Here is a 133126-nt window from a genome sequence, read left to right on the forward strand (position 1 = left end):
AAGCGCAGCCAGCCCACCCCGGGGCGCAGCCGCAGAAGCGCCCGGAAGTAGCGGTGGCATCGACCCTGACGAGGAGCCGAGGCGCCAAGCCATGTTCTCGGGAGCCAGTCGGGGCAGGAAAAGTGACGCGCCGCCGTAGAACCAGAGGAATGGACTATCACATCTAAACTGCGTGATACCAAATTGACTTTCAAACGGGGACTGGGTGGTAATGAACTGGGAGGACCCAAATGATCCAAGGAATGTACAAAGAATCACACCTAATTGGGAAATAAGGTCAAGCTTACATCAGTGGTTTCAAGTACCACCTGGATAAGTCCGGAGAGCCTCCAACACCTCCTTGGGAAGGAATACTTCCACTTCAAACAGGAGGATCAGGACTGTTTCCATCAGAGAATTCTCATATCCTGGTTTCAGCCTGTGACTTATATAAAGGAGAGGGGGAATTACAATTTCCATCAGTGCCATACTGTATATTCTGTTTTATTCATCCCAATATCAGACACGCTAGCTGGGTTTTATCTAAATGTTTAAATTGCGGGAAAAATTGGTATTGTAGTTCACAAAATCGACACTCTTGTTGCAGGAAGTGTCAAGTATGAAATCTGTCCCCCATCTAGATACAACTAAGAACAACTGAAATAATGATTTTCTTTTGTGGATGGAAATTATTAGTGCCGGTTCAATGGGAGATACCTGAGGAATGGTGGGAAACTATGGTTAAGGAGTGCCAAAAAAACCCAATTTGCCTGGAAATTAGTAAAAAGGAAGTGACAAGGGAAAAAGAGGGCAAGCCTGAGTTGACCACTGTACTCGCCACCGAGAAGATCACATATACCTGCTATGGGAAGCAACTTTATAGGCAGGGGAGGTGGGGATATAAGCCATATCAGGCCTCTGTTATTCCTGTTTCTGTCACTCATTTGTTGCCTTTTCCTGTTGTAGTGTACAGCTACGCAAATGGAGCAAAAAGCATTGTGAATTTGAAATGGGAGTTTCTGTTTCCTAAACCTAAAGCTGGAGTTTCTATTCTGTATTTTTACGTGTATTCATCCTTCCCCCTGAAGCTATTCCCATTGGATTTCACCTATAATGTATTCATACTGGGCATTGTTCTATTGGTTTCACCTTATCTCTTATTTTCCCCTATAAAACCTGTAACTCAACCCCAGACCATTGTCACTTGTACGTGCGGCATTCGAGCAAATACAACCTGCTTTGGACTGCACAACAAGTGTCCAATCTCTTGAGTCTCTTTATCCCGGTCAAGATCGCGCTCTCTAAATAGCTCTGTCTGTATCAAACGAACCCACAAAGGTGCTTGTTGTTTCTCTCCGGCTGCTCCCGGAAGCGCCTGGCCAGTGCCCCGGGAAAAAGGAGCCGGGCGAAAACAAGGAAGTGGGAGAGAAAAGAAGCAACATTTTCCCTTTCGGGATACAGGCAAGATTGTGTCACAAATGCTACCGAAAGCATTACATGGAAAGAAACCAAAGTTCTTCTTTTATTACACATACCCATGTCAGCAGTCACTGTTATAACCCATCTGTGGGTATTCTCAGATCAGTCAGAGAGAAAGAGAAAGGTTTTCTAACCAGGCGAGAGCCTGGGAAGCAGTTGGGAAATAATGTAAATAATTCTCTAATCTATCCTGTTGTTCACATTGTTTATAGATATGTTCTGCCAGTGTGCGTCATTCACTGCACACCAATGGTGTGACATGTTTTTACTCTAAGACCAATGAAATTAGTCTTCTCGATGTTCTCTATATATAGAGGGGTACATTTGAAATAAAGGAGAGTTCATTTTCTTAGCCTTCTGATCTGGAGTTCTCTGTTCCCGTCCTGCTCAACGGCATCACCCATCAAAATTAAGTACCTGTAGGAAAAACAGGGAAAAATACTGGATTGCAAGAAATCTAGGAAAAAGTGGTAGTAGATGGGGAATTTAATGTCCAGAAGGAGAGAGATTGATTTGTTTTACATTTGTTCTTAGAGATATAGTCCAAGATTCGGTAAAAGAACAATTAGTAAACAAAAAGGTAAAACCAGCCCAGCAATCTAACTCTGTATTGGCCCCAAATTATATGTTGAATCGTATTATAAGACTCCAAGCAGTTATAGAGAAGATAACAAACAAAGCTGCTCAGGTATTGGAATTAATGTAGCAGCCTGAACTGCTGCTAGTAAAGACCAGGGTAAAGAAGCAGAAAAAGCCTTTGCATGGTATCCACAGATGCTTAATTCATCCGCGTGGTGAGATGTTCAGAGTTCCCCCAGCACACACAAGTCTCAGCTCTAACTACCCTGTCCTGAGGGGTCGGGGCGTGAACGTGGTCTCAGGGCAGTACAAAGATGAGGGCCAATCAGGGAATAGGGAGGGAGTGGCTCAGGGACATAGGAACAGACATAGGAACAGGGGAAGGAGCCAATGGTGTTTTAACAGCTTTGAGGGAAGCTTCTTGTGTCTCCTTAACTTAGGGGATGCCCCCCAGTGTCCTCACAAATTAATATCAAGTCAGTAAAGCCAAACAAAAACTGTAGTGTATCAGAATAAGTTGGCTTTAGACTATTTATTGGCTACAGAAGGGGGTGTTTGTGGAAAGTTTAATATATCAGATTGCTGAAAATAGATGATAACGTATTACGGCCTAGGGTTCACGGGGTCCATCTGACCCCGGCTGCTGTAGGTGTCCCATATAGCACTGGGCTGATAAGCACAACCTGTCCAGGTCCCTCAGGCAAGCTCCCAGCCACAGGCAATCTTAGCAAGCAGCTCAGCTCTTAAGTGAGATCAGCTCTTTGGTGAATTCAGCTCTTCAGTGATTTCAGCTCTTTGCTTGCTAAGTTGCCCCAGGCTGACACAGGGAGAGAGAGGAGAAGGCTGTATGAGGTTCTGGCTGGTACAACTCCACTTTCTGTATTTAGTAAAAAGGCATCCCCAATAGTTCTTTTAAAACAATGGACAAGGCATGAGAACATAGCTAATACAATGACAATTACAATGAACATCCACAAAATTCCCTCAACCAAACAGGCAACCCATCCTGTTAATCCCCATTGACTGAAAAGGTCATTGACTCAGTCTGGGTTGTTTTCTACTTTTAAGTCCTTCACAAGTTCCTTCACTTTCTGGATGTTTGCGTGGATGGATTCTGAGCATGAGGAGAGATTGAAGCAACACATCCCTTCAAAGTCTTGGCAGCCATGTCTGTGGGCTAGCAGTAAGAAGTCAATCACTGCTCGATTTTGAAGTGATGCATGTCTTGTGGTTTCTTCTTCCTTTAAAAGATCGCTCAGGGAGGCAGATGAAGCGTTGACTTGCTTACTGAGCCATCACCCTACGTGATTTATTTCACCAAGGGCTTTAGCTGCAGCTACCCATGGTAGGAATAGGGAGACAGCAATCTTTTTTTGTTTGTTCCGGTCATATAATTTGGGATCGCAATTTTCATAAATTCTGTGTAGGATCTTTTGTGGCATTTTAATTAGCTTTCTTTTTTCCAATTATGTAACAAGGTGATATTTGGAGTGAGGGTAGAAAGTTTTCCAAGGCTACAGGGACCTCCCTGGAGATGCAAGGGGATCCCAGCCCATACTCGGTCACCACAGATGAGAAATGTTCCTCTGGGTAATACCTTGGGGTGGAGAGAGGATACAGAGATCACCCGAGCGGTGTAATTACACCAATCCGGATAATTATAGGCTTTGTTAATGGGTGATATGTCTTTTCTGCATGTGTTTTTTGTCTTGTCAATTTCTGGCCAATTATTCTTTGGACGTCTAAAGTAAAATTTGACACAGTATGTTGTTTTGGAGGACCCCAGCAGGTCCAATTCTTGGGGGTCCTCTAAAGCATTGGGCAACATTTTTGTCCACTCATCCCAAGTGGCTAGGCTGTGGGCTAATCCAGCTGAAGGCATACAGTATGGTGAGGAGCATCCAGGCAGCAGTGAGGACAGCACCAACGGAGATAATTTTCATCTTTGGACAAAGATGGGGCTTCTGGTAGGGAATATAAGCAAAATTTGTTATCTTCATGGTGTGAGGGGAGGGTTTTCTCCCTTGTTCCTTTCCTCCTTTCCTCCCCCCCCCCCTTTTTTTTTTTCCTATAAGCTAAGAATGGGGGAGTGGGTATAAGGTTAGGGGTTTTTGGTAAGAGTTGAGAAGGGGGAACAATAGGATTTTTTAGAGTAAAAAGGGGTAATAACATGTAATTCAGAGAACAATTTGTGTTCAGGCTGTGTCTGTCTTATGGCTTAACTGCTACAGCAGAATGTTGTTCCACTTTCTGTTTTGTCTGCTGTCGCGTGATGGGATGGTCTTTTCTTCGGTATGTGGACATTCGGCAGAACTTGTCTGGTTTTGAAGAGGTCTTGTATTTCACTCTGGGGAATTCTTGTAACTGTTTGTGGGAGTAGTGTTTGCAGTGCCTAGGTATGGTTTTATGTTTTTTCTTGGACCAAATAGTAGTAGAACACACACATACCCTCTACCCCAAGTAATCAACTGGAAAGGCCCAGAAATTTGATGTGTTTTGGGGTCCTTCACTAGCACTGGTGGTTTCTCAGTGAGGTTTGCTTGGATGATATTTGCGAAGTGGCGAAGTATTGGGGGGGTCAGGCTCTGATGTTGTACAATTTAGGAAGTTGATGACGTAGAGATCCTTGCAAAGTCTTTCAGCTGGAGATATGATTTTTGTTTCCCTTTGCTGCTGATTGAGGACTCTTTTGAGGGTTTGATGTGTCCTCTCTACGATTGATTGTCCTGTGGGATTTGCAGGTATGCCTTTCTTGTGCTCTATTCCCCATTCACTGAAGAACTCTTTTAACTTTCAAGAGGTATAGGCAGGTCCATTATCTGTTTTGATTTGTTTTGGTACTCCCAGGGTAGTCAATGCAAGGAGGAAGTGCTTTATGGTGTGCTGTGTAGTTTCTCCTGGATGAGCTGATGCAAATATTGCTCCAGAAAACATATCGACCCACACGTGCATGTATTTTGACCTTCCAAAAGGTGGGAAGTGAGTTACATCTGTCTGCCACAGCTGGCAGCTGTTCAGGCCTCAGGGATTTACTCCTGTCCCCATAGATGGTATCTGGTAATTTTGGCAGTTTGGGCATGTGGCAACAATAGCTTTTGCTTTATCTTTTGAGAGCTTGAACATTCTAATAAGGGCAGGTACATTCTGATGGTAGAATGTGTGTGACAACTTTGCCTGGGCAAAGATGTCAGGTACGTTAGCAGTTTCTATTGCCATGGCCAATGCGTCCGCTTTCCTGTTCCCTTCTGTGATGATACCTGGGAGGCTGGTGTGTGACCTCACATGCATTGTACGGTAAGGTTGCTTTCTGTGAGATATTGAGCATGTTAGTGCCAAAATCAATTGGTGTAACTTTGGATTGGAAACCTCTTTGAGAAGAGCGTGTTCTGCTCTCATAGCTATACCTGCGACATACGCTGAATCTGTGACCAGATTAAAGGGTTCATCTTTGAATTTCTCAAAGGCTCTGGCAACAGCTGCTAATTCTGCAATCTGTAGAAGTTGCTCCACTATTTGGATGTCAGATTCCCATTTTTGGGTCTTAGGGTCCTTCCAAGTCATTACAGATGTTGCATCCCGGGCTGCGTTCAGATTAGGGGTTCTGACATGTGTTAGCTAGACGGTTCTGTGTACCCTTGTGCACCCCCCGTGTTTCCCCTCCCCGCGGTAGTCCGCTCCGGGTTACTTAGCATTGGAGCTCACCATGCCAGTCCTGTAACCACCCCCCTGTCCACTCCGGAGAGTTCTGTGCCCATCACCCCATTCCCCCAACCCCATTCGCCCCAGAGCCCGTGTCCGCCCCTGTCGCGTTCCCGTTGTTCGCCGTTGTCCTTGAAAACAAAGGAGTCCAGGAGAGATGGGTGTGCTTCAAAACAGAGATCTTGAGGGCACAAGAACAGACTGTCCCTGTGTGCCGAAAGATGAGTCGACGAGGCAAACGTCCAGTCTGGATGAGCAATGAGGTTTTGAAGGAACTTAGGAATAAAAAAAAGATGTATCATCTTTTTAAGGAGGGACTGATTTCTCAGGAAGTATTTAAGGGAGCTGCTAGGGCATGTAGAAAAAAAATCAGGGAGGGCAAAGCTCAGTTTGAACTTAACTTGGCAACTTCTGTTAAAAACAATAAAAAAAAGTTTTTATAAATATATCAATGATAAAAGGAAGGGTATAACCAACCTCGGTTCCTTATTGGATGAGGCAGGCAACTTAGTAACTAAAGATGAGGAAAAAGCAGAAATGCTTAATGCCTTCTTTACCTCAGTCTTTATTGGTAGGACAGCTTATCCTCAAGACAACTGCCCTCAGGGGTTGATAGGTGGTGCCAGGGATCAGAATGGTCCTCTTGTTATCCAAGAGGAGGCAGTCAGAGAACTGCTGGGACACTTGGATATTTATAAATCAATGGGACCAGATGGGATCCACCCTAGGGTGATGAGGGAGCTGGCAGATGAGCTTGCGAAGCCACTCTCCATCATTTATCAGGAGTTGTGGCTCACTGGTGAGGTTCCAGATGATTGGAAACTGGCCAATGTGACACCCGTTTACAAAAAAGGTAGGAAGGAGGATCCTGGTAATTACAGGCCAGTTAGCCTGACCTCAGTACCAGGTAAGATAATGGAGCAGTTCATACTGAGTGCTATCACACAGCACTTACAAGATGGCCAGGGTATCAGACCCAGTCAACATGGGTTTACAAAGGGTAGGTCATGTCTGACCAACCTGGTCTCCTTCTATGACCAGGTAACTCGTCCGGTAGATGCAGGAAAGGCTGTGGATGTTGTCTATTTAGACTTCAGCAAGGCCTTTGATACTGTCTCACATAGCATACTCCTGGAAAAGTTGGCAGCCCACGGCTTGGACAGGAGCACTCTTCGCTGGGTTAGGAACTGGCTGGATGGCCAGGCCCAGAGAGTGATGGTGAATGGTGCAGCATCCAGCTGGCGACCAGTAACCAGTGGTGTCCCTCAGGGATCTGTACTGGGACCAGTTCTATTTAATATTTTTATAGATGACATGGATGAGGGTATTGAGTCCTTCATTAGTAAATTTGCAGACGACACTAAGCTGGGAGCTTGTGTTGATCTATTGGAAGGGAGGAGGGCTCTGCAGAGAGACTTAGATCGGTTGGATGGATGGGCAGAGTCCAACAGCATGAAGTTTAATAAGTCTAAGTGCCGAGTTCTACATTTTGGCCACAAAAATCCCCTACAGCGTTACAGGCTGGGGACAGTGGCTGGACAGTGTTCAGGCGGAAAGGGACCTGGGGGTGCTGGTGGACAGCTGGTTGGATATGAGCCAGCAATGTGCCTTGGTGGCCAAGAAGGCCAATGGCATCCTGGCCTGCATTAGGAATTGTGTGACCAGCAGGAGTAGGGAGGTCATTCTTCCCCTGTACTCGGCGCTGGTGAGACCACATCTTGAGTACTGTGTCCAGTTCTGGCCCCTCAGTTTAGGAAGGATATTGAGATGCTTGAGCGTGTCCAGAGGAGGGCAATGAGGCTGGTGAGGGGCTTGGAACACAAGCCCTATGAGGAACGTTTGAAGGAGCTGGGGTTGTTTAGCCTGGAGAAGAGGAGGCTTAGAGGTGACCTTATTGCTCTCTACAACTTCCTGAAGGGAGGTTGTAGACAGGTGGGGGTCGGTCTCTTCCACCGGGCAGCAACTGACAGAACAATGGGACACAGTCTCAAGCCATGTCAGGGATGGTACAGGTTAGATATTAGGAAAAAAAATTTCACTGAAAGAATAATAAAGCACTGGAATAGTCTTCCCAGGGACGTGGTGGAGTCACCATCTCTGGATGTGTTTAAAAAAAGACTGGACATGGCACTTGGTGCTATAGTCTAGTTGAGATGTTGGCATAGGTTTGACTCGATGATCTTAGAGGTCTCTTCCAACCTCATTATTCTGTGATTCTGTGATTCTGTGAATTATCGTAATTCGATATTCAAGGGAATAAAAGAGACGGCATTCCGAGGGCGAAATGCAAAAAAAAAAAAAAAAAAGGCTCTTTAGGGGCAGCTTTTAAGAAAGAAGAAACTCCAACTGAATAGTAAGACAGACATTGGACATTATAAGAGAAATTGTACTAATCAGATAAAAGATCTGAAAATCTTCCGATAGATGGGCACAGAAGAGGAATAGAGAAGTCATAAGCTCTATATTTTAGGGGACAAATACCACCTGGAGCCTGTGATAACTTTAAAAGTGGGTCCCCAAGAATAAGAATTAGAATTTGTGGTGGACATAGGGGCAGAAAGAACTTGCCTGCTAAATATTCCAAAAGGTTATGGTGTGAACAAAGATACTGTAAAGGTAATAGGGGCAAAAGGAGAGAGTTTCACAATTACAGTCATTAAAGATGTGGTAATTGAGGGAGAAAACTAAAATTCAGTTGGAGGATGTCTTATTGGTCCCTGAGGTAGGTAGCAACTTATTAAGGAGAAACTTATAAGTAAAACTAGGAATAGGGGTTATACCAAAATAAGGGAAAATGACAGCTAAAGTTTTAAAACTTGGCCAGGAAGACGAAAAAAAAAAAATAACAAGGAAATCTGGGCTGGGGAAGGAAATAGGGGGAGGATTAGATATAGACCCTATAAGGGTCACAGTTGAGAGAGAAGATTGTCCCATATGTGTCCTATATCCTTAGAAGGACGGGAAAGTTTGAAGCCAGTAATAGAAGGACTAATAAAAGATGAGACACTAGAACACTGTATGTCTCCTCATAATACCCCTACTCTCCCAGTAAAGAAGCCCGAGGGGAACTATCTTTTATTATCTGGGGAAGCTGAAGTTGAGGTTAGAGATGCTATTATAATGAATTGCAGTGAAAAATCAAGACCCTACAATTCCAATAGATTTGTAGGGCACGGTATGTTTTTTCCCTTTTTTATTACTCTAGCTAATTTACATATTCATAGAATTTCACAATAGGTTCATGCATATTCATTCTTCTGATTTCGTGTTACACTTACAGCTAGTTACACTTGTACTCAGTTTTTGTCAGAAAGTACAGAGAGAGCTCCTGGGTCACTCTGCGCTGTTTCAAGGTCCAAGGAGTCTTTCTTATCTCTTATCTCTTTAGCTTGGAAATTTGCATTCTTTCGCCTTAGCTGGGGCAGTTTTGCTAGTGCTGCAGTTACCAGACTAAACAGCATATTTTACTTATGTCAGCAAGTTCAAAGTGGCACATTTCACCTAAATCCAAATGGATTTCTACCCTGTTAAATTTTCACTCTGTCTCATTCCCCCTTTTCCCTAAGATGATAAGTAAATTCTTTTACTTAATGCAAATCTTTACATTAATAAGTGTCCCTTAATGCTTTACTATGTACGTTTGACTTACTAGGCACAATTACAATAGCACAAGGAGTTCTCAAGCATACACAACCTTTACTAGTATATACAAGCACAGTTTTCTGATCAGTGACTGGATGAATCTCAAAGTGGCAGATACTTTGTTCAGTGTCAAGAGACACATCTTGAGCATTAATAGCATTGCTTTATCCTATTTGTTCCCTAGTAGCACAAGATTCTAAGTTTACTGTTTGCCACTTTTTTTTCACCTTTCGTGCCCATACCTTATGTTCTGAGGGGTAGAGCACCATTTTTCATTATTTAAACAGTGGCATTGCATGCAGTAAGTACAAAGGCAGTGGCCACATTAGAAACAGGATCATAGGTCACAGATGCTTCTGAGATTTCTTTATATAATCAGCAAATTTACCATAGTCCACCAGTATTGGAACTTTCTCTCAGAATCAATCGCATTATCCCAGACAATCCTTCAAATTTCAGTTGGAAAATTACTTTCACCTCCTCCTGTATGATCAAAGCTGCTGTTGCCCGCATCCAAAACTGTGCTTGTATAAAACTGAAAGCTAAAGACACGTTATTTTGAACCATACTAAGCACTTCTACTATTAACTTGTGGTCTTGCACCCCGGCCTTTTAGGGATAACTCTAGGAGTTGTTTTAAGTTTGCCAGTCCACCTACTGCAGTGGCCAGCTCTCTCATAGATCTAGTGTACTGATTAGAATCTGGGACTAAGACTACACAAAACAATTCTATAAATAAAATTACAAACTACCCCCCGCAATACACTTATTTTGCCCAAATAGGATTTAGTCTCAGTTCATTGTCTCTTGGTGTCAATTTCCAAGTGGCTTCTGGGGCCTGTTTCATTCAAGTGTGGTGGATCCAGGCATTCTGCTTCTTAACCCTGATTGCGGTGTAGGTGGTGAGAAGCATCTGGAATGGTCCTTCCCACTGTGGTTCCAAAGTCTTTTCTGTAAGACACTTAACGTATACTTAATTCCCAGGCTGTATGTTATGTACTGGTTCACTTAGCTCCCTGCTCTGAGTTCCAGCCACATGTCTTTTCATTTTATTTGACCTGTCTACTTAAAGCCACCATATAGGTCTCTTGCACTATTCTGGAAATAAAATGTGATCCTTTGTCTCGGAATATTGTGACTGGAACTCCATGTTATGGTTTGATGGCAAATTTCTAGGTGCCGTCAGGCTCTCTGTCTCTTTCCCTCTGGTGGGGGGGACAAAGGCATCTCTGTTTCTTTTTACTCTTCTGTCTGCAGGAGCTGGCTCGGTTCTAGACCTTCAGCCTCCTCGGCCTACCTGGACAAGGCCGCATGGCTTCCCCTCCCCCACCCAGCCTGAGGCTGCGCAGGGGAGAGTCTGCACTCTCTGACGACTGGAACTAAAGAGAGAGTTCTTCTGGGAGTTCTTGCTTTTAACCCCCTGTGTTCTCAGAGGCGTGTCCATACTTTCAGTGGTCACTCCAGGTGCCAATATCTAAACCTGACCACTGATTGGTTTGACCCAACTTTCTGGAAAAAAATTCACTTCTATGTCAAACCACGACACTCCAAAAGCAATATTATTTACTCTGGTTACCTTGACAGTTCTGGTGGGGAATGCTTCTGGCCACCCTGAAAATGCATTTGCCAATACTCATAAATACTGACACCCCCCTTTCCATGGGGGTTTTGAAAAGCCAATTTACCACTGCTGTCCAGATCCATGGCCCCTCCCAATCTGATCGAGTTTTATCTGGGGGTATTCTTGGGGTTAGTCTGGAGTCAAGGATCACACTGTCAGTTCACCTGAGTGATAGTGGCATATAAATTATAAAGAGCCTGTGAAAACTACCACTTAAAAGTCAATACTTCATTTCGATGCACTCTGTAACACTGGTAGCCTTGGTCATTCTGGGAAAGGAGCTACACTTTATAAAAGCTTTTAAGTATTTAGGCCCCAGTGTGTTTTCTGGTGCTCCTCCCTCACCAGTGACCACACAAATGGGGAGGGATTACTAGCTCTCCTTCAATGGTAGCCCACCACTCTTGGTTATATGTCCCTTTTGATTAGTATTATTATTATATTCTGGCTTACTTTTAAGGGAAATCGGTCCATAATTACCTCACCTTTTGCTGCTTTCTTTGCCTTTCTATCCACCAGCTCATTTCTTTTTTCCCAATTCTGAGCTCACTCTCTGGTGTGCTTTAATATGCATACTTCCAGCAGCTGGATTATCTCTTGTGCATGTTTGATGTTCTTTCCTTGTGAGGTCAGCAGTCCCCTCTCTCTCTCTAGGCATCTCCATGTGTGTGCACAACTCCAAATGCATATCTAGAGTCTGTATAAATGTTTATTCTCTTTCCTTTTGCCATCTCCAAGGCATGGGGCAGTGCAATAATTTTGGCCTTCTGTGCAGAGGTGCCTGTTGGTAAGGGTGCAGATTCTATTACCTCTCTGGTAGTGACAGCATGTCACTTTCCACTGGCAACGTAGCTATTCCTGTCAGTGAACCAGGTCTCTGCATCGTCCAAAGGAGTGTCCTTTAAGTCTGGATGGCTGGAGTAAGTAGCTTCAGTAGTCTCCAGGAAATCGTGGTGTACTGTTTCTCTTTGATTTCCACTGAGAAAAGAAACTGGATTGACAATGTTAGTTACCACTCTTTCTATATCATCTTGTACCACGATGGCCTGGTACTTCAGGAAGCTCTGTGGTGAGAGCCAGTGGCTGCCCTTTACTTCCAGTACTGCGAACACTGTGTGGGACACTAGTACAGTCAGTTTCTGTCCCAGGGTAAATTTGCATGCTTCTTGTATATTCAGCAGGACTGCTGCTACAGCTCTGAGGCAACCTGGCCATCCTTTGGCATTGCATCTAGTTGCTCGGAAAAGTAAGCAACTGCCCTCCAGTATGAATTCAAGTCCTGAGCCACATGGGAGAATAGAAAGGATCTGGAAGTCCTAAAGCTGGAGCTGACATGAGGGTACTCTTTAGCTGGTGAAAGTCCCGTGTGGCTTCCTTTGTCCACTGGAGATCTCTATCTGACAAACAGTCTGTAATTATAAACCCACAGCTGGCACCACCCTGCCATGCCTGTGTCTTTTTCTTTAATACTCTGTATCCTTGGAGTTCTAGGAAATTTGAAAGGCTTCTTCCTTCTTCCTGTGGAGTTTCCCAGAACTCTGGTTCTTTGCAAGTTGTTCTCCAGAGTGGGGGATTTTGAAGCCTTGAGGCACATGGACCATGTGAGCTAGGTTTTGTGCCCGCTTTTAGGGCTTTTCTATTCAAATGCAAAAATTTTCTGGCTGGCTTCGTGGATAGGGAGGCAAAAGAAAACATCTTTCAGATCTAAAACAATAAGCCAGGTTAGTTTATGTGTTAAACAAGTTAGTGAGGTATATGGATTTGCTACCACAGGATATAAATCCTTTGTTATCTTATTGACAGCCCTCAGTCCTGCACTATTGATTATTGAGTTGATTTCTTCCCTATCCTTTTTAGGGGGTACTGCTTAGTTCTCACTGGTTGTGCCCCTTCCTTAAGCTTGATTACTATGGGGGGGGGGGGGGAATTCTTTGCCCTCCCTGGTACATCAGAGGCCCATACCCCTGAAAATACTTGTCCTAATATCTCTTCTCTAATTTCCTCCTTATTTTCAATGGCTGTTAATGCTAAACTTAATACCTCTATGTACCTTTGATCATTTACCTCCAGAGTAACCTCCTCATTTTAGAATGTTTAGCGAGTTGGGTATATACAAAAACTTATAAATACCCCATTGTTACTTTAAAGGTTTGCAAAAATATGCCTTCTCAGACTGGCCAGTTGTTCCCCACACTACAACATAATCATTCTCCACAGGTACTAAAGCTTTATTTAAAACTGAATATATGGCCTCTGTATCAACCTTTCCTTTCTCCTGGTTCCACTGCCTCTCGCAGAGGGGTCTATTACTTCCTAGTTCTGGATGAGATTGGACTGCCAGGAGGGGGATGGGTTTGAGTGGGTATACCTTTGGAGCCTGAGTCCTCTTCCCTTTTGGGGAGGTCCTCCTCATCCTCCGTTACCTTAGGAAGAGCCTTTTACAAATCATTTATGTTTTTGTGTTTCAGGATGTTAAGCTTTGTCTGATTTCATACATCGCTGCCTTATACGGCCTGCTGAACAACACATTTGATTTGCCTTCTCTTTGCTCTGTTTTATTTTTCAAGAGCTAACACCAGTGGGTCAGAGGGAACTCTGAACCCACAGTTAGTTACTCTGCCATTCTGGGTGATTCTTTAAGGTGAAAAACATATCAGCATACAAGACCTCATCTAATTTGCTTTCCCGTCTTAAAACAGCATTGACTGCAATAAGGTATTATCAATCTTTTTATTTTCTGAGCTGCCCCTACTGGTGGCTTTCTCCCAGTGAGCACCCCCCCCCCCCCAGAGGGACTAGTTTGGGAACCTCTTTGTTGTGGTTAGTTTTCATTCCTTATACTATTTTGTTTCCACCCAAGCCTCACAATCTTTTCTCAGTTTTTCTCACACACAGACCTCCAAGTGGCAGGTATCAGATGTGATCCTCCACACATAAGCTTTAAGATCGCAGGTTCTGAATCGGCTTGATCAGGAACCTTCAATTTACACTTGGGGCATAGAACAGCAATACCAGCCCCTCTCACAAACTCTGTATTTGTCCATGACTGAGCACCAAGATGTTTCCTATTACCATCCGAGAAGCAGTTGCATCTGGACAGTTTTCCTTATCTCCTGTTAATAGGCCCATCAATGTCTCACCTCATGACTCAGAGATAACACTCTCCAAGAGCCAGTTCTGTTTAACAGGTGATTAAGAACACACCTTGTGACTCAAAATAACATCAGCCCATTGTGAGATGCTCCGCCCAGGGGGAGAAGCTAGGCATTCCCACCTGGATAAATCCAGGAATTTCTAGACAGAAAGGCAGCCTTTCCACAGGTTTCCAAGAAGACACAGCAACCACATCTGCCACTCCAAGAGGACTGCAGCCACTCCAATTTGGACTGCTACCAGCACGCTGGCCAAAGTGGGTGTCAGGTTGTATTCTGACTTTGCCAGTGGTCTTCCTTTTGTATCATTGTGTGTATTTTTGTCTTTTGTTTTCCCTTTTCCCAATAAATTGTATTTCTGACTTGGAGTCTCTCACTGGTTTTGCTTTCAAACCAGAACAGTATTGAAATCGTACTCACACAAGGTGCCACCCTCTCAATGCACCAACAGCTCCCTTTCATAAAATCTCAGTTTTTTCCAATTCTCCTGCACAATCTAATTAAAGCATTGTTTCTACTGACACTTACTTTGTTACCCTGCAAAAGACTGTGCCCGTTACAGCAGAAACCCTGATATGCTCACAAACACAGAGCCCCCCCCCGCCCTCCTTTGACGCTGTTGAGCAGGGCGGGAACAAAGAACTCCAGATCAGAAGGCTAAGAAAATGAACTCTTTCCTTTATTCCAAATGTACTGCTCTATATATAGAGAACATCGAGAAGACTAATTTCATTGGTCTTAGAATAAAGACATCTCACACCATTGGTGGGCAGTGAATGACGCACAGTGGCAGGACATATCTATAAACAATATGAATAACAAGATAGATTAGATAATTATTTACATTCTTTCTCAACTGTTTCCCAGGCTCTCGCCTGGTTAGAAAAACTTTCTGTCTGACTGAGCTGAGAATATCCACACTCCTTATCTCAAATTTACGACAGTTGGGGCTTAAGTTGCTGTGGGGGGAAGGGAGGAATTCCTGGAATTCCTCTAATTTGTTTTCCCACAGTTAAACATAAATCACCATACTGTAGCTCTTCTGCATAAAATGCTACACTTGTTACAAACAGAATCTTAAAATCTCCACAAACACAACAATACAATCCTGAGAATCAAATTACCACAATGAAGAACTACACTAACTAAGTGGGAAAAGTGGTATCTCTTAAAGTGCCCACTTTTCTCAACACAACACAGCATACAACACTTCAGCACCTATCCACATCAGCTTCCTCTGATCCCCACACACTCAAGTGTAATGAACAGTTTCCACGTGTTCCCCAGAGACACAGGCAGAGCCTTCTTAGTTCCCATGGCAACATTAAAAAAACTACTAACTCTAGCTAAGTACCGATATTGAAATGCTAATTAGCTAATTACTCTGTCTGTTTTCTCTAAACTACCTGGAGATAACTGGCCTCCCACCCCTCCACGCTGCCATTCTGGGACTAACATGCAAATAAAAACCCATTAGAATCATGGGAGTATTTTTAGGAGATAAAAAGGAATATAAATCAAAAAATGAACACAGCAGGGGAGTCTAGACAAATGCCCTAGCTGAGGAAGAGGGAAACACATCCCCTGATTGACTTTTAACCGTCGCCATCACCTAAGAAAGAATAGACTATATTAGGCTCTGAGAAGCAGGGAGACAGAGAGTCAGAGAGAGCCCTGGTGCTGCCACCATGGAAGGAGCGGGGACAGCTGTTGTTCTGGACTTCAGCAACAGACTCTGCATGCCACGCCTCCTCACCCTCTGGCCACCTGTGTGCCACAAGGAAAGAAGAAGGGACAGCTGCTGCTCTGGACTTCAGTGACAGACTCTGCACGCTTCCTTCCTTTCGGCCACCTGGGAAAGCTACAACCACAGGGGCGAGCTCTGCGTCGAGCCCCCTGCCCAGCTGATCTTTTTAATAGAGAGCTGAACATTAATAAAGGCATTAGCCCTGTTCATTTCAACTGGGGGCTCGTCCGGGATAGCCCCACCCGAAGAGGACCCCCAGACAGCTGGACAGCTTGACCACCTGCTTCGAGGGACCCTCAGGAGTCGCTGGCTACCTTCGGACCCTAGGATCAGCATGAGACGAGCAACGCAGAGGAGCGTTGGATTGGTAAGAAAAACCGGGAGACGAGCGAATGAGTGAATGAGTGAGGCGGGGGCCGGCAGCTCAGACCCCTGTAGTGAGAGGGACCCGCTAGTACCGCATTTCTGGACTCCTGCGAAGGGGCCGGCCCGGAACGGGGGGGAGTGAATGGAATAGAGGACTGACTGAGGCGTCTCCTTAGAAGTAAAGCAGGCCCTCCTCCGAGCATGTGGAGGTGCCCTAGGGGCAAAGTAAGTCCCTGGCAATCAGGGCAAGGGGAATGTTCCCAGCAGGGCAGGTGGGATGTGGAGGTCCTAGAGGGGCATGTCCCCGGCAGGCAGGATGAGATAGGATGGCAGGTGGGATTTCCCTGGCAAGTAGGGCGGGATGTCCTAGCAGGCAGGAGTGGCATGTCCCCTCCGGGCAGAGGGCATGTCCCTGGCAGGCAGAGGGCATGTCCCTGGCAGGCAGAGGGCATGTCCCCGCCGGGCAGAGGGCATGTCCCCGCAAGGCAGGACAGGATAACAGGGCAGGCAGGGCAGGATGCCCCTTTCAGAACAGGCATGAAGCCGAGTAAGCAGAAAGGCAGGAAGGCAAGCAAACTAAGCCTAGCAGGAGAGTCAGGCAAGGGGGCTTGGCCGGAGTTCGAGTGTAAGGCTCGGCAGGACGTTCGACCTTACTTCGGCAGGGAGACCAAGCTTCCTAAGCCTAGTAAGAAGGTTAGGCAAAAGGCCAAGTAAGAGTTTGGGTGGGACTTAGCAGGGGTACAAGCCTAGAAAGTCCATCAAGAAGTTCAAAACTTAGGCCAAAGAGCAAAAGAACAGAAGACAATAGATGCGAGTGTAACTAGTGATTGTCCTGGCCAAGAGACAATGTAAAGTGCCAAGAGGGTAGGACCAAGAGTGGGAATTTTTTAAAAGAGATTAAGTTTAGTCAAGTGATTCAAAATACGAAGTTGGGAGGGGCCAAATGAGCTTTAGCTGTCTATCAGTATATTCCATTTTAGATAGAAGCACCATTTAAGGTATATATTTTTTTTTTCTCTTTTTGAGGCCTGAAAATGGGAAGCGGTTATAGTAAAGGAGCAAATCCTTCCAAAGCAAAGAGAATTCCCCCTAACAGACCCTTGGGGCAACTGTTAGACTAATGGGATTCTCGGGAGACCACGAAGGGTCTAGACAAGAGTAAGATGATACATTACAGTATAGAAGTACGGCTGAAGTTGGAATTACAGGGAAAGCGGCCATGGTATGGAACCCGAGATCAGTGGATGTGTAATCAGTTAAACCAACACGAAAAAAAAATAAGCGAGAGGACCTTGATATAGAACAACTATCTTATGCAGCTTGCTGGCTGGATAATTCTATAAATAATGAGACTGAGAATATGCAAGTTACAAAGAAATAGAGAGGAAGACAAAGAGAATAGAGAGGGGGAGACTAGAAAAATAAAGGAATGGGACCCCCTCGATTGCCTGCCCCCTTCTGCTCCTGTTACTTCTCCAACAGTTTCCGCAGTTGGTCCTTCAGCCCCTCCTATTGAGTCCCTGATTCCTTTCCCCCGTTTTCCCACCTCTGTTCCATCGTCCCTTCCCCTAGTTTCCTCAACCATCTCCCCAACTCCCTCTTCTCCTTCTCCAGCTGGAGTTTCCTTGCCTCCTCCCGCCTGGGAGCTGAGGCCACCCTTGCCCAGTGTTGGTTCACCACCTGGCATGCCCCCTGGCCTCCAGTGTCTCTCTCCACTACTATTTCCCTGCCTGGTGTCTTAGGAAAAGGGCCGTATTGTGGCACCCAATCCAAAGCACCAAGGGTGGAGGGGCTCTTTCCCCTTAGAGGGGTTCCTATGGGTAGAGCAGTTGGGGGAGTTAGGTTTGTGGATGCACCTTTGGCAGCTTCCGAAGTCCGGGGATTTGGGAAAGAGCTAAGAAATTTAGTGGAAGACCCCGTTGGAATATCTAGCCAGTTGGACCAATTTCTAGGGCCAAATATTTATACCTGGGGAGAGCTTAACTCTATTCTAAGCATTCTGTTCTCTCCAGAAGAGGTCCGGATGATCCGAACAGCAGGGGTGAAGATATGGGAAAGAGAAAATAGATTGGGGCCCCCAGGGGACCAAAAGATACCCTTAGTAGACCCCAACTGGAATCCCAACCAGGAAGAAGGAAGGCAAAACATGAGAGAGTATAGGTCACTCATGATAAGAAGGATCAAATAGTCTATCCCCAGGGGAAGCAACACGAAATTGGCCTTTGATGGTACTCAGGAGAAGGATGAGACCCCGGCAATTTGGCTTAACCGACTAAAACAAAATTTCCAGTTATATTCAAATATAGACCCAGATAGCCCAGAGAGCCAAGTCCTCTTGAAGGTCCAGTTTGTCACCAAATCCTGGCCTGATATTAGACGGAAGCTAGAAAAGATGGAGGACTGGCAAGAAAAGAATATGAATGAGCTGCTCAAAGAAGCCCTAAGAGTTTATTTAAGGAGGGAAGAAGAAAAAGCCAAAACTAAGGCTAGAATTATGGTTGCGGTTGCTCGAGAAAGTATAAGAGCAGAGAGATCACCAGCACTGCCGTCTAAATCAAGTGAGAATAGATCAGGGCCATTACCAAAATTTAGAGATCAACCAACACCATCATATGGAGCAAATAAGAACTTTAATGAGATCAGGAAACCTGAGGCCTCACAAAGCAACAGGAGGTGCTATTACTGTGGCGAGATAGGACACCTTAAAAGGAATTGTAGAAGTTTCAGTTTGATGAGGTAATGCATAAAGAACAAGAAGTCTTAGAAGAGATTTCAAGGGGAGATGACTAGGGGTGTCAGGGGCTCTATAAGTTAGGAGACCCAATGAACCATCAAGAAGAGCCCTTGGTAAACTTTGAGGTGGGTCCCCACTATGAAGAATTTGAGTTCTTAGTTGACACAGGGGCAGATAAGTCCAGTATAAACAAGTTACCAGTAGGAATCACCATTGGGAAGAAGGTCTGTGAGGTTCTAGGGGCAGAGGGAAGACCATTTAAAGCATCTATAGTTGAGAATATAGAAATCAAGGGGAATTCAATACAATGTTTGGCAGACTTTATCTATCTGCGCAATTTAGGAATTAACCTCTTGGGAAGAGACTTGCAAGTTCAACTGGGGGGAGGGATCATCCCAAGAGATGGGAGGATGGTAGTCCAGGTCATGAGGCTGACCCAGAGCGACATAGAGGAAACAGACCCCAGAGTATGGGCAGAAGAGAGTAAGTGTGGATACTTGAACATCACGCCAATAAAAATAGAAATGCAAAAAGATACACCCCCTATCTGAGTCAAGCAATACCCAATATCCCCTGAGGGCAGGAAAGGATTAGACCCAGTGATTGAACGACTATTAGAGCAAGGTATTCTAGAATCCTGCATGTCCCCCATAACACTCCCATACTAGCTGTAAGAAAAGCAGAAGGGAAATACAGGCTAGTTCAAGACTTAAGGGAAGTAAACAAGAGGACTATTACCAGACACCCTGTGGTATCCAACCCCTATACCCTTTTAAGCCAAATTACAAGGGAGCATGCCTGGTTCACAGTAATAGATTTGAAAGATGCCTTCTGGGCATGTCCGCTGGCAGAAGGGGAGGCAGCAACTCAGAAATATTTAGAGGTCATAGGAAAATCCCTAGAAGGCCTCCGAAAGAAGGGGTATCTCCCCCAAACTTCCCCTCTAGACACCAATGCGCACAACATCAGTCCTGGGGATTGGGTGTTGATAACGTCCTGGAACAATACCATTGCATTAACCCCCAAATTCGAAGGACCTTTCCAGGTACTACTCACCACACACACTGCGGTGCGGACTCAAGAAAAAGGCTGGACCCATGTCACCAGAGTCAAAGGACCACTGCCACCCCCGGACGCTAGATCAGACCCAACAGTGTCACCTGCCTCCTCTTGTGCATGGACAGTAATTAAGAAACCAGAGGACTTAAAATTAACTTTAAGGAAGACTTGCTAGAGACTGATATATAGTAAGGTGTTAACAGTTTCTGAGTTAAAGTACCATAGTAAAGGTTTAAGTACTTGGTAATTGTTTAATAAGACTAAGTGTCCTTTAGCCAAAGGAGTTAACTGAAAAAAAAATTTAATTATTAAGTCTTACTTGGTTTCTAAAGAACACTAGAATTACCATCAGACATGAGTAAAAGCATACAAATGCCAAAAGGAGTTAGCCCTCAAAAGCCAAAGACTGTAAGTTGCTGCGGGCTTAAGCCCGATCAAAGAAATAAAGGAGGGATTTGTAATGAACAGCTTCCACGTGTTCCCCAGAGACGCGGGCAGGGCCTTCTTAGTTCCCATGGCAACACTAAAAAAAACTACTAACTCTAGCTAAGTACCGATATTGAAATGCTAATTAGCTAATTGCTCTGTCTGTTTTCTCTAAACCACCTGGAGACAACTGGCCTCCCACCCCTCCACACTGCCATTCTGGGACTAACATGCAAATAAAAACCCCTTAGGATCATGGGAGTATTTTTAGGAGATAAAAAGGACTATAAATCAAAAAATGAACACAGTAGAGGAGTCTAGGCAAATGCCCTAGCTGAGGAAGAGGGAAACACATCCCCTGATTGACTTTTAACCGTCGCCATCACCTAAGAAAGAATAGACTATATTAGGCTCTGAGAAGCAGGGAGACAGAGAGTCAGAGAGAGCCCTGGTGCTGCCACCATGGAAGGAGCGGGGACAGCTGTTGTTCTGGACTTCAGCAACAGACTCTGCATGCCACGCCTCCTCACCCTCTGGCCACCGGTGTGCCACAAGGAAAGAAGAAGGGACAGCTGCTGCTCTGGACTTCAGTGACAGACTCTGCACGCTTCCTTCCTTTCGGCCACCTGGGAAAGCTACAACCACAGGGGCGAGCTCTGCGTCGAGCCCCCTGCCCAGCTGATCTTTTTAATAGAGAGCTGAACATTAATAAAGGCATTAGCCCTATTCATTTCACTCTGGACACAATCAGAATAACAGCATACATTAAAATTCCAGGAATCAAGTCCGTACCACTGGGGCAGAGGAACCCCCCCCCCCCAGTTCGTCTAGCCATGGTTAAAATGTGCAGAGTCTACACAAATCACCACCTTTAAACACAGTAAACGTCCTCACCCATGTTTCTCCACTTGGTCCACTTCCCTGCAGGGCACTCCCTGCCCCCACAACTTATCCCAGCCGGCGCCTCGGGCCTCACTCAGCCGCTTCAGGCGTGAGTAGAACTTCTCCCCTCGCCGCGGGTACACTCACTCGTTTCCTCGTTCACTCCCTTTATACACCACGCACTCACACGATTACAAACTCATTAACCACACAATGCCCAGACACCACAAGCACACAAACTTCGGGTTCACTCGACTTCGCCCTCAGAAGTCGCTAGCGGTCGCTCAATCAGAAGAGTGAACCTGTCTCCACTCCAGCTGCCCTATCGGCTGGACTGCCTGCAGGCACAGGAACGAGGCTGGGCACTCAAACATCTTTGAGTGACTGATCAACAGTCCTGTCTCTCTCTCCCCCCAGGGACCTTTCGATACATACCGTTTATCCGCACACCAGCAGGTCGTTGTCTGTCTCCGCAGGTGGCAAGCCGAGGCAGAGCGCAGCCCCCTCCAGGGAAATTCCCCAGGGCGCATCAAGGAGGTCCGTTCTCCCCTCTGTCCCTGCGAGGACAGAGAGACTCCTGCCTGGCTCGCCAAAGGAATTGTGGTGAAAAATCAAGACCCTACAATTCCAATAGATTTGTAGGGCACAATATGTTTTTCTATTACAGCGCCAAGCGCACACCAGGATTTCCCTTCAAAGGGCATACGCGCCCCTGAAAACTCCCAATTCTTTTTTATTACTCTAGCTAATTTACATACTCATAGAATTTCACAATAGGTTCATGCATATTCATTCTTCTGATTTCGCATTACACTTACAGCTAGCTACACTTGTACTCAGTTTTTGTCAGAAAGTACAGAGAGAATGCCTGGGTCACTCTGCACTGTCTGTTTCAAGGTCTGAGGAGTCTTTCTTATCTCTTATCTCTTTAGCTTGGTGTGAAAAACGCCAATCACTTGGTTTTTAAAATTTTAAAAGTTTAATAATAATAAAATGGTTATAAAAATAGTAATACAATTAGAGTAATAAAAATTTAGAGTTAGGACAATTACAAGACAATAAAAAGCAAAGAATTACGGATGTCCGGATGGTCTCGGGCACTTAAGCCACGACAAGCATGCCTTGTGAACAAAGGAATAACCTTAAAAGCAATAGCCTGTTGCATATACAAAACACTTCATGATTATGCATATATTTAATTTATAACAAGAAATTCATCTGGTACTTGTCAAAAAGTTTCTGTTAATTCCCAGGCACCTTTGAGTCTAAGTCAGGCTTGAAGAAGTTCGTTTCTGTTGATAAGGAAAGCCATAAATTCCTCTCCTCTGGAAAATTTAGGGGTTTCTGTAATTGTTATCTTTGTGCGAAGAATTCCTTGATTATCTCATCTCTTTCTTGAGCTAGTTAAAAAGTATCTTACATAGTATAGCTTCTATTTAAAATTGTGTTATAACCTAAAAATACATTCAACACACTACTTGAGAGAATTAATACAGCATAACTTTCCAACATTACACATATAATATTCATTGCAACTATTGTGAAAAGCCAATCATAAAATATGCATTTTTCATAATCCCTCCTCTTATTCTTTATAAATCATTTGGCTTGAGCAATATTTCTTATCCACTTGCATTCTTTGGACTCTGTTGGTAATTAAATAAAACATGAGATTAAACAAGGAAGAAACATCAAAACAGTTGTAACACATAAAAGGAAGAATCTTAATCCACCATCCCATTCTCAATACATTACCCCACCGGTTAGTTTTTGAACTTGTTTTCCTATTTTTGGACTGATACCTGGGTTATAATTTTTTTATTATATTCTTTGTTTTTCCCAGGATGACCTCCATATTGTCATTTATTTTCAACAATCTGATATATTAAACTTTCTACAAACACCCTCTTCAAAAGCCAATAAATAGTCTAAAGCCAACCTATTCTGATACACTACAGTTTTTGTTTGGCTTTGCTGACTCGATATTAATTCTAATGCCTGAGCGGCTTTGTTTGTTATCATCTTTATAACTACTTGGAGTCCCATAATACAATTCAGTATATAATTTGGGGTCAATATAGAGCTAGATTGTTGTGCTGGTATCACCTTTTTTTTTTTTTTTACTAATTGCCTTTTTACCGAATCTTGGACTATATCTCTGAGATCAAATGTAAAACAAATCCATCTCTCTCCTTTTGGACATTTAATGCCCCATCTATTACCGCTTTTTCCTAAGTTCCTTGTAATCTTTTATTTTTCCCCATTTTGCCTGCAGGTACTTAATTTGGATGGGTCATAACAGTGGCTGTTGACATGGGTGTGTGTAACAAAAAAGGAACGTTGGTTTCTTTCCATGTAATACTTTCTGTAGCATTTGTGACACAATCTTGCTGGTATCTCGAAAGGTAAAAGACAACAAATGAGAGACAGAAACAGGAATAACAGAGGTCTGGTATGGCTTATACCCCCACCTCCCCTGCCTATGGAGTTGCTTCCCATAGCAGGTATGTGTGATCTCGGTGGCGAGTACAGTGGTCAATCCAGGCTTGCCCTCTGTTTCCCTTGTCACTCCTTTTGACTATTTTTTTTTTTTTTAGACAAGTCCTTTTTTGACACTCCTTAACTGTGGTTTCCCACCGTTCCTCAGGTATCTCTCAGTCAACAGGCACTGATAATTTCCATCCACAAAACAAAGTTATTCCTTCAGTTGTTTTGAGTTCTATCTGTATAGGGGATAGATTCAGAACTCAATACCTCTTGCAACGAGAACATAGATTTTGTGAGCTCCAATACCAATTATTCCCATAATTTGAACACTTACTTATAACCCAGCTAGCGTGTCCAGTATTGGGATGAATCAAATGAAGTATACAGTATAGTACTAACGCTAATTTCCTTTCTTCCCTGTACAAGTCCCAGGCTAAGGCCAGAATATAAGAACTCTTCACAAGTCTTTTGATTTTGCTGGCATGAATTCACCCTCTCTGTGATTCAGATTCCTGCTTTAGTAGTACCTGGAAAGGACTTCTTAATAACACAGTGTTAAAAGAAAGACAGTACTGCATTAACTTTTACCATTAGTTTTCTTCAAAACTTCTTGGGTTTAACTAAAACTGTTTTTCTACAGCTGCTTCTTGTATCTAGCTGTGTTAATAGCTGCAGAGGCCAATTAAACACTAGGCCAATTCTAACACGAGATGTATCATATCTCTTGCTTTTTACTTTTTGGGTGACATTTAACTGTTCTAGCCTTACAGACTCATTCTTTAGAACAAAAGCCTCCTCTTCTTAACAACAACAACAAAAAAAAACAGGAAGAAAAAAATTTGTCAAAAAAGCCTACATTGTGAGGTTTTGGAGTGCCAACTATTTTTGCTTTAATCTTTATCTCTTCTTTTTCACAGCTTTGCGTTTAACTCTGTTCTTGGCCTCTCCCCCTACCTTGTTGTCACTCTATCTAGCGGGGGAAAACTTAAAGACAGCCACGGGCATGGTGACTTTGGGGGCTTATTTCACTATCTCTTTCGCTCTCTCTCTTTCTCTCCCTTTCTCTCTCTTTCTCTCTCTTTCTTGACTTACGTGCCTGGGCAGAGGCTGCTATCCTGGACTCGGGACCCTGGCAGGCTGGGAGCTGCCCCTGGCAGCTCCGCCACTGAGCCAGCCCACTCCTGGGCGGCAAACCCGCACAACCCACGCCCAGCCCCGCTACTGGGCCAGCGAGCGCCTCTGGCAAGTCCTCACTCTCTGGGATCCTGGCACAACCCAGCCAGCCCCAAACCCCAGTGGCACCTCGTGCTGTGCCACTTCTACCGGGTGGGCAAAACACTGGGAGTTGCTGCGCTGGGTAATCTCCATGAATCTGCTCCTGCCGCAGCCCCTGAGAGCAGCCAAACACTTTTCAACTTCGACAACTCTAAACCTGGCATCCCCAGGTGTTTTTGGCATTCTATTTCCTTAGTCTACATATCATTGAACAACTTTCTAACAACCATGTGTTAAGACAGTTCTCTGCCCTTTATGCAGAGACTGCATTCAAACACTTGTCCTCTTCTAGCACTAAGACATCATCACTCCACATTCCAACATCTACATTCCAACATCTACATTCTAACATCACTCTACATTCCAACATCCCGGAGCGGTGAGTCTGCCAATCACCCCTCCCCCCTTTTTCAACTTCTTCTGCAAGCATGCAATTCACAGCACCCTCCACCAAGGCTACTAGCCACTCACAGCTGACACAGTGCCAAAACTAAAGACTTGCTTTGCTATCACCATTTTTTTTTTTTTTATTCACAAGCTTGAAAAGGTGGCAGGAACAAGGTAAACTACAACTTAGTTCCAAAGTGACCTTACCTGCACTAAAAAATTTGAGGCAGTGCTAGTTAGTGCAATGCAATTTGCAACCAGAGTTTTTCCATTCACAGATTTCTAGCCACAGCTCTCAAGAAATACCTCACTACCTCCGTTTTACTGAAACAGAGGAATTCAAGGAACTCCATCACTAAAAGGCAAAAGAAATGGTTAAACATCAGAACAAGCACCTCTTCTATCACCAATTGCTCAGGACACTATGAACTCACCCCTGGGCAGAAACACTAGTTCTGATGACACCCTTGCATCAACATCCTAGGTCCTCTGAGGTAAAAAGGTACTGTGGCACCAAATTCAATGGATTGAAAACATCCCTCCATAAGGCATGGAGTGGAATAATAAAGCTAAAGTTTGATTTGGGAAAGGCATCTGAGGACACAGAGCATGAGTTTTACAAATCCATATTTTGAAGAGGGAATGGACAAAATATGAGTACAGTGGGGGGACAGCAAGTAAGGAATTTGTCTCTGCAGTACCCTCCCTTTGACTGCTAGAAAACACTGTCCAAAGAGGCTCCTGTGGTACAAACAATAACTGGATGGGATGAGGCACTCTTGAATTTCATAATAGGAAACAGCACCTGAGCACTGCAGTGGTGAAGCACCTTGCCTGCAAACTCACCAGAGGCAAGCGACTGCTGCTACACTGCAGGGCTACCTGCAGCACAGAGGGAATTATGGCCAAGCCCTCCCTGCAGGCCTGGATAAACCACACAAGGAACCCACAACTTCCTCACAGCTCTCCAACTCACTCAAGAAATAAAACTACAGCAAGCAGAGATCTCCCCCCACTATCTTTTTTTATGTGTGTGTCACACACCCACAGTAATGCTGAAAGTAACAAATTAACAGCTTACATTAGAAGATACTGAAACATTTTCTTCGTCTAGCTTTGTAGGTTCCCTTTTATATATGTAGCCACCTCCAATTCTGGGTAAAAAAATGAGCCTTATTTTTCAGAAGGCTATGCATGCACAACTCTAGCCACTGTTCCAGGTGCACTGCAAGTAATCAGTACTTCTAGAAAAACTAACAAACAAACAAAACAAAAACTAAAAAAGCAAAAACACCTTTGGGTACCTGAAAAAGGATGGCTGGAAGGAAAAATGTTTCTCATTACTAATCAGCTGGTGTTACTTTTAGTTTAACTTTACACACTGAAAACCACTTGATTGAATAACCTGGCCTCGACTTAAAATAAATTAAGACTAGGTTTTGCTATGTCACAGCTGTAAGCTAGTTTTTCAATCTTAGAGTACAGCCAGTTACATCTTTGAAGATGAAAAATCACAATGCAAATTGGAATAAATAGTTTAAACTACTTGTATACAGCAAAGGGAAAAGAATTAGCTGAATCAACAGCTCCATGAAGATGTCTGCTCCATATGAAGCATCCTCCCCTATTTCCTTCTCCAGCCCAAACTTCCTTGTTAATTTTTCTTTATCTTCTTGGCTTAATTTTAAAACTCTGACTGTCATCTTCCTGTCTTTTGGGATAACCCCTATTCTTAATTTTACTTGTAAATCTCGTCCTAATAAGTTGCTACCCTCCCCTGGGACTAATAAGACATCCCTTATTTAAAATTTAGTTTCTCCCTCAATTTCCACATCTTTGATGACAGGAACAGTGAAACTCTCTCCTTTTGCTCCTGTTACTTTTACAGTATCTTTACTTACACTATAACCTTTTGGAATATTTAACAAACAGATTCTTTCTGCTCCTGTATCTACCACAAATTCTAATTCTTCTTATTGGGGACCTATTTTTAAAGTTATCACAGGCTCCAGATGGTATTTGTCCCCTAGAAAATAGAGCCTTTGACACTCCTATTCTTCCTCTGTGTTCATCTCTTTGAAGATTTTCAGATCTTTTGCCCGTTTAGGGCAGTCCCTCTTATAATGTCCTTCGCCCTTACAGTAAAAACAGACATTCCTGGAATGCTCCTGAGGTTTGGTTTGTATTGGGATTTTATTCTTTTCTGTTCCCCTGTCTCTATGACCGTCATATTTAGGAGTAGTGCCTGTGTGGTTTTGATTTTTCTTGTAATTGTTTTCTCTCATGGTGACTGCCATAATTTTTACCTTCAGTTTAGCTTTTTCTTCATCCCTTCGGACATAAACTTTCTGAGCTTCCTTCAATAAGTCCTCTAATGGTTTATCATGCCAATCCTCAATTTTTCCTAATTTCCTTCTAATATCTGGCCAAGCATTTGTAACAAAGTTAATTCTTAACAAAGCTTTTCCCACATCAGCTTCAGGATCTATTCTGGAATATTGTTTTATATTTCTCCTGCGTCTGTGTAACCATTCAGTTGGGGTCTCTTCTTTCCCCTGCTGTGTCTCAAAAGCCTTTTTAGCATTTTGCCCTCGAGGTGCTGCCCCTTTTATTCTTTTGATTATCAAATTACGATACTCATTCATATGTTTTCTCCCCTCCTCATTGTTTTGACCCCACTCAGGAGGTGCAGTGGGCATTTTCTCCTCTCCAGGAGGCCCCTGTGGATTTTCTTTATTCTAGGCTTTTATGCCTGCAATTCTGATAAATTCCCTTTCCTCCCGAGAAAATATTATCTTTAGTATAGACTGCATTTCTTCCCAGGTATAAATGTTTGGACCTAAAAATTGGTCAAGTTGTTCAGCTGTGCCTATGGGGTCCTCCAAAATCCCTTTGATTTCCTTTTTAAAATTCCTGACCTCAGAAGAAGTCAGGGGAGCATTCACAAATCCAGTCCCACCCCCTCCCATCGGGACCTCTCTCAGTGGAAATAGACCAATTTCTTTACCCCTGTCTTTTTCTGTAGCCTTATTTTCGTGTGGTGAGGAAGAATCAGGAGGAAGTTGTCTCTTAACTGTACTTCTAGTATTTTTATAAGGAGCATCTTCTAGGGACAGGGAGTTCCTTTGAGCCGGAGCTGCGGTTTCTAAGGGAAGGGAACTCCGGGCAGGGAGGGGGGTGTGAGGAGGGCATACTATTGAGACTTGGTCCTCTAGAGGCGGGGCATGGGCGGGGCTTGCTGCTGGAACTGCTGAAGGGGGGAGCATTTCCGGGGGGTGCCGGGCGGTAGCGTGGTCAGCCTCCACGTGGCTAATGGCGGCAGAGCCAGCCGCTCCCGGAAGAGGCAAGGCAGTGTCGGCAGCACTCAGCGTAGCCGGAATGGGCAAAGCCGCTGGGGATGGGGCCAAGAAAAGCGCTGCAGGAGAAGCGGCCAAAGACGGGACGGCCGGGACCGACGGGAGTCCGCCGGACGCGGCTAGCGGACCAGCCGTGGACCAGTCGGGCAGGATGGGGGCGGGGGCTGGTCGGACAGCCGCGAGCAGCGAGGCGGGGGCCGGTACCGAAGCGGCGGGCGGCGAAAGAGAGAGCGGGGGGGCTGCTGCGGGCAGCGGGGTGGGAACCTGCAGAGCCGCCGCCGCGGGCAGCGAACTCGCGCCTGGGACGGAAACCGGGGCAGGAACACGCGGCAAGCCAGGACCCGGGGTAGGCGCTAGGACCGGGGCCGGCGGAGCTGAAGGGAGCAGCTCGCTGGGACCTAAAACTGGCACTGGGGCCGCAGGTGGTGCAGGCGCGAATGAGAAGGGAGGGGGTAAAACTTGTAAAGGATCCCATTTGTTTTCTTTTCCGCTTTTTTCCTCTTGCTCCCCTCCCTTCTCTTTCCTTTTTTTCTTTTCTTGTTTTGTTTCGGGAATTCTGATACCTTAAAGATTTTATTTTCCTAAAATCCCCTGTCCAACATGTGGCATATTCTCTTTCTTCTGGATTAAAGGGTTCCTTTGAGTTTACAAATACATTTAGAGCCTGACAAATCCATCTTTCAAAAGAACCATATCTAGGCCAATAAATGGGGTCTGATCTTATTTCCTTTGTTGCCATTCAAGCATACAAAATTGGATGGTTATAAATTGAGGCGAATAATTTGTTCAGCCTTTCAAGAGTCAATCAGAAATTTATTGGTTACAGCAAGCAATGGCAAGCAAACAGCGCTGGGTGCAGCCGGGGAGTCAGCGCTCCGCCAACGGTTCACACCGTTTCCCCCTTCCCACAGTCTTTTTATACTTTCTTTCTTCCGTGTCTGCTGTATCTCTGGGTGTACTCTGCGCTTGCGCCCTCTGTTGCTAGGGGGTCTTCTTTTACTCTCTGGTGGTCGTTTGAGGAAGGCTCCTCTCTTCTTCCTCAGTGAAAGTCCATGGCCCTGTAATGATCTTTTCCATATAAGGTTATATGTTATATGTGCCTAAGTTCTAGTTACACAATCAGCTTAAGTCCTGTTATCTACACAAGGCTTCCCCTTTTTGTCTTGATGAACAAAGAGTCTTTTCTAACTTATCACAACCTCAGACCACATGGCAGGACGGATCCCTCGCACAGCCGGCGGAGCGGCCGCGGGCCAGGTGGCCAGGACCGGGGCAGACAAATTCACCGGCGGGGCCGGAGCCGGGATGGGAGCGAGGACCGGTGGTGCAGCCCCGAGCGGCGAGACCGGGGACGGGACGGGAACCGGGACCGGTGGGGCAGCCGCAGGTGGTGGGGGGCAAGTGGGAACGGAGGAGATAACACTTGCAAAAGGATCCCAATCTTTTTCTTTCCTCCCTTCCTCCTGTTCCTAGCCCTCTTCTTTCCCCCCTTTTTTCCTTTCTTGCATTGTCTCGGTGGTTTCTGATACTTTAAAGACTTTTATTCTCCCAAAATCTCCCATCCAGCATATGGCATATTCTTTCTTCTGGATTGAACGGTTCTTTTGAATTTATAAATAAATTTTGGAGATTAACAAATCTAAACTTCTACTTGGATGCTTTGAAATGGTCGGAGAGCTAACTCGCGACCTCCTGATGTTGTTTTTCTCATGACCTTTTTATTTATCCTTTGGCAAGTTATACATCTTTCAGTCACTTGCCTTGCTACTCAAAAAAAATCCCAATGCATCCATAGCTCCTTTCTTGTGTGTTGCATATTCCAGTGCTTGTGGAAGGGGCTAACAGCGGGCCTGTTAGCTAAAGGAGCGAGAAGAAGCTGAGAAGCAAGAAGAAGCTGATAAGGAGCTTTCTCCAAGGCTGTTACCAGGGAGACCAAGAGAAGAGAGGAATTGAAGAAAGATAAGGAAGGAACTTTGCAGCTGGACAAAGTATTTTTAGAAAGTTAGCTGAAGTCACTGTTACTTTTCACCAATGGTGTTATGTTGAATTATTGTGGCCAATAGTTAGGGTAGAAGAAGTATAAACAATTAGAAAGTATATAAAAGGTCAGCCATTTCCATAATAAAGAGTTGCCATGTGAGACTGCTTGATGTCTCTGCTTTGTGTCGCGACCACCTCAACAGTGAAATCTGGGGATCACTGAGTGGACAAACAGCCTGAACAACATACTCAGTCTGGACCCACACGGGGTTCTAGCAACTGGCAACTGTGACCCACTGGGGAGTACTGGGGGAGGCGGTGTTGGTGCAGCTGAGAGTGGCGTGTGGAAGCCACAGGGAGGGCCGGACCTGAATTTATCCTATCAAGACACCTGGAAGCAGGTGACCCACCAACTAATAATAATGGGAAATAACTTATCTAAAGAGGAAGAGACTGTTTTGGTTACATGGAAAGTTTTGTTAAGAAATAAGGGAATTAGTATTCAAGACTATGCCCTTCGTAGTATGTTGCTGTGGGCTAAATCACAAGATTTTTTCACTGATCCTGACATGGCATTTAGCGTTAAAGCATGGAAAAAAGTCGGGGACAGACTGTGGGAAGTCACCCGAGCGGGAGACAAAACTGTTGTCAATTTAGCTGTTACTTGGGGATCGCTTTTTGAGGCATTAAAGGAATGGAAAACAAAGCGAGAACAAGCAGAGTGTGGTGCGGACGAAGAATCGGGCTTGATAGCAGAGACTGATGGGGAGGATGATTTAGATGGGGCCTCTGATGGGGAACTTGTTGAATCCATCTTTGAAGAAGGTGCAGGTGCCATGGAAGTTGACAGGCAGGCTACCAAAGCTTCCGGGAAAGCTGCCAAAGCTTCCGGGCCGATTGCCAAAGTATCTCCTTATCAGACTCCTAAACCTCTTTATCTCACACCTGCACAGCAGCTTGCTATGGTGCCTGTGTACACATACACCGCTACGCCAGTTAGCTGAAATGTCTTTATCAAAGAGAGAAACCCAGCCGTCTGCCCCTCCGTTTCCATCTCCTCTAGCCCAGCCATCTGCCCCCCCACTTCCCTCTGAACTGCATGAACAACCTGCAAGGTTGTATCCTCCATTGCCTGACAGTGATAGTGAATCAAGTGAAGAGTCACCCGCGATAACACCTGAGCTGGGGCAAAGAACTGTTGACAGTTCATCTTCTGACATACCTAGCTATACTGCCCCATGGACTTTGCCTCCATGTCAAGTAACTGTGCTTCCTCGACAGCCTCAGCAGTTTTGGGAATTTGTTAAGAAGAAAGCGGCTGAAGAAAATAATTGGGACACAATAGAAAAATTAGGTGCCCCAAAAGTACCTCAGGAGCAGAGTGCTAGTGCAAATGTTGCTTGTGATAACCCTATGGCTTTTCCAGTTTTTAAAGCAGTTCCTGCAACAGGGCAGAATTATAGTCATCACATCTTTGCCTGGAAGGTTGTGCAAGATCTCCAATCGAAAGTGGCTCAGTGTGGCAAGCACATTTCTCTCTCTCTCAGGATTTTTCATTGAGGTGCACAGAGAGAAATGAAAGAGAAAACAATTTCTGTTTATGCTCCTTGTTTTTCTCTTGTGGAATGTGTTTGGAGAATTGTTTACCTAGAGCGAATGCTTGGTTGGATCATGGTGGATTGGGCCTGATGGCCAATCAGATCCACCTGTGTCTGGACTCTCGAGAGAGTGTCACGAGTTGTGCGTTAGTTAGATATGATAGTTAGAGAAAGCAGCATGTAGTTTTTAGTATCCTCTTTTATATAGTATATTAATGTATTATAGCATAATTATAATAAAGAAATCATTCAGCCTTCTGAACTAAGTCAGACATCATCATTCTTCCCATTGGGTTCGCCGACATCTACAACAGCTCAGTTTGGTATTAATTACTCAGAGGTAATGCAATGGATACATGTAATTAATGCGAATATGCTTGCACCTTATGACATCATGCATCTTGCTACAATTTTATTCCAACCAGTACGGTATGGTGTGTTTCAAGAAACTTGGAGATGAGGGGCTGAACGTACAGCTTTAACAAATATGCAGCTGCCTTAACATGACCCTCGTCATGCTGTGGGTGTTGATGCCTTATTGGGCACTGGGCCTTTTGCCAACCCAGATTTATAGGCAAGGTGGGATCCTTCAATTTTGACACAAGCTCAGCAAATAGGCATGAGTGCTTTAATTAAAACAATGGAAATGGCAGATCCAAAACAGAGATACGTTACTATACAACAAGGAATGAGAGAACCATTTTTGCAATTTGTGGAAAAGCTTGCTGCAGCTATTGAAAAACAGGTAGATGATGAACCTTTGCGACATAGATTGTGCATACAATTGGCAAAAGAAAATGCAAACCCAGACTGTAGAAAGATTATTGATACCTTACCTGGGGAACCCACATTGCCTGAAATGGTTACTGCTTGCTCAAAAGTTGGTTCAGTAGAGCATAAAATGGCAGCTCTTGTTGCAGTTCTAAGGCCTCCATCAAAATGTTATAATTGTGGACAGCAAGGGCACGTAAGGGCACAGTGCAATACCCAGAAAATAACATCTAAGTCAAATGCAAGCAGCAATGTTACATGCAATCGTTGTGCAAAAATTGGGCACTATGCTAAACAATGTAGGAGTAAATATCATGCAAATGGTCAGCTGTTGCAGGGAAACGGGAAGAAGAGTGCGAAGGGGCGCATGGGGACACAAATACCCCGACATCCACAACAACAATTACGGGCCTTCCTGGTACTGCAAAGCTACCCATTTGCGAACAATACACAGGGGCAACAAGTGGGTCTGCAGGGATTGATATACCCGCCGCCGACACAGTAACTATTTTGACCAAAGAAATATGCAAAGTGTCCCTTGATGCCTATGGCCCAATAGGACGGGGATTAAGTGCATTTTTGATAGGGAGATCAAGTACTACACTTAAAGGTATTCATGTGCATTTAGGACTTATTGATGCTGATTATTTAGGACAGATTCATGCTATGGTATCAATTGATGACCCCCCTGTCACTATTCAGGAAGGAACTTGCACTGCTCAACTCGTACCTTTTGTGAGTTCTGTTCCCAATACAGTGGACCGAAGTCGTGACACAGGAAGTTTTGTATCAACAGGAGTACCTCAAGTGTTCTGGACTGAGAAAGTAATGGAAAACCATCCAGAAAAGACATGCATCCTCACAGCCAGTGGATATCATCCAGGAACCATATCGGTAACAGGTTTGATTGACACTGGAGCAGATGTTACAATACTCTCGTGACTTTGTTGGCCTCAGTCATGGCCTCTCACTCATGCAAGTTTTGGACTTATGGGGTTGGGTGGTGCTACAACAGGTGGCTTGTGAGCCATTGTAATTAATGTGAAACATCCCAATGGCCAACAAGCTAACATCAGACCCTATGTTGCTGAGGATTCTCAAAGTTTGTGGGGACGAGATTGCTTATCTCAATGGAGTGTCAAAATTACAATGGATTTTTAATAGGGGCCACTGTGATGCAGGATGGTGAACGTCCACTTGTAGCCTTGACATGATTGACGGATAGACCTGTCTGGGTTGATCAGTGGTCCCTTACTACCAAAAAGCTTACTGCCCTGCAAGAATTAGTTACGGAACAATTGCAAGCGGGACATATTGAAGAATCTTTCAGCCCCTGGAATACCCCTGTTTTTGTAATAAAAAAGAAATCGGGAAAATTGAGACTTTTACATGATTTATGGCAGATAAGTGCTGTAATGGCAACAATGGGAGCTTTACAACCAGGCCTTCCTACACCCACAATGATTCCACAGGAATGGCAAATAGTTGTCATTGATTTGAAAGATTGTTTCTTTACTATTCCATTGGCTAAGCAAGACAAAGAAAAATTTGTTTTTACTGTGCCGTCCATGAATCATGTTGAACCCAATAAAATATATAAATGGAGAGTACTCCCCCAAGGTATGAAAAATTCACCAACTATTTGTCAATGGTTCGTGGCACAGGCCTTGTCAAAAGTGCGGGAGCAATTTAATAACTGTTATTGTTATCATTACATGGATGATATCTTGTTGGCATCTGACAACAAACAACAGTTATCAGCTCTTAAAGAATGTGCTGTGACAAATTTGAAAGCCTTTGGTCTGATTATTGCCCCAGAGAAAGTGCAGGAACACATGCCTTGGAAATACCTAGATATGTTGGTGACTAACACTCAAGTTATGCCTCAACCTGTAAAATTAGACATTGGTGTTAAAACTGTTACTGATGTACAGAAATTGGTTGGTGCAATAGGTTGGATTAGATCATATGTAGGCATAAGCAATTATCAAATGCAACCATTGTTTGATTTGCTATCGGGGATTACTTCCTCTACTGATGAGAGACAATTGACTCCGGCAGCAAAGAGGACTTCAGAAGAAATTGAATTAGCCTTAGCACACAAATTTGTTAACAGAATAGATACCTCTGTTGGTGTCCAATTGTTTATTTTGAAGGACCATGAAATACCATGTGGAATACTGTGTCAATGGAGTGATAATTGGGAAGACCAACTGCATATTTTGGAATGGATATTTTTATCTTTCAGATCTCGGAGAACAGCTCCAGGACTTGATGAGCTTTTTGCAGATATTATCATCAAAGGTCACAGGCGTTGTCATGAGATTCTGGGATACAACCCTGTGACCATTGTGATACCTGTACAACAGTAGTATTTTGAATGGTGCTTTCAAAATAATAATGAGTTGCAATCTGCCTTATCTGGTTTTACAGGCCAAATAAAATACCATTTGCCTTCTCATCCTGTTCTAAAACTGACCAAGGAGATCCCTTTTGAAGGGAAGCAAATTTGTTCTCCTGTTCCGGTGGAAGGTATAACAGTTTTTACAGATGGATCAGGGAAAACCGGAAAGGCCACTGTGGCCTGGAAAAAGGATGACCACTGAGAGTATGAGACAATGATTCAGCAAGGATCTCCTCAATTGGTTGAACTTTGTGCTGTTCTTTTGGCTTTTTCTTTATTTTCTGATTCTGTAAATATAGTTACTGAATCCATTTATGTTGCTAATCTAGTTAAACATTTAGATCAAGCAGTGTTGTATAATATTCAAGAGAAACCCTTATTTACCATGTTAGTGAAGTTATGGACAGCTATTTGTGCTCAAAAACATCCTTATTTCATCATGCATATTCGTAGCCACACATCATTACCTGGATTTTTTTGTTGAAGGCAATGCTTATGTAGATTCCCTAGTAGCTGCTGCTGCAATCAAAACTGTACCTAATGTGTTGCAGCAGGCAGTTTTGTCTCATCAATTGTTTCATCAGAGTGCTCAAGCTTTACAGCAGCAATTTAAATTGTCTCCTGGTGAAGCAAAATCAATTCTTTCTTCTTGTCCTATCACATGACTAATGTTTCTCAGTATTATGGTACCAACCCTAGCGGTCTATCTGCTTTAGAGGAATGGCAAACTGATGTTTACAAAAATGCCAGAATTTGGTCGCTTTAAGTATGTTCATATTACAGTGGATACTTTTTCTTATGCAATGGTTGCTTCAGCATTCACAGGAGAAAAAACCCGTGATGCTATTCATCATTTTTATCATGCCTTTTCTATCCTAGGTGTTCCATGTCACCTAAAAACAGATAATGGCCCAGCATACGCTTCGCAGAAAATGCAAGCATTCTTTCGTGCTTGGGACATTGAGCATTCAACAGGCATTCCACATGTTCCCACAGGCCAAGCGATCATCGAAAGGGCTCATGGTCTTCTTAAACATCAGGTTCAAAAAAAAAAGGGGGGAATGAAACAGGAGTCACCTCAAGTGAGATTCGATAAAGCTGTTTATGTGTTAAATTTTTTGCGTCCTCTACCTGACTCACAGTTACCTCCAATTTTTTACCATTTTTCCTCTTTGAATTCTAAGCAACCAGATTTTCGTAGAAATGTTAAGGTATGGGTTAAGGTTTTAATTACTGCTATGTGGTCTGGTCTGTCACCAGAGGACACAAGGAAAAATGACGCACCACAGCTATGGTCACGATGAAGAGACTAATTTATTTCCTCTGACTCCAATCATTTATAGTTCTCAAAAGGTGCCAGTGGATTGGAGGGTGAACATGCCACCTCTCCAACGACACTGGACAAATTACCAGTACATCAAATTTCTCCGCCTCTATGAAGGAATGCAAAACAACAGGTTATTTACAGAAAGTTGTGTGAGAAAGTTTTCTACAAGAATGTAAACTCAGAAGGCTTTAGAAAATCTTAAAAAATTAGGGTGACATCTCACCCTTCTCAGGTTAAAAAAAGAAAAAGGAAAAGAAAAATGAACAATGTTCCGAGTCCATTAATGGAGGAATCATCAGAGTGATCACTCACGTCGTCTGCATCCGAGTCATCACTCAATGATTCACCCACTTGATGCCTTTCAGGTTGGTCACGGTTTCCATGTTGCCCGTTGGCCGGATTCTGTCTCTACGGTTGCAGGTCAGGGCGAACACACTTTGAAGGTACCCAGCGTGCCCCAGTATCTGTGGACACAAGCATACCCGTGCCCCAAAGCGATAAGGTCATAGAGACCTTCCCACTGTTTGGTGACTAAATTCTGCACTCAAACCTTTGCTCGAGGCTGATGTACCTTGTCTGCAGCCTGCAACGAGAAATGATGATTCAAAATGACAGGGTTATTTGAGTTCTGCTGCACCGTAAGATGATTGATGGTGTACAAAGCATTTTCCAACCGACTGTGAGGGGTTTCACCCTGCATTCCCTGTTTTTGTTTTTGAAGAACCCGCTTCAGAGTACCATGAGCACGTTCTACAATAGCTTGACCAGTTGGAGAATGAGGGATACCAAACTTGTGTGACACACCCCACGACTACAGGGACTGCTGCACCTTTTGCAATGCGTAAGCAGAACCATTGTCAATTTTCACAGCAGAAGGTACACCCAAGAACGGCAAAGGCCTGCCTCCAGTGGGCAATGACATTGCGGGCCTTCTCTCCAGTGTGAGCAGAAGCCCACATCACAGAGGAGAACGTGTCCACCGTGACATGCACATACTTGAGCTGGCCAAACTTGGCAATCTGGGTGACATCGGTCTGCCAAAGCTCCAAGGCCCTAAGGCCTCTGGGGTTTACCCCTGCTGGTAAAGGTGGAGCAAGCGCATGGCAGTCGTCACACGACTCGACAATGTCACAAGCCTCAGTTGGCATCAGCTGAAACTGTTTCTGCAGAGTATGTGCATTCTGATGGAAAAACCCATGCGATGCCTTGGCCTGCGCGAGTGTATCAGGCTGAGGTGCTACCCATGCTGGGTTAGCCAACTTTTCAGCCTTTGCGTTACCTTCTGCCACAAACCCTGGCAAATTGGTGTGACTCCTCACATGCAGAACGTAAAATGGATGAACCCGGGCCTGAATGGCACACCACAAGGTCTTCAGTAAATGAAACAAGGCAGGATTACTGACCTCCTTCAAGACTGAATGACCCAATTGCTGTGCAGTGTCGGCCACATAGGTGGAATCTGTGGCCAAATTGAAAGGTTCCTGGGAAAATCTCTCAAATGCCATGACAGCAGCCCTCAATTCAACAAATTGGGCTGACCCATCCTGATGACCTTCCAGAACCTGCCACTCAGATCCATCCTTCCAAGCAACAATGGCCTTTCCTGTCTTCCCTGAACCATCAGTAAAGATGGTGGGCCCTTGCACGGGTTCCTGACTATTTTTGGGCTGCAAAGAAATTTGTGTGGATTTTGCCACCTGCAGTAGATTGTGGCTGGGCATATAATAAGTGATCTGCCCTGAAAAGTTTTCCAGAGCACATTGCAGGGACACGCTGTGTGCAAAGCTCCAGTCAGTCCTCCCGGGATACCGGGAGTATGATCTTTGCGGGATCCGCACCCATCAGTTGCAAACACCGTTGCCAGCATTTGATTATCAAGCGAGCAAGCAACTCAGCCAATTCAGTTGCCGTCTTCTGCGGCTGATGGGGCAGGAAAACCCATTCCAAGATGTGCAAGGGATCGGACCATTTGTCACTCCATTGGCCAATGATACCTGTGGGATGCGAATCTGGAGTGGTAACGAATACAGTGACATCAATGGAGAGATCAATACGATAAAATTGGCGGGCAGAAACAGCCCGCTGAACCTCCTCCAGCACCTGATGCGCCTCAGGGGTCAATGTGCGAGGCGATTTTAGATCAGAGTCTCCTTTCAACAAATCATACAGAGGAGACAGCTGTGCATCTGTTAGTCCCAGGTATGGACGTAACCAAGTGATGACACCCATCAATTTCTGGGCATCATTCAGTGTCTTCACCGAATGCACAAATTGCATCTCCTGGTGTCGGATTGTCTGTTCCAGAATTTTGACCCCCAAAAACTTCCAAGGAGGTTGTTGTTGAACCTTTTCTGGAGCCACCTGCAGTCCATGTGCATACAAAGCATCAAGCAACAGAGGCTGAATCCTCAGAAGTTCATCCTGGGTGGAAGCAGCCACCAAAATGTCGTCCATATAATGATACAGACGTGCACCAGGAAACTGCTTGAGGACTCCAGACAAGGCACAAGCCACAAGTCACATACCATTGGCATATGGCCGGGGAATTGCGCATCCCCTGGGGCAAAACTCTCCATTGATATCGCTGTGCAGGCTCAGCATTGTTGATTGCTGGCACCAAGAAGGCAAATTTTAGTCTGTCATCAGGATGCAAAAGAATTTTAAAGAAACAATCCTTCAAATCCACGATGAGGATCGACCAATCTGCAGGAAGGATGGTAGGTGATGGCATGCCCGCCTGCAATGTTCCCATGCTTTCCATCACACCATTGACCTTTCGGAGGTCTTGTAACAACCTCCATTTCCCAGATTTCTTCTTGATGCAGAAGACAGGAGTGTTCCAGGGACTGGTAGAAGGCTTCAGATGACCCTAGTCCAACTGCTCCCGCAGTAGATCTCGAAGGACGATCAATTTATCTTGAGGGAGGGGCCACTGGTTCTCTCAAACAGGTGTGTCCACCAGCCACCATATAGGAGGCATAGGACACTCTGCGCCCTTCGTCGCAGTGTCCCCCATCAAAAACCCGTCCCGATGCGCACCCCCCATGCAGGCAGAACATCCCTCCCCCAGAGGTTAGCAGGAGTAGAAGTAACATGTGGCCTAACCCAGACCATCTGTCCCTTCGGGTTCGTGACCAGCACGGACTGCTGGCTCAGGTAACATTGCTCCGTTCCCCCCAGTCCTGCGACAGATGTCTCCACTGGATTCAGGGGCCAGTCCGGAGGCCAGGTGGCAAGGGAGAGAACCGTGACATCAGTGCCACTGTCGAGAAGCCTGCGGAGGCGAATCTCCGACGGCGTTGCACCAGGGATGGACAGAGTACACAGCATCTCGGGACAGTCCTTGGTCAGGACAGCGGTCCAGTGAACTTGAGGCGGCCCAGTGGACCCAAAACCGCCAGCCCCACACGGCTGGTCAGCCGTCCTGCGAACAGAAGACTTAAAAGGTACAAGTTGAGTAAGCCGTGTCCCCTTCGGGATCGTGACGGGGGGGTGGTTGTGGAAACCATTGCACAAATCTGCCCTGTGAAGTCTGCATCAATGAGACCCAGGTGCACAATGATGCCCTGAAGAGTGGCACGAGACCTCCCCATAAGGAGAGCACTCATGCCCTCACCCAAGGGACCAAAGGCATCCAGGGGAACCTTGTGTATCTTAGACGATTCTAAAACAACTGTTGCTGCTGTGCAGACACCCACACCTGCTGAGCTGCGGGTGCTTCCTGCAAGCTGGCTGGGCAAACCTCCATAGGCTCCGGGGTCTGGAGAGGAACTTGTGTCTGGACACACTTCCACTTCGCGCTCCGCTTCCCGTTTCCCGGGCCTGGCAGTGCCTGGCCATTAACATGAACAGTTGTGTTGCAGGCATATGACATATGGTTGGGCCTTCCACACCGGCCACACAAGAACATGGGAAATTTTCCCATCTGCACCTTCTTCCCCTGTTTGGTGCTGGCCTGAGCATTCCCCTGCTGCTGCTGCTAGCCCTGCGGCACCGCCCAGACCAGCTGCGCAGCAGTAGCCCAGGCAGCCGTCTTTTGAACTGAGGGGCTGAGGTCTGCACAGGCCTCTGCCATCTGCGAGACAGTAGCCGCACCAGGAAGAGCCCATATGACTCTCTTACAGTCTGCCTTACAGTTGCTCTTGGCCAGATTCGCAAGCACAATTCTCCTTGCCTCAGGATCTGCCAACTGCCTCTCCACAGAGGCAGTCAGCCTCCCTACAAATTTCATGAAAGGCTCATCGACCCCCTGGACAATGGTCGCAAACGGCTCCAGCGGAGCAGCCATTTCCAGGGTCTGAACCAGTGCTGCCAAGCCTAGCGTCTGGCACTGATCAAGCACAAGGGGATCGTATCCAGCTTGCCCCTGAGGATCAACATAATTGCCTGTGCCCATCAACGTGTCAGTTCCAACCACACTCCTGGGATCCTGCAGCCCCCACGTAGCATTTCTTTGCACTGCGCTGGCCACCAAACGAGCCTACTTGTCCTCTTGACTGCAGGGCAGTGCAACATTACTTGACACCACGCCCCCCGCAGAATCAGAAGAGCCAGAGGAGCCTCCTCCGCGATCCTGCAAACGCTGCGAGAAAGCAGAGTTGCACATCTCCTCAGCCTTATCTAGGACCTCCTGCCAAAACCGCCCCGTGGTCCCTCGGACGCACGGTCACCTGGCAGGCGGGGAGGGTCCACAAAGCCAATGTGGAGGATCCGCGGCCACAGGGACCTACCGGTCTCCCGCTGGCCGCGTCAGCAGTCGCGCTAAACACCTCAGCACCCCACTGCGCTGCAGCCTCAGCCCCCGCGGCAGGCGGGGGAGGCGGAGCCGAACCAGCCGGCAGCTCGGCAGTGCCGTCCGCCGCGGCGCTGGCAGAGGGCACCGCGGCAGACACAGGCGCCAGCGTGGACCGCAAACCCGGCGCGGCGCCCCCCTTCCCCGGCGCGGGGGAGGGGTGGGGCGCAGAGAGAGACGCGGCGTGCGGAGTCACGTCACCGCGGGACGACACAAGGGAGACCGGCACTCCCCCAAAGAGCGTCGGACCCGTGCCGCGCAGCTGCGCAGCCGCGCAGCGGGCACCGCCCCCGCCGAGGGGGGCGGGGCGGATTGCCCGCCTGCTGGGGCGGGGCCTGATGGAACACTGACCAACGCCCCGCCTTCGGCAGCTTCCACTGCCGGCGCATGCCCAGCAGGCTGCGCAGACTCAGGAGACGACCTCGCCCTAGAAGACGAATCCGAGATCGAAGCAGGTGAGCCCGCTCCCGCCGCCCCCAGGGGATATGTCGTAGAAACACCGCAGTTCGGACAAAGCGTTGTCACCGAGTCAGAGGCAATCAGAGGCGGGGGCTGATCCATGGGCCCCGCTTCGCCATTGAGCGCCGGGAAGGCACAAAGAGAGGGCGGTTTTTCCCCCGGCTCACTGCGTCTGTGGCGCGGGGCGGGGCGAGGTGGCCGAGCCGGCTCCACAGACCGGTCGCTCAAGGCCAGCGGGCTGGGAGCCCGATCCACCTCAGAGGAGGAGCCTTCTTCCAGCTCACCGTCTCGGGAAGAAGGGGAAACGCCTACATCCTGCACGAACTCAAATTCCCCGTCGTCCACGTCCGAGACGGACGGTCCCCCCAAAGAACTCCGTGAGCTACAAAATTCAGATCCCGGCCAAGCCGCGTCTAACATTTTCCATTGCACCAGCAATGGCCCAACATCCACAGAGCAATCATCAAACAGGGCGTCCATGAGACTGCCCCCCACTGGAGACCACACTTGTCGGGACATCGCCTCCCTAGGGTCGGAAAAGAACCCCTGTTTCCTCACCCACAAAAACAGCCTTTCAAAATCACTCCAGGAGACGGAAACACGTTTCCGCTCCAGGACATCCCTCCAGAGATCCAAAATCAGAGATTCCATCCCGAAACCCATAGAGGTTTCCATCACTAAAACAGCAGGCAATATGCTAAGAGGAGGGTGGGATAAGCACACTCTCACCCAACCTAAGCTGTAGTACACGCCGGCGGCCACCAGATGTCACCAGAGGACACAAGGAAAAACGACACACCACAGCTATGGTCACGATGAAGAGACTAATTTATTTCCTCTGACTCCAATCATTTATAGTTCTCAAAAGGTGCCAGTGGATTGGAGGGTGAACGTGCCACCTCTCCAACGACACTGGACAAACTACCAGTATATCAAATTTCTCCACCTCTACGAAGGAATGCAAAACAACAGGTTATTTACAGAAAGTTGTGTGAGAAAGTTTTCTACAAGAATGTAAACTCAGAAGGCTTTAGAAAATCTTAAAAAATCAGGGCGACACTGGTCCAGTGGAACTAATAACCTGGGGGAGAGGTTATGCTTGTGTTTTGACTGATAATGGTCCTCGATGGGTTCCTGCTTGCTGTATTAAACCTTATCTGGAGCGTGCAGGAAGGAATAGAATGGATGGTTCCGCAGCTGAAGCAGAACATGCGGATGACACTGGCTAAGGCCATATATCATGTCATGTATCTCATTAGTCTTAATGTGTTTTCATAGTAATTAAAGGATGTGGGGTTTGGTTTGCACTTATCAGGATCTTCTTTTGAGCACTTTGGGTGGTTATAGTTTATTAGATATATAAATTGATAGTGAAATGAACAGGGCTAATGCCTTTATTAATGTTCAGCTCTTTATTAAAAAGATCAGCTGGGCAGGGGGCTCGACGCAGAGCTCGCCCCCGCGGTCGTAGCTTTCCCAGGCAGCCGAAAGGAAGGAGGCATGCAGAGTCTGTCACTGGAGTCCAGAGCAGCAGCTGTGCTTTCTCCTTTCCTTGTGGCACACCGGTGGCCTGAGGATGAGGAGGCGTGGCGTGCAGAGTCTGTTGCTGAAGTCCAGAACAACAGCTGTCCCCGCTCCTTCCATGGTGGCAGCACCAGGGCTCTCTGTCTCTCTATTGCCCTGCTTCTCAAAGCCTAATATAGTCTGTTCTTTCTTAGGTGATGGCGACAGTTAAAAGTCAATCAGGGGTTGTGTTTCCCTCTTCCTCAGCTAGGGCATTTGCCTAGACTCCTGTACTGTGTTCAGTTTTTGATTTATATTCTTTTTTTCCTCCTAAAAATACTCCCATGATCCTAAGGGGTTTCTATTTGCATGTTAGTCTCAGAGTGGCAGTGTGGAGGGGTGGGAGGCCGGTTGTCCCCAGGTAGTTTAGAGAAAACAAACAGAGCAATTAGCTAATTAGCATTTCAATATCGGTACTTAGCTAGAGTTAGTAGTTTTCTTTTAGTGTTGCCATGGGAACTAGGAAAGCCCTGCCCGCGTCTCTGGGGAACACCTGGAAACTGTTCATAACAGGTCTCAGAGAAAGAGTGGGACCCCTTAGTGTGTGTGTGGGGGGGAGTAAAAGGTAATTAATTAGAAAAAAAAATAATTAAAAGGTAAAAAGAGGGTTTTCTTGGCATAATCTATTGGGGAAAAATAAAAGGTAAAATGTGTAGGAGGGGCCCCTAAAAATTCTGCTGGATTGAGGGATAAGAATGCCCAAGAACATCCAAGATCAAACCTGCTGGATTGAGGGATTAATATTCCAAGAGCATCCAGGGTTGATTCAAACCTGCTGGATTGAGGGATTAATATTCCAAGAGCATCCAGGGGTGAGTCAAACCTGCTGGATTGAGGGATTAACATTCCAAGAGCACCCAGAATTAAGTTTGCTGGGTTGTTGAGAGCACCCAAGATTGAGTAAAAATTTTGCCAGTTTGAAGATAAGTTTGACAGGATCTAGAGTTGGGAACCACACAGCTAGATTGAGGGGTATCCAAGAACACTGGGACTAGCCAGGGACACCTAAAAGTGTAATAGGTGTGTTGAAAAATAAAAGGTACCTTGTTGTTGTGGTTGTTTTGTTGTGTGTAAGAGTAAGTAAGAATAAAGTTAAGTGAATGTAGACGAAGGAAAGTATATGTATGCATCCTGCCCTGTTAAGCAGCCTCACTGTGCTTCCCTGCTGTGACCGACAAACACAAGTTACGAACCCTCAGAACTGAAAAAGTTCAATCAAATATTGCTTCCATTGATGACCATGATATTGTCTAAAGGAGGAGGCAAGATAGCCCCCTACAAGTACATTAGAATATAATACCTTGTTACAACTTATGTTATGTAAGTGAGACCAAAAGAAACTACCCCAGCAAACCTTCTAGTTGTAATTCTAAAGCTAGGAAAAGTGAAGAAAGAAGTAAAATTCCTAGCTGATACTAGAGCAACATACTCAGTTCTAAATACAGCTTTGACGCCCATAAGAGATGATTATGCTATAGTTACAAGAGCGACTGGCCAAACTGAAAAGGCATTTTTCTTTAGGCCACTGAAACACAAACTGGGAAAGCAGTAGGGGATCCACAAATTTCTATATATGCCCAATTCCCCTGAGCCACTTTTGGGCAGAGATTTGCTAAGACAATTACAAGCAACTATTACATTTAAAAATGAGGAGATGACTCTGGAGGTAAATGATCAAAAGTATGTAGAAGTATTGAGTTTGATATTAACCACCAGTGAAGTCATGAGAGAAACTGAAATTGATAAAATGATAATGAATCAAGTATTTCCTAGGGTATGGGCCTCCAATGTACCAGAGAGAGCAAAAAACGCTGCCCTATACAGATCAAGTTAAAAGAAGGAAAACAACCTGTCAAGCTTAAACAGTATCCCTTGAGGAGGGAGGATAGGGAAGGGACTAGCCCAGTAATTGAGAACTTCTTGCATCTTGGATTATTAAAAGAATGTCAATCTGATTTTAATACCCCTATCCTACCAGTTCACAAACCTGATGGGTCATACCGGTTAGTACAGGATCTGCGAGCCGTGAACAAGGTAACTGAAGATTTGTATCCTGTGGTGGCCAATCCCTACACGTTATTAACTTGCTTAACACCCGAGCTAACTTAGTTTACCGTTTTAGATTTAAAAGATGCCTTCTTTTGCCTTCCTATCCATGAAGCCAGCCAGAAAATTTTTGCATTTGAATGGGAAAATCCTAAGAGCGGGCGAAGAACTCAACTGACATGGACCAGACTCCCACAAGGATTCAAAAACTCACCCACTTTGTTTGGAGAACAACTTGCAAAAGAATTAGAGACCTGGGAAGCCCCTCCAGAGGAAGGGAAGTTGCTACAGTACGTAGATGACATCCTGATAGCCACACGGACAAGGGAAGCATGCATGGCCTGGACGGTAAGCCTCTTGAACTTTTTGGGGCTCCAAGGGTACCGAGTATCAAAGAAAAAAGCCCAAGTAGTAAAACAGTAAGTAACTTATCTGGGTTACGAAGTCAGTGCTGGACAACGTACCTTAGGCCAAAGCCAGAAGGAGGCAATATGCCAGACCCCTAAACCTCAGACTGTAAAGGAACTACGAACTTTCCTGGGGATGACAGGGTGGTGCAGGTTATGGATCTATAACTATGGACTGTTTGTTAAGCCCTTATATGAACTGATTGCAACTGAAAGCAGGAACATCCAATGGACAAAGGAAGCAACGCAAGCTTTCAACCAGCTGAAAAAAGCCCTCATGTCAGCTCCAGCCCTGGGATTGCCGGACGTGAGTAAGCCTTTCCTTTTATTCTCCCATGAGAAGCAAGGAATTGCCTTGGGAATACTAACACAGGACCTCGGCCCATACTGGAGAGCAGTGGCTTACTTCTCTAAGCAATTGGATACAGCAGCTAAAGGGTGGCCTGGATGCCTCAGAGCTGTTGCAGCAGTCGTACTGAACATCCAAGAGGCACGCAAATTCACCCTGGGCCAGAAAATGACTGTGCTAGTCTCTCACACAGTGTCTGCAGTGCTGGAAGTAAAAGGCAGGCATTAGCTTTCCCCACAACGGTTCCTGAGATACCAAGCTATCATAGTAGAGCAAGATGATGTAGAGATAGTAGTGACTAACATTGTCAATCCAGCCTCCTTCCTCAGTAGAAACCAAGGAGAACCAGTGGAACATGACTGCCTGGAGACCATCGAAGCCACCTACTCCAGCCGCCCTGACTTGAAGGACACCCCTCTCGAGAATGCAGCAGTCTGGTTTACTGATGGAAGCAGTTATATCATCAGTGGAAAACGGCATGCCGGGTACGCAATTACGACGTGCAAGGAAGTAATAGAATCTGGGCCCCTGCCAACAAATACCTCTGCGCAGAAGGCCGAGATAATTGCTCTAACTTGGGCCCTAGAATTGGCAAGAGGGAAAGAAATAAACATATACACGGACTCAAAGTATGCATTTGGAGTAGTGCATGCGCACGGAGCCATTTGGAAAGAGAGAGGACTGCTGAACTCTCAAGGGAAAAATATTAAACATGCATCAGAAGTGCTGCGACTTCTAGAAGCAGTCCAGTTGCCAGAAAAGGTAGCGATCATGCACATTAAGGCACATCAGAAGATAAACTCAGAATTGGAAGAAGGAAACGAGCTGGCAGATAGGGAAGCAAAAGAAGCAGCAAGAATTGAGGTAATAACTGAGGCAGCCCTGATTCCAGACGGGCAAATTTCCCCTGAAGGTAAGCCAAGATACAACAAACTAGAAAAAAAATTAATCTATGAGCAAAAAGGAGACTATAACCAAGAGGGATGGGCCACCATAGAAGGAAAATTAGTTATACCCTCCTATTTATTATGGTCCCTAATAAGGGAAGAACACCAGAAAACCCATTGGGGTATTGATGCTCTATATAAATATCTAAGTGAAAGGATCATAGCTAGACATTTACGAGCAACTATTACCCAAGTGACTCGACAATGTGACCTTTGCCTCCAGACCAACCCCAAAAATACTCCCAAACCAAAACTTGGCCAGACTGGGGAGGGTCATGGGCCGGGGCAGCAATGGCAGATTGATTTCACAGAATTACCAAGAAAAGGGGGGGTATAAGTTTTTACTAGTGCTAACAGATACCTTTTCAGGATGGCCAGAAGCATTCCCCACCAGGACTTCTAAAGCTCAAGAAGTAACTAAGGTACTAGTACAATAAATCATACCACGCTTTAGATTCCTGGCCACAATCTCCTCAAATAGAGGACCACATTTTATTGTAAAATTAGTGCAACAAGTTAGCCAATACTTGAACATAGACTGAGAACTTCACACCCCATATAACCCACAATCAAGTGGTCAGGTAAAAAAAATGAATCATTTGATCAAACAACAAATTGTACAACTGGGACAAGAGGCTAATTTGTCATGGCCTCAATCCCTCCCATTAGCACTACTGCAGATCCGAACCAAACCCAAGACTAAAGAAAAGCTAAACCACTTTGAATTGCTTTATGAAAAACCATATGGGGTGCGAAAGAGAATGTCTACCCAAGACATGTCACTAACCTCCTGTATGTTAAGTCTCTTAACTTTGTGTATTCAGCACTAATCACTAGCTAATAAACACAAGTCATAACTAGTGAAATACACTGTTTAGAACACTTTATGTCACCCAATTATAATTCTATTAATTTTAGTTACTGTAAGTTTAATGATGTCTATTTTAATACTCATGTAGAATTAGAGGATGTTAAAACACATGGCCAGTCTGACCTCACTCTCTAGAACTCATAGAATCTTACTGAAAGAGAACGGTCATGATGGTAGATCAGAATTTAAATCAAGACCCCTGTAGTAAAAGAATTTACTATATTTTAAGAAAAGGGGGGACTGAAACAGAGATTTTTAGAGTTAAGTTAACAAAATGAATTAAGTATTTATAATTTAGCTTGTAGAGTTATGTGTTGAATTTTAACCTTTTACTTAAGAAACCTCTGCCTGGTACAAAGGGCATAGGAAAATGCAAATTTCTGAAGCTTCTTGCATAAAGAACAATACCAGAAGAGGCAAAGAACCCAGATAAAGAAGCTCCTCTGTCTCCAAGCCTATCAAGACTGACAGACCTACTCAGATAAGCACCAAAGGACCAAAAGCGCACGCGCAGAGAGGAAAAGTTCAAAAGTTCAATCATGAGGAAGACTACAATCTTCAGCCTCAGGACCACCGAGAGACCCCCGTGCGACCACCACAGCAAACCACGCGTGCCCAGAAGGGCGTGGACTTATTTAGCATGAGAGGCGAGGACAGGCGGGGCCAGGGGTTGAATATGCATGAAAAAGTTGTGCAATGTATTAGATATGGAACATCTTTGAGAATAAAGGTGTGGGTCAGACTGAAGCTCGGGGCACAAGTTTTGGAGAGCTATCTCACTTGTGCCGGGCGCTGACATACATACCCACTTCATAACTACCCCAGGTTGTGGAGTCTATTTATTCATTCCGCGTATCGCTTCACCTAGGAATTAACAGAAACTTTTTGACAAGTACCAGACGAAGTTCTTGTTTTAAATAAAATATATGCATAATCATGAAGTGTTTTGTATATGCAACAGGCTATTGCTTTTAAGGTTATTCCTTTGTTCACAAGGCATGCTTGTCGTGGCTTAAGTGCCCGAGAGCATCCGGACGTCCGTAATTCTTTGCTTTTTATTGTCTTGTAATTGTCCTAACTCTAAATTTTTATTACTCTAATTGTATTACTATTTTTATAACCATTTTATTATTATTAAACTTTTAAAATTTTAAAAACCAAGTGATTGGCGTTTTTCACAGAAACTATGTGATGTAAGATACTTTTTGTAACTAGCTCAAGGAATGGATAAGATTACTAAGAAATTCTTTGCATATTGAAAACAGCAACAAGACACCAAAATCCAGAGAAGAATTATTGCCTCCTTATCAGGATTGTTCAGACTTCTAGGAGCCAAGAAATTTATTTACAAGATGAAGGGGGGGGGGGGCAGAAACTAAGCAGAAGACACCCTTTGTTTGAAAAATTATTTTTGAATCGTGTATGAGATATATGAATATGCAACAGGCTATTGCTTTTAAGGGGTAATCCTTTGTTAGCAAGGTATGCTTTTGTGGCTTAGTGCCCAAGAGCATCCGGACGTCTGTAATTCTTTGCTTTTTATTGTCCTTTATTGTCCTAACTCTGACTGTCCAAATTCTTATTGCTCTAATTTTTATTACTATTTTTATAACTATTTTATGACTATTAAACTTTAAAAAATTTAAAACAAGTGATTGGCGTTTTTCACAGATGGAAGCAGGGAGAAAGGGGACAGGCAGGAGGAGTGGTACGTGCAGCGTTACTCTAAGAACAGCTCTTCCTCGCGCCCGGGCCTCAGCGAAGGGAACTACAACTCCCAAGAACCTTTGCAACATCAAGCGCAGGAGGATTCACGCCTCAAGTGTGGTGGGAGCCTACGCGACATCGAGGGTGCTCTTCTGCGGGCGGGGGCGTAGTCACTGGCTGAACTACAACTTCTAGCAGCCCTTCACACATCTCGCGCGTGCGCGCGGCCTTGGTCCGGCCACACTGCCGTTGTCGCCGTAGGTGTGTGTGGAGGGGGGGAAGGGAGTGAGCGGACGCGGCGGTGAGAACGGGGGTGAGAGTTCAGAGTTCAACCGCCGTTGTCCCTGCTAGCTTGCACTCATGATTCCTATATGCCCGGTAGTTTCTTTCACCTATGGTAAGTAATGGCGCTCGATGTTTCTGTTTGTCCGTGAGCGTGGGGGGAGGGGGGCGGCGGCGAGGGGGAGGAGATGCGGCCCGCGCGCGGGGCGGAGGAACGGTGGTCCTGAGGCGGCGTGTCTGACCTGGCGCTCGCGCGCACTTCTGTCTCTTGTCTGTCTGTCCCTTTCTCTCCCCGCCTCCTCCTGCCGGGCCTCCTGTCATGGCCCCGACCGCTGCCGCCTCTTGGTTATCTTCGCCACAGTGCCCAGCCGCCTGGGAGAAGATGCCAAAATGGCCACCGGCAACTACTTTGGATTCACCCATAGCGGGGCTGCTGCCCAGTATAGGTAACCACCGCGACCCCTCCCTCCCTCTGTCCTTTCCCGGAGTCACTTCCCTCTTCGCCTCCGGTTTCGGGTCCCTGATCGGGATCTCCCCGCCCCCTCGGGGTGAGTGCTCGGGACTGTTCCCATCCTCCGCCCCGTGTAGGGCCTGCTTCTGCAACCCGCTACTCCGCGATAGTTGTGCTGGAGACCCATCTGCTTATCTGCCTCTCCCGCAGATGTGTTTTCTTATCCTGGTAAGGAGCTCCCTGTATCCCCAGTGGTGTGAGGGTGGGGAAGTGGAGCCGGACACCACGGAGGAGGCAGCATCAAATCCCAAGGCCCTTAAATTAAAATGGCCACTTAGAGTCAACAACGCCAACAAGTTACTGTCTGCTGCCCTCCGGACACTTCTCCTTCAGTGAAGATGGGGCTTGCTCCCCAAGTCTTTGCTTCCCCCTATGTCAGTCTGGGAGGATAGAATCCTTTTTAACACGTGTTAAAATTACACCAACCTAACCTATGGGATAGATAAGGGAAGAATAGAAACACCAGAAAATACAGGGGACTGTCCCATTCCACTGAAGCAATATTATAAATAATGTATCAGGAAATAGAGAAAGTACTTTTGGAGGCATGCTCCTTTTAAAAAGATTTCCTGCTTGGGTATCTAGGATCAGGAGCAGGTCTTACAGTGGAGCTTGGGGACCTGTAACCATATATTTTGTATAGGTATGTTGCCTTAAATTTTTGCATCTTTGTGCATCCAAATTGTGTGTCAGACTGTTAAAAAGTAATTGGTAGCATCTATTATCTCACTTTTTCTGAAATCGAATTACTTAATTTGGCAAAACCCAGATACAGTCATGAACATCATCACATTTTTGGCTTGTGTTGGAGTAGCACCTTGAAGTTCATATTTGAATCTTTGTTATTTGTTTCATAAATTTATAATAAAGGCCTCCCTTGACTCCTAAGTCTTAGTTAATGGGAAAATCGTAGGATAAAGCAAATATATGAAATGTGAGGGATTATTGGCAAATGAATGCAGATGTGTGCTGCTGTTATCTAGCTAATCAAAATTGCATACCCGACATAGTTTCAGGAATATATAGTTTTATGTGGGTCTTGTAATGACTCCCAAGTGATTCTTTTCTGGAAATGGACATAAATTAATTTCCATTTACTCCAATGTATAATAGTTAAAGGAGAGGATTAAACTTAGCTAATCTTTTTGTTCTTTTTTTTTTTTTATTAGGTGCTCACAGTATGTTTATGTTTTACTTGACAGTTGTGAAATTTGAAAGTGTGTTGTCATGGGTATGAAGGAGTTTTTAAATAACATAGAGGATGTTTTTGTAAATAAATAAACAATATTTGAGTGAATAATAAACTGAGATCCATATATAAATGCAATTTTGAAGTGGAGATTCAGTTTTTAAAATTGTTATTCCTTTTATTGTGGGGCTGAGGTGGTCTGTAGACTTAAGAACCTGAACAACTAATTTGAAATTTCCTTAAAACCATATAATTGGAAGACAGTTCAAGTTCAAAACTGTTTTCATAGTTAATCCTAAATGTATTCTTGAGAAAATGGAAAGACTGATTGATTGAAAGCTTTTTCTTTTGCTGTCAAAATACAAGCTACTATTCCATTTACATATCAGTAAAAGACTCTATCCTATAAATGGTTTGTATATTTGCCATGTCTGAAAGTGAAGAGACAAAGCAATCAGTGTTAAAGCAGTCCTTTCATAAGAATGTATTTAATATTTTTGAACAGAAAACACAGGAGTCAGTGTCTAAAAAGGAGTTTATCTTAATGTAATGACATAATGATTTAATGAGAGAAGCATTAGATTATGCAAATACCAATACAGAACATTTTTCTGAATATTGCAATACCTTTGTGCTAGTAGTAGTATTGGGCCTAGGGTTATAAACCTGTGTGCAATGCAAAACTCTGTTACTTAAGTAACTATTAATCCATTTATTTGCAAGCCTGAAATAAATGTGAAATTTGGTGATACTGGTCCTCTTTAGTTTGTATATGTGTGTGTGCATTCTGCAGGCCACCTTAACCACTGTGTGTCTATTCAGTTTGACATGAACAACCTAATATTGGCTTGTTTTTCATGTGTAAAAAATAGTAGCACTCTTGATTCACTGCTGGAGAAGAGGCATAATTATGCTTTTATTTTGAAGTTGGCTGACTGAAATGTGAGGATGCTGATGGAGAGATAGGGACATTGAGAATTGTTTGGACAGAGAAGTGTGCAAATGTGATGGTCTCTATCTTGTTTCAAGATTTTGGTTCCTGTTAAGAAGATAAAGAACCTTTGAGCATCTGAGTTTCATCTTACTTATGTTCATACCATGTACTTACTCTAATGAGACAGGTCACAGATGTGATATTCTTGGGTAGTTAGGAGTGAATTGTTAACTTCGAATTGCTAAGTGTGGTGAGTCTTTGTAGGTAAAGGCAATTAATTGTAGTAAATAGGGTCCAGAGCCAATCACAATGCCTGTGAGTTTAGATTAAGATGCAGTCTTCTAGGTAGCCGTATGGAAGTGAACTCTTGCAATTATAGCTAGTTTTCTATTCAAGTGCAGTGTATGATACCGGATATTCGAGACTTGTACAGAAGTATTATGACCCGCCCTAGAAGGCAAGGGTAACCTAGGTTCTTGTTAATCCCTTGGGGTGGATTAGAGTGAAATGACACTGATTGATGTTTGTAAATATATACATATAGGATTTATTTTAGAACAATTTGGTTGCAATTGAAACACAGATGAAAAATGAAAACCCTACAATTCTTATAAAGATTTGTAGGGACGGTATGTTTATTACAGTGTTGGATGCATGTGGGGGATTGTTCCTCTTTAAAGGACATGTGTGCCCTTGAGGATTTTCGATATTTTTTTATTATTCTTTACTAATTTACATATTTATAGAATTTTATAATAGGTTTATGTATATTCATTTTGTTGATTTTGTGTTACACTTACAGCTAGTTACACTTGTACTTAGTTTTTTGTTAGAAAGTATAGAAAGAACTTTTGGGTTACTTTGCTTTGTTTGTTTTAAGGTTTAAGGAGTTTCTCTCATTTCTTATCTCTTTAGCTTGGAAATTTGCATTTTTTTTCTTTAGCTGGGGCAGTTTTATTAGTTGCAAAGTTACTAGACTAAACAGCATATTTTACTTATGCTAGCAAGTGCAAAGTGGTACATTTTATCTAAATCTAAATAGATTTCTATTCTTAAATTTTCACTCTGTCTCACAGTGGAAAGCAGGTATGTAGCCATTTGGGTTATTATTATCTATCGTAATATAGCAATATAAAGGCATGAAAATATCATTTAAGAAAATGTATAAGGGAAACAAAAGAAAGGATAAGAGTAAGGGAACATATCACTACCCATGGATCTGCAATGAGAGTTGATGCAATTTTGATGTCTGTTGGTCACAGTAGTGATCACTGTCTTGATCCATTGGGGGTGAGGAACAAACCCTTGAAACACAAAGTCCAATGGGTTAAAATATGCTCAGGCTCTGTGGGAACATCCAGGTACCTCCCCTGGGGGGGAGCTTTCAGTCTTGTGGTGGAAGGCCTCAGAAATTAGTCTGGGGGCACTTTGGGGTTCTTTGATGGTTTATGACACCTTCTAAGACATGGCATCTGCCTCTCACATCAGCACAGTTGAGCCAGTTACGCCCTGTGATAAATTGAGGCGAATAATTTGATTCAGCCTTTTTAAGGTCAATTAGAATTTTATTAATTACAGCAAGCAGTAGCAAGCAAAACAGCGCTGGGTGGGTAGGGGTCTCCTAACCGCCCCTCCTGCAGTGTCCCACACTGCAGTGCCCCACACCCCACTCCCTTATTCAGTTTCTTTTTATAGTTTCTTGGAGGTTTCTTCATTCGTGTCTTTTGCGATAGTGGTGTGCGTAGCTTGAGCATCCCTCTGCATCGTGTCTGCGTTGTGTCGAGGCAGGTGATCGCTAATTTCACAATCGGCTCCGGACAGTGATGGGCGTACCCGGAGCACTCCTACGTTGTCTAGTCCGGTGGCCGTTGCCTGGTGGTCACTGATTTCATAATCAGCTCCGGCCATCCCCCGACATCCTTAGCCTGTGTCTGCAAAAAAGCTACAAAAAGCTCCCTATATGGTGATTAATCATACTTTAATTTTTATATTTCCTCCTTTAATATTCCAATTCTTTTGATGAACAAACAAGTTACCACAGTTTATCACAATCCCCCATTTTCTCTTTTACCATTTTGTTCATCAAATCGCTTTGCTGCTTTGTAGGCTAGAAGTAAAGTGTTCAGCATTGTCCTGACTAGAAACACCACTAGGACAGAGCAATAGAAAACTAATAATTTGCCAATAAGGGTGGAGTCCTAGCCTTGTTTTTGTTACGTAATATCCTGTTTTCCCCTTTTTGGCTTGCTGCTCCCTTGGTGTTTCGGAGGCACTTAGACTGGTCCTTTGAGGGATCCTAGTACTCGGCTGGCAATAGTTGGAGCATTTCAGCATTGTTCCACTTAGAGGGGGCTTGGCCTTTTCCTCTCTGCCTCGCTCGCCGACTCGGGTGCTTCGAGCCGCGAGGTAAACCATCTTCTCGGCAGCAGCAGTACTCGCCTGAGCGTCCCCTTTTCCGCTCCTGCCTAGCCTTGTACTGTTCCCAGTTCTTATCTTTGACCAGAGGTGGATTGCAAGGAATCCCCTTCAGTTCCTTTCAACAACACCCTTTTATTATCTGAGCAGCAAATGGAGTGGGCTCGTTAGTATGAAAACAAGAATATTTCCCACCACTCAGATCCAAAACTGACCCACCGATTTTCCAATTCTCCTATCCTTAGCACAGTTTCAGTTAGTTTTCGCTGAGTTTTATAGCACTCAGTACAAACCCCAATTGGTGGTCTTCCCCTCTGGCAATGGACCCACCACCATTCTTGGCAAATTTTACATATAAAGCACACAAAAGGGTAACAATCTCCACAACCTTCCTTATTACAAATCACTATATAGTCTTTAGCTAGTTTGTAATTGTATCCCTTTGCTTCCCCTTATGGTTGATTTGGATAATGTCCACAGAGTTCATTAGTTTTTCTTAAGAGTCACTTTCAAGTTCCCAGGCTGGCTAGTCACTCTCCACTGGTTATTTGTAGCAACCAGGCCTTTCACTCGGCTGGCGTGAGTCCACCCCTTTTCGGCCGTCCTGACTGTCGTTTCTGTGGTAAGCAAAACAAGAAAAGGACCTTCCCCACATGGAGTTAAGGAATCTTCCTTCCAAGACTTAATAAGTACTTGATCCCGTGGTTTTATCTTATGGATTGTGATATCCAGAGGTGGTCTCTGTGCCAACACTCCTTTCTTCCTCAATTCCTGCCTTCTGCTCATAATTTGGGTAATGTAGAATTTAATATGAGAATCTTTTAGGCAGGGGTGATCTGTGGGGGCTTCCATATCATAAGGCATTCCAAATAGCATTTCAAATGGGGAGATTCCCACATCAGTTCGGGGTTGAGTTCGAATGTTCAATAAGGCAAGAGGTAGGCACTTAACCCATGACATTTTTGTTTCCAGCATTAACTTTGTGAGTTGTTTTTTTATTTCTCCATTCATTCTTTCCACCCTCCCCGAGCTCTGTGGATGCCATGGGGTGTGATATTTCCATTGAGTCCCCAAAGCTGTCAGGACATCTTTTGCAATTTTAGAGGTGTAATGGGGTCCCCGGTCTGAGTCTAAACACTCAATTAATCCATACCGGGGATAATTTGCTCTAATAATACTTTTACCACAGTGTTCGAAGTAGCTCGGGCCGTAGGATAAGCTTCCACGTAATGGGTTAAGTGGTCTACCAGTACCAATAGATATTTATACCTCCCCACTTCTGGTAATTCTGTAAAATCTATTTGTATATGTGAAAAGGGTCGTTGTGCCAGTTCCCTTCCGCCCATTGGTCTTTCTCTTAATTGTTGTTTATTTATTCTTTGACAGGTTAAACATTGTTGGGTTAACTGTTTTGCAAGATTATAGACCCCTATACACATATATTTAATTGCAAATTGGTCAACCAGGGCTTGAATTCCCCAGTGGGTTTTCCTATGGATTGCTTGCAGGACCCTCATTGTCATTCCTTTTGGGAGTACCTCCCGCCCGTCCGGTAGTATCCACTTGCCTCCCTCTTTTTCCTTCACCCCCATTTGGTTTAATTTTTGTTTTTCCTGTACCATGAAGGCTAACACATGGTTAGTGGGTTCATGGAACCGGCAATGTTTGTCTTGGGGGTTATCACAGGCACACTGTATCGAATCAATCCCGTATGCATCCCAACAAGCCCAACATGGTTCTTCCTCTAAGTCAGCTCCACAAGTGGAGCAATCTTCCCTTTGTGTGACCCCCCCCCACACTTATATGGTTTTAAACTCATTAGAGCTGCCTTTTTTGCCTCCTGGTCGGCTAAGTTATTTCCCTGTACTGAGTTTCCCATCCCCACTTGATGTCCTTTTACATGAACAATAGCTATTCTTTCCGGACCTCTCAAGGCCTGGAGCACTTTCTGAATTAATTCCCCATGTATCAACCCCTTTCCCTGTGAATTGATAAGTCCCCTTTCTTCCCAGATTTTACCAAATGTATGAACCACCCCATAAGCATATTTTGAATCAGTATAAATGGTCCCAACCTTTCCTCTTAGCAGTTCTAAAGCTCTGAGCACTGCATACAATTCACATGCTTGTGCTGACCAGCTGGGGTTAAGAGGACCAGATTCTATTTTCTTAAAAATTTTCCCATCCACAATAGCATACCCAGATTTCCTTTTCACTTCAAGGACCTGAGAGGATCCATCTACATAATATCGATATCCTTCCTCTAATTCCTCCTCTTTGAGATCTGGTCTTATTTTTGTTTGTTCCTCTATTTGCAAAAGACAATCATGAGTTAGTCCCACAACTGGTTCCCCATATAGAAACTGGGCTGGATTTTGTAAGCTTGTGGTTTCAATACTTAACCTAGGAGAAGAAATTAGGATGCCTTCATACTTTAGGAGTCTGGCATCTGTTATCCATTTATCTGCTTTTTGTTGTAGTACTCCACGAATGTTATGAAGAGATAAAACCTTCAGTTCACTCCCAAAAGTTATCTTTCCTGCTTCTTCTACCAAAAGGGCAGCAGCCACTATCGATTGCAGACAGGCAGGCCACCCTCGGCTAACAGGGTCGAGAAGCTTTGAAAGATATGCCACTGTTTTTTTCCTCCAGCCCATTCCTGGGCTAACACCCCGTATGCCACCCCTTCCTTGACATTAATGAATAAAAAGAGTGGTCTTTTTAGATCCGGGAGGCTGAGAACCGGGGCATTGACCAGTTCAGTTTTTAATGATTTTAACCGGGTCTCATCCTCGGAGCTCCATTTTAATAGCCCGTCTGTTGTTAATTTTTCATACAGAAATTTAACTTTCCCACTAAAATTTTCAATCCATTGTCTGCAATACCCAAGAAGTCCCAGTAACTGTCGAACCTGCCTTTTAGTTTTTGGAGCTTCCAGGGAAAGTATTCCCTGGACTCTATCAGTATCCAGTTTCTTAGTCCCCTGAGTCAGCCAGTGTCCGAGGTACTTAACTTCCTCTTCCACGAATTGTAATTTCGACTTTGAAACTTTGAGTCCCTTAAGGCTTAAATAATTTAGGAGTTTTATAGTTTCTTCCCTTACTTTTTCTTCTTCTTTCCCTGCAATTAATAAATCATCTACGTATTGTAGAAGCACAATCCCCTCCCCCTGTGAATATTCTGCTAATATTTGTTCCAGAGCTTGCCCAAACAAATTTGGGGATTCGGTAAACCCCTGGGGAAGGACTGTCCACCTCAATTGTTGTTTTCTATGTGTATCCGGGTCTTCCCACTCAAAAGCAAAATAATCTCTAGAAGTTTCCTTAAGGGGACAGGCCCAAAAAGCATCTTTAAGATCTATTACACTATACCACTGGTTTTCTGGGCCAAGTTGGCTTAAAATAGTATGTGGATTGGCTACGACCGGGAATCTTTCAACTGTTCTTTTATTGATTTCCCGCAAGTCATGCACCAATCTGTAACTGCCATTCAGTTTCTTTACCGGCAGAATGGGGGTATTGAAAGGGGACATGCAGGGTTCTAAAAGTCCCTTTTCCAAAAGTCTCTTTATTTCTGTTTTTAGTCCTTCCCTCCCCTCTTTGGGTATGGGATATTGCCGAATCCTGACAGGGATTTCTGGGTTCCTGATAGTTACCTCAAAGGGTTCAATATTTAATTTCCCCACACTGTCGGGGGTATACCAAACTTCTGGGTTAATCTTTTTTTTTTTCATCTTCAGCCCGGAGAGGATATAGTTTTACTGTTAGTTCTCCCTTTTTTTTGCCTCTATCCCTATCCCCAACTCGACCATCAAATCTCTCCCTAATAGATTATAATCTGCTTCTGGAACTAGTAAAAATGACCCAATTCCTAATTTAGAATCACTTTCTAAGAGTACATCCTTAATTACAGGTACTCCAAAGGGTTCCCCTTTGGCCTCAATCACCTGTATTATCTCAGGTGAAATCTTACACCCTTGGGGAAGGGTCTGGACGGTTGATCTCTCCGCCCCTGAGTCCACAAGGAACTCATATTCTTGTTGCTGGGGACCTATTTTTAATTTTACCAGGGGCTCTGTTCTTTCTCTTGTCCCCAGCAGATGGAGCCCCCGACCCCCCTAATCTTCTTTGAACTGTTCCTCATCAGCAATCTTCTGCCGACACTCTCTCCTCATGTGTCCCTTCTTCCCACAATAGAAACAGACAATGCTCTCTCCACCTCTCGACTTCCCTTCAAACCAACTCTCGACTTCCCTTCAAACCAACTTTGCTGGACGTCAGTCTGACCTCTGGACTGACCTCCAGTTCCCCCCACCGGGGACTCCGCTGTCCCCCCCCACTGCTGCTAACACGATTCCAGACTGCTTTTTAAAACTCTCATCCTCTCTCCCAACACACACCTTTTGAGCCTCTCACAACAACTCATCCAATCCTCTCGCCTGCCATCCCTCCAACCTCTCCAACTTCTTCCGAATGTCCACCCAAGAATCGACCACAAAATGCACCTTCAAAAGTGTCTCACCCTCTGGGGTATTGGGGTCCACCCCTGAATACAACTGGAAAGCTTTCTTCAATCTCTCCCACTATCCAAAGAGCTGCATATTCGCTCTCCTCTTGGTTAAAGGGCTCTTTGGAGTTAACATATATATTTAGAGCTTGACAGATCCAATCCTCAAACGACCCAAATACGGGCCAATATAGTTGGTCTCCCCTTATTTGTTTACCTCCCCAAATTTCCATACAATAATGGATCATTTTAACCTTATCTTTTCCTTTTCTAGAAGGAAAGGCATCCCAATACTCTACCATTAAGCCTAGTGGAAGTTTTACTGAGATTCTCCCACCCATGGGTTCAGCAGATTTACTTTTTCTCTGACCCATCTTCTAGAGTGCCTTCTCACACTCAACACAAACAATACGACAGTCGCTTCCCCCAATTCGTGGCCCACTCCATCGCCGGATATGGGAAACGCACTACTATGGGGTCCACACTCACTTGGGGAATCTGAGCTGCCAGTTCCCCTCTCACACACACGTTCGCATTCGCTACACTCCAGGACTCCCACCCCTGACCGAGCGACCGAGCAGACCGGACTACTCACGTCTTTCCGGCGCCTCCGTTTCTCGACCGGGGCTTCGCCCTGTGTGTCTTCTTATTCACCTCAATCACCCCGGGACTACACACCCCTAAACGACTCTTAAAGACCCCGTTTCCAGGGTCGAGGCTTTGTCCCTTTCACATGCACTCCGGAGCCCGCTTGTACAGGGCCCACCGTCTTTTTCACACGCACACGCATTCCGGAGCCCGCTTGTACGGGGCCCACCGAGCACATACACTTATACTAAATTAGTAAGCCGAAACTTGGGGAAGTTTCTCCGGGGATCCCCCGCCCCAGGAACTTTGACGCAGTCCACCTCCACGTCTGGGTTAGGCCCGCTTGCTCTCCTCCTAACCCAGGAGCCTCCCCACCGAGGGTAACTCGATGCCGAGGGGGTGCAGCTCTCCCCCTCCTACGTCACCCAACCCTGGGAAAAAAGAGGCCCACCACCCACCGGGAAAAAGAGGCCCACCGGGGGCTACTTACGCTTCCTGCGTGTTCACTCTTCCGCGGTTCTTCGTGCACAAAGATTAACGGGGGTACCTTTGCTTGCTACTGAGTTTTAGGTTCGTCGGTAAAGGCCCAAGGAGGAAGCCCCCCCTTAGGTCCACCGCAAAAAGGCGGTGGGGCGCCTCACCCTAGTGGGGCCTTCCTCCCGGGTTTCCTTTATCCGAGTCACGGCACCAAATTGTGATAAATTGAGGCGAATAATTTGATTCAGCCTTTTTAAGGTCAATTAGAATTTATTAATTACAGCAAGCAGTAGCAAGCAAAACAGCGCTGGGTGGGTAGGGGTCTCCTAACTGCCCCTCCTGCAGTGTCCCACACTGCAGTGCCCCACACCCCACTCCCTTATTCAGTTTCTTTTTATAGTTTCTTGGAGGTTTCTTCATTCGTGTCTTTTGCGATAGTGGTGTGCGTAGCTTGAGCATCCCTCTGCATCGTGTCTGCGTTGTGTCGAGGCAGGTGATCGCTGATTTCACAATCGGCTCCGGACAGTGATGGGCGTACCCGGAGCACTCCTACGTTGTCTAGTCCGGTGGCCGTTGCCTGGTGGTCGCTGATTTCATAATCAGCTCTGGCCATCCCCCGACATCCTTAGCCTGTGTCTGCAAAAAAGCTACAAAAAGCTCCCTATATGGTAATTAATCATACTTTAATTTTTATATTTCCTCCTTTAATATTCCAATTCTTTTGATGAACAAACAAGTTACCACAGTTTATCACACGCCCCATCAGACCTGGAGTCTTGTGTCCAGTTCTGGGCTCCCCAGTGCAAGAGAGACATAGACATATTGGAGAGAGTCCAATGAAAGGCCACAAAGATGATGAAGGGGTTGGAGCCTCTCGCCTATGAAGAAAGGCTGAGAGAGCTCAGACTGTTTAGCCTAGAGATAAGAAGGCTCAAGGGGGATCTTGTTAATGTATATAAATACCTAAAGGAAGAGTGCAAAGAGGACAGAGCGAGGCTCTTGTCAGTGATGCCCAGTGAGAGGACCAGACGCAATGGGCACAAACCAAAACACAGGAGGTTTGGGTCGATTTGGGTCGGTGCCTCATGACGCAGACGAGCAAGGAGGACGCTACAGCGTCCGCACTGTTCACAGTCTGGGGGCACATCTACATAGCCCTGCAGGGCAAGACCCAAAGAGGCAGCGGTTCCGACCGGGACATTTCGGGATTCCGGACACTCACTGCGCCGCAGTCTGCACCCCGGCCGACGTTGCAAGGACTGCATGGAGCGGCCCCGGACCGGCGGCCGCTGCCACCGCCCGTGGCTCTGCAGCCCCGCCCCCCTCCCCTTTGCAGACTGCATTCGCGGGGGGGCCGGCGCCGCCTGCAGTCCGTGGCGCAGTGGGGACTGGAGCCCCCCCGACTCCTTCGCTAATGGAGCCTGCGCAGATGTACGGGTCCCGCCTTCTTGTACTGCCGGGACCAGCAATGGAGCCTTTGACTTGTCCCCTGGCACGCTCCCCGCTGCCCGCGGGGCCTTCGGCTTTGCCGGCGGGGCAGGCTTTGCCTCCCGGTCCACCCCTCTGCGCGCCGTGCGGACCGGCTGATTTGATATCCTTTGCAATGCCAGCGCCTGCGGTGCAGCAACACATCTTGGGCGGGACCTCCATGTCGTTTTCCGCTCTGCCCTCTGTGGGACTGGCTCCTGCGCCAGGGTGGTGGCTGCCTTCCACGCCCCGCATGCCATGGCGCCACTCCTGCCGGTAGCGGGGTTCGCCGCCCTGCCCGCCGCTCCGCCCACCGTTCCAGCGGCAGCAGCAGCCTTGCCTTTCGCTCCACCCTCTGTTCCACTCGGAGCGAGCCTGTCGCCGCCGCCCCTGTCGCCGCCGCGGTCCCCCCACCCCGGGACCGACAGCGCTGCCGGCGCCGAGCCGACTGCTGGCGCCGACCCCGGGACCGCCGGCGCCGAGAGACACCGCCAAAACCGCGCCGCCCGCTCCGCTTGGGCTGACGGCGTGCCATGCCGTGGGGGAAACTGCACCCCTGCGTCGCTCGCTGCGGGAGGGGAGCGCCCGCAGGGCGCAGTGGCTCCCATCGCTGCGCTGCCTGAAGCCGACTCATCAGCAGCGACTCCACCCTGCAATCCAGCGGCCGAGAGCCCAGTGCTGGACAGCCTGTTTGTTTCAGAGCCTGCATCCAGCCCACCACTCCCTCCGCTTCCCCCAGACTGCCCCGAGCTCTGTCCCACTGAGGCAGAGGCAGCAGGAGGGAACACCGGCTTGGTCCGCAGCAGCATCGCTGCTGCTACCGTGGCTGGGGATGGGGGTGGGGCCGTGATTCAGTCCATTGTATCCCACGGCAGGGCAAACACACTGGGAGCGAGGAGCAGCCCCTTGTACTGGGCAAGCATGAGTGGTGCCAAGATCCCCAAAACCAGGGTGGAATTTTATATTCCCGGGAAAACCTCCCCTGCCCGCGTCCCGCGCGTCCTGCTCCTGTTCGCAGAGCGGGGTCCCGAGAAGCTGTGGCTTGATCCGTGGCCATGTGGGGTGCGGGGAGGGCGAAAAGCCGGCCACGTTTCAGACTCTTGGCCCGGCCCCCTGGACTGGGTCCTCTGCCTCGCCGAGCACTGCAGGGTCCTACAGCCCGCAGGTGCTGCTGGCTTTTTTGAAAACAAAAAAAAAAAAAAAGGCGGGAAGAGCTGTGTTTTACTGACAGCTCAAAGTACTGGAAAGCCGCGAATCAGCCTCAGCCCAAGTGATTGAATTAAGGGCTGTGGCCATGGCATTTCAGAGATTTCATGACATTTCAGAGATTTCTCAAGTGTTTTATTGGGTCAATTCTGCTCAATTGTTTTGAAAGCTTTGAGGATGCAATTTGGACCTGAGTTCAAAGTTATCACTCAAGTGGTTCATTGAGGACATGACTGCATGGGCCAAAAGCCTTGCATGATTCTTCTATCAAGTGCACACACCTTGCAAAAGCAATTTGATGAATGCCAACCAAGGCTTGACCTGCTGCACCTTACTGGCTGGGATAAATCCCAGAGGCCTAAAGGCTTTGCAGCTGTGGCAAACAGATGTTACTCATCTTGCCAAATTCCGAATTTGGCTGATTTGGGTATGTGCACATGTTTGTTAATACCTTCTTTTCTGTCATGTGGGCATCTGCTCACACTGGGAAATGGGTTTTGACAAGTTGGACTGCCAGTCCTTTGGCAGACTGACAATGAGTTGTTACTATCCTAGAGCTGGTAACTGATTTCTTGAAATTTATAATATGAGTTTGGAATCTCTTCGACCATTCTGAGTCAATATCCAAATTGAGGTTTTGATTGACTGGAGTTGATAAAACTCTCGAGCTGTGTTTGTTCTCTTTCCTGCAAGGGCCCTACAGGAGGGCACAAACACCGCCTTTTCTTTTTAATTTTTCTTTTTTGTAAATGAAACGGAGGAAATATGGGTATTCTCAGTTCAGTCAGAGAGAAAGAGAGTGGTTTTCTAACCAGACAAGAGCCTGGGAAACAGTTGGGAAAGAATGTAAATAATTCTCTATCTCTTTTGTTGTTTGCATTGTTTATAGATATGTCTTGCCACAATGCGTCATTCAGAGCGCACCGATGGTGTGAGATGTTTTTACTCTAAGACCAATGAAATTAGTCTGCACGATGTTCTCTATATATAGAGCAGTTCATTTGAAATAAATCAATTCTTGCCTTCTGATATTGGAGTAATTCTGTTCCCGTCCTGCTCAACGGCGACATATTGGTTCTAAATTACATAATTCTCTTCATTAATTAGTATTCTATATTCTATGGGTTATTGATTTCCCACTTGTCATGCTCATTAGTCCACTATTTAAGTATATTTATTATCTTTCCCAGACAGGGAGTGTGTGCAGCACATGTTAGATCGTCTTTGTTAGTCACTTTATCTTCTGGTTACTTCAACATATCCTTGGAAAGCTCTAAATTCTAGATTCCAGGTGTCCAGCTTTTAACTCCCTCAGACTTTGTTCATTGAAGCTTATCAGGGTTAGTTTAGTAAAACTTAAAGTTTCAATGATCTAATAATCAAACTCTTAACAATAACAATCTGTTAAAAAACCAAATCAGCTACATGCTGGCTAAAGTGGAAAATTACACTGCTTAAGAGTAATATACTGCTTATGATTATTTACAGCAATTAATAAAAAAGTTAATTAAAATGATTAGATAGGAAAGTTATATAATTTCCAACACATGGGGAAATAGCGATATGCAAGTAGTAGTTTAGGGCAGGTAGGGAGTGATGTAAAACATTAGGTAAGGTGCTGGAAATGACCTGTGTCTTGGTTTGAAAACACAGGTGTCAGCTAAGGAAGGCAGGAGCCTTCCTTGAAATGGAAAATGTAAACCCCCTCCTTCCAAATTATTACAGTTTTTAAATTAAGGGGCTCTCGGGCAAAGATATGGGAAATAGGAATAACAGTTCTTTACTAGGAAAATTAAATTCCAAATGCAATAGTACAAAAAAAGAAAACAAAACAGCACTGACAGAGTCAGAATATGACCTGACACCCTGTGGGTCAGGGTATTGGTAGCAGTCTGATTAAATGGTGGCTGCAGTCCTCCTAGAGTGACAGATGTTGTTCTGTTGAAGCAGTGATCCTGTAGAAGGGTGTAGACTTCCTCTGAAGATCCAGTGGTGGTATAGATTGGCCTGGTCTTCCTCTGGGAATCCAGTGGAGAAGACAGCTGCTCTCTGGGAATCCAGTGGGAAAAGGCTGCTCTGGTGTTCCAAATTCTCAGATTATATCCAGGTAGGAATGCTTGGCTCCTCTACCTGGGTGGAGCTTCTCACAATGGGATGATGTAATTTTATCAGTCATGCAGTGAGACTCAATGGCCCATTAACAGAAGATATTTCCCAGAGGGAGGATTGGTTTGTGGAAGAGATAAAGAAAACTGTCCAATTGACAGAGGATAACTGCCCCACCTCTAACAGTTGGCAAATAGAATACACACCCCATCTACATCTTTCAACCTAAGACAACCTGTCATTGACTAAAACATACATCTACAGAACACGGAGAAGAACAATTGAGTGCAACATGTAGCCTGTACACTGGCTGTGACTGCGATAGTGAAAACACAGTGATATAGAAATCCAAGATAGAAAATGAGTGTTGCAGAATGTGTGCTGTTTCTAGAAAACTGAAATTAAAGTGAGCTTGGTGGGGAAGCACTGTTACTTTTATGATCATCTAAAGAAATAGGTGTGGTGTGAATAAAATACATTCATTTTGAATGAAAATCTTTGGCAGAAGATATTATTAACGCAATGTAGCAGAGTAAGATTTGAAGCTCACGAGTCCTTTGCCTGTAACTTCTTAAGTCAAAGAGTGATGTTTATTTTGATAGTAAGTTAAAATACTGTAAGAATTGTAATATGAAGTTACCTTGAATTGGATGTTCACAAACTGGATTTGCTTTAAGTAAATGTTGGTTTAGAAGTAATTTGCTTTTGAAGCAATCTTTCATAAACTAAGGAAAAAAAATTTGACAGTGAGGGTACTTAGATATTGGAACAGGTTGTCTAGAGCAGTCTTGGATACTCCATTCTTGGAGATGATTGGAACCTGACTGGACGCAAAGCCCTGGGAAAACTAATGTAACTTTGTTATTAGCTGTGCTTTGGGCACAGGGTTAGAACAGATGACCTCATAATCTTTGTTTCAGCCTAAATTATTCTGTCATTTTTATGTTCTATCTAGTTAGTAAAGCCAGTTGGACTACATATCTTTTCATATGAAGAGCACTCAAATTCTTTGAACTCAAAGATGCTATTAAGGATATTAGAATTTATTTGGGGGAAGAGAAGACTTGATCTACAAAGCAAACTTACTAAGGTACCAGGTCAATCGGTTAGCTTCTCTGTCTGCTTCTAATTTGGTTCAACTTTTCCCCCACTGTGTTAGGGGATTAAGCTTAACTGAATTACTTTCTTTATTGCAGTAAAGAGCACACATGTAGTTTGTTACCATAGCTCAACTGACATACCGTATTTCATTGTTGCTCTAATAACTTGATTAAATGACTACGTTTTTTGAGTCTTATTTATTAGGACTAAGTTGAAATACTTGATGTGGTGCAATATGGAAAATTATTACTTAAGCTAGAAATTAGTAAAAGAATTGTAGAGAAGGAGCTGGTAGAGGTGATTAGTAGAATTAGAAGAGTGATTATCAGAGGAATAGTTGCAGTGGAGTACTCTAGGGATTGATCTTGAGTCTTATTATTTATGGTGTGTTGTGATATTTCATGCAAGGGAAATATTGTCAATATACAGGTAACTTTACAAGAAGCTGCTCTGAGGAAGCTAGATTATTTGGAAAAAAAGTCTGGAGCAGAGTGAGTGGCACAGCCGAAACTTCATCTCAAATGATCCATACAGTTCTTGCTATCTGTAGTAATGAAAAAAATAGATAATACTAGGATATGGGCAATGAAAAGTTGCAAGAAAGATTGGTGGAAGAGGGAGCTAGCAAAATAGTCTAGAGGGAGGTAAGTTCATCTTGGCCAATATGATGAGGCACTAATCACCAAACAAGGATTAAAAACTCTTATAAGTTAAATGACAGTGACACAAAATTATTTTGATTATAAATTAATTACCTGACAGTATCTGGTCATCTTTATGTTAAAAGGTTCTCAGTAAGACCATGGGGAGAAAAAGGAACATAAATTTAGAAAAGATGTTGATATGAATTTCTGTAACATAGCATAACATAACTGTTAAAAATGAAGTAGCAGTCAATTCTAGAATATTTTTCTTGTGGTCTCGCAAACTCGGTCACTAGCTCTGCATGGTGTTGCTGAAGCAAGGGGAACACATTTTCTAAAATAAACATGGTCATAGAATTATATTAGCCTTAGAAATCAAATTATTTGAGCTGCTAATTCTATACCATGGTAAGGAAGTTTGGTACAAAAATAGCACAGAAGAAATTAAACTGTCAGTAGACTCTTGTTAATATTCCTGCTCATAATGATCACAATCTCTTCACAATATTAAACACTGAAAACTGTCAGGCAGCTTTAATTATATATATATATATATATATATATTCTGAGAACAAAAGCATTTTCGTTGATAGACTGATACTGTTACCTCATAGTGTGTTGTTAACGCTGTAATATATTCTGTAGGAATAACTTAAGCACGGTTTCATGAAACTTGAGACAGATTAATGCTTCCTGGGCAGGTCCCTGTTCTTTCTCTCTCTCCCATTATTTATTTTCCTATGCTTCCATATGTATAACTTATGTGGGTTCTAGCACTCAGCAGACTGTTTTGTGAGCTACAGTGTTTCTAACATTTCCACTATGATAGAAAATGAACTCAGGAAAAAAAAATTTAAAATCTAGTTGTTTTCTGCTAGATTAATGAGTTAAATCAGTGCAATGAATAGCTTGACAAGTAGCAGAACTGGCACTAAGGATGAAATAGGATGGCATAGCCAGGTTTAGTATATAGGAGGAAGGAGGAATAAGAGTGGGGAGGAAGACTTTTCCTTATTGGCAGTATTAGACTGTTAATGTGTTCAAGTGCAGTCTGAGATAGTTTACTGCCTGTTTTCCCAATGTAATGTATTTTTAGTAGGTACATATGATAATGTGAATTACCTCAGAACATATGAATATCTTACACTTTTGTACTGTTAGTTATGTAGATAATACAGCCTAATTTTATAAATTGTCATTTACTTTTACCATCATAAAATAGTCTTCCTGAATTTTCTGATGGAGTTTGATTTCTCACTTTAAACTGACAAAATAGATAAACTGTCTATATACATCAAGCACTGGTGGGAGCTACACCAGAGTGAGTCAGGTCTTTTCCTTCCACTGTTATGCTAAGAAGTTGAAAATGAAATGAAACATAATTGTGAGTACAGCTCACAAGTGAATTAAATTTGGATGAAATGCAAGTGGTTTTTAAAGCAAACAGGGGCCTAAGATGGGAAGAAGGTGGAGTCCAGGTGTGTAAGTACAATAATAATATTTTCTCTGTGTGTTTCTGCTGTAAGAATTTTTTAAAAATATATTGAAGTTAATGGGTTCTGCTGTAATTAAAATTACAAAATCAGTTTTTATTAAAATAAAAGTTATTAAACAAAAGGGAGTTATGGAAATGTCTTTTGCAAAAATAATAGTAACTATAGTTAAAAGGTGCTTTGTTTCTGATAGCTATGTCAGAGAGAATATTGCAGTCTTTAGGAAAGAAATACTGCAACTCATTCCTTTTGGTTTTGAGCATAATCATGCTGAAATTCCACTTTGAGTGTTTGCTTCCAACAAGATTTCATTTATCTATTTTTTTCTAAAAATTAGAGGATACTACCTCCTTGATAGGCATGGAATTGTTTTTGAATAATCTTTTAATAGTGCTATGGAGATGTGAAACTCTATAGAGACTCTAAAATATTGAAAACCAGTACAGGAAGTATACTAAAAATTTCATGATTATCACTCAGTCCCCTATTTCATATAATTGTTCCAGATAGTGATATTTTGCCCAGTTCACTTTATTTGTTTAAAAATAGCTATTATAGGATTTTAATAATTATGCAAAGTTATAAATCATTATAGGACAATATTAGTTTTAGTTCAAATAATTAAGTCTTAGAAGCCATAATTTTTTGTTTCCACTATTAATATTTATTTATTTTTATTAAATAGCTACATAGTAATGTTTTACCTGCACATTAAAGAGAAGCAAATTAGTCTCAGCATGTGCCTGGAAGATTGACAGACCTCTGGTAGCAGTTGTCTTGCTTGATTTGATTGCCTGTTCTTTTGATGCTTCATCTTGTGAGGCAGTGGACTTCTGTATGAGTGAGTGGGGCCAGCTTTTATAATTTTCAACTTTTGTGGGAAAACTCCCACATCAGAAATATTTAAACTGTCTCTTCCTTAACTTTCAGAGTTCTGATCTATTTTTCACAGAAGTCTTTAAAATCTCATTACTTTAATATGATTTACTGAAAAACATCATGCAAGTGCATATCAGTAATGAGCTCTCACAGAAAAGCAGTATTTTTCTTAATTTGTCAGGTATATCAGTTTTATTGAAGAACCACTAAAACGCTTGAAAACTTATTGGTCATGAAAAGATAACTGTGTAAGACTTGTGTATTATTTTGAATGAAAGGCTTGGGTTATTTTCAGGCCGTGGAGCACAGCTACCACCACTCCTTGCTAAGAAGAAAGTCATTGCCTGCATGATATATTTCCATTCACGGAAACTTCAAAACAATACAGCCTTTTTAATGGGGTGGATAAGAGGTAATAAAAGTAATTACAGTGTATGATAGCTGTTCCAGGTCTGTTTGTAGAACAGACAAGTATGAATCAAATCTGGGAGTTTGAAATGTTTAGGCATTAGATGAGTATGTTGGATTAATCTAATTACTTACTTACTGTCTTTTTCCACTGTAGCCAGCAGCCAGCTTCGGGTGTAGCTTATTCCCATCCAACTACAGTTGCCAGCTACACTGTCCACCAGGCACCAGTTGCTGCACACACTGTCACTGCAGCCTATGCTCCAGCAGCAGCTACAGTTGCAGTAGCCAGGCCTGCTCCAGTAGCTGTTGCAGCTGCTGCAACAGCTGCTGCTTATGGAGGCTATCCTACAGCGCACACAGCTACAGATTATGGTTATACACAGAGGCAACAAGAAGCTCCACCACCACCACCTCCTGTCACTACGCAGAATTACCAGGTGTGTTTAAAAAAAAAAAAAAAAAGTGTAATTTTTAAATTATATGTTAAAAGGAGGAGGCCTGTTTGGATAAGAGAATGTGGTGATATTTATATTTTTTCTTCCATGGCTCACAGCTAAAACTGTGATAGAATGTGAAGTGACTGCTGTCCTGTATGGTGCATATAGAGGATTATCAGCAGTAATACTGATAAGATTTAGACATTCACACAATAAACAATGTATTGACATTTATCTCCAGATTATTTTGTGAACTACTGCTGAAATACTTGTCTTGGCTAGCCTAACTGTCCAAGTGGCATGCAGTTAAATGGGTCATGAAACTGATTTAGATGAAAAAACTGTTCCCATAAAAATTTTCAGTGGGATATAGAAGTAGTTCCCTTGTCAAATTCCTGGTTGCCACAGGAGCTCTAGCACCAAATGTAAGAGGATAGAAGATTACTCTAGGAGAGGAACTGTCTTTTGAGTAGATTTTGGGTACTTTTTGTGAGACTACTGCCTACCTTTGTGTGGCTACAGGCTTTTACAAAAGGAAACTGTTGTGTTTTCATCTCGCTCTGACCTTTAATGACACTTCTTTGCAGTTGTCAGCATTTGGGTGGGTCAGTTCAGGATAAGGATTCCACAGAAGGTTAACCAATTTAAAACGGAACAGCATCTTTCCATGGGATTGACAGACTTCTGCAGAATTTCCTTGGTTCTGCACAGTTGTGCCAATGCGAGAGATGAATGTGGGATCATGTAGGGTGAGATGTGATGGTACCTCAGACAACTTCCCATTCTTACACTGGCTTAAATGTCTTATGAAATAACATCCTGTCAGTGACAGGTATTACTCTTCAGAAATAAAGAAACTTAGAAGTACAAATCAGTGCTGCATCAGTTTTGCAGTTGGAAGATTTCAGTATGTAGTGGTTATCTTGGGACTTATTTAAGATAAGTGTTTACTCCAAAGAGTGAGAAGTTGCAGTCTTTTCTGTCTGTCTAGATTGACACAATGTAAGGGTATATACACATCAGTAACCCTAACCCATTGGTTTCAATCAGACAGCTTAGATGCATAAAGATGAGCAGTTTTACATGGCCAGGTAGTTTCCTATTAGAAATGTGAGCTTTATTTGTATTTTTAGCAACTTTTTTTGCTACATTATCTAGACTCTAATTTGCATTTTTATTTGTTTAAAGCTACTATACTGTTGCTGTATGTTATTAATTCCTTTGTAGGGCTTTGCACTTTGTTACATATGGTAATGAATCAAAATGTAGGAGTTTTTCCAGTAGCATGTTTACACATAATTACAAGGTTGTTAAACTAGTCAGTTATTAGATGCATTCAGATAGATAATAGTCCCCTAAATTAAAGAAAAATACTACAAAAAAACATTGAGGCACCAGAGTGTGTCCAAAGAAGGTCAGTGAAAATGGTGAAGGATCTGGAACATAAGTCTTCTGAGGAGTGGCTGAGGGAGCTAGGGTTGTGTAGCCTGGAGAAGAAGAATCTGAGGGGAGATCTTACTGCTCTGAAAAGAGGTTGTAGTGAGGTGGGTCTCAGTCTCATTTCACAAGTAACAAGTGACAGTACAAAAGGAAATGGCCTCAAGTTGCACCAGGGGAAATTTAGTTTGGATATTAGGAAAAATTTCTTTATGGGAGCGGTTCTAAAGCATTGGAAAAGGCTGCCCAGGGAAGTGGTGGAGTCACCATTCCTGGAAATGTTAAAAAAAATGTGTGGATATGGTTTAGTAGTGAACATGGTGGTAGTGCTCGGTTAACTGTTGGACCTGGTGATCTTAGAGGTCTTTTCTAACCGTAATGATTCTATGATTTCATTCACCAGCACCCCCATGTCCTTGGCAGGGCTGCTCTCAATTTCTTCATTCCCTACCCTGTATTGATACAAGAGATTGCCCAGACCCAGGTGCAGCACCTTGCACTTAGTCTTGTTGAACCTCATGAGTTTTCCATGGGCCACATCTTGGGCTTGTCCAGGTCGCTCTGGATGACATCTCATCCTTCAGGAGTGTCAACTGTACTGCTCAGCTTGGTGTCATCTGCAAACTTGCTGAGGGTGCACTCAATCCTTTCCTCTATATGACTGATGAAGACATTGAATAGCACTTGGTCCCAATACGAACCTCTGAGTGACACCACTTGTCACCAATGTCCATTGGGACACTGAGCTGTTGACAGATACACTCTGGATACAACCATCCAAGCAATTGCTTATCTACTGAACAGCCCACTCATCGAATCTTCTCTCCAACTGAGAGAGAAGGATGTTGTGGGGGACCGTGTCAAAGGCTTTACAGAAGTCTAAATAAAGGACATCTGTAGCCCTTCCCTTGTCCACTGATGGAGTCACTCCATCGTAGATGGCCACTAGGTTGGTCAGATTTGCCCTTGGTGAAGCCATGCTGATTGTCCTGAATCACTTCCCTGTCCTCCATGTGCCTTAGCAGAGCTTCTAGGAGCATCTGTTCCAGGATCTTCTCAGGCACAGATGTGATGCTGACAGGGCGGTAATTCCCAGGGTCTTCCTTTCTACCCTTTTTTAAGATGGGTGCAATGTTTCCCTTTTTCCAGTCACCTGGGACTTCACATGACTGCCATGACTTTTCAAATATGATGGAGAATGGCTTGGTGGTCATGAACCTGATTTTCTCTTACAGTGGGAGGGACTTTGCTCTCCCAGTCTGTCTTGCAGTCTATCCACTCGAGAAATGTGGGAAGAGAGGTTGCCATTGAAGACTGAGTAAAAACAGCTGTTGAGTACCTCGGCCTTTTCCTCATTATTATTGAGAGTTTGCCAGTCTTGCTTATCAGGAGTGGTACATCATCTTTGACCTTCCTTTTCTGGCTGACATACCTGTAGAAGTCCTTCCTGTTGTTCTTTGCCTCCTTTGTCAAGTTCAGCTCCTGCTGCACCTTGGTCTTCCACACATCATCCTGACACAACCGGTGTCCCTATATGCTTTCCAGGTCACCTGTTATTGATTCCACTGCCTGTGCATTTCCCTCTTACCCTTTAGTTTGACTCAGTCATGCTGGTCTCTTGCCTTCTTTGCCTGACTTGTGCCAGGGGATGGCAAGCTCTCTTTGCTCAATGGAAGACTTCCTTAAAGATCTGCCAGCTCTGTTCTGCTCCTTGGCCCTGAGGCCAGTTTCTCAGGGGGATCCTACTGACTAACTCCTTGAACAACTGGAAGCTTATTTTCCTAAAATTCTGGGTCTTGACTCAGCCTGACCCATATTCCTCAGGACTGCAAACTCTATGAGTGCATGATCACTGCAGCCCAGGCTGCCTCCAGTCTTGATGACCCTCATTAGCTCACTTACATTGGTGACCATCGGGTCCAGTATCGCATCCCCTCTGGTAGTGCTGTCTATTACCTGGCTTAAGAAGTTATCCTCCATGCATTTCAGGAGTCTCCTGGATTGCCTACAGCTCACTCTGCTACTTTCCCAGCAGATGTTAGGGTGGTTGAAACCCCCCAGCAGGACAAGAATCTGCAATTGCAATGTCTCCTGTAGCTGGAGCAAGAAGGCTTTGTCAATAGGCTTCTCCTGATTGAGCAGCCTGTAGTAAATACCAACCACAGGGTTCCCTTTTTCAGCTCTGTCTCTATTTCTCACTTATAAGCTTTCAACCTTCTCATGGCTGTTCTTGAGAGACAGCTCTTCATAAGCTATCCATTTCTTGACAAAGGGGGAAACCTTCCACCCCTCTTTTTTTCTCTGTCCTTTCTGAACAGTCTGTAGCCATCGATAGCCACACTCCAGTCATGGCATTTGTCCCACCAAGTTTCAGTAATGGCAACAAGGCTGTAGCTTTGTAGCAGCATGGAGACTTCCAACTCCTGTTTGTTGCCCATGCTGTGTGCATTGGTGTAAAGGCATCTCAGCTGGGCTGTCAGCATATCACCTTTTTTATAGGAACACCCCTCCTTTGAGGTGTTTCCCTGGTGACTTCTATTGCCTCAGGAGCCCCTGGCTCATCTCTGTAAGTCTTCAAGTGTGCTTCAGTGTGGCTAGCACATCTAAGAGTCAGTGGCTGAAGGCCCTCGCTACCACTCCATCCCTCTAATCTTTATGTGTTGTCCCACAGCTTGTCAAGGACAAGCCTGATATTATCCCCCTTCCCCATCATGTCTGGTTTAAAGCTCTATATCAATGAGCACTACTAGCTCCTGAGCAAAGACCCTCTTCCCCTTTTGAGAAAGGGGAATCCCTTTTGATTCCAGCATGCCTGGTGTCATGTAGGCCATCCCATTATACAAACACGTGAAATTGTGGCAGTGACACCAGCCACGGAGCCATGTATTAGACTGGGCTCATCTGTTTCTTCCAATGTCTCTGCCCACAACTGGGAGGATAGAGGAGAAAATAACCTGTGCTCCATATTCCCTTACCTGCTATCCCAAGGCCCTGAAGTCTCTTTTGATCGCCCTTGGATTACGTATTGTGATTTCATCACCACCCATGTGGAAGACCAATAATGGGTAGTAGTCTGAGGGCTGTACCAGGCTAGAGAACTTTCCCAGTCATGTCTTTAACCCAAGCCCCAGGGAGGCAGCACACTTCCCTAAGAGGAGGATCCATCCAGCATATTGTACCCTCTGTTCACCTTAGAAGGCAACTGCCTACAGCTGCAACCTGTCTTTTCCTCGTGGAGGTGGTTGTTATACAGAGGGTAGGCCTTTCTGATTCTGGCAATACCTCTGGCGTAGATGGACCTCCATCCTCATCATCCTTTGACTGGCCTTCTACATCTTCGTACCTATTGTACAGAGGCACCTAGGAGGGTGAGGTGGACAAGGAGGGGATTCACCTGCTGCCCCGAGTGAGGACTTGCCTCCATTCACCCCTTTTCTTTGAGCTACTGCCTTCTACCCGCCTGAAGGGAAAATTATAGGACCTCCTTGCTATTGATTTTTTTTTCTGGTGGCTCTTCCTGTCTTCGGGAGGGCCAAGCCATTGTTCCATGTTTTTAAACTTGTGAATATATTGTGGTTTGTGGAGATCTGTGGTGGTTTTTTTCTTTTGTATTTTACAGGAATGCAGTCTGATATAGTCATTATGAAAAACTAGTGTGCATTGAGTTGCTTTTTGGTAACAAAAATAATTTGGAAGGGGAAAAGTAATTTAATAGCATGAGATTAATTTTTATATTATGTCTGAAAAAGACCATTCAGGGTTGTCTTCAGGCTTGAAGTATCTGTAAACATAAATTTAATTTCTTTAATGCATATATTGGTATATAATGTATCTGTAAATATTTTTTAAAATCTACTTAAGTAGAATAGAAGAAAAATCTTTGACACTGCTAATTTTTTTTTATTCCAGATATATAGTTAAGGAGAAATTTGATGGGTTTTCTCTTTTGAATTTTTAGGATTCCTATTCTTATGTTCGATCTACTGCCTCAGCTGTAGCTTATGACAACAAACAATATTATCAACAACCAACAGCAACTGCTGCGGCTGTGGCTGCTGCTGCACAGCCTCAACCTTCAGTGGCTGAGTCATACTACCAGACAGGTAGGTGGCATGATTCAAACTCCTGTCATCATATACAGTCTGTATGCTATTTTAATAGCTTAAAATATATCTTTGAATATTTCATATTATCAGATTTATTTATTGTTTTGACATGTAATCCCTGTCAATGTGTAGCAAAACCTTGATGCACCTAGAACTTGAACATTATTGTGACATTGCCATAAGTAACTATCTTTGAGGTTTGGATTGTTATTAATACACTCAAAACATACTTCTAGGCAAAAACTTTTGCTGAAGTAGGTTGAAAAAGTCAGTGTTGGTTTCAGATGCTAACTTGGTTAGAAAGACTTTTTAAAAAAATTCTTTAGTTAATGTATATAGTTCTGTAATTATTGGTATCATAAATGCTACAAAACATAAATCCTATTTACTTTTTTTTACTATAATTAGACATAATAGCAAAGTTTAGATGTACTTTGGTTTAGTGTGTACTCTAGTAAAACCATTGTAGGAGAAGGTTGTTTAAAAACATGGCAGCACAGTTAAAAATACATAAATAAATCTGAGGCTTGCTAGTGTGAGCTTCGATGTGATTAAACCATTGTGGGATATATGGTAACTGAAGCATAGCCATTACTGTAAAAAAACCTAACAAAACCCAATCACAAAAAGGCAAAACCCAACCAAACTAAACCAAAACCCACTTGTTAATGTGTTTATTCCCTAGCATATCATTAAGTATCACTTAATATGGTTTGCATTTCATTAAACTAAAGCATATCAATGTTTGTACACTTCTATTTTCTATCCTAATTAGCTCCAAAAGCAGGATATAGCCAAGGGGCAACTCAGTATACCCAAGCCCAGCAAACACGACAAGTGACAGCTATAAAACCTGCAACCCCAAGTCCAGCAACAACTACATTTTCTATATATCCAGTATCCTCTACTGTGCAGCCGGTAGCAACTGCAGCTACTGTTGTTCCATCCTATACTCAAAGTGCAACATACAGTACAACAGCGGTTACTTACTCTGGTAAGAATTTTGCATATTATATTGCTGGGATCTTTGCATTTATTACAGGAGAGGATTTAAATACTCATCATTTTAACAGTTTATGTTCAATTACTTCATAGTCTACTGGGAAATATCAACCAGTTAAATCATAATAATGGCAAAATATTTTTATGTATCTTTAAAAGAGGTTTGATGCTTGTATGTGCCTATTTTGTTACATGTGAGAATATACAAAGTGTTGGCATTACTACGTGCACAAGTGTTTTGTGATTTACTGTAAAGTTTGGAGAGAAAAGATGAGGGATAGTAGAAAAAATAAGGAAACACAAATATAATCCAGGGAAATTTGGAGCATGCTGCCATCAAGCAGCAATTACAGAAACAAGGAGGAGCAGTCAAATATAAAACTTTTAAGTTTGGGTTGTCTCGGCCCAAGATGGGAGGAGAATGGGTGCTACAAAGAAAGACTTTCCTTCAAACACTAGAAATCCAAAAAGTAGTTAAAGGTGAGAAGATGTTAATTTTATGGCCAGACGGTAATCAACTGACATATTGTAGCTACCTTGAACTATTTGTTTTGGTTTGTTTTCAGTTTAAAAAGGGATTGTAAAACTTCATCGAAACAGAGCATGATTAGAGGTTTAAAATAGTTGAACGAGTAGATATATAAAGTTTATGGGAAAACTGGCTCAAAAGTTATGAAAGCCCAATTTCCTTGATTTACTAAAGTTTGATACTAGAAATCAAGGAGTGTCTAGACAGGGTCTGCTGCAACCCATTTGAAATAGAATGGCTAATGCTATTGCATTCTTTTATCTTCTTCTTTTTTTTTTTTCCTTAGTCTACATAATATCTGTCCTTTTCTGTTTGGAGCTTGAATAGTAAATCTGGCTCTGGAAGACTGTTTATTTCAAGTGACCTTTGATAAATCTTTTATTAAAATTCTTGTTGCATCATAATCAGTCTTACCAGATGTACCAGGAAATTTCACATATTCATTAGGGATGTTTTGATATATTTAACAGAACAGCGTGTCTGCAAAGTTTTGTCTAAAATCAAATATACTCCTGATACAAATGGTATGCTATGTATTTGTGTACTGTGAAACATCAAGAAAAATTCAGACTGCCTGACAAGATCTCAGTAAATCTTTTATAGCCTACTCTATTATGCAATATGCTTGGAATTAGTGTATTATGTAATTGATACATGATGTACAGTGATGTAACATTTATTTTATTTTAATCTTTGAGGTACCTCTTATTCTGGCTATGAAGCTGCAGTATATTCAGCTGCATCATCCTATTACCAGCAGCAGCAGCAGCAGAAACAGGCAGTGGCAGCAGCTGCTGCCGCTGCAACAGCTGCTTGGACAGGGACCACCTTTACTAAAAAGGTACCATTCCAAAATAAGCAACTGAAACCAAAGCAACCTCCCAAACCACCCCAGATCCACTACTGTGATGTTTGCAAGATCAGCTGTGCTGGACCACAGGTACCTGTATGATGTAATACCCTGCTATATGCTTTAGTCATAATTTTTTTTAGCTAAAAAAGTGGCCCCTTTAAGAATATTTGTTAATTTTTAAAGACATGATTCTATACTTATACTAAAGGAATAATTAAATGAAAATGTATGCTATGACAGAAAGAGGCCATATGAGAAGACAAAAAGATGCATCCCCTTAGCTTGGACAGAGACGTTTCAGCTGTGCTTTGGACTCCAGAAGTATTCTAAACTTTGAATTTTATTTTCTTTTTAACATAGCAAACTTCTTAGAAAATACTTTTTTCAAAACTTTGGGAATGGTTGTCAGGGTTTGACACTGGCTAGGAGCCAGGCACCCATGAAAACCATTCACTCATTCTCCTCTGCTATAGTTGAGCAGAGGAGGGGGAAAGAAAACCTAAAAGGCTCATGGGGTGAGATAAGAATTAGGAGAAAACATTCTAAGGGCAAAACAGGCTCAAAACTTAAAAGGTATTAAGAAAAATTTATTAACAGAAGTAAAAGAGGATAATGAGAACTAAAATAAACCTTTAGAACACCTTTCACCCCCCCTCTTCTTTCCTCCCCACCGACAGTGCAGGGAGACAAAACATGGGGCCTTTAGTCAGTTTGTCACTTCTAAAAATCTTTCTTCAGTTCGCCTAGGGAGAGGAGTCTCTTCTGCTGTGCCATGGGGTCCTTCCCACAGGAGACAGTTCTCTGTGAACTTCTCCAACATGGTTCTAATTTTCACGAGTAGCAGTCCCGCCCAACCTGCTGCAACGTGAGTCCTTCCCATGGGCAAACAGTCTTCCCACAACTGTTTGCATGGGTCGTTTAGTACATGGGGTATAGTCTTTTAAGGATGAGCTGTTCTAGTTTGGAAGCAAGAGTCCTCTTCCTCTATTCCTGGAAGCAAGGGTCTTCTCTCTCTGTTCAAGTTTGTCACTAAATTATAGCTTTTCAGCATCCACACGCTCCGGCGTGAGTATCTTTTCTCACAGGCTGCGAATAGACTTCTACATCCCCCCCATGCACTTCATGAATTACAGGGAAAAAAACCCAGTTTGTTGTATTATAGTCCTCACCATGGCTTGCAGAAGAATCTCAGCTCCAATGCCCAGAGCACCTCCTCCTCCTCCCTCATTTTTCACCAACCTTAGTGTCGCCATATTGTTCTCCTCATGCCTTTTCCTTTTCTCTGACTTGGGAGAAAATTGGTGTCCGTAGGTTCATTTGTTCTCAAGTTCTATCAATTGAAAAGTTTTCCACAGCGCTGAAAGGTTGAACCTGTCCAGGCTCCGCATCGGAGAATTGCTTGCCAGGCCTCTCACTGTTGGTCACGTGGTCCCCGCTGGCACCGCATGAGCTGCTCCGGCTGCTGGTTCCAGTCAGCGCCTCTCCTCATGCGGGGCACCAAAAAGGAAAAACTGCTGCCGCTGCTTCTGCCCTCCTGTTCGCAGCATGGCTGGCTAAAAGTGGCTAAGCAAGTAAAGTTCATTGCGAGCCATGCTGAGATGGCAGCGGCCGCGTGGCACCGTCCCAGCTGCACCGATCCTGGCCATGCAGCTGCTTCTGGTGCCGGGGTGGCGGTGGCCGCCCTCGGCCACATGAGCGCTCCGGGCACTGGCCACATGGTCTTGGCCCCATGGCTGCTCGCGGCCACAGGATAGTCCCCCAGCAGCATGGCCTCAGCGGCCGTGCCAAAAAGAGCCCCAGCCGCGCCGGAAAGGGGCCCGGAGGCCCCCTCACCACCCCTCTGAGGGGAGGAAGAAAGAGAGCTTGCACATGTTTTTTTGTTCTTAAATATGTCATCACAGAGGCGTTACTAACTTCTCTAATTGGGCCAGCCAATATGTCCATTGTCAGAGTCTTCAGGCATTTGCTCTGCTGGACATTGAAGTTTTGAGGAGCTTCTCTCTCAGAAGCAGCCTCTGTGGGTTCTTCTGCCCCCACTAAAAGCCATATTGTGTTAAACGAACACTATGGTAATCCTGAAAATGTATTAATTTTATTCCAGCATTTCAGTTTAGTTTCAAAGGGAATACAAGTGCATAAAAAGTAGATATCAATTAATGAAATGTTTGTGTGTGTGTTTGGCAAAACAGTTCTTACTCTTTAGATAAATTTGTCATTATTTTCCACCCTGTCTGCTCCATAGATTGCCAGTGTTAGTATAGGAACAAATAGCAACTTCTGTATTTTATTTTCAGCGTAGCTTTATTTATGCGCTACCTTTTTTTGAATTTACTTTTTTAGTTATCTGGATACATTTAATAACCGTGGTCTTGCAGTTTGAGGAAAATTCAAAATCAAGAATAATTCAATGCAATGTAGGAAAATGCAGTGAGACAGTTTTCTGATCTTATCAGGCTTTCAATGGTAATATATGTTGACCAGTACTTGACTGAGGAAGTGAGAAGGTAGAGGAGTAAAGACCATATTGTATTACCTAAGAGTGGAATCCTGGTGGTGAAGAAAATATCTTGGTTTTGGAAGTGGCCTGCTTATGCCTTAAAGCATGTCATAGGGAAGCCATGTTCAGTGTAGGAAGTATTTTTCATACAAAGCATGTGTTTTATGCTATGCTCTATATTACATGTATACACATGAATGATGAACAAACAGTACAAAACCAGCTGTGTGTATTTTTTATTTAAATAGACTTATAAAGAACACTTAGAAGGCCAGAAACACAAAAAGAAAGAAGCAGCATTAAAAGCTTCCCAGAACACCAATAACAACAGTACTTCTGCTCGTGGAACTCAGAATCAGTTGCGCTGTGAGCTTTGTGATGTGTCCTGTACAGGAGCAGATGCTTACGCTGCCCATATCCGTGGAGCCAAACATCAGAAAGTAAGAACTTTCTCTTGTCTACATTATACAAGTCAGTCATATATTTCTTCCCATCATTTTTCTCATCTTAGGAGAAAATATGCAGAAAGAATATAATTAGAATTTTGTTTAAAGACAGTTCTGCTTTTTGTTTCAAAATTAAGCTCACTATTAGAAGGGCCTTGTTGGGAGAAAGGGGGAAAACATTGCCACAGCATCAAGGAGAAGAGGATGTATTGGGAAAGGTATGTAAATTGTAGGAAGAAAGTATAGAGTAAAATGGGGAAAAGTGTCAATGAGGACATGCAACAGCATGCTTGTGCCCCCTAACACTTTTCAAGACTTCTCTTGACATTCTTATTTGACACTGTGAAGCACTCTGTGCTTTGAAACACTGTAAACTGAATCAGTGACAAGGAATGGGATTATTGTGTGTTACTTTTTGGTATTTCTTGCAAAATAAAAGGCATATGTCCTGTAGTAGATTTTATGAGTATGTTTAAAGAGTTTTGGTAAGCATGCTTTCCCTATTGTCTGTGTGCAGTTAGGTGAGCATTTTGGAATAAAGACTGCGAGCTGCACTGTGAACTCCTGTGACCTGTGTTCTAAATTTGGTCATACGACAATAAATGGAATGACGCAGTGTAGAATGCATGTTTAGATATTACATTATTGGGGTACACAAAACAGAGAGTACTTTGGACCTTATTAGCATAAGAGATTTGATAAATAAAATGCCCTGGCAAGAGCAAACAGAACTTTGAGAATTAAATCAAGATTGCAAGAAGATTAAATCAGATGGATTTACCGGAAAAAGAAAATTACATCAATCTCTGCAAGCAAGAGATGTTGTAAAATGCATAAGTTTATGTGATTTTTAACCCAATCATTGTAGTAAAACATTACTAGCCTTCCTAAAATACTATATAGGCATTTGTATCCCACAATAAAATTGGATTCTTTGATCATCTCAAAGTCTTCCCTGTCTCTCTTCATCGCCGATATTACAGATTTTCCTCAAAGCTATGGAATTATTAATGTAAGTAACAAAGTAATAATATTCAGATTTTATAGACCTTTGTATCTCAGAACACTGTACAAAGTGGCATCAGTAATATCATTCCTATTCAAGTAAATAAATCTCATAGCAAATTTAAAATAATTTTCCAAATATTATTTTTGTTAGTAGAAGAACAAAAATTATAATTTACATAGATTTGGCTAATGTTTGTTCTTTCATTAATGAAGTTGAGTCATTAAATTTTTGGGTTGTGCCCAATAGCTCCATAGGTATATGGAGTACGATAATATATTATCTTTGTATATTTGGATGTCCTTTTCTCTTCCTCATAGATAGTTGCTAACTACTGCTAAGTTAGGTTGTCATCAGTGTAAAAATGAAATCATAAAGGACTCTTTCTTTGGTACACTGAAGAATCTTGTGCATTCTAGTGGGAAAAAAGTAATCTGGAAGAGTTGCTTGAACTTAACTTTGTAATATTACGTGACATTAATATGTCTGTATTCTGATGAGGAACATGCTTAAAATAAGAATAAAAAGCTAAGAAGTGTATGTATACACTTGTGTGCATATCATAGAATTATTTAGGGTGTAGAAGCCCTCTAAGATCATCGACTCCAACTGTTAAACTAACACCGCCGAGTCCACCACTAAACCGTGTCCCTAAGCACCACATCTACATGTCTTTCATTACTTTTAAATCCCTCCAGGGATGGTGACTCAGCTACTTCCCTGGGTAGCCTCTTCCAATGCTTGACAATCCTTTCAGTGAAGAAATTTTTCCTAATATCCGATCTAAACCTCCCCCAGTGCAACTTGAGGCCATTTCTTCATGTCCTAGCTCTTGCTACATGAGAGAAGAGACCAACATTCACCTGGCTACAGCCTCCTTTCAGGTAGTTGTAGAGAGTGATAAGGTCTCACCTGAGCCTCCTTTTCTTCAGGCTAAACAGCCCCCACTCCCTCAGCCGCTCCTCATAGGACTTGTGCTCTAGACCTTTTACCAGCTTTGTTGCCCTTATTTGGATGCACTCTACCACCTCAACATCTGTCTGGTTTTGAGGGGCCCAAAACTGAACACAGGATTTGAGGTGTGGCCTCACCAGTGCCAAGTAGAGCAGGACAGTCACTTCCCTAGTCCTGCTGACTCCACTATTTCTGTTACAGGCCAGGATGTCATTGGCCTTCTTGACCACCTGGGCACATGCTGGCTCATGTTCAGCTGGCTGTTGGCCAACACTCCTTGGTCCTATTCTACCGGGCATCTTTCCACCTGCTCTTCCCCAAGCCTGTAGCGCTGCAGGGGGTTGTTGTGACCCAAGTGCAGGACCTGATTGTGTACATGTATTTGCATTAAAGACATATCTAGCAGATTTGTATTTTTTTACTACTTTCAAAACCAGTCTCCAGTTTTCATTCTGCATGTTTTGTTCTTATGGACTACATGTATTGCTTTTTCAGGTGATGGTTAGCTGTTACCAAAAAGAAGTATTATTTTATCTCAAGTGTGTTGTAAAAAGGCCTCTGCTTATTACTTCTAAGAATAAGCACATACCTCTTAACTTTCATGGAGATAAAGAGCTCTGAAATATGCCTTTTGCAGCCTCCTTAACTCTTTCTGCAGATGTGCTTTAACAAAAAGAAAAGAAAGCCTTTGTCTAAGGAATATCTTCCGTTTTACTAGGTAACCTGGAAAGTCAGTATAAATATTCTTAAAATGTACTGATGAAAAGAGACAGTGTTGAATCTGAATTAAATAACTTATTTACAAATATTATTTGGAACTAAAATAGTTAAACGTACTACAATTTTTGGAGGGAGAATAAAAAGCAACCAGGCAACAAAACAGTCACGTTGGAAACATTTTGCTCAAACTGTTTTTTGAGTTTTACTGGCTTGTGAGTTTATTGACTTTCTGTTCTCATCTACACAGCTTTTGAAGTAAATGTCTGAATTTCTAGGGGAAATAAGCAACCTGAGATAACTATTAACTATTTCCTCTTTACGGATGATAAGAACTTTTGCATGTCCCTTTTTTTTCCTTCTGAGATTGCTTTTAGTAAAGAGGCAATAACTTTAAAATGAATTAAAAATATCAATATCACTGGTGATATTGCTGTTTCTGTTAAAGTTTCAAAAGTCTATAACAAGTTCAATTTTTATAGCTACCCCAGGGAGATAATATTATTAATTTCTTGTTATTTTTATAGGTAGTAAAGTTACACACAAAACTTGGCAAACCTATTCCTTCAACTGAACCAAATGTGGTTACCCAAGCTGCAACCTCAACATCCACATCTGCTTCTAAACCAACTGCTTCTGCTTCAAATATAGCAACTAGCAGCAGTACTGTGAACTCCTCTGTTGCATCCTCTACAGTGAAAATTCTTACTCCCACGGCAAATGCACTACTTAACACTGTGTCCAACAACAAAACATCTTCAACCGCTGCTAATATAGCTGTAAAGAAAATATCTCCACCAAAAATAAACTTTGTTGGCAAGTACAGAAGTCAGTCTTTATTTTAAACCTAACCTATTCTATATTTTTAAAAATATTTTAGTGCAACAAGTACAAATATATTTAATTAACTTCTGCATGAGTAATTCTGTTGTGTTTATGGGAATTATTACTAATGGGGAAAATAAGAATGTGTATAAAAATTTTGCTTCACAGCTTATACTGTTTTCTGCCCTTTTGTCTTCACCTGACCTCTCCTGGAGGCTTCTCCCACCGTCAGAAAAAGCCTCCCACCTTTGGTTTCTTATGTAGTAGCTGCTGGAGTATTGCAGATTATAGTCCAGTTGCTTCTAATTTCAGTTCACAGCCTGGCCTATTAAGACAGCCTGCAGTAGGTTGGCAGTTGGTAACTGGGAAACTGAAACATTGTTGTAACACTGGAAATTTAACAGTGGAAACTTTTGAAATAAGCATAATAAATGTTTAGAGACAGAAAGCAGTTGTTCGACAGTAAGCTAACTTGCTCTCAAAGGAAAGACCTATCCAGTTGCAACACTGAAAGTATGCTGTCTTTGTTAGTTACCTCAAAACCTTTTAATGTTTGTACTTTCTTGGATCCATTTGCAAAAAGAAAACAAATCTGATGACAAAAAAATTTTAAATATATTTGCTGAGTTGTTCCCATTCAGTCCTATCTCTTGAAAAAGCATGAAAATGAATGATGAAAATTACAACTATATAAAGCAAAAGATTTCTTACTAAAATAAAAAACTAGGTGTTTAAATAAGTTTTTGTTTAGCTTTTTTTAAAAAAAACTTTAATAGTATTTAAAAATGTTTGGTTTAACTAATTTTCAGACTGATAATGCTTTGACCAGAACATTGATACTTGCAAATAAACTCTTCAGTTTGCACATAATGTATAATTCTCATTTTATGAAAGAGATTTAACTTTTTTGATTTGTAGGTGGTAATAAACTTCAGACAACAGGAAGTAAACTGGAAGAAATGAAATCAGCTGAAAGTGTTAAAGCAACAACTGGTGCTACAATCCAAGCACAGGAAGTAAAACCAGACACAGCAGCTGAACCAGTGACACCTACGACTCTTGCTGCCTTGCAAAGTGATGTCCAGCCAGTGGGCCATGACTATGTGGAGGAGGTATTGATATGAAAACATGGATTATTTTTTAACTATTATATGGAGAGAGGTTCTAGTCCCTTCATCATTTTTGTGGCCTTTCATTGGACTCTCTCTAGTATGTCATGTCTCTCTTGCACTGGGGAGCCCAGAACTGGACACAAGACTCCAGGTGTGACCTCACCAGTGCTGAGTTCGAGAGGAAGGATCAGCTCTCTCAACCTGCTAGCAATACATTGTTGAATGCGGCCTGGGATGCCATTTGCTGCCTTTGCAGCAAGGGCACATTGTTGACTCAAGTTTAACTTAGTGTTCACCAGGACCCCCAGGGCCTTTTCTGTCCAGCTGCTTTCCAGCTGGGTGGCCCCCAGCATATATTGGCACATGAGGCTGTTCCTCCCCAGATGCAGGACTGTGTACTTCTCCCTGTTGAACTTCACAAGGTTCCTGTCAGCCCATTTCTCCAGCTTGTTGAGATCTCTCTGGATGGCAGCTCAACCCTCTGGCATATCAGCCACTGCATTCAGTTTTGTGTCATCAGCAAACTTGTTGAGGGTGCACTCTGCCCAATCACCAGATCAATAATGAATATGTTAAACAGAATTGGACCCAACATTGAGCCCTGGGATACACTGCTAGCTACTGGCCTTCAACTAAATTTCATTCTACTGATCACCACCCTCTGGGCCTTGCCATTCAGCCAGCTTTTGATCCACCTCACTGTATGTTTATCCAGCCCTTACATCAACAGTTAGTCTATGAGGATATTATGGTGAGACTGTGTCAAAGGCCTTACTGAAGTCCAGGTAGACAACATCAACTGCTCTCCCCTCATCTACCAGGCCAGTCACTTGATTGCAGAAGTTTATCAAGTTAATCAAGCATGACTTTCCCTTGGTGAAGCCATGCTGACTACTGATGATGATTTTCTTATCCTTAATGTGCCTGGAAGTGGTGTCCAGAATTATGTGCTCCATCACCTTCCCAGGGACTGAGGTGAGGCTGACTGGCCTGTAATTCCCTGGGTCCTTCTTGAAGATAAGAGTGACAAGGCACTGAACCTGCAAAGGCTTGTGCATATGTTTACATTTTTGTATTGTGCATGTTTATTTTGACCTCAGTGGGGCTTTCTTCATGTTGGTGGAATGAGATATGTGGATGAAATCTGATGTAAATGTTTCATAGTTTGTAATTATTCAACTCATTATGTTTGGGCTCAAGTTTAAAGCTGTCGAAGAACTTTGTTCCTTAGCAAACACAATGGTGTGTCTGTCAGAATTGAAAGTTCTATTTTGCCTTTTTTCAGTTCCTGTGTGAAGTTTTAAGCATGTTTTGAGATGAGTAGACATTATCCAGTGTCACTGAATTAGATTAATTTTTAAATCAGCTTTTGTTAAAAAAAAAAAAAAGTAAATGTGTTTTATAACTTTTATTTTCCAGGTAAGAAATGATGAAGGAAAGGTGATCCGCTTTCACTGTAAACTTTGTGAATGCAGTTTTAATGATCCTAATGCCAAAGAGATGCACTTAAAAGGGAGGCGTCACAGGCTTCAGTATAAGGTTGGTAAAAATGCTAATACTTTTATCTGGAAGTCTACCAGATGTCATCTGACTGATTACATGTTCTTATATTTAAAGACTAGTCAGAAGTAGGTGCTCTGAGTAAACAGCTTATAAAAAAAGCTAGAGAAATATATTTCTGAGGGAGTATAGCCTTTAAAGTTGTAATGCAGACTGAAACTGCATTTTGATTTGGATGTTGCTTTAAACATTCTGAACATTGCTTTCAGGCATTTTTTTTCAACATTAAAATATTGTACAATGTGTGCAAGCAATAGTAGGTGCTTTGTTGTTTACCGTAAATTTCAAATGGTCAATGTTTTTGGCAGGATAAACCACATAAACCCCTTATGGAGACATTTGAAAAACAAGTATTTGCAGACATTTTAGTCATGAATGGAGAGACATCTATAGTGACACATGGTGTGCATTTTAATTATTATAAGATTATATAAGAAGAATTTACTGTGGTCACAGGAGATACAGTGGGCCTGCATAATCATGAAAGGGATGAAAGAAGAGGAAAAAAATTGCCAGAAAAATGTATTTAGTGGCTTATGATTATGCTCCAGTATGAGGGACCCTTCAGAAACAGGGCATCAGGAAGCACACTGTAGTTAAGATTAAATGGTTTTTTTTTCAGGCTATATTGTAATCATCCTGCTACAGAATGAACAGCAAATTACTTAGTATTTCATATAGCATTTTAATTTTAGATAGTTTTGTTCTCACATAGCTGAAAAAGGAATTCATGTTATATGTAGTACATTGCTGTTTCTTTCCTTTAAAATACCGGACACAGATTTTTCTTCAGCTGTTCATTCAGTGCAGTTCTAAAACTGCATTTTACTCCCCTTGATTTTATCATAGACCAGTAGTGTGTGCTAAACATGTCAGAAGAACTCCATAACCTTGAGATGATAAGAGGCAAACCAACATTTCATTTGTTATTTTTCTGGACTAGTAAAACAGAGTGAAAATGTAACAAGGTAGAAATCCATTTAGATTTAAGTGAAATGTACCACTTTGAATTATTAGTAGCTTACTAACATAAGTAAAATATGCTGTTTAGTCTAGTAACTCTGCAACACTAGTAAAACTGCCCCAACTAAAGAAAAAGAATGCAAATTTCCAAACTAAAGAGATAAGAGAAGCTCCTCGAACCTTAAAACAGACAGGGCAGGGTGACCCAAGAGTTCTTTCTGTACTTTCTAATAAAAAACTAGTTACAAGTGTAGCTAACTGTAAGTGTAACGTGAAATCAGTAAAATAAATATACATAAACCTATTGTAAAACACTATGCATATGTAAACTAGTAAAGAAGAATAAAAAAAATCAAGAGTTCTCAGAAGCACACATGTCCTTTAAAGAGAAACAATCCCCACATGTCCAGCACTGTAATAAACACACCGTCCCTACAAATCTTTATATGAATTGTAGTTTTAATTTTTCATCTGCGTTTCACTAGAAAAAAGTAAATCCAGATTTACAAGTAGAAGTAAAGCCCAGTATTCGAGCAAGAAAAATTCAAGAAGAGAAGATGAGGAAACAGATGCAGAAAGAAGAATACTGGAGAAGGCGAGAAGAGGAAGAGCGCTGGAGGATGGAAATGAGGTAATGCATTCTGTTTTATCAGCAAATGAGACAAAGTTGCAGTCAGATTATATAAAACTAACTCTTCTTCTGTAATTACTTATTTTGAATACTGTTTTGGGAGCTCTATACTGTCTTGTTTTAAATTAAGTTGTCATTATCTCTCAAGGGTTTTTTTGTTTTGTTTTGGGTTTTTTGTTCAATCTTTCTGAGGAATGCAGACTCACTAGAATTATTTACTATGAATTCAGACCTGCTTTCAAAATAACCATTCATTTTAGGTACCCTCTGGAGTTCATTGGTATTTGTTCTTGATTACTAGAAATGAGTTAGTGAGAACATCCAATAATTTATTTAGAATGGTTGGAAGTATTAACTGCTATATAAAGAGGACATTTTGATGCACTTCAGGCGATATGAAGAGGACATGTACTGGAGGAGAATGGAGGAAGAGCAGCATCACTGGGATGACCGTCGCAGAATACCAGATGGAGGATATCCTCATGGTCCTTCAGGATCTCTAGGCCTGCTGGGAGTTAGACCAGGAATGCCTCCTCAGCCCCAAGGACCAGCTGTGAGTTTCTTAGCTTGAGGGGAAAAAAAGAAAGAAAAAATACTTACCAAGTGGCACAGTTAAGAACTATAAATTATTCAATGCTACTTCAGTTGTCTCCAGCGTTTCTTAATAAAGGATATGGGAAAGTGAAGAAAAATTATATACTAATGAAACTCTGTAGTTGGACCTGTCTTTCAAAATAAGCTCACTTATATGACAAAAGGATGCCTTGAAGACAAATATTGTTTCTTCTGAAATACAAGTCACTCTGGATTTGTGTACTACTTCTTATTTAATTGCATTATACTTTTATTTATCTAATTGTGAGCAAATGTATGGATAAAAAGTGGTTGGATCATCAGTCCCAGAGGATAATGGTTTAGTGGTGGGCTGTACTCTACTTAGAGGTCAGTAAACAAGTGCAGTGCTGCATGTGTTTATCCTGGAATTTGTCTCATTAGCACCTCATCAATGATCTGAAAGGTGATGGAGTGAGTGCACTGCTCATCAGATTTGCAGCTGACATGAAACTGAATTGGTTGGAGTAGGGAGAGCAGTTGATAGCTTTGAGGGCAGGGCTGCCATGCAGCATGACCTAGGCAGACTGGAAGAATGGACCAACAGGAACTTTATAGAATTCAGCAAGGACAAATGCCTAATGCTACACTTGGGAGGGCATAACCACTTGCACTGAAGGGCTGGGTAGCAGCCCTGCTGAAAGGCATCTGGGGTTCTTGGCAGATGGTAAGCGGAATGTGAACCAACCATGTGCCCTGGCAGCAAGCAAGGCTCATCGCATCCTTGGTGATATTAACAGGAGCATAACCAGTAGATAAAAGGAAGTGATCCATTTTCATGAGACCCAAACTGCAATACTGCATTCAGTTTTGGACTTTCCAGTACAAGACAGATACTGATAAACTATAGCAGGTGTGGCTACTGGGATCAGGGGTCTGGAGTGTGCCCTGTGAGGAGAGACTTGAGGGATCTGGGCCTGTTCAGCCTGGAGAAGAGAGCTTCAGTGGGATGTAATAGCCTTCTAATACCTGTGTGTTATAAAGACAATGGAGCCAGGCTCTTTACAGTGAGAGGGTGAGATATACCAGCTTAAGCTGAGACAAAAAAGGTGCAAACTAAATACAGGATTTTTTTCTTTTTTTCTCCACACAGATGTTGTGACTCTCCATCTTTGGCGGTTTTCAAGAACCGTCTAGATGAAGCTCTGAGCAACATGATATAGTCTTATAGCTGACCATGGTTTCCACAGGAGGCTGGACTAGAGGACCTCCTGAGGTCCCTTTCTATTTGAATTCTTCTGTGATTCTGTGAAAGCAATCATGGATACTTTATTTTGCAGCAGTATGCAAGTATTTCCCAGTTAACAGAAAGACAATAGATATTTCTGTTGGGGAGGTACTTTTGATCCTGGGATTTCCCAATTTGTTTTTTTTTTAACATCTCATGTTTTTTACAGATATGATTGATTGTGATCAGTGTAAGTTATTAAGGATACTTCAGTTCATGTTTCCTTACATCTCAATAATTTGAGGTTTGAATATTCTGTTGTTTAGCCACGTTTGGTGTTTGGTTTTTGGTCACACATCACCTGTGTACTTTAAAGTATATAATAGAATTATAGAATAGTTTGGGTTGGAATGGACCTTAAAGATCACCTAGTTCCAACCCCCTACCATGGGCAGGGACACCTTCCACTAGACCAGGTTGCTCAGAGCCACATCCAACCTGGGCTTGAACACTTCCAGGGATGATGCATTCACAACTTCTCTGGACAACCTGTTCCAGGGCCTCACCACCCTCACAGTAAAGAATTTATTCCTAATATCTAATGTAAACCTATTCTCTTTCAGTTTAAAGCCCTTGTCCTTTCACTACATGCCCTTGTAAAAAGTTCCTCTCCAGCTCTCTTGTAGGCCCCCTTTAGGTACTGGAAGGTACTCTAAGATCTCCCTAGAGCCTTCTCTTCTCCAGGCTGAACAGCCCCAGTTTTCTTAGCCTGTCTTCCTAGGAGAGGTGCTGCAGCCCTGTGATCATCTTGGTGGCCTCCTCTGGACTTGCTCCAGTAGGTCCACATCCTTCTTATGTTGGGATTGCCAGAGCTGGATGCAGTACTCCAGGTGGGACCTCATGAGAGCAGAACAGTCACCTACCTTGACCTGTTGTGTACTCAAATTTCAGAAATGTGCTTTTTCATCTGTTTAGCCTCTACGCCGCCCTGACTCCTCTGATGACCGCTATGTGATGACCAAACATGCAGCTATATATCCAACAGAGGAGGAACTTCAAGCAGTCCAAAAAATTGTCTCTATTACTGAGCGTGCTTTGAAACTTGTTTCTGACAATATGACTGACCATGAAAAAAGCAAGAGCAAAGATGGAGATGACAAAAAAGACAGCAGTAAAGACAGGTATTTTTTTTTCCTTATTATTTTTTAAGAATTTTATTACTTCTTTCTGAAGCCATTTTATGTTTTTCCTTGTACTGTTATCAGTGCTTTCAGGAATTCTGTTCTGTTCAGATTTTAATATGGCATATGTCACTGTGGCCTCAAGAGTATATGGAATACTGCTATTTTATTTAATTTTTCAATCTTCATGTTTAGTTTTATGATTTTTATAGTATTTTAAATGCAGCTTTTAACTATAATTCACAGAGCTTTGAAAGGAGTTTTACGGGTGGGCGTTTTGGCTAAAGGTTTGTTACTCCGTGGAGACCGAAATGTCAATCTTGTTTTGTTATGTGCTGAGAAGCCTTCAAAGATGTTACTTGGTTTTATTGCTGAAAGTCTTCCCAAACAACTTGCAGTAAGTAATATTTAGATTTTTGGATCTGAATTTTGGTGAAAATACTGTAAAAGTCTGTCCTCAAGTCAAATGTCTGTAGGGCTGACTGTGCTGCATTTCATAGCTCAGGTACAGTTTCTTTTCATTTTCTGACTGTGTCTGAATTCAGGGACTATGCTGCGTGTTTTGCTTTCTGTATATTAAATCCATACAAGTGTCTAGGTGCTTATGCTAGCAGTGTAGTTTCAATCATCATTTAATAGATTTCCTTCAACTGGGAAATAGAAATGAGCAGAAGAAAGACTATTATCCCATTACCAGCAGTGATGTAATTTGTGTGGTGTTACAGGAAGCTTGCACTGCCTGAAGGTCAAAGTTCTCCATTAATGCCAGTCTCTTTGTACTTGTCTTGTTTCCAGTTTGTATGTGTCAGTACTTTTTAGTCCCAGAAGTAGTTAACTAAGTCTTGTATGTGTTTTTTAAATTTGCCACTAAAAATAGTACATGTAGTCTTAAACCATTCAGCAAAATTCATATAAACCATTTGCTGTATTTCTACAATTAATGAAAGTACAGAATAAAGTTTTTAGCTTGAGTACTCTACTGAACAAAGCCTGTCTACTATTGTTATAGGATGCTTTTCACAGCATTAATACTTCAATGCAGTCTGGTAAAATGCTTAACAGAATCAGTGGCATGGTAGAAGCATTAGCAGGATCAGATTAATTAGAAAATAATTCTGGGTTTGCTCATTTCAAATAACAGAAGAAAACTTAAAAACTGCGCATCCTGGTCTGGCTTTGTGGAGAACTCACTTGTCCCTCTAGTTTGTGGAATAAGGTGATAGAGGTGCCTACAGCTTTATTTTGGGGGTATTTAGAGTTATTAATATAGTCACAGGAAGCAATTCTGAGTAACCACCTTGTTACTCTTACTATTTTTCCCCCTGGTGTTAATCTTGTCCTTTGCTCTCATCAGAGGATGTTGTGATAGCCAAGTATAGAATGTGACTTGCAGTACTCATTTTGTAATTGCAAGCTTGAAGAACCACCTCTGCATCTTGGTGCTTTTTAAAGGCTCTTATGTTCCAATGAGAAAAGCATTCAACTGGCATTTGAAGTGGCATTGAGGCTTTTATTTGTCTCAAATGCTGTCAAGATTCTTGTTATGTAATTTACTTATTTATATGAATTTCACTTGGTTGTTTTTTTCTCATTTACACGCTTGGCAACTGCTGTGTGTTTTCATTAATGATTTGGAAACAGTATGCAAGTCCATATATATATGTATTAATTGTGTATACTGTTGTTTCTTTGAATACACAGGTATTTGCTTCATATAATTATATTGCGTTTCTGCCTTTCTGTTAAAAAAGGCTATGTTGAAATCCATTTTCTTCCCTTTACTTTTCTTGGCCACATGCTAATAGAAGTTTCTGTTTCTTGATATTTAGGTAATAAGTCCCGAGAAATATGATATCAAGTGTGCAGTCCCAGAAGCAGCAATAATTTTAAATTCATGTGTGGAACCCAAAATGCAAGTTACTATCACACTGACATCTCCAGTCATTCGGGAGGAGAACATGAGGGATGGAGGTTGGGAAGTTGTTAAAGATGTTACTTCTATCTATTCTGCTTAAGATGACATTGAGGTCCTAGAAGGCAACATGCTGGCATAACTAATGTACTTGATCAAAACCTTGTTTTTCAACAAGCAGTCTCAGTAGAGAACAATTTCCTATTAAAAATGCTTATACGATGCATTTAATTTTTAAAAATTCTAACTTGAAGTCCAACCTCAGCTTTCTGGAAAAGGTACAAACTTGATTTTTTTCCCCCCTCTTATAAAATTATAGGTAAAACTAAGTATTTTATAACAAGTGGCTATAAACTGGCTTTCTAATGTAGTCCTGCCCTAAAAGAAAGATCACATTTTCAAGTTTTAGCTAGATCAGTATTACCATCATTTACATATTCCAAATAGCAGCACCACTGAAAATTTACTTTTATAGTATTTTTGATGGTAACAGTGCTTAGAATTTTAAAAGATGATGTAATTTTTTCCCAGCACTCTGAGGTTGCTTTTTGGCCTGGAGTTATTTTTTAATATATTTAGGCTTCTGATATTGCAACCAGTCTTCTATCCAACTGGTAAACTCAGACTAGGAAAATAAGAAATGGCTTTGTCATTTCAGCTGCAGCAGAAAGTGAAGTTTGTAAATAAAAATACATTTCTGAAGTTCACAGTTTCTCTGGTGCCAGCAATGTTGCTTTACGGTCTGCTTTGTAATGCTTTCCAAGCTCTAAAAGCTTTTAAGCCAACATGCATGATTAATGTTTACAGTACATTGGTTCCTTTTGTTTGCGGGTCAGATAAAATTAACTTTTGTTTCCTTTTAATCCTGTATTTTCATAGTTGAAGAGATCATGGCAAACAGGGTTCTGGTGTTTGACAGTGAAGGTTCTGGTGTTTGGCAGTGAACTTATGTATAGCAAATCTGAGGCTGTCTTAACACTTCTATGCAGATTGAAAAAAATTGTATGTATGTATACTTGTGCTCATGTATATATGTATTTATATAAGCCACAGAGACTTTTTAAATTTCATCTCATCATTACATGTCCTCTAAATTACTTGAGATTTTTATATTGCATTAGTAAATATTCTGTAGCTATGACTAATGCATTGTAAGCAAACTGTGTTAACAAAGTCATCCTACATAATCAGAAAGAAAAATGTCAAGATACATTCTCTAGTTTGGATGACTTCTGAAGTCTTAAAGAGTGCTTTGTACATGATTTTTGAGTTTTAGATATTATTCATAGTTATAAAGTCTTTGTACATATACTGTCACACCCAACCAGTTTACTTGTTTTTTGAAAATCTTAAGTGTAACATGACTTTTAATTTGTCTGTGCTGAATCAGACTTCATGTATTATTTAAGCTCATAAAGAATGCTTTAAAATATTTGATTATTAACTTACATTAAGCATTAAATTAAATTAACCTTAAACACTATGTTTGTTTATTAACATAATGTGAAAAAGTGCAATACTGATCCTGCCACAATACTAAATTTCCATTTTCTGGCCTAAAATTCTATGATGTAGACTAAAAAGAAAACAAATTTCAAATTATTATGATAAAACCCTTAATTTATGCCACCTAAAGGAAACAAATCTGTACTTTTGTCTGACCCACACTTGAGTTAAAACGAGTTTATTCACTGCTGGAGTACTGCCTCTAGGCAAGCAAAATCAAGTTAGATTTCTTTTCAAGGCACCGAGCAGTATAAAAAGTTCACTTTTTAAGCTAGAGCAAATAGAAGACTGAATTGCAAATTATTGCAGCAAAGGAGGCCTCATTATGAAGACTTCTGCTTTTTTGTTGCAGAGTAATAGTATGTGTTTGGCTTTTTTCTTACTGCAGCTCCTCATGCTCTGTGTCTCACAATGGTTTAAAGTTCTCTTTTTTTTTTTTTTTTATTTTTAGCCTGCAGTTTAAGTAAAGATGAGACTGAGACTTGCATGAGGAATAGAAACATGTTTGATGTGTAATAATTCCATTATATGATAAAAGGCTAAAAAAACCCAAACCAAAACCAGTGTGAAATAAAATTGTTAACCACATAGCTACTGTTCCTTACAGTATTGTGCATTTGACAGTTTACCAAATCGGATATATTCAAAGGGCTCTAACCCAGCTGTGGAGTCTTTCCTTCAGCAAAGTGTACATATTTATAAAAGCATATTTATATATGCGCATGTGTCTTTATTTTTTTATCCTTAGCTAACAGCCCCAGTCCTAAGCTTTCTAGCAAAGCATCTTGATTCCTGTCAGGGGTTGCTACCAAGACATTGGAAGGATTTTTGACCAAGGTTTTCTAAAGCTCAGTGTCACACCTGCCATACTTTACAAAGGAGGGGTTTGGACGCATAGTCCTAGGACCTACTGTTACTTTGGGTTTTTTTATTTTTGTCTTTGTCTCTATCCTAGAATTAAGCAGTGTTCACACTAGTTTTCAAATAGTTGACTGGGTAAAATGTATTCTGTGTAATAAAACTTAGTAAAATTGATACGCCTGTTAACTTTTAATGATGAAGTAGTGTGGACACAGCACGTCTAACTGAAGATCAACCCCTTATAGTTAGGGTAGTAATAAGTTATATAGGGTAAGAATTTGTGCTTGTGTTTTGTAAATTAATTCAACTTTTTTTGTCTTAGCTCAACAGGGTGGTAGGTTAGGCATCTGAATTTAGTTAAAGACTATTTAAGGGGTTAATCCTAAAATGTAAAACAGATGCAAAAATTCACAGATTAAGTATTCCAAGAGATTCCTTGATACATTTTTTTCCAGTCAATATATTCGCAGTGCAATTAGGTGTCTTACAACTTCTTAGTCTTTTTAAGTTTCAGGAATATTCATATGATACCTAGTAGTAGCACATTTTAGATTGTCATTTCCAGCACTGTGTATGATTCTCTTCTGTGCACTTAAACTGTAATTCTTTTCAGTAAAATTGTTTTCCAAATTTAATTTTTTTTGAGCTAGAAGTAATTGGAGTTTCAAATTATGTAGTGAGTTATTGTGATTAGAGTTTGCACAGTATAATCTATTTGCATAGTAGCTTTAAAAGACTGTAAAAAACGGACTGATTAGGCTACTGGACAGAAGAGACCCATTTTTAATTCCTCAACCTTATTTTGACTCTTATTTTCCTGCTGTGCATTTTCTTTAAATATACTTCTTGTCTTTTTCTATCCAAGTTTTACTTGTTTCATCAATTATCTTACCTGGCATGCCTCTTGTATAGGTGTCGGTTTCATTTTTGTTTTGTTTTAAATGAAATGCCACTTTAAATGTCTTCATTTGCTGTGTAAATACCTTGTTGGTTCAGTTATTCTTCTTTCCACTTTAACATATAGTCCATAAGTTTAAACATCTGTTTGAGAAGATACCTATGTTCTTAGCTTTGTTCTTATATTGAAATCTTCCCCCTTTTAGCCCCGTGCAGAGCAATGGCACTATCCTATTAAAAAATGCCCAAATCTGAATGGAGTACTTCAGATTTAAGTTTTTCAAAGTTATAGAACCATGTTCATTCATTTCTTTTTAGTTCTCTCTAAAGTATCTGTCACGGTTTGACACTGGCGCAATGCTAGCACTTCCATGAAAATACACTTTCTCAACATAAATGCTGTGAGATGTTATCAGGAATAGAGCAGAGCAGCCTAAGCTTAATAATAAAGGAAAAAAAAAACTTTATTAAACTACTATTACTGTAAAAGACACACACACTAAATCTAGGATGAAGACCCTCTAAAACACTCCTCCTCCCACCTAATTTCTAAAATAACTACTGTGAAATATCACCTGGGATTCTTGATCAAGTTGTTACTTTTTAGTTAATCAATACTCAGTCTATCAAGGGAGAGAAGAGTCTCTCTTGCACCATAGACCCCCCCAAGAAACACAGTTTCTACCTTCTGTGTTTCCATGTCACACATGGCAACCACACGGAGAAAATCTGCCAGTGTGACACTATCTTTTTTATGTTATAATGTTTTCAATACTGTGTATGGACAGACTGCTCATAGGGCTCTTTTAAGGATGCTTTGCCTCGGACTTAAAGAGACCACAGTTCAGCTTCTCATCTTGGGACTACAGTCTCTCCCCATTTTCCCCTGGGCCTGAGGGTCTAAGAACAGAGATCATCTTCTTCCTGAAGACAGGGGGCATCACCACACCCTTCTCAGCTTTCTTCTGTTCTCTCTACTCTTGTGTTGGTAGTCGCTGAAACAGGTCTCTTGCCTTACTACTGTATCCCCCTAAAATGCAGTCTCTGTTGCAGGAGAATTTGGTTCAGTCTATGGCTAACAAGAAAAGTCTAGCTGCAAGCCACTTCATCATCTCCTTCCACGTAAAAATTTCCTCTTCCAACATCTTAGATCCCAGACTGTCTCTCTTCTACTTTAAATCGAAGAAGAGTAATATTTTACAAAGTCTTCATTTCCCAGGAAAGGGTTAAAAGTCTCAGACTCCCCGGACAGCTGAAACCTCTAACTCCCACGCTGGGCATCTCCCCCCCCCCCTTCTCCTTCTCCTCTGCCAGCAAATTTCCAAGTGCCGTCAAGCTCTCTGCTCTCTGTTTCTTTCCCTCGCGGGGGGGGGGGGGGGGGGGGGGGGCGGAGAACAAAGGCATCTCCGTTTCTCTCCACCCTTCCGTCTGCAGGAGCTGGCCCGGTTCCAGTCGCTTCACCCCTCACCTACCTCGAACAGTTATACCTTCCCCTCCCCCGCCCTGTGGCTGGGCAGGGGAGAGTCTGCACTCTCCTAGGACCAGAACTAAAAAGAAACAGTTCCCCTGGGAGTTCTTGCTTTTAACCCCCTGTGTTCTCAGAGGCGTATCCATACCTTCAGTGGTCAGTCCAAATGCCAATATCCAAACCTGACCACTGATTGGTTTAGCTACCAACTTCCTGAAAAAATTCACTTCCATGTCAAACCACGACAGTATCCTACTATTTAAAGTATCCTACTATTTATTTTGTATTTGTGTACAAATAGGTGGTTTCTGGGCTGTCTCTCTGCAGCATCCCTACTTGCTGGCATGTTTCATGTGACTATATATATAACTTCTATTCTTGGAATTACCTAACTTTATATCTTGCTGGAGTAAATTATAGGAGTAAATTATATTCCATTCAGCCAGCTCCTGTGAAATGAGTGCCATTGAGTGAAGGCTTTTTTTTTTCATCTTGTCTGGTGTATCACCAGTTATGCTACCAGTATACTTTGTCACTAGTCACAATAGCCATTTTCATAATTAGTAAAACAAAATACTTTAAAAAGTGATAATTACATTCTATCCCTACAATTTTTAAAGTAACTTGAACGTACCATTTAATATTGTTCAGTGGTTCGTTTCATTGATTTAAACCATTTCCAAAAGGGCCTTGTGGTCTTTTCCATTTTGGTAACAAAGCAATCTGCTTTGTAATTAATCATTTTCTGAACATTTAAATATAAAAGATCTACCATATTTTAGAATAATAGAATCATAGAATCATTTAGGTTGGAAAAGTCCTTCAAGTTCATAAACTCCAACTGTTAAACTAACGCTGCCAAGTCCACTGCATCTACAGTGCCACATCTATACTTCATTTAAATCCCTTCAGGGATGGTGACTCAGCCACTTCCCTGGGTAGCCTCTTCCAATGCTTGGTGACCCTTTCCTTGAAATTTTTCCTAATATCCAATCTAAACCTCCCCTGGCACAACTTGAGGCCATTTCCTCCTGTCCTATTGTTTGTTACTTGGGAAAAGAGACCAACAACCACCTTGCTACAACTTCCTTTCAGGTAGTTATAGAGAGTGATAAGGTCCCTCCTGAGCCTCCTTTTCTCTAGGATAAACACCTCCAGCTCCCTCAGCCACTCCTCATAAGACTTGTGCTCTAGACCTTTCACCATCTCCATTGTCCTTCTCTAGACATGCTCAGTGTCTGTCTTGTTTTGAGGGGCCCAAAACTGAACACAGGATTTGAGGTGTGGCCTCACCAGTGCCAAGTAGAGCAGGACAGTCACTTCCCTAGTCCTGCTGGCCACACTATTGCTGATGCAATCCAGGATGTCATTGGCCTTCTCGGCCACCTGGGCACACGCCGCCTCATGTTCAGCCACTGTCAACCATTGCCCCCAGGTCCTTTTCTGCCAAGCAACTTTCCAGCCAATTCTCCCCCAAGCCTGTAGTGCTGCGTGGGGTTGTTGTCACCCAAGTGCAGGACCTGGCACTTGGCCTTGTTGAACCTCGTACCACTGGCCTCAGCCCATCAATCCAGCCTGTCCAGATTCCTCTGCAGAGCCTTCCTACCCTTGAGCAGATCAACACTCCCACCCAATTTGGTGTCATCTGCAAACGTACTGAGGGTGCACTCAATCCCCTCATCCACATCATTGATAAAGATATTAAACAGGACTGGCCCCAGTACTGAGCCTTGGGGACCCCACTAGTGACTGACCGCCAGCTGAATGTAACTCCATTCCCCACCACTCTGGGCCTGGTTGTCCAGACAGGTTTTTACTCCAGAATACGTGCACCTGTCTGAGCCATGAGCAGCCAGTTTCTCCAGTAGAATGCTGTGGGAAATGCTGTCAAAGGCATTTTAGGTAGACAAGATCCCCAGCCTTTCCCTCATCCACTAAGTGGGTCACCCTGTCATAGAGGGAGATAAGGTCATTTAAGTAGGACCTGCCTTTCCTAAACCCATGCTGGCTTGGCCTGATCCCCTGGTTGTCCTGTATGTGCCGCATGATGACAGTCAAGATGATCTGCTCCATTATATTCTCTGGTACCAAGGTCAGGCTGACAGGCCTGTAGTTCCCCAGATTCTTCTTCTGGCCCTTCTTTCAGTTACTCTGCTTTGGTTTTTTCTTTTTTGGCTTTTCTTTTTCTTGCTGAATCATAAGTAAAGCAGTCCCTATTCAGATCCTTCCTTGCATCCTGAATGTTATTGAAGCACATATATCATGGACTGAGGAATTTCTATGAGTAAGAGAGGACATTAAAAAGTAATGGAACTCTTAAAACTGAAGAGATTTCACATTCCTTTAGTCAGTTTTTTAAAATGCATAATAATTTCCATTTCAAGTTTAAGGTATGATAAAAATAACATTACAAAATATCTAGTGCTTTTAAGTGGATTTTTAAAAATATACATAGCTTTTCTTAAAAAGAGTAGGTCCCAAATAGCATGGGACCATTAAAATTTTCATGAAACTAAGTATGAATATTTCTACTTTGTTAAAGTGGATTTTTAGTGTTCCTTCTGTCTTGTGGTCTCTGTGCTGGTGCACTGTGTCCAACCATTCTTCCTTTGCTATTTAATTTTAGGGGATATATGTTTTTACAGTGTTAGCTTAAAGAAAGAAGTACTGTGTATTGCATAATCTGCAATGGATTTGAAAATAACGTGACAGCTAAAGTTTAATATGATTCTACAATCTTCATACTGGGTTAATGCCCTAATACTAATTGAATTACTTTTATTGAACAATTACATTTGTTGTTCATGGGTTCAAGCTTTAAATGGCATGTGTGACATTGAAGCTACTTTAAATGGTCAAACACCCATTCCTCACTGCATTTTGCCAATTCAATCCATTTTAGATGTAACCTCGGGTATGGTGAAAGACCCACCGGACGTCTTGGACAGGCAAAAATGCCTTGACGCTCTGGCTGCTCTACGCCACGCTAAGTGGTTCCAGGTTTGGAACATCATTTTATTTTCTTCTTGTAGCCTTATGAGAGATTAGTTCAGTTGCAATATAAATGTTTAACTGTGTGAAAACACTCAGTGTTGTTCATGCTAATAATGCTTAATATTTTTCTGGTCCCTGAATTTAAGTGTAGAAGGTTGAGTAGGGAGGAACTGTTCTATGCAGTTATTGTTAATTTGACCTTTTTTTTTCTTTTTCTGGTCATTGAGAAAGCAATGTTGAAAGCTTGACTCACTTGGGGTGTTCATATGTTGTATATTTGTTATGTGTTCCATAAGGCTGCAGAGTAACTTTGCTTTAAATAATGGAATATGTATTTAAAGCTTTGTGTTTAGATTTAAGACTTTTTTCCTATTTCTTTAAGTGTAGGGAACGAAAGGCAAGAAGCAACTGTTTGGTTTAGTGACTTTGCATTCTAGCAAAGGCACAATAAAGAAACCAAACAGATTCCCTTCACCTTTCCGTCTCTATACCTATTTCTTAGACCTTTATTTTTATTGCTAATATAGAAAAATACTGTATTTATTGTTGCAAGTGAACATAGGTCAAAGTGTATAGGGGATCAAGAAATGTTATTCTTGTATAACCTGTGCACTTTGACTTCTATCACCTTAAATTACTAACCCTGTATAAAATACTGCTGTAAATGGCAGCTCTTAGAATAAAGTTGTAGAATGATTTGTTTCGGTCTTGTATCTGAGCTTCCATTGAACAGCAGTGTTTTAGTCTTTCAAAAAGTCCTATTTGCTGTATATGCTGGGATTAATTTGATTTTGTATTGTTCTCAAGGCTAGAGCTAATGGTCTGCAGTCCTGTGTGGTTATCATACGTATTCTTCGTGACCTCTGTCAGCGGGTTCCAACTTGGTCTGATTTTCCAAGCTGGGTGAGTAATGTTCTTCTGAATGAGTCTTTTTAATGAACATTGGGATTTTTTTAATCCACTGCAAATAAAGCATGGGAATGTGTTACTACAGTTTTAAAATTTAGGTTTTTAATAGGAGTAATGTAGGGTTTTGCTTGGGGGGTTTGTTGGCTGGTTGGTTGGTTGGTTGGTTGATTTTTTGGTTTTCCCCAACAAATGATCCAGATTACCTCTACAATTTTAATTTTCTGTGGTTTTGCCATGTGGAGCTGAAAATGTTTTTTGAGAATGAATTTTCTTGTTGTTTGGAATTCTTTGAGAGTAGCGTTCTTATTCTATATTTTAACATTTTTTCCTTTACTCTGTATCAAAGAATCTATTTTTTTCTTACAGCCTACTCTGAATTGTTTAGACTTTACTGAAACTGGTAGAAAATAACATCAGCTGTGCCCAGATAGCTCTGTGATAACAGAAAAGCTGCTTGAAAGAATAATTCACAGCAATTCCTGCAATCATTAATATATTGTTTCTGCAAGATGAAATACCACATTACTAGTCTGTGGATGCACAACCATTGGCATTTTAATCAGTGTCACTTAGACACAGCTCTCTAGGTTGTAACTGGTTACCTATCTCAATTTTTGCAGCTGAGTGGTTTTGGAGCATTCTTTTACATTGACTATCTTAAATGATGCTCTCCAGGAGTGCAACTTGTGTTCCAAATATTAATAAATGTTCAATCTGTGGACTGCACAAAGTTAGTCTGAACCAAAATCTCTGAAGTGTATATACGTGGAGGTAAATTCAACTTTGACTTTTTTGTTTCATAGACCAAATCCTGTTGCACTGTGCTGCTTCCTAATGTAGACTTTTCAGTTTTGGCCGGAAGAGTGCTAACATTGTCGAGACAGTTATAATAGTTGGCATTATTGCAATGAGAAATGTTTTACAATTGTAATAAGCTTGCTGACCAGAAAAAATGTGGAGCAATTATTTCTGCTTTTTAAAATATTTAAAGTAAAAAAAAAAAATCCAGTTTCTGTGCTATACTTCATGAAAGATATACTGTACAAATATAGTTTAACGGAATCTCAGAAGTATGTAAGTACCCTCAATATTGCTGACTAAGTAGCCAAAGAATAAACCCAGGCATACTTTTAGAAAAGCATCCTTTAAAATGTTGCAACACACAGCAGGTACATAGATGAAGAACAAGGAATGTTGTTTCTTATTTCTCATAATAGCTGTTCTAAGGCGCAGCCAGAAAGGAAGCGATGTGTCACAGAATCACTGAATGGGTAAAGTTGGAAGGGACCACAGTGGGTCATCTGGTTCAGCCTCCCTGCTCAAGCAGGGTCATCTCAGAGCACATGGCACAGGACTGCATCCAGATGGATCTGTGTTTTGGTTTGAAAGCAAAACCAGTGAGAGACTCCAAGTCAGAAATACAATTTATTGGGAAAAGGGAAAAAAGAAGACAAAAATACATGCAGTGATACAAAAGGAAGACCACTGACAAAGTCAGAATACAACCTGACACCCCTTTGGCCAGCGTGCTGGTAGCAGTCCAAATTGGAGTGGCTGCAGTCTTCCTGGAGTGGCAGATGTGGTTGCTGTGTCTTCTTGGAAACCTGTGGAAAGGCTGCCTCTCTGTCTAGAAATCCCTGGATTTATCCAGGTGGGAATACCTAGCTCCTCCCCCTGGGCGGAGCATCTCACAATGGGCTGATGTTATTCTGAGTTACAAGGTGTGTCCTTAATCACCTGTTAAACAGAACTGGCTCCTGGAGAGTGTTATCTCTGAGTCATGTGGCAAGACATTGATGGGCCTATTAACAGGAGATAAGGAAAACTGTCCAGATGCAACTGCTACTCGGATGGTAATAGGAAACATCTTGGTGCTCAGTCTGGGACAATCTGGAATATCTCCAGTGAGGGAGACTACACAACCTCTCTGGGTAACCTGTTCCAGTGCATGGTCACTCACAGAATAAAGAAGTTCTTCCTTATATTCAGGTGGAACTTCCTGTGCATCAGTTTCTGCACATTGCTTCTTGTTCTATTGGTTGGCATCACCGAGAAGAGCCTGGCTCTATCCTCTGGCACTCACCCTTTAGGTACTTATAGACATTGATGAGGTCCCCTCTCAGTTGCCTCTTCTCAGGGCTGAACAGGCCCAGTTCCCTCAGCTTTTCCTCCTAAGAGAGATACTCTAGACCCTTGATCAACTTCATAGCGCTCTGCTGGACCTGCTTCAGGAGCTCCATGTCTCTCTTCTACTGAGGAGCCCAGAACTGGACGCAGCACTCCAGCACACCAGGGCTGAGTAGAAGGGCAGGATCACCTCCCTCAACCTTCTGACAACACTCTTCCCAATGCACCCCAGGATGCCATTGGCCTTCTTGACCACAAGGGCACTACTGACTCATGGACAACTTGTCCACCCGGACCGCCAGGTTCTTCTCCGCAGAGCTGCTTTCCAGCAGGTCATCCCCAGCCTGTACTGGTGCCTGAGGTTATTCCTCCGCAGATGCAGGACCCTGCACTTGCCTTTGTTGAATTTCAGGCAGTTCCTCTCTGTTCATCTCTCCAACCCGTCAAGGTCCTTCTAAAGAGCAGCACAACACCCTGGGGTGTTGGCCACTCCTTCCAGCTTTGTGCCATCAGCAAACTTGCTGAGGAAGCATCTGCCCCTTTGTCCAAGTCATTGATGAACACATTAAACAATACTGGACACAGTATAGAACCTTGGGAAGCACCACTAGTGACAGTCCTCCAACTAGACCATGTGCCACTGATCACAACCCTCTGGGATCTGCTGTTCAGCCAGTTCTCAATACACCTCACTGTCCACTCATTCAGTCCATACTTCCTGAGTTTGCCTATGAGGATTTCATAAGAGATTTCAGGCCTAGGTGTGTTTCAGTTCTCTCTAAAAGTGCTTCCTGTCTTGCTCTTGTCTCTGAAAAGTGGGAAATAAACTCTCCAACCAATTTGCTAGGTTAGAAACCCAACATTACTTTATTAGCAGTGCTGGATACATGGGGGATTCTTCTCAAAGCATGCATGAGCAGCAACCTAAGAGACCAGGTTATATTCCTGAAACTAATGCATATTCATCACATTTCCTGAATACATGCATATATGCTAATTATTTCCATGGATTTGTTTGGATATGGTTCTAGATCTTCTGATGAATCTTTTCTCTTTCAGAGTATCTCAAATATGTCATCAGGTCATAATGTACTTCACTTATCATTCTTTGCTCTGACACACTGTTTTCGTTTAGGGTAAATTTGGGAAAAATTTTTTAGGAGGAGCTTTTAGAAAGTAAACTTTTTATGGTTTTTCTTTTACTTGGTTTGGGAAGAATTTTTTTGGAGAGAAGTGGAAAAAAACTTGTTTATTTAACAAGTAAAACACTTTCTAATATAAAAAAACAACACTAGATGACAAAACTCTTTTACTGCTCTGAAGAGATAACAAATTTAGAAAGTCTCTCTTGGGAGTGGTTGTTCATTTCTTGGTTTCTGGCGCTGGGGATGGCTGCTGCAGATCACAAAATGCAGGCTTTTGGTGTTTCTTGGTGTTTTTCAGGTCCCAGTCTGGAGCAGGTTTAGATGATAGTCAGGAAAGGGAAAAAAAAAACAGTTTAGGGTAAAAATTGGACTGCTTAGCTAAACTAACTAATAAGCAAAAGCAAAAGTAAAAGCAAGGGTAAAGAGAAAGTAAGTAAGCCAGCAAGCAAGCAAACTTAGCTTTTTTTAGACACAGACTATGGGGGGAGGTGAGCCGGCTAACAAGATAAAACAAACTTTTACTTTTCAGAGTCAGTCCTGAAGGCACAGAACATAATATCAGGCATAAACAGAACACACGATTGGGGATACAAGCACTATAATGTTACCTTAGGACATTCCACTCCTTATTTCTAAATTGTCAACGTAACTACTAAACATCATGTAAAAACTTTATTAAGTAAAAACTTCTATTTTTTACTTACTCAGACACATTTTTTATCTTACTTGTTTAAACTTTTGACACTTACACATTTTTTTTTACTTGCTTAAACTTTTGATACTTACACATTTTCTTTTGTTTTATGTTTGTGTGGTTTAATGTATAAACAATGGCAGTAACATTTAGTAAATAGTGATATTTGTACATGAGTTTTACTTTATAATTAGGTCTTTTTGAGGTATATATTGTGTCATTTTATTTTTTTGTGTTATTTACTATGTACAACGGTTCTTGAGTAAAGATAATCTCACGAATGGGTTTGTACTTGAGGTAGAATTGATTTATACTGGTTTTTTTTAACAAACTTTTGATATGTGTTACTGGTACTTTATTTTTGTTTCCTATATTTAGGGATTTAGACTAGGTAGGACTTGCTTGATTGGTGGAACTTTGGGTGTTAACTAACTAGGTGGTTTTTGCTAAATGTTGTTTTTAGATTTTAAAAGATTTTTTACTTAATGTTTTTAAGGTGGTTTTTAACAGTTTATTGTACTTTTTTATTTTGCTTGTTGCTGGTGCATGGTAGGGGATATGGTATACCTATTTAATGCTATGTTCTTTAGTTTAGGTGTTGATAAGGCTATTTTTAAAATGAGTTTTATTGTTTGATTTAATCTTTTCAGGGGTACTATGCCTTTAAAGGACTTGCTTTTTAAGGCTCAGGATGGTGTTACGGGCTGTAGCATGAGACACAGGGTAGGTTTCTAACTATTTCGTGGTGGCTTCTACTATTGTGAGCATGTAGCGCTTGCCTTGGCGTGTTTGGGGCAGCGCGATGTAGTCAATCTGCCAGGCCTCCTTATACTTGTATTTGGACTACTGTTTACTATACTATAGGGCCTTTACTTGCTTGGCTTGCTTGATGGCAGCACATGTTTTACAGTCATGGATAATTTGAGAAATATTGTTTATGGTTAAATCTACTTTTCCGTCTCATGCCTACTTATAGGTGGCATCTTTACCCTGATGGTTTGAGGCATCATGGGCTTATCGTGTTAGGAATAACTCTTCCTTGTGTTGCTAATTTAAGTCTATTTTTGACACTCTTATTTTTGTAGCTTGATTTACTTGTTGCTTGTTTTGCTGCTCTTTATTAGCTCTACTTTTGGGGACATGGGCATCTACATGGCGAACTTTTACAGGTAGTTTCTCTACCTGGGTAGTAATGTTTTTTTATTTTTTAGCAGCTTAAATTGTTTTTTTTTTTACGCTGTTAGTTTCTTTTTTTTTTTCAGCCATTCTTACAGAGCATTGGTTACTATTTATGAATTAGTGTAGAGGTAGACCTTTGGCTACTTCTTTTTTGTAATGTTTAGGGCCAGTTGAACAGCTTTGAGTTTAGTAAGTTGACTTGATCTACCCTCTCTTTTAGTGGCTTTTGTGACTTGTTGTGTGGGGCTCTATACGGCTGCTTTCTACTTTTGATTCATCTTTAGGATGTGACAGGAACTATAAGTGAAAAGAGCATAGTGTGTTTTCTCTGCTGGCAGTTGGTTGTATGGTGGAGTTTTTTCAGCCTGTGTCACTGGTTCTTGTTTTTTATTTGTGATACTAAAACTTTCACTTTCAGGCTAATTTGTAATTACTTTTAAAATTTCAGGGCGATTCAGTTTACCAATACGGGTGCGCTGTGTGATGAGAGTAATCTACTTGTTTTATGTAGCACTGGTGGTATGGTGGGTGAAGGGAACTTTTCTTCTGAACATCTACCCCAGCACTGGTAGTCGGGGTGCTAGGAGGAGTTGTGTTTCTGTACTAATCACTTCTGAGGCGGCTTGGACTTCTTTGTAGGTGGCTAAGATTTCTTTTTCTGTTGGGGCGTAGTTGGCTTCAGACTTTCTGTAGCTCTGACTCTAAAATCTTAATGGTTGGCCTTGAGTTTCATCAGGTACTTTCTGCTAAAGGCTCTAGGACAGACCATGGTTCCCGGCTGTAGAATAGAGCATGTTCTTCACATATGGTCCCGTCCTGACTGTGCTACGGGCTACTGCATGAGCAATTTTTTGCTTAATTTGGGTGAAAGCTTGTTGCTGATCAGGGCTTTAATGGAAATTGTTTTTCTTGCAGGTGACAAGGTAAAGAGGGCTCATGATCTGACTGTACTCAGGAATGTGTATTTTTTAAAAGCCTGTGGCACTTAAGAAAGCTTGTGTTTCTTTCTTATTGGTTGGTGGGAACATAGCTGTGATCTTGTTGATGATATCTGTAGGAATTTGATGCTGTCTATCTTGCTACTTCACTCTTAAGAATTGGATCTCTTGAGCAGGTCTTTTAACTTTACTTTTTTTGATGGTGAAACCAGCTTCGAGGAGGATTCGGATGATTTTCTCTCTTTTCTCAAACACTTCTGCTGCTGTGTTCTTCTACACAATAATATTATCAATATACTGCAGATGTTCTGGAGCTTCACCTTTTACTAGTGCAGTCTGGATCAGTTTATGGCAGATGGTAGGACTGGGCTTCCACCCCTGGGGCAGTTGGTTTCAGGTATACTGCACTCCCCTCTATGTAAAGGCAAACTGAGGCCTGCATTCTGCTGCTAGAGGAATGGAGAAAAACGCATTAGCAACGTTAATAGTGGCATACCACTTTGCTGCCTTGGACTCCAGCTCGTACTGGAGTTCCAGCATGTCTGGCACAGCAGCACTTAGTGGTGGAGTCACTTCATTTAATGCACGGCAGTCTACTGTCAATCTCTATTCTTTTTTAGATTTACGCACAGGCTAAATGGGGCTGTTGAAGGGTGAGTGGGTTTTGCTGACCACCTCTTGGCTCTCTAGCTCTCAAATCATCTTATGGATGGGAACTACAGCAGTTTGAGCTGTTTTGTACTGTCAGTGATGTACTGTTGAAGTGGCAATTGGTACTTTTTGCTCTTTTCTCTTTAGAAGTCCAACTGTATTTGGATTTTGGACAGTTTAGGCAAGGTGTTCAATTGCTGGATGCCCTCTGTTACTGCAGCTGCTATCTTAAATGCTTATCTGAGTCTTTTTGGGTCATTAAAATACCCCCCTTCAGAGGTAATCTATGCTCAAAATGCATGGGGCCTCTGGGCCAGTCACAATAGGATGTTTTTTCCACTCATTTTCAGTCAGGCTCACTTCAGCTTCTATTAAGGTAAAGTCTTGTGATCTTCCTGTCACGCCAGCGATGGAGACAGATTCTGCTCTTACATGTTTTGATGGGACTAATGTGTATTGCGCACCAGTAGTGACCAAAGCCTTATATTTCTGTGGTTCTGATGTGCCAGGCCAACGAATTCACACAGTCCAGAAAACACAGTTTTCCCTCGCCTCTACCTGGCTAGAGGCAGGGCCCCTCTAAGCCTGATTATCCTTCTTTCCTTGGGCATATGTCTTAGAGGCTCCTTCCAGGGGATCGGACATGTCATCATCATCATCATACCTGGCAGCTTGGCTACCAGCAACTGGAGCTGCTTTCCTTTTGGTGGAACTTCCTCTCTGAGTCTTGCCTTCCTTCAATTCACGCACCTGTTGTGCCAGAGCAGCAGTAGATTTTCCGTCCCATCTCCTCATGTTTTCTCTGCAATCACGCCGGAAGAACCACAGCTCAGCTCGTGGGGTGTACCTTCTCTCCCCATCTGGGGAATGTTTGCATTGGATACTAGGGCTTCTAATTTGTACTGCCGAGATTTGGAGAAGGTCCTCTTTAATCTCCTCCCTGAGTTTCTTGTGATTCTCCTCTATCTTGTCTTCTACTTTCTGCAGACGTGTTTCCACTGCTGCGATTCTGGCATGTGTCGGGCCATGCACAGCATCTGCATATGCCCAGAGCTTCTTCACCATATCAAGCACGGTCTCATCTCTGTCATCTCACTTCATTATTTCTAAAGCAGAAGCGTATTCATGTGGCCTAAGCCATACAAGTTTTCGCTACATCACAGATGTACATGGCACTAAGTCAGGATTCTTAGTTGTTATGTCATCTGAGAAGATAACCTTTGCCACTGCCATTTCTCTCAGGCATTGGATCCCTTGTTCTATAGTCTTCCACTGGGTCTGCTGCATATAAAGATCATCTGCACACAGGTATCTTTGTGCTACACTTTCCAGGACCCATGCCCAGAGGCTGTGAGGGTTAGCCCCCCTCATCATTCCTTGGTCGATGACAGGATCATGTGACAGGGATCCCAAATGCCTTGCTTCAGTGCCGTCCAGAATTGTAGCTTCACCTGCAGCATCCCAAAGACGGACCAACCAACTAATTATAGACTCATCAGCTCGTCGAGTGTAATCCTTTCTTAGGCCACGGAGGTCCTTTAGGGAAAAGGACTCAGTATTGGCCTCTGATCTTGTACCAGTTGCTTTGACTCCTGATTTTATGTCAGGAGGCGTTGAGGGTCCTTCTCCTGCATCATAATCATCCTCATCATCCACTGGTTGATCGGTCTTGTCTGTGCACTTTCCACTTCTCGTGCTAGTAGCAACAGCCATTGGTTGAGGCTTACAGTATGGTTTAGCTGCTGGCTTTGAGCCTGGGCTGTTGGCTGCAGCCTGAGTGACTGGGATAGCTGCTGATTTATCTCCCTGCCCCCCTTCCTCTGTCTGCTGCCCTACAGTATCTAGCAGGGTGCAATAAGCATATGCCAGGGCCCAGCTCACTGCAATGATCTTTTTCTCCTTAGGGGTATCATGGCACTTCTCTTTCAGGTACTTTGCCATCTCAGCTGGGTTCTGAATTTGTTCACATGGAAAGTCCCAGACTATAGGGTCAGAAAACTCCTTTAAGATTTGGCCCATATCCTCCCATTTCCCACACCACTCAGGATTTCTCACACCTGGGTCTACTCCTGGGTCAGGGGTCTCATCAGCCCTTCTAGAAATCTCAGCCCTCATTCTAGAGAAGCTGCAAACTGTATAGAGAAAGCGTACCAAATTAAATACCAGAAAGATGGTCTCTAACATTCAGGGGAAACTGAACATTCTCCAATAGGGATGTAACAGGTTCAGAGGAGAAGAAGGAAAGCAAAGGCTGAAAAGCCTCATCTCCTGCTTCTCCTCTAACAAACTGCGTGCACAGCCATAACCATGAACCATACATTCCTGGAACAGACTCCAGCACCTTTATAAACCTCCTGCAAGCCATTACAACTAAGCCTAGCCCGATGGATATTCTGGTCAGTGCCCCTCTACTGCAAAAACTACGTGTGGATATTCTCAGTTCAGTCAGAGAGAAAGAGAAAGGTTTTCTAACCAGGTGAGAGCCTGGGAAGCAGTTAGAAAAGAATGTAAATAATTCTCTAATCTACCTTGTTATTCACATTGTTTATAGATATGTTCTGCCACTGTGCGTCATTCACTGCCCACCAATGGTGTGCGATGTTTTTATTCTACGACCAATGAAATTAGTCTTCTCGATGTTCTCTATATATAGAGCAGTACATTTGATATAAATCAGAGTTCATTTTCTTCACCTTCTAATCTGGAGTTCTCTGTTCCCGTCCTGCTCAACGGTGTCAACTACATATTAGGGACAATACCGGAGCTATTTCTAGATAAGAAAATAAACCTAGGGACCATAGAGGTATTAAGACTTCAGAAAACCCTAGGGACCAGAAACACATGCAGGCCTCCACTCCAAGAGATATTATGAATTCAAACAACATAGCCAGTAACTGCTCTATACCAGCCCAGAGTAATTGCAACCAAAATATGATTAGAACAGGGTTTTTTTCCACTCTCTTGAGCCGCATGTTGGGCGCCAAAATATTTGTTTTAGTTTAGGGCAAATTTGGGAGAAAACCTCCAGGAGAAGCCTCCAGAAAGCAAACCCCCCCACAGCTCCTCCCCCACCTGGTTCGAGAAGAATTTCCTCAGAGAGAAGTGGAAAAAAACCTGTTTATTTAACAAGTAAAACAGTCCCCAGTACAAAAAAAAACAACACCAGATGACAAAACTCTTTTACTGCTCTGAAGAGATGACAAATTTAGAAAGTCTCTCTTGGGAGTGGTTGCCCAGTTCTCGGTCTCCGGCACCTGGGATGGCTGCTGCAGATCACAAAATGCAGGCTCTCGGTGTTTCTTGGTGTTTCCCAGGTCCTGGTCCAGAGCAGGTTCAGTTGATATTCAGGAAAGGGAAAGGGAAAGGGAAAAAAAAAAAACAGTCCAGGGTAAAAATTGGACTGCCTAGCTAAACTAACTAATAAGCAAAAGCAAAAGCAAGGGCAACGTGAAAGCAAGTAAGCCAGCAAGCAAGCAAGCAAGTAAGCAAGCAAGCAAGCAAACTTAGCCTTTCTTAGACACAGACTATGGGGGGAGGTGAGCCGGCTCGTAACAAGACAAAACAAACTTTTACTTTTCAGAGTCAGTCCTGAAGGCACAGAACATAATATCAGGCATAAACAGAACACACAATTGGGGATACAAGCACCATACCGTCACCCTAGGACACACGCAATCCTTGTTCTCAAAACTAAGGTATCAGCTAATACATATTAATCACTGATAGAAGTAAACAAGGAAGCATTAGCTGGCAGAAGACTTATTAGTCACAGATATAGAGAGTTAACACAAGGCCAGAATCATCTCTGGTATTTGCATAAGCACTGTATGGTACAAAAGTAAACATTAACCACAAGTAGAAGGATCATACGCTATTGTGCTAAAGTTAAAAGAATGTTCCAACATCTGCCTCCAGTGCTGCATAGACTTCTTATTAAAGAAATTTAACTTGTTCGGTAACACTCTTGGTGCCCGATGCATTGCCAGTGCCACGAATCACCACTGAAGTTTGTGTATTCAGTTGTTCTTTTGGCTTGTTGGCAAAGTCCTACTGACAAAAAAAAAAGACATTTAAAATATATGATTTCTGACAGTTACAGATAAAATTTTGTAGATTGAGGAAATATATTTTTCTAGACTCAGAACTTTTCCTGACTTGTATGCTAGAAGCCTGTTACAAGCCAAAGATGCCAGAGCTTTTCAGAAAGAGCCTAAGTAGTTTTAATAATAGAAAATATTAGGAAATCTAAACATACACATTAGTATCAGTCTCTTTATATGCCTAGAAATAAAAACTAAATTAGAAGAATTGTGTCAAGTTCCTACAAGTTAGAAGGAACCAATATTCAAGGTTGATTTATTTTTATTTATTTTCCAAACTTGAAATCTAGCCATTTGTGCACATAAACACTGGGGCATCATAATTCCCATTTTCCTATTATGAAATTGAAGACTTTAGTGTATTGTATGAGGATCCAAAAGAACTAGATTTGAATAAATAATGTGATCTGCTTTTTTTTCTTTCCTGCTGTATTTTGCTTCATACTTGAAAAAACCTAAATTGTTGCTAAAACTCAAAAGCTTGACCCTGAGTGATACAGTGTAAGTACTAAAATACCATGCTTAAAAATTGAAATTTTTCAGTTAAATTGAGCTAAAATAGAAAGGAATAGGCACCCTTAGGGAGTGATTGTAATCAGCACTGCCTGTAGTTACTTGCATGCATTAGAATGGACATTTATTCTTGGAAAATAGAAAGAGAAGGCAACATTAGTGCAAATGTAAACTTGGGAGAGGAACCAAAAAAACAAACTCCCAGAAATCCCACCAAAAAACAAGAGAGACATATTGTTTAAAAATAAAACTTGCCGAGGAGGTGGTAATGAAACATCCATTTAATGCTTACTTTTGCAAAAATCTTTTATAGTTTTTTTGTAAAATAGTGTCTAATAAAGGCAAACAATGGAAATATTCACAGAAAAAAATGTGTAAATTTTAGACAAACCTGTTTATCATCAAGGGATTTTTTTACACTTGTTTAACATCTAAGTTAGTGTTAGCGTATACCCAGAAAACAAAAATTGCAGTGAACTTCAGTTTTGCAAAACTGAAGAACTAGTAGCCACTTAAATGTTAAAAGGTCATTAAATTTTGGATACTTTAAGTTTCTGTATTCTTGTAGGAAAAAAAAAAAATCATTTCTCTGTAGCATCCTGTTAATTTCATTAGATGACTCAAATTCACCACTTCATACTGTGTGCTGTTTATTCACATGGCTAACAGATTCCAGTGACCTGCCACGTTTCATGCTCTCAAAAAATGACTGGACAAGTTCTCCAAGTAGGCTACTACTGTATAAATTTCTAAGAAAATCTTTGGACAACTTGTCATGAGAAGCAGCATATCAGTACTCAACACTCAATGTTAATCTTACAGTAGCTTTCTTTTTATTAATTGTTAACAAACATCTGATTTTTAAAATTTTAACTGAAAATGTTCTGTGATGTGTAATATCCTTCAAAATTTCAGTATCAAAAGTTCTGTACTGAACAACAGTAGTAGCTTTTTTTAAAAAAATCAGTCTTCTAAATTGTCTGGATTTTCTTATTGTTCTTCTAGGCTATGGAGTTGCTTGTGGAAAAAGCAATTAGCAGTGCTACTGGACCACAGAGTCCTGGGGATGCACTAAGAAGAGTTTTTGAGTGTATATCTTCAGGAATCATTCTTAAAGGCAAGTTGCAGTTGACCAGTGTCTGTATACTTATGTTTAAGTAATGTAAAATCTGTAATCTTGATTGAAATAAGATAGAGATGTGCTACTAATTAGCCTAACTGTTTTAGGTGGTCCTGGCCTTCTGGACCCTTGTGAGAAAGATCCTTTTGATACACTTGCTGTAATGACAGATCAGCAACGAGAGGATATTACTTCAAGTGCACAGGTAAGGAAAAGTGTCACAGTACGATAGGTTGGATTCAAACCTATACAGGGGCCCTCAGCCAACCCTGTTCAATCTTAAATGCAAGCAAACCACTGGCCAGAGAGCTGGGCAGAGAGCAGGCCCATCCAATCAGCTATCTGGACCCGGGCGATTCAAAGCCCCTATAAAAAGGGCAGCCATATTAAACTCAGGGCTGTTTGCTGATGACGATCGGTGTGTTGTGTCGTGTGTCTGTCTCCAACCCACGACCCCATGTAACAGAAAAGTATGTGTTAAGTAACTAAATCTGATGGATAGTTTTTTTGTGTGAGTGATTGGTTGATTTGGGGTTTTTTTGGTGTTTTTATTAATGGAACTATATGATGGACATGAATTTTCTTTTCTTAGAATGTAGTCCAGTCATTTAAATGATCAGTCTTAAGCTAGGCAACAAAAATGTCACAACAGAGAATGTATAATAGTGTTAATTTTTGTACTAAAATTAACATATTTTCCTGAAAAATTTGAAGCACTCCCATCTACATATATAATCTCCATAAAGATGCGTACTCTACAGTAGTATGTTATTAGATTTAAAATTGCACCGGCATTTAATATTTTATAAATTGTCCTGGTTTAGGGCAAATTTTGGGAGGAAACCTCCAAAGGGGTCTCCTCTAGAAAGCAAATTTCAGCAGCCCCTCCCCTAACCAGTTTGGGAGAAAAAAATCTCCTTGGAGAGAAGTGGAAAAAACTGTTTATTTAACAAGAAAAGTACTCACAAACATGAAAAAAATAAATAATATTAAACAATGGAACCTCTCGCTGTTCTGAAGAGATGGCAAATTCACAGAGTCCTTCTGTGGATGTGGCTCAGTCTCTCTGGGGCTTGGGCCCAGCGTGCCAGGCGTTCAGCTTGGGGGGCTCCCGGGTGATTCTCCTGATGTCCTGGACCAGAGGGAAGCTGAACAGTCCCAGAAAGAAGGCACAGTCCAGGGAAAACCTTTCTTGCCTTAGCTAACAAGGAAAACCAGTGAAAAAAAAGCAAAGAAATCCACCTTGTCTCTCTCTCTCTCTGCAAAAGCTGAGAACTCCAAGAGCACTGAGCTCTTATCTGTCTCCTGCTGTCTGAGCTAGGCAGCACAGTCTGTGAGAGAGGAATTCCAGGGGAGTAAAGTGAAGCTTCTGCAGATAAACTGCGCGCCCTCTCGGTCTCTCTGGGCCTAGCTTAAAACTACAGGACCCATTTCTGAGCAAAAAGACAGATGATGGGGATACCAGCATCATAAAGTCACCCCAAGAAATCTGTGAAAGCTTAAATTTTAATATTTATTGTATCTACGAACAGTATTGGTTATTCATGCTTGCAGCTTAAGAGTTTACTGCCCCTACCTCTTAATTCAATCCTTTTGCCGAAGATTGCTAATGCATATTGAGACACATGACAAGCCTTGGCTGCTTCAATGCAAGTCCAGCAGCTAAAACACATATATATTATTTTTAAGTTAATATGTTGTATTTTGTATTGAAGCAGCAAATTTTATTGTGTTGACTTTGTTGGGGGAAGAAAGAGAGGATAATAAGAGCTAAGGATAATATAATATACCACTAATGTTCTTCATTAATTGTTTGATAAAGTATTTTAAATTGACATTTGTTTCTAACAGAAATATCTTTTTTCTATCCTTTTTCTAGTTTGCGCTGAGACTCCTTGCATTCCGTCAAATACACAAAGTTTTAGGAATGGATCCATTACCACAGATGAATCAACGCTTCAACATCCATAATAATCGTAAAAGAAGAAGGGACAGTGATGGGGTTGATGGATTTGAAGCAGAGGGAAAAAAAGACAAAAAAGATTATGATAACTTTTAAAAATGCTTGTCATTAGTGCTAAGATTGAAGGTGATAAAAAGTCCATTTGTTGCCTTGATTTTAAATGGACATAATAATGTATGTTTAAAATATCCAAAACCAACTTAGTAATTAGATTTGGAAGAGAAAAATATAGCTCTTCTGTGAGATTGTGAATATTTTAATGATTTACTGTATCAGACAGATTATGAATGGAAAGACTGCAAATGGAAACTGTCATTGGAAAAAATTGTGTTAAGTTTTTTCCCCATTACATTTTCTTTAAATGTGTTGCTAACTTTAGTCTCCATTTCTCTCTTGTGCATTGTTGTATCTTGACTGTATTTAATGCAGCGTTTGTGCTTCTGTTCCTATGTGTATTTTGATTATTTTTTTTATTTGGAAGGTTTTTTTCTTTGCCTTTGACACTAGTTGTATAAGTTACATTGTGTTAGCATAAACTTGCCCTCCCAATTAATATTTTACAGAACTTCATTTTGTAAAGTGAGACTGCAGGATTATGTTTTTGCTTTTGTTTTCCTAAATGTGAAGGGGTTGCAACACATAATTATCCTGCCATTTGAGTGCTCAGAATTAAATGTTTTTGACAGTCTTTTGTCATTTGTCTCTTTAGTGTGATATAAAATGTGATATAGTGTGATATTAATACAAATTTTTGTTAATCTAATCAACTTTGCTGTTAGTTGTATATTAGCAGTATAAAAAGCTAATATATACAGTATGGTCTTGCAACAGTTTTAATGCAGCTGCATAATTGATCAAAGTTTTGCATGATGTTTTGAGATTTTTTAATAGAAGGGCTTTTAAAACTATCAGGTTAAATGCGTAGGTCTTTCTATGATTGACTTTGTAACGTAGCAAGGTCAAAATATAACTTTTGGAATTTCCTTTTTCAACATACAAACAGAAGCAGGCATTTCCCATTTAGACAAAGTTAGTAATTCTTTTCAGTCCACTTTGTTGATATTAATGCCTCTCAGCCCTTAAAATAAATGTTTGTCATATCAGTGCCTGTAAGGGTATTCCTTATAGCTATTTCTGTATAAACTCTCAGTGATTTTTTTTCAATAATTCAAATTTTAAAAAGTGAAGTATAACTGAAAAAGTGAACATTAATAAAGGAAAAAAGTAACCCTGAAAATTGTTTGATGTATGCTTATGTCTCTTTCAAAAAGCTAAGTACAGCAGTGGTGTAGTAATGTTACACCATACTGTTGATGTATGGTCTGATACACAGATTTGTTGTCACAGCACTATTGTGGAATATGCAACTAAAAGCTAAAATTTATTAAATTACTAAAATTCATTATACACTTGAAACTGAAATTTCCCTCATTCTATTCAGTGTGTATTATGCTTTGTTGCAAACCCATAAAACTCACAGATAAACATAGACTAACATTCTGGTAACTATTGATGGCTGTAGGAGTGCATCACACATTACAAAGATCATTTGTTATTTCTGGTACAATTAAAAAACCTTTTTGTTCCATTTTGAGGTCAAATTTATCTTTGACCTTTTTAATAAATACTTCTTGGAGTAGAATGGGAGGGTGTTTTTGTTTGCAATGCTTACTACTAACAGCATGGCCCTGTAAAATAGAAATATACAATATTTTAGAAAAATAGAGAGAATCTTAAGGAAATATATTAATAGCATTCTTCAAGCATTAGAGTGCAGTTTTAAAAGGAGTGGTTATTAGTGGTTATCAAATAAAAAGAAGGCTTTCTCATTGTAGGAAAGATTTCTTACCAATTTCAGCATCAGAAATACAATAATTAATGCATGTTTTAAAATTACTTTAAGAAAGTATTATGCTAGTTTCTTTTGTCTGGCCTTGATGTGTGGCTCCAAGCATGTGCTTGGTCTTGGTGGGTATTGGTTGTTTGGGTTTTGTTGGTTGGTTGGTTGGTTGGTTGGTTGGTTTTTTAAAAGGGATATCTTGCTGCCATGGTGTCTGATAAGCCATTACTGTTTATTTTGAAAGCTAGAGGTGCTATTCATGCGGCTAGTTCAACTCCATAGCAAAGTTTCTTTCTCCATAAAACAAACATGTTTATTTGGGCATGTGATTGACCCTAACATTTCGGATTAAAAAGGTCAAAGATGTATTTTGTATTTAGTGTGTTTTTGTTCTACTGGCTTTTAAATCTTAACCAGTTTCTGGGTCTTTTGAACTACTGTATACTTAAAGTGATTCCACATTAAATATGAAGCTGTGACTAGGATTTTTGCGCTGTGTGGTGAAGAGTGAATTTGCAGATTATTTCTGTTTTACCTGCCCATTTTAATGGGCTATTTTAACTATGTAACTCCTGACTCTTGTTAAGCTAAGAATAATGGAAAAAACGGGTTTTAAAAAGTAAAGCATGAGCTTTGTTTTTAAATATTACATTGTGTGCTTAGGAAGATAAAGTTAAGACCAAGTAATCAATTTACAAACAAGTAACCATTTTAATACCCTATGTTTTGATAATGCTATTGGTTCGCTAATAAACAGTGTTTGCCTTTCTTATTCAGCAATGCTGTGTGTTAAATTTCAAAGTGCCAGACACTATAGTCATAATACACAAAAAAGAAATGTACACAGCAAGAATTTTCCCCTCAGTGCTCACTTTAGAGGAACAATTTAGTAAAATGAGAGCTGTTCTGTTTTGAAGTATTTTCAAGCTTTGACTTGTTTGCCTAGTTTTTAAGTATGTGCTATCTGTGAGCATTGTATTTTCACATGGGTTCCTGTAGAGGCATTGGTAGAAATGCAAGTCTGTTGGATACATTCCATCAACATCTCACCCTATTACAGAATTCTATATGAATTGTTAACCTTATGGAGCTATTGAATGTGATGGATTCATTTGCTGCTTCTATTTTTAGACCTATTTCACTACTCAGAAGTGATTTAAAATTTACTTAAAATTGTACCTAGCAACTTTCTGAGAGTTGAAATAAACTTTAAATATTCCTACAGCTATTTTCATGTATATTTAACATTCTTGTTGCTTGATGAATATCTGGTGATGATGGGTCTGTGAAGAATTCACACAATGCCAAATTCATTTCTTTATTAAACAAGACTTGTTTGCACTACCCAAACAGATTTTATCAGCATACCACTAGTAATAGAGAGGGGAAAAAAAAGGAAATTGGGAGGCATAATTTGCAATCTGTTGTTTTTTCCTACTTACATCATAGGTTTACAAAGTACAGTGATAGATTCAACCAGAATATGTTTTCCTTCTGGGTGGCTTTTTTTTTTCCTCTGAAAGCTGTAAGCCAAAGAGCTTTCCTAGGCAAAAAAGGCTAGCAAATTAGATTTCTTCTGAGAGATACTTTTATAAATCTTCTCAAGAGTTCTCTTTTCCTGTACTGTGATATTTCTCAGCCTTTTTAAAATGAAACAGACACCTAGTCTTTTGAGGAGGAAAAAAAAATTAAGGAGTGTCATCAATAGTGTTATCACAATGGTTTTGATTTACATCCAAATAAAAATTAGGCTCAATTCTGTTAATATCTGTTGATTTGTGTTCTCCAATTTTGTTCCATTTTCTCATTTAGATTTATGAAAATGTGCAAATCATAGAATCATTAAGGTTCAAAAGGCCTCTTAGATCATCAAGTCCACATATATATATTCCTAGTACTGAGAAAATTTGAAGTTATTGAACTGCGTTCTGTTAGGTTAGAGTTTACATTTTAAGAACTGCTGCCCTAACAATATGTGGCATGTGTAAAGTTCCTAACAGGGTAAAGTTCGTTGGTTTTCATGGATACCTGGTTGGAAGTTATTCATGGGGATTTTTAACCTGTACGGTGCACACTTTCCCACTTAATCTAGCCTTAGCATGTCTGCATTAGCAAAGTTCCTCATTAAGGGTTGTAGTCCTTAATAGGTATGTTTTCCTAAACTATTTTGTCCTGGGGTGACTTTATGATGCTTGTATCCCCATTCATCTCTTTAGCCCAGAAATAAATTTTTCACCTTTATGACTGGTTCCGAGATAGAAGCGGGGAGAGAAGAAGCGCGGAGTTTGTTATCAGAAACTGCACTCACTCCTCCACATTCCTTCTGGACTGTGTTGTCTGCAGCATGGACAGACAGCGGGACAGAGCTCTCCTTTGCTTTTTAAGTAGTTTTTAGCTAGCTGAGGCAGAGAAGTTCCCTGGACTGTGTTTTTTTTTTTTTTCTTTTTCTTGGAACTGTTCGAACCTGCTCTGGACTGAAAACCCAGAAGAGCACCGGCAGCTCACATCTGTGGCCCGCTGGGGCCTGGCCAGGGCCATGGCATTTTTCCAGCACCGAAGGGACTGATAAGACACTGAGTAAGCTGAGCTACAACCCACCAAAAAAAACTTTCTGAGTATATGTGAAAAATGCATATTATATGACTGGCTCTTCGCAAATATTAAGATGAATACTATATGTGTTATGTCAGAAAGTTATGCTCTATTAATCTCTTTTAAGTAGTGTGGTAAATATAGTTTTTAGGCTATAGCATAATATTAAAATAGAAACTATGTGATGTAAGATTGTCCTGGTTTAGGGCAAATTTGGGAGAAAAACTCCAGAAGGAGCCCCCAGAAAGCAAACCCCCCACAGCCCCTCTCCCCACCTGGTTCGGGAAGAATTTCCTTGGAAAGAAGTGGGAAAAAAACTGTTTATTTAACAGGCAAAGCACTCCCCAGCACAAAAAAAATTAACAACACCAGATGACAAAACTCTTTAACTGCTCTGAAGAGATGACAAATTTAGAAAGTCTCTCTTGGGAGTGGTCGCTCTGTTATCAGTCCCTCTGGTGCTGGGAATGGCTGCTGCAGGCCACAAAGTGCAAACTCTCAGTGTTTCCCAGGACCAGTCCGGAGCAGATTCAAATGGTTCCAAGAAAAGGGAAAGAAAGACAGTCCAGGGTAAAAATTCAGACTGCCCAGCTAAACTAACTAACAAACAAAAAGCAAAAGCAAGCAGAAGCAGGAGCAAGAGCAAAGACCAAGAGCAAAGGCGAAAGCAAAAGCAAAAAGCAAAAGCAGCACTATGTACTGCCATCTGTGTCCAGCAGACCGTGGGGGAGTGAGCAGGCTGATAACAAAACAAAACTTCACTTTTCAGAGCCAGTCTTGAAGGCACAGAACATAATATCCAGCATAAACAGGACAGATGACTGGGGATGCAAGCATCATAACGTCACCCTAGGACAAAGATAATTTTTGTAACTAGCTCGAGGAATGGAAAAGATAATCAAGAAATTCTTTGCATTATCCTATTTGGATAGAGATAACAGCAACAGACACCAAAATTCCAAGAGAAGAATTATTGTCTCCTTATCAGGAAAGCTCAGACTTTGAGGAACCAATAAGGTTGATTTATAAGATGGGGGGGAGAAGCTAAAATTAAGCAGAAACACCCTAGTTTGAAAGGAATGTTTGAATCATGTATGAGATATATGAATATGCAATAGGCTTTTGCTTTTAAGGGGTCATCCTTTGTTAGCAAGGTGTGCTTTTTTCGCAGAGTGCCAGGCACCCAGATGTCCATAATTCTTTGCTTTTTACGGTCTCTTATTGTTCTAATTTTTATTACTATTTTCATTACTATTAAACTTCTAAAATTTTAACAAAAGTGAATGGCGTTTTTCACAATTGGTGGCCCGTACGGGGATCTAACACCTCGCTTCCAAAACCTCAGAGGATTCCGAGTGAGGGAGGCGCGCCCTGTCAAGTTTGGCAGCCTCACTCTGTTTTTTCTGGTGTGATTGGCAAATGAAGGTTCCTACTGGGTGGACAAAAAGAGACAATAAAACAAAGGAAAGGGAAAAGGCTCCCTAAAACCACGGTAATTGGCCCCCTAAGACTAGTGTACACGAAGACCTGGAAAGGAAAAAGGATTGTAAGTACTTTTCGGGGGGGGCAGATACAGGAGGGGGGGCGGGGGTTGTGAGATATGTGAATGAGATGTGGGCCTGTGGATATTCTCAGCTCAGTCAGAGAGAAAGAGAAAGATTTTCTAACCAGGCAAGAGACTGGGAAACAGTTGGGAAAGAATGTAAATAATTCTCTAATCTATCTTGTTATTCACATTGTTTATAGATATGTTCTGCCACTGTGCATCATACACTGCCCACCAATGGTGTGGGATGTTTTTACTCTAAGACCAATGAAATTAGTCTTCTCGATGTTCTCTATATATAGAGGGGTACATTTGAAATAAAGGAGAGTTCATTTTCTTAGCCTTCTGATCTGGAGTTCTTTGTTCACGTCCTGCTCAACAGCGTCATGGGCCGGCTGCTCCAGACCTGCAAAGTGATTGTGGGGCTTCTGAGTGCTGTGGTTCTGTTATTTCGCGAGAAATCCAGCCAGCGAGGAAACAAAGTGAATGAAAAAAGAGTGAGAGACGCCCAGGGTGACTGGGACGGGGTCCCAGGGAGGAGTTGGACCCCTCGGAGGAAGGGAGCAGAGGAGTTTCCTAGCACAATCCACTAGGAAACAGGACAAAGGGGAGGGGCCTCTAAAAATTTTGCCAGGCTGAGGGTCTAAACCACACAAGAGACTCGGAAATGCCAAACTCAAGAGCATCTAGGGTTAAAAGCTGCTAGGCTGAGAGTAGCAAACTCAAGAGCATCTAGGCTTAAAAGCTGCTCGATTGAGAGTAGGCAAGCTAGATACTCAGGGGTGTGGGATCCAAGAGCACCTTGAAATGGCCAATAACATCTGAGATTTTAACAAGTGATTTGAAAGTAAAAGGTACCTTAATGTTGTCTTGTTGTGTGTGAGAATGAGTGAGAAATAAAAGTGAGTAAATGTAGATGAATGAAAGTATATGTAATGTAGATTGTTTATTTTAAGCTTCACTTCATCTCATTGGAGGGAGGTGTATTGTACTGAATTGTATTGTGAGAGAAAGGGGTTTTTGTGTTGTGGGAAGAAGGTGGTATTTAAGTTGTTAGAGAAAGTGGGAAACAGAGGCAGGGGACAAATAGATAAGATCTTGAAAAATGGGACAGAAAACCAGTAAGTTGGGTACAGGGGGAAAAAAAGGGAATAAAAAGTACCAGCAGAGATACGCCAAGATAGCCCTCTGGGAGTTAAGTTAGCTAACTGGGATACAAATCCTTGTACAAGGAGAAAGGACAAGGTAAAGATGATCCAATTTTGGATGGCCAAAGAAGGAAATAAGACCTGACCACTTTTATTGACCTAGATACGGCTCTTTTGAAGTTTGGATTTGTCAGGCCCTAAATTTATTTTTAAATTCAAAAGAACCATTTAATCCAGAAGAAAGAGAATATGCCGCATGCTGGATGGGAGATCGTAGGTGCGGACCCAAGAAAAAGGCTGGACCCACGTCACCAGAGTCAAAGGACCAGTGCCATCCCCAGACGCCAGACCAGACCCAACAGTGTCACCCGCCTCCTCTTGTGCATGGACAGTAATTAAGAAACCAGAGGACTTAAAATTAACTTTAAAGTAGACTTGCTAGACACTGATATACAGTAAGGTGTTAATAACTGTTTCTGAGTTAAAGTACCATAGTAAAGGTTTAAGTACTTGGTAATTGTTTAATAAGACTAAGTGTCCTTTAGCCAAAGGAGTTACCTGAAAAAAAATTTAATTAGAATATTTTTAAGTCTTACTTCGTTTCTAAAGAACATGAGAATTACCATCAGACATGAGTAAAAGCATACAAATGCCAAAAGAAGTTAGCCCTCAAAAGCCAAAGACTGTAAGTTGATGCAGGCTTAAGCCCGATCAAAGAAATAAAGGAGGGATTTGTAATGAACAGTTTCCACGTGTTTCCCAGAGATGTGGGCAGGGCCTCCTTAGTTCCCATGGCAACACTAAAAAAAAACTACTAACTCTAGCTAAGTACCGATATTGAAATGCTAATTAGCTAATTGTTCTGTATGTTTTCTTAAACTACCTGGAGATAACTGGCCTCCCACCCCTCCACGCTGCCATTCTGGGACTAACATGCAAATAAAAGCCCATTAGAATCATGGGAGTATTTTTAGGAGCTAAAAAGGAATATAAATCAAAAACTGAACACAGTAGGGGAGTCTAGACAAATGCCCTAGCTGAGGAAGAGGGAAACACATCCCCTGATTGACTTTTACCCGTCGCCATCACCTAAGAAAGAATAGACTAGGTTAGGCTGTGAGAAGCAGGGAGACAGAAGGGCAGAGAGAGAGCTCTGGTGCTGCCACCACGGAAGGAGCGGGGACAGCTGTTGTTCTGGACTTCAGCAACAGACTCTGCAAGCCACGTCTCCTCACTCTCTGGCCACTGGTGTGCCACATGGAAAGAAGAAGGGACAGCTGCTACTCTGGACTTCAGTGACAGACTCTGCACGCCTCCTTCCTTTCGGCCGCCTGGGAAAGCTACGACTGCGGGGGCGAGCTCTGCGTCGAGCCCCTGCCCAGCTGATCTTTTTAATAAAGAGCTGAACATTTAATAAAGGCATTAGCCCTGTTCATTTCAGTAACTGAGGGAGAAACTAGAATTTGGATGGGAGATGTCTTGTTGGTTCCTGGGGCAGGCATCAGCTTGTTTGGGAGAGACTTGCAGATGCAACTGGAAGTGGGTTTTGTACCAGAAGAGGAGATAGCTGTGGACTTACTTTTAGAGATAAACTAGTTGTGTGTACACCTCATGCTGTCCAAAGTGTGTTAAATCAGAGGAAAAAAAAAAAAGAGGAAAAAAATAGGGTAAAAAAAAAGAAAAAAAATAAGAAAAATAGAGGTTGAAAAAGAAGAAGGGTCGTTAACAGACTCTAGGATATTGGAATGTGGAATAATGATATCTTGGCACTGGAGGAGGACAGGAGTTTGAATACAATTTCTGTCTGAAAGGCCGGGAAGTGCCTTAACACATGGTTGTTTGGAGGTTGTTCAATGCTGAACTGGGATCTGGGAAGATTTAGCAGAACAAGCCCTCCTTGAAGGGAAAGGAAATATGTTGATGGTTTGTCCAGATGCTTACTAAAGAAAAAGAATGTCAGGAGCACCTGGGGCCGTCAGGTTAAAGGTTGTCAAGGTTAGGAGTTATTTGGCTGTTCTCGTGCGAGCGGTAAGGTCTCGGGGGCTGCAACAGTGTGGTAGTGGGATTTTGAAGTTTATGTTTAAGAAATTGTTTAAAATAATTGTAATGGTTTGTCCCTATTCACCCCTGTCCAGTTTTCCTAATAGTCTCTCCCCAAAGTTCTTTTCCACCTGTTTTCCCACCTTTCCCCATGTCAGTCCTGGGGTACACCTCTCTTATTTCCAGACCCTTCCCTGTCTATCTTCCAAATCCTGCCCCTGCAGCTTGTCTGTCATTATTTGCTACACCCATTTTTCTAGAAGATTTTCTGTAAGTTATATTTTCTTTCACTCATTTGCATATTAAGTATGCACTCTTCCCTTCCCCTTCCCTATTGGTTTTATGTTTACATATATCCACCTCATACTCCTCCTATCTAGCCCTTGATTTGTCAGTGTCACTTGTGTCGCTGCCCCCTGCACGGGGAAGAATAAAGACTGCTCGGAGATGCAAACAAGGGTCCTTCCCTCTTCCTTTGCCTTGATCCTTTGATGTGGGTCCACTCTTATTGGCTGCTTCTGTTGGTACGGGACCACAGCCGACAGCTGAACCACTACCCTCTGCCGGCCAGTGTCAGAGGTGGGAAGCAACTGCTAGTAACGTGCACTGAGGGGAAAGCGGGGTCGGGGCTCGCTCGCAGCCACCCCCTTCTCCTGCGACCGAGGTGCGGCGTCACGGCAGGGGCCAATTCATGTGGCCAACCTGGAGCGGCAACTCCCAGTGTTCATCCACCCAGTGGAGGCAGCGCAGGGCGTGGTTTGCGTGGTGTGCCGCTGGGGGTTGGGAGCTGGCTTGGTTGTGCCAGAGTCCCGGAGGGCAAGGGGTTTCCCAATGCGCTCGCCGGCCTGGCGGCGTTGCTGGGCACTGATCGGGCTGGTTTGCCGCTGAGGATGGGGTTCGCTCCATGGCGCAGCTGCCGGGGATGGCTCCCAGCCTGCCAAGGTCCCGAGTCTGAGATGGCAGCCTTGGCCCCTGTGATAAGTTAGAGAAGACTCTTTGTTTATCAAGACAGAAAGGAGAAGCCTTGTGTAGATAACAGAAAATCAAAGGAGTAGCCTTGTGTAAGATAACAGAAAACTGCCAGACAGAAACTAGCTAGTATGTTGATTACTTAAGCTAGTTGTGTAATTAGAACTTAGGTGCATATAACATATAACCTTATATGGAAAAGACCATTACAGGGCCGTGGACTTTCACCAAGGAAGAAGAGAGGAGCCTTCCTCAAACGTCCAACAGAGAGTAGAAGACGACCCCCTAGCAACAGAGGGCGCAAGCGCAGAGTACACCCAGAGATACCGCGGACACGGAGAAAAAAAAGAGTATAAAAAGACTGCGGGAAGGGGGAAACGGGGTGAGCCGTTTGCGGAGCGGGGACTCCCCAGCTGCATCCAGCGCTGTTTGCTTGCCATCGCTTGCTGTAATCAATAAATTTCTGATTGACTCTTGAAAGGCTGAACAAATTATTCGCCTCTATTTATAACAGCCCCAGTAGGTGGGTCGAGGGGGAGAGAGAGATACAGAGCGAAAGGAAAGCGAGGCACGGCCCTAGGGGCCCCACGCAGGTGGCTGTCTGCGAGTATTCCCCGCTCCCGGAGCGAGCTGGGGCTGCTATGGTGCAGTGACAGCAGTGGGGGAGGGGTGAGGGATGTAATTGAAAGTGCTGCTGTGTAAAGAGGGAGAGAGGGGCCAGCACTAGAGATAATACCAAGGCAGAGATAGCCTTAATCTCTTGCTAATTCTCCAAACCTTGCAAACTTGATTTATTTTTCAAGCAAGATTTATTTTTCTTTCTGTTGGTTTCTTTTCTTTTCACTTGCTGTTAGGAGCGGGGTGGGGGGGGGGGGGCTTTTGTTCTGAGGAATGGGTCTCTGATGCTAAAACAGTTAAATATTACACAGAGGGTAAAAAGCAATAGATGTGATTCATCTTGTGTTAAAATCAGCCTGGCCTTTCTTGTTTAAGTAATTGTGGCTCACAAAAATAAGAATTTGCCTCTGCAGCTGTTAGCACAGATGGAGACAAGAAGAGGTGGCTGTGGAAAAAACTTTTTGCTAAACCCAGGAAGATTTGGGGAATGCTGATGGCAAAAGCTAATGTATTGTTTTCTTCTTTTTGTTACTGTCCCTGTGCTATTAAGAAGTCCTTTTCAGATACTACTGAGGCAGCAAACCAAACCAGGGAAAGAGGGTGGATTCAAGCCAGCAGAATCAAAGGACATGTGAAGGAACCTGAGGAATGGACTATCACATCTAACCTGGGTGATACCAAATTGACTTTCAAACAGGGACTGGGTGGTAATGCTTTGGGAAGACCCAAATGATCCAAGGAATGTACAAAGAATCACACCTGTGAAAAATGCATATTATATGGCTCTACGCAGATATTTACTATATGTATTATGCTCAGTTGGAAAGTTATGCTGTATTAACATTTTAATAATATAGTAAATGTAGTTTTGTAATTAAAATTAAGCTTTAGCAGTGTTATATATAACAGGTATAATTCGCGCCTTTTTTTTGCATGATATATATATAATATTAAATAGTTGTTAGAATGTACCCTTTGGCATTAGAAGCCCCCCTTCTCAGGCAAAACAAGTTGTGTGTTGAAACCCGATTTACAAGCAAAAGGATGTGGCTCGCCAGGAGATGGGCCTTATCTGAGGCGATATGAAGACACCCAGGCGCTGATCGTCGTGTGAACGACCTGAGATGGACATCAGAAACATCCTCTGGGCTGATACATGTGAATACCATGTTCCTGTAAATTTCATCAAGAGTTTCAACGACACCGGACTTCTAATTGTTTTGCCTTGTCGCCGAGAAGGAAATCTCATCAACTTATGGGACTCTGAATGAAACAAAGGACTGAATGCCGAAATCCTGGCTTCAGGCAAAATTTTCCCTATAAAAATCGCTTGTATCAGGATGGTGGTGTGGGAGCATAGAGTGAAACCTCTGTTGAGGCTGATCTCTGTGTCTTGCACCCAGCGCCCATCCCGGGCTCGACACTGTCCTTTTCCTTGTGTCTGGCTAAGTTAGATCTCTATTGCTAAAATAAATTCTCTTTATTTCTTTTAATTTGGCTGGATCATTTTTCATTTATAACAAGTAGTTAAAATAGAAACTATGTGTGTGAGATATTCTTTTTATTAGAAAAGGAGAAGATAATCAAGGAATTCTTCGCACAGAGATAACAATTACAGAAACCCCTAAATTTTCCAGAGAAGAGGAATTTATGGCTTTCCTAATGAACAGAAATGAACTTTTCCAAGCCTGACTTAGACTCGAAGGTGCCTGAGGATTAAGAGAAACTTTTTGACAAATACCAGACGAATTTCTTGTTTTAAATAAAATATATGCATAATCATGAAGTGTTTTGTATATGCAACAGGTTACCCCTCTTAAGGAGTAAATTCTCTTTTAACGGGGTCCTTTTCCTGGCTCATTTTTGTCCAGAAAGAAGTACCCAGCCCGGGCTGTAACTCTTTGCTATTATTGTCTCATTAATTGTCCTCACTCTAATTGTCTAACCTTTATTACTATACTTATACTATTATTTTTATAACCATTTTATTTTTATTAAACTTTTATAAATTTTTAAAACAAGTGATTGGCGTTTTTCACAATTATGGTAGCAGAGGATGGTTCTTAACACCTCTCTGCCGGTACCTTAGGAGAGTCAGAGTGAGGGAGACGCGTCCTGCCCTGTTAGGCAGCCTCACTGTGCTCCCCTGGTGTGACCGACAGAGGCAGGTTAAGATCCAATGGACAAAAGGAGACAATAAAACCAAAAGAAGGGAAGGGATTCCCTAAAACTGCGGTAATTAGCCCCTAAGACTAAAGTGTACACGAAGAACAAAGACCCAAGTGTAATGAACAGTTTCCACGTGTTCCCCAGAGACACAGGCAGAGCCTTCTTAGTTCCCATGGCAACAAAAAAAAAAAAACCTACTAACTCTAGCTAAGTACCGATATTGAAATGCTAATTAGCTAATTGTTCTGTATGTTTTCTCTAAACTACCTGGAGATAACTGGCCTCCCACCCCTCCACGCTGCCATTCTGGGACTAACATGCAAATAAAAACCCATTAGGATCATGGGAGTATTTTTAGGAGCTAAAAAGGAATATAAATCAAAAAATGAACACAGTAGGGGAGTCTAGACAAATGCCCTAGCTGAGGAAGAGGGAAACACATCCCCTGATTGACTTTTAACTGTCGCCATCACCTAAGAAAGAATAGACTATATTAGGCTGTGAGAAGCAGGGAGACAGAGAGTCAGAGAGAGCCCTGGTGCTGCCACCACGGAAGGAGCGGGTACAGCTGTTGTTCTGGACTTCAGCAACAGACTCTGCACGCCACGCCTCCTCATCCTCGGGCCACTGGTGTGCCACAAGAAAAGAAGAAGGGACAGCTGCTGCTCTGGACTTCAGTGACAGACTCTGCACTCCTCCTTCCTTTTGGCTGCCTGGGAAAGCTGCGACCGTGGGGGCGAGCTCTGCGTCGAGCCCCTGCCCAGCTGATCTCTTAATAAAGAGCTGAACATTAGTAAAGGCATTAGCCCTGTTCATTTCATCTGGGGGCTTGTCCAGGATAGCCACGCCCGAAGAGGACCCCCGGACAGCTGGACAGCTCGACCACCTGCTTCGAGGGACCCTCAGGAGTCGCTGGCTAACTTTGGACCCTAGGATCAGCGTAAGACGACCAATGCAGAGGAACATTGGATTGGTAAGAAAAACCGGGAGACGAGCGAATGAGTGAGTGAGGCGGGGGCTGGCAGCTCGGACCCCCAAAGTGAGAGGGACCCGCTAGTACCACGTTTCTGGACTCCTGCGAAGGGGCCGGCCGGGAACGGGGGGAAGTGAATGGAATAGAGGACTGACTGAGGCGTCTCCTTAGAAGTAAAGCAGGCCCTCCTCCGAGCATGTGGAGGTGCCCTAGGGGCAAAGTAAGTCCCTGGCAATCACGGCAAGGGGAATGTCCCCAGCAGGGCAGGTGGGATGTGGAGGTCCTAGAGGTCATGTTTCCGGAGGGCAGGTGGGATATCCCTGGCAGGTAGGGCGGGGTATCCTAGCAGGCACATGACCCTGGCAGGCAGAGGGCACATCCCCACCAGGCAAAAGCCATGCCCCCGCCAGGCAGGACAGGAAAACAGGGCAGGTCGGATGTCCAAGCAGGCAGGAGTGGCATGTCCCCGCCAGGCAGAGGGCATGTCCCCAGCAAGCAGGACAGGATAACAGGGCAGGTGGGAGGTCCACTGCAGGCATGGATGGAGGTCTGCAGCAGAGCAGGCAGGGGAATGTCCCAGGAAGGCAGGGCAGGATGTCCCCATCAGAACAGACCAAGCTTTCCAAGCCTAGTAGGAGAGTCATGCAAGGGGGCTTGGTTGGAGTTCGAGTGCAGGGCTCGGCAGGACTTTCGGCCTTAACCCGGCAGGGAGACCAAGCTTCCCAAGCCTAGTAGGAGAGTCAGGCAAGGGGGTTTGGCCGGAGTTCGAGTGTAAGGCTCGGCAGGACGATCAACCATACCTCGGCAGGGAGACTAAGCTTCCCAAGCCTAGATGGGTCAGGCAAGAAGGCTTGGCCAGATTTCGAGTGTAAGGCTCGGCAGGACGTTCGACGTTACCTCGGCAGGGAGACAAAGCTTCCCTAACCTATTAGGGATGGGCAAGTGGGCTTGGCCGGACTTCAAGTGTAAGGCTCGGCAGGACTTTCGACTTTAACCCGGCAGGGAGACCAAGCTTCCCAAGCCTAGTAGGAGAGTCAGGAAAGGGGTCTTGGCCAGAGTTCGAGTGTAAGGCTCGGCAGGGAAACAAAGATTCCCAAGCCTAGCAGGGTGAGGCAAGTGGGCTTGGCCGAAGTTCAAGTGTAAGGCTCGGCAGGACTCGCGACTTTAACCCGGCAGGGAGACCTAGCTTCCCAAGCCTAGTAGGAGAGTCAGGCAAGGGGGCTTGCCCAGAGTTCGAGTGTAAGGCTCGGCAGGACGTTCGACCATACCTCGACAGGGAGACAGGGCTTCACAAGCCTAGTAGGGTAAGGCAAGGGGGCTTGGCTGGAGTTCGAGTGTTAGGCTCGGCAGGACGTTCGACCTTACTTCGGCAGGGAGACCAACCATCCCAAGCTCAGAAGGAGGGTCAAGCAAGCGGGCTTGGCCGGAGTTCGAGAGTAAGGCTCGGCTGGACGTTCGACCTTACCTCGGCAGGGAGACCAAGATTCCGAAGCCTAGAAGGAGGGTCAGGCAAGGGGGCTTGGTTGGAGTTTGAGTGCAGGGCTCGGCAGGACATTCGACCTTACCTCGGCAGGGAGAAGAAGCTTCCCAAGCCTAGTCGGGCCAGGGAAGGGGTCTTGGACGGAATTCGAGTGTAAGACTAGACAGGACGTTGGACCTTACCTCGGCAGGGAGACGAACCTTCCCAAGCCTAGTAGGAGGGTCAGGCAAGGGGGCTTGGCCGGAGTTCGAGTGTAAGGCTCGGCAGGACTTTCGACCTTACCTCGGCAGAGAAACCAATCTTCCCAAGCCTAGTAGGAGAGTCATGCAAGGGGGCCTGTCTGGAGTTCGAGTGTAAGACTCGGCAGGACGTTCGACCTTACCTCGGCAAGGAGAGCAAGCTTCCCAAGCCTAGTAGGAGGGTCAGGCAAGGGGGCTTG

The 133126-nt window shown here is 42.6% G+C and overlaps 1 protein-coding gene and 1 non-coding gene across 5 annotated transcripts; both read left to right on the top strand.

Annotated features, from left to right (window-relative positions):
* Positions 1–50292: 50292 nt before the first annotated feature.
* Positions 50293–119520, top strand: LOC128782841 (zinc finger RNA-binding protein-like). Of its 4 annotated transcripts, none has more exons than XM_053933332.1 (20): positions 50293–50488; positions 50735–50819; positions 70454–70736; positions 76132–76276; positions 77055–77273; positions 78509–78750; positions 81409–81600; positions 84811–85111; positions 86027–86220; positions 87640–87759; positions 89229–89374; positions 89765–89927; positions 92130–92335; positions 92582–92732; positions 94165–94306; positions 101882–101979; positions 102781–102876; positions 115235–115346; positions 115457–115554; positions 117229–119520. In XM_053933332.1, exons 1-20 carry the CDS (start codon positions 50452–50454, stop codon positions 117406–117408), a joined length of 3210 nt encoding a protein of 1069 aa, XP_053789307.1. In that variant the 5' UTR covers positions 50293–50451; the 3' UTR covers positions 117409–119520. The 4 variants fall into 4 exon arrangements, with proteins under 4 accessions (XP_053789307.1, XP_053789308.1, XP_053789309.1 ...); XM_053933333.1 differs by having other exon boundaries at positions 84811–85099; XM_053933334.1 differs by lacking the exons at positions 115235–115346; positions 115457–115554; positions 117229–119520 and adding an exon at positions 107499–107571.
* On the top strand, positions 67794–67930 carry LOC128782854 (small nucleolar RNA SNORA66). Its single transcript, XR_008428905.1, has one exon. It is a non-coding gene; the product is annotated as a small nucleolar RNA SNORA66 (small nucleolar RNA).
* Positions 119521–133126: the final 13606 nt, after the last annotated feature.

Source organism: Vidua chalybeata, assembly GCF_026979565.1.
Source record: "Vidua chalybeata isolate OUT-0048 chromosome W unlocalized genomic scaffold, bVidCha1 merged haplotype SUPER_W_unloc_1, whole genome shotgun sequence".
In the NCBI taxonomy this organism is placed as follows: Eukaryota; Metazoa; Chordata; class Aves; order Passeriformes; family Viduidae; genus Vidua; species Vidua chalybeata.

What these genes read in the sequence shown, in the direction of transcription:
- LOC128782841 (XM_053933332.1), top strand. Translation starts at nt 50,452, where the DNA reads ATGATTCCTATATGCCCGGTAGTTTCTTTCACCTATG. An exon ending in TTCAGGAATCATTCTTAAAG is followed by an intron (nt 115,347 to 115,456) that starts GCAAGTTGCAGT and finishes TAACTGTTTTAG; the next exon opens with GTGGTCCTGGCCTTCTGGAC. An exon ending in ATATTACTTCAAGTGCACAG is followed by an intron (nt 115,555 to 117,228) that starts GTAAGGAAAAGT and finishes TCCTTTTTCTAG; the next exon opens with TTTGCGCTGAGACTCCTTGC.